Genomic DNA, 144,179 nt, shown 5'->3' with positions numbered 1-144,179 from the left:
GTTGTCATGCATGTTGTACAATAAAGCATTGAAGAACAATATAATTGGACAATATCGTAATAAGACAGTTTTACATGTATTGCTCAAGCCTTCAATTTTATTTAAACAGCATTAGTTAAAAAAAAAATATTTATGTTTTGAAGAAGTACATCAATACATACAAGGTCTGTATTTTAGGCTTTTCTCCACTAGAGGAACTCACTGCTCAGTGGTGGTATTTCCAGACTGATTCTCTGGAAAACAATCTGTAAGTAGTCAGATTAATCTGAATTAAAGCCCTTTTGATACTGCTTGCTTACAATGAAAATAATTCACCTGATTTATAAAACATTTAATGTCACATATTTACTGATGCTTCAGTAGAGGCTGTCTGAATCAATGGTAGTCTGAGCAGAAGCTTTATTCACAGAGCTGTATGTCAAAGTTTCGGAGACCTAAAAAGAAACATTAAACAAAAAAAGACACTTTAAGAGCAAAATAAACCTTCTCACGTATAAAGCCCCTAGTGATCAAGCTCCATCATATATCAGAGCTCTGATTACCCCGTATGTTCCTAACAGAGCACTTCGCTCTCAGACTGCAGGTCTGCTGGTGGTTCCTAGAGTCTCTAAAAGTAGAATGGGAGGCAGATCCTTTAGCTATCAGGCTCCTCTCCTGTGGAACCAACTCCCAGTTTGGGTCAGACACCCTGTCTACTTTTAATAGGCTCAAACCTTTCCTTTATCTTAAAGTTTATAGTTACAGTGGCTTAACTTATCCAGAGCTGTCTCTTTAATTATGCCGCTCTGGGCTTAGGCTGCTGGAAGACATCTAAGCTACTTTCTCCCACACTGCTGTGTTCTCTTAAGAAGCTCCAGTTATGTGTTATTTGCTGTTATTTCAGTTTAACTTTCTGTTCTCTCTATCTTTTTTCTCCTCATTGTTGCCACATCTGGCCTGGTGTTCTATTTAGCTGGAATACCATCCTGGAGGGAGTACTCAGCTGGATTACTTCATGTACTCCTACAGATGATACAGATGATACAGTCCTACAGAAAAATACAGCTTGGCTCCTAGAAGTCACTTCTCACCCAGTGGGTGTGAGGGTCTGCTCATCTGCTCCAATCTCCCCTAGATGCCTGCTTCGTCACGGTCATTGTTTGCATATTTACTGTGCAGAATTGGAAATGTTAAGACTGTGAGTTGTTGTTTTTTGTTAAGACTCACAACTAAACTGCAGCCTGGTTTAGCAAGGTACAATAGCTGGGAGTCAGTCAGAATCAGAGTGAGAGTCTGGGCAGATCAGGGTTGAAGGCTGCAATGGGCTGTGGGTGCAATTATTTTTAATCCCTGCTCTGATTCTCAATAAAATGCTGGAACTTGATCATTTCACTGTTTCCTTTTATTCAATAAGTAACTGGGGAATAAGTTATTATTTCCCACAACACAGTCCTACGTTTTATTCGGCTAATTAATTTACATTGGCTTGCAACAAGGTCAAGTGACTTCAAAGTTTACCCCAGTGAAAAAACAAACAACAATATCAACTTAACTGTGACTTTCCAGTTGAAACAACTATATAATTATTCAGTGATTCACTCACTTGACTTTATTCTTCCTCTGTTGATTTATTTCCTGAAAAGACGCAGATTTAGGTTCAGTTTTATGCTGTGAAAGCTTCATTCATGTCTGTTTTCTAATGATCATCATTTACAAGAATATTTATCTGTGTTGGTGTGTGTATGTTAACAGTCTTAATGTAATAATTCCTTGTTTTTTATATAATCTTATAAATTAAAAAAAATTACACCAGCAAGATAAATTTCTAATAAACAAAAAATGTTTTTACCTTTTGTTTTCTTCCATCTGCTGATCACCAGAACAGTTATTATCATCACTGCCAAACAAAAGGGACGAATGATGAACGACCAACACCAACCTGTAAGGAAAAATAATTATTAGATCCACACAATCATTGATCAACAAAAAGGCCAAACCAAACCTGCAATGAATAATTTAATATTAAGGCTCTGAGCTTCAAGAAATAACAGCCTCACCATGAAATTCTGATAAGTTGTTGATATTTGTAGATGGATTTATTTCCATAGAGGTCCATTTGTTTGATGGTTCTGCTGTTGTAGTTGATATAGTTGTTGCTGGTTGTGTTGTTGTTGTGGCTGTTGTAGTTGTTGCCTTTGTTGTTGACCTTCTTGTTGATTTAGTTGTAGGTGGTTGTGTGGTGGTGATTGTTTTTATTGTGGCCTGTTTTGTTGTTGTTGATGTTGAATCTTTAAGGGAATTCAACAGAATAAAAAATAATGTTAACACTTAACCATTAGATAAGGAACCACAGTTCATGAAAATGTTCTCACCTGTTCTCCCACCAGAGGACTGAAGCCTGAAGTCAAACAGCTGCTCTTTGTTAGTGTAACTATGTGTCACTTTACACTTTAGGAATGGAGGAAGGTTTGACTCTGAGTTACGGACAGATGCTGGAAACGTCACAGTAGCAGAGCAGGACTGTCCTGATTTCTCCTGGTCTGAAAACTTTTCCTCTGTTCCCTCCTTCAGCCACTCCACTGTGTGACTACAGTAGCCATATTCCATCACAGAGCAGATTAAGAGGATTTTATCTTTCTGGTTTTGTTTAACCACTGATGAAGATGGAGATATGAGACAAAAGCAGGAAAAGGAAGATTAGTTATATTGTTTTTATGTTTCTGATCATGTCTCAGCTTGTTATTGGGTGGTTGGTTCTTATCAGTGTGATGATATAAATACTCACTGTTAACAACAGACAGATAAATGTAAGAGTCTGGTCCTTGTTGTTGTCCATTTATAAACTGTCTGAAGGTGTAAATACCAGCATCCTCCACTGAGACCTTCTTTATAACCAGAGAACAGTCTGCTGTAACACTCAGTCTGTCTGATTTAGCTGCTGCATCCTTGTGAATCTGTCCTTCTTCAAGAAGTGTCACTGTTTGGATGTTACAACTGAATATCCAGATGATGCTTTCACAGTTATTCCTGGTATATTTTACATTTCCACAAGACAAAGTGACTTCATCACCAACTCTGACTGTCAAGAACAGACCTTGTCCAGTTGCTACTGCTGAGAGAAAGTGGACAGAAAAAAGAATAAATAAATACAACAATGACCCTTCTGTTCCGTTAGTGTAGTGCTTTTAAATACTGGGGTGTGGTCCCTGGGGGGCACAAAGGTATTGTGGAGGGCCCACAACATTTTCTTTTGGTCATATTAAACAAGCCTTCTAAATCATTCCAAACGTGATGAAAAGCACCTCCTGCTGTTTGTTCTGTACCTGCAGTGAGTAGTATGAGGAATACTTTTAACTCCTGAAAAGTACAAAACTTCATGTAATAGAAGTTTATTAATAATAAGGCTTGGGGGAGTGTTGGCCTAGTGGTTAGAGCAGCGCGCTTGCACTCAGAGAAGGATGCAAGTACCCGGTTCAACCCCCAGCGCCTGCACTCTTGGGTCCCTGAGCAAGACCCTTTGTAATGTTCTGTTCTGGTTCTTGTTGATATTTTGGTTAAGTTAGCTTTCCTGCTTTAAGGGTTAGTTCTCTTTCTAGTTTTTTATTGTGTTGGAGTCATGTTTAGCTTGTTTACTGTTTTAGTTATCTGGTCTTCTCTGTTAGTTTTTATTAAAGCTTGTGTTTCTCTCAGTCACTTCCCCTTCTTTGATCACTGTCACCTGTCCTAGTTAATTAGAGCCACTTGGTTTCACCTGTCCTGCTGCCTTTTTAAACCCTCCTCAGTTTTCTGTTTGTTGCCGGAACTTTACACATGTCTCATTGCTCATGCCTCCTGTTTCCCTGTGGTAAGAACCATCCAGCATTCTGTGTTTTGCCTGATTACCTGATCCTATTCTGTTTTTTGAGTCTGCCTGCACCCTGTTTACATTTATGGTTTTTTGCTTGGATTACCGCTTTGAACTCGGCTCTGGACTATTTTTCTGTACACCTGCCTGATCCATCCTCATCGTCTCTTCAATAAATCATGTCAAGCATTACTTTAAGTGTCTGATTGAATACCGGGTTCATCTCCACTCCAGTTCATGACACCCTTAACCCCAGATTGCTCCCCGGGCGCCACACATGGCAGCCCACTGCTCCCCAAGAGGATGGGTTAAATGCAGAAGTGAATTTCTCCATTGTGAGATGAATAAAGTATCAATTATGTATTCACATTTTTTGGCATATCAGGTTAATAGCTAGTTAAAAGTTGACAGGTACGAGTCGGACTAAAATCTGTTTATATTGTTAATATATTGTTAAAAAAAAGTGTGGCAATGTTGAGTCTGGTTGTTAGAAACCATTGTTATGTAAAAACATTTCACAAGAGTTACATTTTTTACCAATTATTTTGGGATGGGGGGATTTTTCCTTCTGATAGAAAACATTTGAGAATCACTGCCTTAGTGTGAGGATCATTTTAGACATTCATCTGCTGCTAAGTCTCTAGAAACATTGTCTCAGGAAAGATAATATATTTAGTTCTTACCTGTTAGGTGAAACATCAGTATCAGAAATAAAGATGTTTGTCTCTTTCTAGCAGTGATCATTGTTCCTCTCCGTCTCTCTGGCTGACAAGTTCACAAATAATTCAGAGTCTAAAGAGGAAACAGATGAATATATGAGGGGCTGTGTGGTTTGAGAGGTGTTACCTCCTCATCATGACTTCTCTCTGTATCACATTCACCATTTGTTCTAAATAAAAACAAAAATTTTAACATCCAATTGCGGTTCTCCATGCAACTGTTTTTATTTAAAGTTTTGTACTTTTGTATACATATTAATTTAACAACTCTACAGCTTTTATATCTGTGGTCAGTGAGCTGTTAGTTTCATCCAGCAGTCAAAGCTTTAGATAGAAGCTGTTGCTCTGGTGGTTTTCTTCTTCCTTTGTATTAAAACCACACCTTTGTGCAGAGAAGGGCAAACTCTTATCACATTTTGACTTTTCTTGAAATCTTGTTGTTCTATCAGTATTTAAATATAATATAACCTTACTTTTCTTTAAATGCCAATATACCAACAGACAGTTTACTTTCAGTTTGAAAGTAAACATAATGCATCTGTATTTTGTTGTAATATTTATTTTTTTAGGTCCCTGACCCTGCGACGTACTGCTTCTGCTCAGCCTACCTTTGATCCAGACAGCCTCTACTGTAGCATCAGTAAATAAGTGACATTAGATGTTTAATTCATGTGGTGAGTTAGTTTCAGCTTTAACATGCAGCATAAAATGTCTTTAATCTCAGAAATAACCAGCAATGAACGTTACCACAGCATGGTACCACTAACACGGGTAATTATTAGAAAAGGATTTGGTTTTCCTCATAAAAAAAAAGAAATATTGACAGTGACAGTTTAAAGTTTCAAATAATTGTTTTATGAACCTCCTTAGCATAAACCAGCAAACAAAAAAAAGAAACATGTCATGTTTTTATATGTTTTGCCCACATGAAGACACAATACGAAAGACAGAGTGCAGTTTAAAGGTGTTTATTAAAGAGTTCAGGTACAAGGATCACACGGGTGTGGAGATCCGTCGAGGTCTGAACGTCAATGCCGGAGGAACTGTGGGAAGAGCGTTTACGAAAGACTAAACCAGATAGAAAATCCCAGAAGCCGAGCTGCTTACTGTTTAGTTGAGCGAATCTAACCGGGGAGGGGAAGGTGAGGGAAACTCTGAGGCCGAGTGTTCACGAGGATGGCCGGTGGTTAGCAGCTGGAGGGCGGACTGATGGCAAGGTGACGAGGGATCCGAAGCGAGCCACGACAAACGGACGGTTTGACTAGAGATCAGAGGGAACCAGCAGAATCCAGGGAAGGGAAACCTCGAGCCCAGCTGGGTAACATCCAGAGAGTACGAGCGGGAATGCCAGAGCAACATCTGAGCTTCAGGGATTCTTGGAAGCTGGTTCGTCGAACGAGACGTCAAGGCGGTGAGTAATCCAAACACAAAACTACAAGAAAGGCAGGAGATCCAAAATAAGTCAGGTTCCAAAGATACGAAAAACTCACAAGTTCAGGTTTGCAGGATCCTGAACATTGAGATGTTTTTATAAATTTTGGTACATGTTTACATTTCAATAGTTGAACAATCAGGAATCCTTCACCAGCTTCCAGTTCTGGAGAGAGCAGAAGTTTCAAAGCCACATCTGTTTTTGTCCCTTTGACATCCTCCAATCTTAATGGCTATAAATAATACTAATAATACTAATATTACTCTGCATAAATTTTTCAAATTGTAAATCACTGGAGTCCAAAGTCAGTCCTATAGACTCAGATTCTCATGATTTAGATCAGGGGTCACCAACATGGGGCCCGCAGTCACCAAGTAGCCCCCAAGTACAACATGTGGGGCCCATGAGCCTGTTCTAAAAAAAGCACAATCCACCAGTGAGCTGCTTCTAAAGCTTAATTTCATTCCGTTACTCTTACTCTTTATTCACACTTGCATTTATGTAGATTTAAAACAATATCTGTAACAAAGCATGAAAAATATTCTTATTTTACATAAAGTTAAGGTAAACCCTGGGTTTTCAGTTCAGAGGTCAGTACTGGTAGCCCTTTGTATGACACAACACCAATGATGCAGCTCTTAGTTTCAAAAAGGTTGGTGACCCCTGGTGCAGATGATGTCCTGATTCAACAAAGTTGTTGGAGAGAGGAGACATCTAAAACCTGCAGGACACCAACCCTGGTCTAGATCATAAAGTTGGTTGAATCCCTTGACGTTACACTGCTTGCGCTGCATTTGCACTGTTAAAAATGGTATATGACCTGCACTCATATATTTATCAAGTCTTAGGATTCATAAACGCTTGACATTACATTCAGTCACACGCTGGCGGTGGTGAGCTACATTGTAGCCACAGCTGCCCTGGAGCAAGATGATAGAAGTGTGGCAACCATACAATCACTGCCACCAGGTCCTCTGACCCTCAGCAGCATGCAAGGTGAGCAAAGTGTGTTGCCCATGGACAAAATGACTGAGACAATCAGAGCCAGGATTTTAACCGGCCACCCACCGGTTACAGGAGAAGCTCCTCAGCCACTAATACATTCATCAAGTGTCTGTACAGCAGGTTCCTCCAGTCTGCAGTGTTAATCTTGAACTAACTTTTTCTAGCAGCTGTTCAACCCTTTAAAAACTAAACAAATACCACATCAGCACAGGCCTCTAATCTAAAACAGTTAACCTTGTGAATCATTGATCTGGCAGGTCAGTAGAAGAGGCTATTGTTGGTCATTGTTGGCTGTTCTAGTGTTAATAAAAAAAAAACAACTAGGTCACTTAAAGGGGAACAATGAGCTGATCCCCAAAAAGGGAAATGGTTTTGCAGGTGGAGGTCACGGACATTTTTCCCTCCTTGTGGTTTTTTTTGACAACTTTTCAGTAGTTTTGCATTTGACCAGGGTCAGAGTCACTGCTGGTAGCATGTGGCAAAACCTGGACCCTACAGAGGCTAGCAGGAACCTTAACTCCACCAGGATGGCTCATCAATATGTGCCATTACCAGTTGGTTAATTGTGTCTCCCAGCAGTCTCGACAGCATGCAGGCGATTCCTGGAGACAGGAAATTACTCTAGGAGAGCTGGTCAGGGTAAAAAAATCCTAGGCTCATCTTTAGGCCTCTGTCCCAATACTCACACTCCACCCTACGACTACACCCCTCTATGAATGTGCATCTAGTGGAAGTGCACATAAGGGTTTGATTGCACAGGTTACAAGTTTGCAAAATTAGAGAATTGGGACACTATAGGTTATTTTTATCTATTTATTACACTGATGGCCACACAAGCAGGCTGCTTGTGTCAGTGGCTTTGTGTATTGTTTTTTTTTACTATAATTTTCTATACTTTTATCTATTCTAATAATCTAGTAGTGTGTGTATGCTCCCACTCTTCTCTTCACTTTTTTCAATTATGGATGCAACCGCTTTATTTGACCATTTTCTAATTCTTCTCTACATGGATTTGCTCTCTGCCAGCGTGAGACCATTGTTTACTCCAGGGACCAGCTACTAGCTCCGCCAAACAATCCATCCAGAATACCGGGAACTTGACCAGAGATACCCAAAGAGATTCAAAGGAAGAACCGGGTCAGATGGTCAGGGAGAAGCTGACATGCATGGAGGAGGAGATATAGACCTGTGCTTCCGTCTATCGTCATGGGAAATGTTCGATCCCTGGAAAACAAAGCGGAAAAATGTAATGCTATAATGCAGGGGTCACCAACATGGAGCCCGTGGGCACCAAGTAGCCCACAAGGACCACATGTGCTGCCCACGAGCCTGTTCTAAAAAAGTGAACAATTTAGCATTTAAAAGGTCTGGAGTTGATTCCAGGTGTGGCGTTTGGAATCCGTCGCTGTGAAAACACAACATGCGGTTAAAGAAGTTCTCCATGGAGGTGAAACATTTTACTTAGGGTTATGTGTATTTGTCCAATTACTTTTGAGCCCCTGAAAGGAGGAGCATTTAAATAAAAATAGCTATAATTGCTACATGTTTATATTTTTGTTCAACCCCTAGTATTACACCTTAAAGTCTGCACTTCAATTACATTGTAGTGTTTAATTTTAAATCCAATGTGGTGGCATGCAGAGACCAGATCATGAAGACTGTGTCACTGCCCAAATATTACTGGGCCAAACTGTAGTATTAATGAAATTCTTTTTGACTGACTCTGGTAGAGAGATGGAGCATCTACTTCCTCTGACTCTCATGATGTCACTTCCTTAAACTGACTGATGGTTAGGCTTTAGCTTTATGTAGATAAGACATGGTGGAAATGCAGTCAGAGGTCAAAGCAGCATAATGTAGAGACTTTAAACATGAACTGATTATTCAGAACGATCCAAAGGTTGAAGGATTACAGAAATATAACTTTTAAAATGAATGTCTTGCCTGGTAAAACAGCTAAACAAATGTTCAGAGTTAACAGCACCAGACTGATCATTAAGTTTTCCATAGTGACGTGTCAAAAAGAGGAAGATGATGAACGTGTAAAGAACATATTTTAAATATAAATGTGTGAATGTCCAGTTCTTCTCACCTCTTGGATGCAGTTAAGATGTGAACTGATCTCAGTTCCTCTTAGAACCATGAAAGGTTTATTTCTGAGAACTCTGTTCTGTGAAAATATTGTGGCAGGAGTTTTAATACACAGGATATAGAGTTTGATGGTAGCTAACAACACCGTTACCAAGGAAATCCCAATTTAGACTCCACTGGTACATTATTATAAAGACAGAGAGAGACATTATTTCAAACTTGAATCAACAGTTTATTATAAAAAAAATTGGTATAGGCAAAGATTATAATAAAAAAGGAAACAAAAAAGGAAATGAACAATAAACTGACAGCTATAATGAGGCTTACCGGTAGGTGCCACGTGCCAGTGAACCTGTCCTGGATGAGAGGCTGTCCAAACAGAAAAAGGAGATGCCACTATCCAGGGCAACAGCACCACAATATGAAGTAAAATTTCATGAGAATATGATTAAAACATAGAATCAATGGAAAAATGGAAAAATAATAAATCCCTGATCTCCGTCCAGCACAAGCAACAGTTAAAGCCGGAGGAGAAAGTGTTGGATGATGCGCCTCCTCTTCTTCCACTTCTTGGGGGACGTAGGTGTGGATAGCTTTGTTTTCCTATTCTGTTAACACTGAGGACATGACAAATATAGTCTTCTGTGAAGTATATTTAAAATAAAAACAGATAGGACTGAAGCTGAAAAGCTTCATCTGGAGTGTTTCATCTCTCCCTTCATTTAAAACAAAGAGACAGTGTTCCAGTTACTGTATTTACAGTAGGAGAATAATTTATGTATAGAAATAGCACATAAAGAACATTAATGTTCAGAAAAACTAAGCAGAGACTCATCATGTTTATACTCAACAAGTCCATATGAATTAAAAGTTAGAATAATAAAAATGTCTTTGTCTCTAACAAGATGATGCTCCATGATGCGGCCTTCCTCAGGTCCGGCATATTTGCAAAAAATTAAAAGACGGTCGATCCAAAGGAGAAAGAAAATTGTGATCCTCCCGGATTAAAACAACGTACACAGTCGGCCTATCATCCTAGACGGTGGCTAACTTATCTTGTTGACTGACTGAATAATAAGGCCAGCGTGGGGGAGCTCAACAAGCAGCATCTACGTCTCTTTGAGGCCCAACAAGAAGCTTTTCTTGTTTTTTTAATCTAGGTGAGTGAGTGGATGGGTCTGGGTCTGAGGCTCGGTGCCCTCTGGTCCACTCATGCTGACTTGGGCTCTTCCCCTCCTTACCTCTTGCTACTCTATCCACCTACGCCCAGATGGGCTCAAATTATGCTGCGCTGGAGGGTGGGCTTTGGCATGCAGTGCCCTAATTTGCTAACTTCTTTACTGAGAAAATCCGAAAAAATAGAGGATCAGTTTTTACTTCCATATCAATTCCAGAACCAAAGCTGTATCCAACTGGAACTTATCTTGACCAAATGTCCCAATTCAGCCAAATAAACTACAAAAGCTTAGAGCAGATCACTCAGCAGCTAAGTTCCTCCTCCAGCTGCCTTGATGTTCTACCCACAGTTTCTTTAAGAAAGTTTTACCTGTCATAGCGTCTGATTTGACTCAGATAATAAACACGTCCCTTCTGTCAGGTGTTTTCCCCCAGTCCCTAAAAACAGCAATTATCAAACCACTGCTGAAAAAGAACAATTTAGACAAACTACTACTCCAGAACTACAGGCCCATCTCAAACCTCCCCCTTATCAGTAAGATTATTGAAAAAGCTGTATTTCAACAATTAAACACCTTCTTAACAACGACCAGCCGATTTGACATTTTCCAGTCAGGTTTCCGTGCTCACCACAGTACAGAGACGGCCCTTATCAAAGTGTTTAATGACATCCATATAAATACAGACTGTGGAAGAACCACCGTGCTGGTACTATTGGACCTCAGTGCAGCATTTGATACTGTTGATCACTCCATCCTGTTAGAACGCCTGGAGAACTGGGTCGGCCTTTCTGGTACAGCACTCCACTGGTTTAAATCCTACTTAAAGGACAAGGACTTTTTTGTATCAGTAGGTAACTTTACATCAGAGAGGACAAAAATCACATGTGGGGTTCCCCAAGGGTCCATCCTGGGTCCCCTCCTTTTCAATATCTACATGCTCCCTCTAGCTCAGATAATAAAAAAGAACAACATCAGCTACCATAACTATGCAGACGACACACAGCTCTATATCACCATGTCACCAGGTGACTATAAACCAGTTCAAGCACTGAGTAAATGCCTAGAAGAAATCAATGCCTGGATGTGTCAAAATTTTCTTCAATAGAACAAAAACAAAGCTGAAGTAATAATCTTTGGACCAACAGAGGAGAGATCAAAGGTTAGCTCACAGCTTCAGCAGCTTCAGCTAGAAACCACTAATCAGGCCTGAAATCTGGGTGTAGTGATGGACTCGGACCTGAACCTCCAAAAGCATCTAAAGACAATTACAAGGTCGGCTTTCTATCACCTGAAGAACATTTCCTGGATTAAAGGACTGATGTCTCAGCAGGATATGGAAAAACTAATCCATGCGTTTATATTTAGTAGAACTGATCACTGCAACGGTGTTTTCACAGGTCTGCCTAAAAAGTGGATCAGACAGCTGCAGCTGATCCAGAACGCTAATGCCCGCGTCCTCACTAAGACCAAGAAAGTAGAGCACATAACCCCAGTTCTAAAGTCCTGACACTGGCTCCCTGTATCTCAGAGAATAGACTTTAAAATCCTTCTGTTAGTCTATAAATCCCTGAAAGGCTTAGCACCTAAATACACCACAGAGTTGTTATCAGTGTAGGGTGAATGCTGGCCTAGTGATTAGAGCAGTGTGCTTGTTCTCTGAGAAGTACCCGGTTCGATCCCCACAGCCTGCACCCTGGGTCCCTGAGCAAGACCCTTAACCTCTGATTGCTCCCCAGGCGCCGCACAGTGGCACCCACTGCTCCCCAAGGGGATGGGTTAAGATGCAGAAGTGAATTTCTACATCGTGAGATCAATAAAGTTCAATTATTATTATTATTATCAACCCTCCAGACCACTAAAGTTTTCTGACTCTAGCCTACTCTGCATACCTAGACCCAGAACTAAACAAGGAGAAGCAGCATTTAGTTCCTATGCTCCACTGATCTGGAACAAACTTCCAGAAAACTGTAAAAGTGCGGAAAGCCTGAGTTCCTTTATTTCAAGATTAAAAACACATTTGTTTAGGATTTCCTTCGACTCTAGTTAAACTGTCTTACTGAAACATCACTAGTTCAACTTTTTTAGTCCAACTGTTTTTAATGTTCTATTTTGTTTCTACATTTTATTCCTACTTGCTTTTATTCTGTTTAATTTTCCTATATTTTAATCATGTAAAGCATTTTGCATTGTCTCTGTACTGAACTGTGCTACACAAATAGATGAGCCATGCCTTAATTATTTGTTACATGTGTGTTCTGAACCAATAGGGCTGTACTGGATATTTTAGGTCCAGATACCTCTACTATCATATTCCTAATAATTAATTGTATAATTCAATACAGAGGTAGGGATAAATATTAAAACAGGCTTTTGTGGGCACTCTGGTAGCACAGACCCATATATGGAGGCCTTAGTCCTCGATGTGGCCATCCCAGGTTCACCCTTTGCTGCATGTCGTCCCCCTCTCTCTCATCTCCTCTTCCTGTCAGCTTCCCTTCATCAAAGGCCACTAGTGACAAAAAAGGAAAATAAACAGGCTTCTGTAAATGATTCTGTTTTTTTTTTTAGTGATGCTTCTCTTCCTGAGCTTATTAAATCGCCTCTTGTACTTTAACGAGATATTTCTAAAGTTATTAATCTCTGACATTCATTAGAAGAGCAGAACAATCAGACTCCATCGGTGGCTCCAACATTTTCATAAGTCACTGCACTATTATCTTCATCACTGCACACCTGGGAACAAGAAAAACAGGACAATTACTTTAACTGAGGCAAACAGAAGGTTTGGATGTTTTGGGTCAAAGTCTAACTAACTTTAAAGCTGATTTTCTGGCTTGTTTTTATAATAGAAAAGAAGCTGCAAAGTAATATTTGCAACTTCAGTGCTTTTTAATTTTGACTCTCTGTGTGGAATTACATTACATTTATGGCTTCTATGTTCTACTGAAAGTCAGAGACACAAAACAAATCTAGGATCGCCTCCTGCCAAGAAGCTTGTAAACAGTTAACATAAAATAAATATTTTGATTGCTTTTAAGCTAACAACTTACAAAGGTTTCTTCCCCACGTAGTTTTTTTCCTACAAAGAAAAAAAAGAGAAATTATCTTTATTTTTTTTAATAACAGAATTTAAAAAAAGTTTTTAAAATCTTATGTTTTATGCATGAATAGCCTCACTTTTGATCCTGATCCAGATGTTGACGACGAAAACTGCTGTTAGGAGTGAAGCTAAACCCACCAACACAATGAAGAACCTCAATGTCAGCTTATCTAGAAGAGAAAAAAGCATCAAGATTTACACTTCCTGGCCAAAAAAAAGCTGTCCCCAGAAAAACGTTACATTAATATTTAGTCAGACCACCATTAGCTTTGATTACGGCATTCATTCCCTGTGGCATCACTTCAATAAGTTTCTGCAATGTCACAAGATGTATTTCCTCCCAGTGTTGCATTCATTTTTCACCAAGGTCTGGCATTAATGATGGGAGAGTCTGTCCGCAGCACAAAGCCTTCTCAGGCACATCCCAAAGATTCTCAGTGGGCTTAATGTCTGGACTCTGGTGGCCAATGTGTGAAAATGACTTCTCATGCTCCCTGAACCACTTTTTCACAATTCAGGCCAGATGAATCCCGGCAACGTTATCTTGGATTATGCCCGTGACATCGGGGAAGAAAAAAATCTATTGATGGAATAACCTGGTCATTCAGTCTTTTCAGGTAGTCAGCTGACCTCATTCTTTGAGCTCATACTGCTGCTGAACCTAGACCTGACCAACTGCAGCAACCCCAGATCATAGCACTGCCCCCACAGGCTGGTACAGCAGGCACTAGGCATGATGGGTAAATCACTTCCGGACACATTTTTTCCTCAAAGACGATAAGTCACCACTATCCTTCCAGTTTTTCATAATGCGTTGGACAGCCCAATTTTGGTAGTTCTGCAATCTCCTAAGATGTGTCACAAGACTTAAAAGTATTTTTTTTTTACTGTTCAGTGATTTTTTTATTCATAAAGCTTAAACTTTAAGCTCTGCTTTGGTAGCCCACTCCAATCATCAAGGATTGTTGGCTAGCAGTACCTACACCACCTCAACACAGTCCTGACTCTTTACATGAGTCGTTCCCTGATGGTGGACTGACCTATGGAGCCGTACAGGAAGCAGGATGTCCCTGTCTGTCTTCAAGCAACTCTTGAAGATCTAGATATTCAGAGAGCATCTCCTACCCTGAACTTCTCCACTACTGCACTCTCTCTTTCTGCTCTTCCCTCTATCTCTACATCTAACCTTTCACTTCTGACAGAACCTGACTGGTGTCTTCCTTTTTGCTCTGGCTCACCCTTCATACTCCCTGGATGTTACCCAGCGGGGCCTGAGATTCCCCCTCCCGGATTCTGCTGGTTCTTCCCTCACTCTGGTCAATCCATCTGTCACCCACTTCCGAGGAGGCTCGCTCTGGATCCCTCACCAGTAACATCAGCCACCCTCAGCCACTAGCCGCCTAACACCAACAGGATAGGATCACAGAGTTCCCTCGGCGCTACTTCGCCCTGGTTAGGTCCGCCCCGCTTTATGGTAAGCAGCGCAGCTTCTAGTAGTTCTCCTGGTTCACCTTTCAGAGTCACTTACTCTTCTTCTCTTTGCAGTCTCTCCAGCCTTGACGTTCTGACCCTGCCGAGTTGTCCGTAGTCCTGTCCGTTATATCTGCCTGTTTCCTAAATAAACATCTTAAAACTGTGCTTTGCTTCCCGATCGTATCTGCATGCGGGCTCGTCATCTGAAAACCATGACAGAAGAAGGCTCTGGCCCCCAAAGTCCAGCGGATACAATCGGGCGGCAGCTTGCCGCACAGCAGGAACAGATGCAGTCGCTTGGATTTGCTGTAAATTCGACACAGGAACAGCTTCAGAGATTAGCCGCTCAGTTTAGCCAGCTGATGGACGCAGTCACTTCCGCGATGACTCCGCCTGTCACTCAAGACCCTAATACGCCGCCTCCCGCCGCTCAGAGTGCTGAGAGTCATGATCAGACTCCACCTGCTGAGAGCGCGTCACCTTGTCCGGAGAAGTTCTCTGGTGACAGCGGGGATTGCGGCGGGTTCTTATTTCAGTGCAAACTTGTGTTTAACCGTTCCCCTCAGACATTTGCCTCAGATCAAGTTAAGATATCGTATGTTTTACGACTTTTAACGGGTAGAGCTCTCAGATGGGCTGAGGCTTGTTTCCCTGATTGCCAGTCATTCGGGTGTTCCTTTCAGGAATTTGTTACCGAGTTCAAGACGGTTTTTTCAGCTGAGTTAGATTCGGCTCAACAGTCTCATAATCTCCTTTCTTTGAAACAGCGCGGCCGATGCGTATCTGACTTCTCTGTGGAGTTTCGCACATTTGCCGCTGCAGCAGGTTGGCAACCTAAGCCGTTAAAGGCGGTATTTTTACAGGCTCTAGATGATGTTTTAAAAGGATGAGTTAGCCCGAGTTGAGGAACCTGAGGAGTTTGAGGAGTTTGTTGCGTTAGCCATTCGGTTGGATTCCCGGTTACGCAGTTGGAACCGGGCTCGACAGGACCATATCATGCGGTCTTCCAACGTATATCATGCGGTCTTATCAACGTTTACCAATAGGGCACCCCGGCCAGCAGTTACTCCACCCCCAGAACCTATGCAGTTGGGGCAGGCTCACTTAACTAATGAAGAGTGTCAGCAGCGCTACTCGGGCAACTTGTGCCTGTATTGTGGTGGCGAGGGTCATTTTTTAAGAGACTGTCCGGTTCGGCCAAAAGACCCGAGTACACCCCACCTTCCATGTTTCCCAGATCAAGCCCGTTTTGGACAGCAACTTGTGCCCTCCTTCAGGACCCCCTCCACCCTCCCCAGGACAGTCAGAACCCTCGCGTCCTCAGGGTTGTGGATGCCCGTTGACGAGGTAGGGGTCACCAATTCCTCGTCGATTGGGAGGGTCGCAGCTCTGAGGAACGCTCATGGGTCTCTGCAGCAGCTATCACGGACAAGGATTTGATTTTAGACTTTTGGTCTACTCAGCCCAGCACCTCTTCGTCTGGGCCGCCAGGAGGCGGCCGTTAAGGGGGGGGGGGGGTAGTGTCAGGGTTCTCTGTGTTGTCCTGCTCTAACTCTACTCCTCAGGTGTGCCTAGTTGGCTGAGGGGGCGTGGCCCACACCTGCAGCTCGTTGCAGGCGGCTTCCTCTGGCTTCTTAAGCAGAGCGCTGACAGATGGAAGACGCCAGAGCCTTAACCAGTCGTGGTACGACGTGGCCTCTGACCCAACTCCTGAAAACCTGCTTGTGAGTTTTTTCGTCTTTGAACTTTGACTAATTTTGGATCTCCCTGTTTTTGTAACAGTTTTGGTGCTTGGATGCACTCACCTGTCTTGACGTCTTGTCCGAAGAACCAGTCCTACAGAATCCTCTTGCTCAGATTTTGCTCTGGCTCACCCCTCATACTCCCTGGATGTTACCCAGCGGGGCCTGAGATTCCCCCTCCCGGATTCTGCTGGTTCTTCCCTCACTCTGGTCAATCTATCTGTCACCCACTTCCGAGGAGGCTCGCTCTGGATCCCTCACCAGTAACATCAGCCACCCTCAGCCACTAGCCGCCGAACACCATCAGGGGTAGGATCACAGAGTTTCCTCGGCGCTACTTCTCCCCGGTTAGGTCCGCCCAGCTTTATGGTAAGCAGCGCAGCTTCTAGTAGTTCTCCTGGTTCACCTTTCAGAGTCACTTACTCTTCTTCTCTTTGCAGTCTCTCCAGCCTTGACGTTCTGACCCTGCCGAGTTGTCCGTAGTCCCGTCCGTTATATCTGCCTGTTTCCTAAATAAACATCTTAAAACTGTGCTTTGCTTCCCGATCGTATCTGCATGTGGGCTCGTCATCTGAAAACCATGACAGCTTCCTTGTGTTAACTGAACCACAGATCTTCAGCACCAAGAAATCACTCCACTGATTGGCTGGCGGACTTCCTGTTTGCGGTAAGGCGTATTGTGTCACTACCTGTTGTTGCTGTGTGAACGACGGAGCTTTGCTCCAGGCTCTCTCGCTTTTTATCTTTAAACCTCTTTGCTGTAACATCTGTTTCCAAACATAAGCACTTTTAAAACATTGTCTGTGGCTGCTCATCACGTTTGGGAACTCCTCGTGTTTCACACGGTTTGTTCTTTGGCGTGATAATAGGGCGTTAGCCTAGCTTTAGCCTAGCGTTAGCCTAGCGCTAGCCAAGCCTTAGCCTCATAATGGCTTCTCCGTCCCTGACTAAGTCTCCTATCTGCTGCTCTCTGTGTCAGATGTTCAGTTATTCCTCTGCCTCCTTTATTGATGATGGTACATGTAATAAATGTAGTGTTTTTGATGACATGTTTAGCCGCATGTCATCATTCAACCGCTGGTTGTCTAGGTGGTGTCCAGAAAACGACGTGGGCTACATTGATAACTGGAGAACTTTCTGGGGAAAACCTGGTCTGATCCGGAGAGACGGCATCCATCCTACTTTGGATGGTGCAGCTCTTCTTTCTAGGAATCTGGCCGGATTTATTAGTTCTCCTAAATGCTGACAATCCAGGGTCCAGACCAGGAAGCAGAGCCGTAGTTTAACACACCTCTCTGCAGCTTCTGTACTGTTACCCACCCATTATCCTATTGAGACGGTGTCTTTCCCACGGCCAAAACTTAACAGATCAAAAACTGATCTAAAAGGAACAAATCATAAAAACCTAATAAAAATCAATATGGTTCACCTTGAACCTAAAAATAAAATAATAAAATGTGGTCTATTAAATATAAGGTCTCTCCCTCCAAAGACTTTGTTAGTTAATGAATTGATTTCTGATAATCAGATTGATTTGTTTTGTCTCACAGAAACCTGGCTACAAGAGGACTACGTTTGTATAAATGAGTCAACCCCCTCCAGTTATTCAAATTTCCACATTCCCAGATCTGTGGGAAGAGGAGGAGGAGTGGCAACCATCTTTCAGTCTGATTTATTAATTAGTCCCAGGCCAACTAATAATTACAGTTCTTTTGAACATTTAACCCTCAGTTTCCCTCATCCAAACTGCAAAGCAATAAAACCTCTTCTGTTTGTTGTTTTGTATCGTCCACCAGGCCCTTACACTCAGTTTTTGGATGAGTTGTCAGATTTCTTATCTCATTTGGTGTTAAATACTGATAAGGTTATTATAGTGGGTGATTTTAACATCCATGTTGACACTGAATGTGATAACCTTAGTGTAGCCTTTAAAACTATCCTAGATTCAATTGGTTTTGCTCAAAATGTGCATGAACCGACGCACTCTCGGCTCCATACTTTAGACCTTGTGCTGACATATGGCATTGATTGTGAAGAATTAACAGTATTTCCTCACAACCCTGTCCTGTCTGATCATTTTTTAATAACATTTGAGTTTAATCTAACTGAATTCTCCACCCCCAAAAGAGGGTTCCTTTATAGTAGATTTTTATCGGATAATGCTGTATCAAAACTTAAAGAGTCTGTCCCCTTCTTAATATCCTCAGTATTGCAGAAATGCCCTGTAGATGGCAGCATTGCTGTTTCTTCCCATTCACAAATCGATACCTTTGCTAACAATGTGACTTCCTCATTGCGTTCTGCATTAGACAATGTAGCTCCCTTGAAAAAGAAGGTGATTATTCACAGGAAGCTGGCTCCTTGGTTTAATTCAGAGCTGCGTTCCTTGAAGCACAATGTTAGGAAATTGGAGAGAAAATGGCGCTCTACACACCAAGAGGAATCCTACTTAATCTGGAGGGACAGACTATTGTTGTATAACAAGACCCTCCGCAGAGTTAGAGCAGCATATTTTTCATCATTAATTGAAGAGAATAAAAATAATCCTAGATTTCTCTTTAGTACAGTTGCCAAACTTACCCAGAGCCACAGCTCTGTTGATCCATCCATTCCCTTAGCTCTCAGTAGTAATGATTTTATGGGATTCTTCATAAATAAAATTGATGCCATTAAAAATAAAATAATTGGCATCCTCCCAAACATGATTACCTCGTCCTCAGTAAGTGAGGCAGCATTGGAGGAATCTTTAGAATCTGCGCAGTGTCTGAACTGTTTAAAAGCAGTAGAGCTTTCTGAGCTATCTAAAATTTTAGCTTCATCTAAACCTTCTACCTGTATATTAGAACCATTCCCAACCAAGTTGTTTAAGGACATATTCCCTTTGATCAGTGGCACTATTTTAGACATGATTAATCTATCCTTAGTAAATGGATATGTACCACAGGTTTTGAAAGTAGCTGTTATTAAACCTTTACTTAAGAAACCTTCTCTTGATCAAGATGAGTTAGTAAATTACAGACCTATATCTAATCTTTTCTTATCTAAAATTCTTGAGAAAGTAGTTGCTAATCAACTTTGTGAACATTTACAAAGTAATGACCTACTTGAGGAGTTTCAGTCAGGCTTCAGAGCTCATCATAGCACTGAAACAGCTCTGGTGAAGGTCACTAATGATATTCTCATGGCCTCAGATAATGGACTTGTGTCTATACTTGTCCTGTTAGATCTCAGTGCTGCGTTTGATACAGTTGATCACAATATTCTCCTACAAAGACTTGAACATACTGTAGGGATTAAGGGGAAAGCATTAGGCTGGTTTAAATCTTATCTGTCAGACAGATTCCAATTTGTTCATGTTAATAATAAATCTTCCTCAAACTCTAGGGTCACCTGTGGAGTACCACAGGGTTCAGTCCTTGGACCAATTCTCTTTACTATATATATGCTTCCGATAGGCAAAATTATCAGACAGCATGGGATTAATTTCCACTGTTATGCTGATGATACTCAGCTATATTTATCCATAAATCCTGATGAATCCAATCAATTACTTCGACTGCAGTCATGTCTTGATGACATCAAAAGCTGGATGACTTTAAATTTCCTGCATCTAAATTCTGACAAGACCGAAGTTTTAATCTTTGGGCCAGAGTCCTCAAAAAATAAACTTCTTAACCAATCACTTAATCTGGGTGGCATTAACCTGGCCTCTGGTAATAAAGTAAAAAATCTTGGTGTTATTTTTGACCAAGACATGTCATTTAAATCCCATATTAAACAGGTTTCCAGAGTTTCCTTTTTTCACCTCCGGAATATCGCCAAAATTAGAAACATTCTGTCCAGGAGTGATGCTGAAAAACTGGTCCATGCATTTGTTACTTCAAGGCTGGACTATTGTAATTCTTTACTATCAGGAATTCCACAAAATGCAGTTCAAAGCCTTCAGCTGATCCAAAATGCTGCAGCAAGAGTTCTGATGAAAATCAACAAGAGGGATCATATTTCTCCAATTTTAGCTTCCCTTCATTGGCTTCCTGTTAAATCAAGAATAGAATTTAAAATTCTTCTTCTAACGTATAAAGCCCTTCATAATCAGACTCCATCATATATCAGAGCTCTGATTACCCCGTATGTTCCTAACAGAGCACTTCGCTCTCAGACCGCAGGTCTGCTGGTGGTTCCTAGAGTCTCTAAAAGTAGAATGGGAGGCAGATCCTTTAGCTATCAGGCTCCTCTCCTGTGGAACCAACTCCCAGTTTTGGTCCGTGAGGCAGACACCCTGTCTACTTTTAAGACTAGGCTTAAAACTTTTCTTTTTGACAAAAATTATAACTAGTGACTCATGTTACTCTCAGCTACCTTTATAGTTTTACTGCTATAGGCTTAGGTTACTGGAGTATATCAGGATCTAATTTTCTCACTATATTGAGTTCTACTGTTCTTCAATTATGCATTATGTGTTGTCATTTCTGCTTTAACTTTCTGTTCTCTCTCTTTTCTCTTCATAGTAGGTACACCTGGTCTGGCGTTCTGTTAACTGTGACATCATCCAGAGAAGACGGCTCACCCGCTACTACCATCTAATGTAGAACAGATTACTAGATCAATGTGTGCTTCTGTGCTTTTTTGTTTCTCTTGTTGTGTCTCTGTTCTGTCTTCTGTAACCCCAGTCGGTCGAGGCAGATGACCGTTCATACTGAGCCCGGTTCTGCCGGAGGTTTTTTTTCCCGTTAATGGGTGGTTTTTCTTCCCACTGTCGCTTCATGCTTGCTCAGTATGAGGGATTGCAGCAAAGCCATGTACAATGCAGATGACTCTTCCTGTGGCTCTACGGTTCCCCAGGAGTGAATGCTGCTTGTCGGGACTTTGATGCAATCAACTGGTTTCCTTATATAGGACATTTTTGACCAATCTGTATAATCTGACCCAATCTGTATAATATGATTGAACTTGACTTTGTAAAGTGCCTTGAGATGACATGTTTCATGATTTGGCGCTATATAAATAAAATTGAATTGAATTGAATTAAGTCCTGATGTGACATCAGTCACACCTCTTCAGTCTGTCAGCCATCTTGTGATTAATTCACATTTTAGCCTCCATCTTGTTTGTCCTCAACTTCCTTCAAACTGTCAGCATGACGGCTTATTAACGCAACATTAAGAAACAATTCTCCATTAAGCTTTTGTTTCTGTTGTTTTTCTTCTTTTCCACCTTTTACTGTAATTATTACTTAGTTTTTATGACCTACTTGAAAACATCACTGCACATTACTAACCTAGTTAAATAGTTTTAATTTAACTTAACCTCTTAAGACCATTATTGAGAGTTATTCATGGCCAAACCAAATCATTGTTGCACGGCACAGTTAGCAGCTTTGTTTCAAATTGATGGTATTTGTTAACAAATACCATCAATATTATGATAGAGTTATTAAAATACAATAAAGAAACAATATATGAAGAGTAACATGTAATTAAAATTAAACATTGATATAGTCACTACCTTTAGAGTTTGATAAATTACTTCCTGTTGTGGGTTTGATAGATGTTGGGATTTTAGGATCCGCTGGTGTCATTCTTGTTGTAGTTGTTGAAGTTTTCATCACTTTAGGTGGCTTTGTCATACCTGGATTTTTAAAATTTTTATTTTAAAAATCACAAAACATTTCCATGTTAGAATTTTCTTTCCAACTACAGTCACAGTTTAATCCAGCTGAAGACTGTTATGTTTCTATGATTTCCAGACAAACTGTCATCTTACTTACAAGCTTATACATTACATTGAGGCACAGTCTACTGAGTGTATACAGCTTCCGTGTATATATCCTTTTTGCTTCTTATTTTACTGTATTCTTATTTTTTGTCTGCACCATCAATACCAAGTCAAATTCCTTGTAAGTGCAAACCTACTTGGCGATTAAACTTTCTGATTTAAGTATAATTTTACCAAAGCAGCTTTTTAATCAAAAGACAGAAGGAAGTTTTCATAAACAACTCATCATATTCTCACCTGGTTCATCTCTCAGAGGTGAAATCCTGAAGGTAAACTTCTTCCTGTCTCCTTTGTCAGGTTTAACTTGACAGCTGAATAATGCAGAACCTTTTGATGTGGAAACATGATGGGATGTTGAGAAGCTCACACTGGCTGAACTGGCAGACTGACGTGGATTTAAGGCTGGGATCTTTGCAGCATCTTTGTTATCATGCAGCCACTTCACTTTGTGTGAGCATCCATCAAATGCTGACACAGAGCAGGTCAGGATGGTTTCATCACTTTTCTGCTGTTCAGTCACTGATGAAGATGGAGATATTGTAACAACAACATTAAAGCTGACTTCATCTCTTCAGTTGTAGTTATTATATTGTATCAGTTTTTGCTATAACAAAATATTTGAAGTGAAAACATAATGATCTAAATACTCACAGATAACAACAGACAGATAGAGAACAGAGTCTGGTCCTTCCTGATGTCCTGCTGAGTTAAACTGTCTGCAGGTGTACTGACCAGCATCCTCCACTGAGACCTTCTTTATAACCAGAGAACAGTTTGCTGTAACACTCAGTCTGTCTGATTTAGTTCTGGCATCTTCACGAATCTTCCCCTCTTCAAACAGTATTATGGCTGAACTACTCCGATCAGTGAATAACCAGATAGTTTTATCACAGGTGTCCATCATGTTTCTAAAGCATCCAGCAGGCAGATTGACTTCATCTCCATCTCTGACAACAGAGTGAGAACTTTGTTCAGCTGCTGCTGAGGAGATGAAGAAAAGTACATCAGCAATGTGAAGTTTCTGTTGTTAATGTAACATTATATAGAAATAGTTATTCATCTTAACAGATATACAGTTAGTGTCATGAATCAGAAACAGAGGACCCTGAATTCAGCCAGACAAGCAAAGGTTGAAATAAAAAGGTGATTTATTAACAGAGCAAAAAACCAAAAGAGGGCACCAAGCCAAAAAGCAAGGAGGCAGTGTCCAAAAAACTTAAGCAGTCCACAGCCAACACCCTAAATAAACTGGTCAGAAGTCAGGCTGGTCTAATAAAACAAAGTGAGCAGAACAGGTCAAATAATTAAGGCAAAAAGTAACAGGATCAGGTTGGGTTTCAGGCAGACAGGCAAAACAGAAAACTGGCAGGATCTGACTTACCCCAGGCAGGAAAAAACACACACAATGATCAGGCAGAGTGCAAGGAACAGAGGCAGGTATAAGTAGGGGAGTGAGCAGGTGAATGGAATTAAACTAATTAGACTAGGAGGAGCTGATCAGGGAAGTGGCTGGAGGTGGAACTGAACTACTGACATGTGAAAACAGGTTAAACTAAAAAACAGTTCAAGAGCCAATCTAGAACATACAATAAATGACAAGGCCCAACCTAAGATGGAACCTAGACTGAAACAGGACACAAGCTAAAATAGAAAAGAACCCAAAAACAGAAACTAAACTAAGGCAGGAACTCAAACTATGACAGAACCCCTCCCTCAAGGGCGGATTCCAGACGCCCCTAGACAATCTGATACAAAAATAAGACAACCCAGACCGGGTGGGTGGAAGGGGGTACTGGACGGAGGGCCAGAGTCCTAACAAAAAGTCCAAACAGAAAACAACCCTCAAAAGGCAAACCCAGTCCATGGGATGTCCCGATGAACAGACTCCAAACAGTCAGGATGTCCAGAGGGCGTCCTGGAGGAAGGCCCTGTTGTGGCAGGGTCTCTAGAGGAAGATTATGCATCAAATGCGGCTGGCAACGGAGCAGGGCTTTCGGCGACGGAGCAAGGCTTTCGGCGGCGGGTCCCCCTGTACCACCCCCTCGCAGGACTGAGGAGCGCCGGCTGGAGGCGGGTCCCCCTGGACCACCCCCTCGCAGGACTGAGGAGTGCCGCTGGAGGCGGGTCCCCATGGACCACCTCCTCACAGGACTTGGGTGTGGGGGCCAGTGCTGGAACCTCGGCAGCCAGAGCAGGAACAGCAGTGCCAGTCAGGCCCCCGGTGACAGAAGACCAGGGGAAACCACCCTCAATAAAAACCTCGGCGGCTGGCGTGGCAGGACCCTCTGATGCCAGTGAAGCAGGAGGGCTCTGAGCGACAGGCGGAGCAGCAGCAGGACCCAAGCAGGCTTGGGGCGTGGCGTGCGCCGCACCCTCGTTAGACGCCGGGCTGGCGTGCGCCGCACCCTCCTCGACAGCAGGTGCAGGGGCCGAGGCGTCGGCCAGACCCCCTCTGCAGCAGGTGCAGGGGCCGAGGCGTCGGCCGGACCCCCTCAGCAGCAGGTGCAGGGGCCGAGGCGTCGGCCAGACGACCCTCGGAGACAGAGGCAGGAACCGCAACCTAACCCCCAAAACCAGGAACAGAAACTGAGGCCCCAGCTGGTCTCTCGGAAACACGCACAGAGTTATTGATTGTGGCTTTAGGAGCAGCGGGTGATGAGGGGTGATGGTAGAATGCCCGGAGGGCTAACCTGTAATTCTCCTCTAGCTCCATTAATCTAGCCTCTAAGTCAGGTGAATAATGGTAAATTAAAGTCTCTCTCAGATGCCCTATGATGGGAGCAAAAGTCCTTATTTTGTCCTCCTGTGATCTATAGTCAGCATCTGGCAGGAACTCAAGCTATGACAGTTAGGCCCAGAAATATTTGGACAGGGACACAAGTTTTGTTGTTTTAGCTGTTAATGAAAACATATTCAGCGCTGCTACAGACTGGTGACCTGTCCAGGGTGAACCCCGCCTCTCACCCATTGACAGCTGGAGATAGGCACCAGCACCCCTCATGACCCCAACAGGGATAAGCGTGTTGGAGGATAGATAGATGGATGGATGGATGGATGGATGGATGGATGGATGGCTGGCTGGCTGGATGGATGGATGGATGGATGGGCTTAAAGTGCAGACTCTCAGCTGTAATTTGAGAGTGTTCACATCCAAATTGGATCAAGGGTTTAGGAATTACAATTATTTAATACATAGCTACCTCTTTTTCAAGGGACCAAAAATAATTAGACAACTGACTCAGAAGACTTCAAAATAAATAACAAGGCTGCATGGGCTCTTCCCTCATTAACCTATCATCAGTTAAGCAGTTAAAAGGTCTGGAGTTGATTCCAGGTGTGGCGTTTGGAATCTGTTGCTGTGAAAACACAACATGCGGTTAAAGGAGTTCTCCATGGAGGTGAAACATTTTACTTAGGGTTATGTGTATTTGTCCAATTACTTTTGAGCCCCTGAAAGGAGGAGTGTTTGTATAAAAATGGCTATAATTGCTACATGCTTATATTTTTATTCAACGCCTTGTATTACACCTTAAAGTCAGCACTTCAATTACATTGTAGTTGTTTCATTTCAAATCCAATGTGGTGGCATGCAGAGACCAGATCATGAAGATTGTGTCACTGCCCAAATATTTCATGGCCAAACTGTAGTATTAATGAAATTCTTTAATGATGATCATATGCAATAAATGGATTTAAATATTCTCACCCATAAAGGTTAGCATCCATAAGGAAAACACTGTAATCCATGTGAATTCAGCCATCGAGCGTCTCTTGTTCTCAGTCTCAGTCCAACTGTGTGACTGACTCTGGTAGAGAGATGGAGCGTCTACTTCCTCTGACTCTCATGATGTCACTTCCTTAAACTGACTGATGGTTAGGCTTTAGCTTAATATAGATAAGACATGGTGGAAATGCAGTCAGAGATCACAGCAGCATAATGTAGAGACTTTAAACATGAACTGATTATTCAGAATAATGAAAAGGTTGATTATTTACAGAAATATAACTTTTAAAATGAATCTTTCCTGGTAAAACAGTAAATGTTCAGAGTTAACAGCAACAGACTGATCATTAAGTTTTCTCACAGTCAAAAAGAGGAAGATGACGAATGTGTAAAGAACATATTTTAAATATAAATGTGTTAAAGTCCAGTATTTCTCACCTCTTGGATGCAGTTTAGATGTGAACTGATCTCAGTTCCTCTTGGAACCATGAAAGGTTTATTTCTGAGAACTAAAGGAGTGTTCTGTTAAAATATTCTAGCAGGAGAGGTTTGGGCTGTCAATCTCATTTCTATATTGGCCCACTTTGGCATCATGAAGTCATTAAAAGGGCTGGTTGCACATGAATAGATGATACGTTTTATCTCATAATTTCATTTAAGTTCAAATACAAATTTAAAAAATGCACTGTAACATAAAAGTAGCACCTTATGTCCAGTTTATACAGTTCACCTGCAAATAAGGTTGATATTGGGGTGAGTTACACTTTAAACTCATCCTTTTGCATCACTTTTTCTCTTTTTTCTAATGCGCTGTGGGAAAACTGACATCTAGTGGAACAATTCTGTTACTACATAGTTAAGTAGATAGATTTCTTTATTGTCATTTTGTATGCACAAAGTGAGTACAGAACAAAATTTTGTTTGCATACAGCTTGAAAAAAGTCACTCTAGAAATCACTCTAAAATCACAGTAGATTGCACTATTTTTCAGGATAAAGATGCAGCAGTGATTTATGTAAACAGTTAAAATGAAAAACCAATGTAACAATGTAGACAATGCAGGGGAAATAGACGGTGTGCAATTCACGTGTGGTACAGAGTCCATTTGTGGCTTCAGCAATAGTTTTAGCCATTTTTAGTGCATAGTTTTAGCCAATTTTTGCATTTTAAAAGGATACATATTTCTACTTTATGACATGATATGCCTTTTTGGCTCTTGAGGGCTGGATAAATTGCCTTGACAGGCCGGATTCTGATAGTTGCTTACGTCACCACCCAGGAAATCACAATTAAGGACCCACAGGTACGTTATTACAAAAAGCCAGAGACAGTTTAAAACTTGAATATACAGTGTTTATTATTTAACAAAAGTAATAGTTTATGAAATTATTACAATAAAAAAGGTGATAAAGACCAATAATTTACCAACTACTAAGGCTTAGCGGTAGGTGCCAGTGAACCTGTTAAAAACATATAATCAAATAAACTTTGTAAAAGAAGAAATCCCTGAGCTCCATCCAGCACAAGCAACAGTTACTCCTAAAGGAGAGAATCTGGACCACTCCACTGATTTTTAGCAAAAAGAGATCAAACTTCTGCAGGCAAAGCAGCAGCAGGATGGTGGGCAGCACCAACGACAGCAAACACTCCTCCCTCATTGAGATGTGCAGGTAAATAACTCAGAATATAACAGAACTACAACAGTAATGACAGGAGGCACTAAAACCCAGCAACAGGGAAGTGCACCATGACAAGTCTCAGCTGCAAATGTCTGCACCAGTGATTTAGCCTTGCTTTAACAGAGCGCTCCCTCTACTGGCAGAGCTGAGTAATTACACCATCAGCAGGCGACTCCCATCCACTTCATCCTGCCACACTATGAATAAAAGCTCTGAAGGTTTTGACTGTTGATGATGAGCAGATGGTTCAACAGCTGGATATGTCAAAGGTTAATAAATACAAATTATTCCATGTTTACTAAGCTGCGTGGAAAACTTAATTAATAAACGTAACTGGTTGTTAATGTCTGTATCCCTGTGTAACTTATATTAATTTTGTTTCACAACACTTGTCTTAATAAACTTCATTATGTTCTTAATATATTAAAATAGGTTGTAAGATGGTTTTTAATAATACATACTGTTAGTTTTCTTAAAATATAGCCTCTAGAATTGGTCGAATATGTAGGAAAACTGTATTAAAAGGAAACTAGAATCCTTTTGGAATCTACAGTTTACATTATTTTCTGTCTATGGAGGTTCAGGAAAGTTTTCTGATTTACCCATTTGGTTGACACAGTGAAAAAATAAACTTTAGAGCCCCCATGTGTGAAGAGATGTTCCTAAAATGTCTTATTTAGGAAATATGTTGTGTTTAGGACAGCTAATGTATTTAGAACCAGCATAGATTAGATTTACCTGTTGCTCAACAGTTCATGCAGCTGCTGCAGAGACACGACTGGATATATTCAACATAATTTATTTAGTTCAGAATAGGGATTTATTAAGTAAATGTTATATTACACTCTTATAGTTACACAGCAGTGCCAGTATCTACAGTAGCATTATTAGGGAACTTTGCTTTATTTTATTTAAGCTAGCATAATAAAAACAGACCCTTAAATAAAACAAGAGCAGAGCTGCAACATGTTCTACATCCATTAAGCACCAATAACCTGACAGAGAGGGAAATATTAATGAAAGTGACTGAAATCACCAGAAATAAAGCCTTAGTTCATTAATATCGTTTGCCAACTTTTCTATTTAATTTAAAGCTTTGTTTTCCTATTCTGTTAACACTTAGGTCATGATAAATATAGTATTCTGTGAAATATATTTAAAATAAAAACAGATAAGACAGAAGCTGAAAAGCTTCATCTGGACTGTTTAATCTCTCCCTTAATTTAAAACTGTGTTTCAGTTATTTACAGTAGGAGAATAATTTATGTATAGAAATAGCAAATAAAAAACATTGTCAAAAAGAAGAGACTCATCATGTTTTATACTCAACAAGTCCATATGAATTAAAAGTTATAATAACAAAAATGTCTTTGTCTCTTAACAAGATGATGCTCCATTAGCTTTTGCAGCTTCCTTCCTCAGGTCCGGCATATTTGCAAAAAATGAAAAGACAGTCAATCCAAAAATGACGATCCTCCCAGATTAAAACAACGTACACAGTCGGCCTGTCATCCTAGACGATAGCTAACTTATCTTGTTGACTGATAGAATAATAAGGTCAGCGTGGGGGAGCTCAACAAGCAGCGTCTACGTCTCTTTGAGGCCCAACAGGAAGCTTTTCTTGTTTTTTTATCTAGGTGAGTGAGTGGATGGGTCTGGGTCTGAGGCTCGGTGCCCTCTGGTCCACTCATGTTGACTTGGGCTCTTCCCCTCCTTACCTCTTGCTACTCTATCAACCTACGCCCAGTTGGGCTCAAATTATGCTGCGCTGGAGGGCGGGCTTTTGCATGCGGTGCCCTAATTATTTGGTACACGTGTGTTCTGAACCATTAGGGCTGTACTGGATATTTTAGGTCCAGATACCTCTACTATCATATTCCTAATTATTACATGTATAATTCAATACAGAGGTAGGAATAAATATTAAAACAGGCTTTTGTGGGCACTCTGGTAGCACAGACCCATATATGGAGGCCTTAGTCCTCGATGTGGCCATCCCAGGTTCACCCTTTGCTGCATGTTGTCCCTCTCTCTCTTCCCCTCTTCCTGTCAGCTTCCCTTCATCAAAGGCCACTAGTGACAAAAAGGAGAATAAACAGGCTTCTGTAAATGATTCTGGGTTTTTAGTGACGCTTCTCTTCCTGAGCTTATTAAAATCGCCTCCTGTACTTTAAGGAGATATTTCTAAAATTATCAATCTCTGACGTCCATTAGATGAGCAGAACAATCAGACTCCATCGGTGGCTCCAACATTTTCATAAGTCACTGCACTATTATCTTCATCACTGCACACCTGGGAACAAGAAAAACAGGACAATTACTTTAACTGAGGCAAACAGAAGGTTTGGATGTTTTGGGTCAAAGTCTAACTAACTTTAAAACAGATTTTCTTGTTTATTTTTTTAATAGAAAACAAGCTGCAAAGTAATATTTGCAACTTCGGTGCTTTTTAATTTTGACTCTCTGTGGGGAATTACATTACATTTATGGCTTCTATGTTCTACTGAAAGTCAGACACACAAAACAAATCTAGGATCGCCTCCTGTCAAGAAGCTTGTAAATAGTTAACATAAAATAAATATTTTGACTGACTTTAAGCTAAAAACTTACAAAGATTTCTTCCCCACGTAGTTTTTTTCCTACAAAGAAAAAAAAGAGAACTAATCTTTATTTTTTTTATAACATAATTTTAAAAAGTTTTTAAAATCTTATGTTTTATACATTAACAGCCTCACTTTTGATCCTGATCCAGATGTTGACGACAAAAACTGCTGTTAGGAATGAAGCTAAACCCACCAACACAATGAAGAACCTCAATGTCAGCGTTTCTAGAAGAGAAAAAAGCATCAAGATTTACACTTCCTGGCCAAAAAAAAGCTGTCCCCAGAAAAACGTTACACTAATATTTAGTCAGACCACCATTAGCTTTGATTACGGCATTCATTCCCTGTGGCATCGCTTCAATAAGTTTCTGCAATGTCACAAGATGTATTTCCTCCCAGTGTTGCATTCATTTTTCACCAAGGTCTGGCATTAATGATGGGAGAGTCTGTCCGCAGCACAAAGCCTTCTCCAGCGCATCCCAAAGATTCTCAGTGGGCTTAAGGTCTGGACTCTGGTGGCCAATGTGTGAAAATGACTTCTCATGCTCCCTGAACCACTTTTTCACAATTCAGGCCCGATGAATCCTGGCATCGTTATCTTGGATTATGCTCGTGACATCGGGCAAGAAAAAAATCTATTGATGGAATAACCTGGTCATTCAGTCTTTTCAGGTAGTCAGCTGACCTCATTCTTTGAGCTCATACTGCTGCTGAACCTAGACCTAACCAACTGCAGCAACCCCACATCATAGCACTGCCCCCACAGGCTGGTACAGCAGGCACTAGGCATGATGGGTAAATCACTTCTGGACACATTTTTTCCTCCAAGAGGATGAGTCACCACTATCCTTCCAGTTTTTAATAATGCATTGGACAGCCCAATTTTGGTAGTTCTGCAATCTCCTGAGATGTGTCACAAGACTTAAAAGTATTTTTTTTTTACTGTTCAGTGATTTTTTTTATTCATAAAGCTTAAACTATAAGCTCTATTTTGGTAGGCCACTCCAATCATCAAGGATTGTTGGCTAGCAGTGTCTACACCACCTCAACACAGTCCTGACTCTTTACATGAGTCGTCCCCTGATGGTGGACTGACCTATGGAGCCGTACAGGAAGCAGGATGTCCCTGTCTGTCTTCAAGCAACTCTTGAAGATCCAGATCTTCAGAGAGCATCTCCTACCCTGAACTTCTCCACTACTGCACTCTCTCTTTCTGCTCTATCTCTACGTCTAACCTTTCACTTCTGACAGAACCTGACTGGTGTCTTCCTTCTAAGTAGCTTATTGTTAGATTTTTTTATGACCTTTATATAACCAGGTAAAATCTCATTGAGATGAAAAAATCTCTTCTCCAAAAGGGACCTGATAGGACGGCAGCAGAGTTACAGCAAAACAAGAATACAACAAAATTAGAAATGCAGATTATCTGCATGTTATCAATATTTCCTGATTGACAATTATTTCCTGACATTCAGCTGGTGCCCCAACTTGTTAATTTTGATCAAAAATTACTAACTTAATTCATTATTCCTCTTGGCATTTATTGAGAGTTATTCAAAGAATAAAATAACTATTGTTTCAGAACACAAGTTAGCAGCTTTGTTTCTGAATATCTTATCAGTAGATTTAACAAATACCATAAATATACTGACAGAGTTAATAAAAAAATGGAATAGAGATGAAACAACAGAAGAAAGAAGAAAATTTAGAAACATTGAAATTAAACATGTCCGAGGCTGTTTATGAGCGCTTTGAGGACTGGTAGTCCAGCAACCTGAGGTTCTTCCATTTGTCTGTTTTCTCTTCCTGCTTTCACACTAACCTGCAATAAATATACGCCAGAATAGACCTTAGAGACCAGGGAGATTATACTAGACTTTTCTGACTAATATCACTAACATGTTGACCACCATTGGCTTCCTTGTGTTAACTGAACCACTAAGTCCTGATGTGACATCAGTCACACCTCTTCAGTCTGTCAGCCGTCTTGTGATTAATTCACATTTTAGCCTCCATCTTGTTTGTCCTCAACTTCCTTCAACCTGTCAGCATGACGGCTTATTAACGCAGCATTAAGAATCAATTCTCCATTAATGTTTTGTTTCTGTTGTTTTCTTCTTGTCTATCTTTTACTGTAATTATTACTTAGTTTTTTATGACCTACTTGAAAACATTACTGCACATTACTAACCTTGTTAAATAGTTTTAATTTAACTTAACCTCTTAAGACCATTATTAAGAGTTATTTATGCCCAAACCAAATTATTGTTGCACGACACAGTTAGCAGCTTTGTTTCTGAAACTCTTATCAGTAGATTTAACAAATACCATAAATATTATAATAGAGTTATTAAAATACAATAGAAAAGAAACAGTATATGAAGAGTAACGTAATTAAAATTAAACATTGATATAGTCGCTACCTTTTAGTGAGTTTGATAAATCACTTCCTGTTGTGGGTTTGAGTGATGTTGGGTTTTTAGGCTCCGCTGGTGTCATTCTTGTTGTAGTTGTTGAAGTAGGTCTGGTAGTCATAGTAGTAGTTGTTGTTTTCATCATTGATTTTGTCGTACCTGGATTTTGTAAAATTTCATTTTAAAAATCACAAAATCCAAACATCTCCAAGTTAGAATTTTCGTTCCAAATACAGTCACAGTTTAATCCTGTTGAAGACTGTTATGTTTCTATGATTTCCAGACAAACTGTCATCTTTAAGTATAATTTTACCAAAGCAGCTTTTTAAATCAAAATACAGAAGGAAGTTATCATAAACAGCTCATCATATTCTCACCTGGTTCATCTCTCAGAGGTGAAATCCAGAAGATAAACTCCTTCATGTTTCCTCTGTCAGGTTTAACTAAACAGCTGAATAACCCAGAACCCTCTGAAGTGGAAACATGATGGGATGTTGAGAAGCTCACACTGGCTGAACAGTTAGACTGACGTGGATTTAAGGCTGGGATCTTTGCAGCATCTTTGTTATCATGCAGCCACTTCACTTTGTGTGAGCATCCATCAAATGCTGACACAGAGCAGGTCAGGATGGTTTCATCACTTTTCTGCTGTTCAGTCACTGATGAAGATGGAGATATTGTAACAACAACATTAAAGATGACTTCATCTCTTCAGTTGTAGTTATTATATTGTATCAGTTTGTTGTTATAACAAAATATTTGAAGTGAAAACATAATGATCTAAATACTCACAGTTAACAACCAACAGATAGAGAACATAGTCTGGTCCTTCCTGACGTCCTGATGAGTTATACTGTCTGCAGGTGTAAAGACCAGCATCCTCCACTGAGACCTTCTTTATAACCAGAGAACAGTTTGCTGTAACACTCAGTCTGTCTGATTTAGTTCTGGCAGCTTCATGAATCATCCCCTCTTCAAACTGTGTTATGGCTGAACTACTTTTAGCAGTGAATAACCAGGTAGTTTTATCACAGGTATCCATCATGTTTCTAAAGCATTCAGCAGGCAGAGTGACTTCATCTCCATCTCTGACAACAGAGTGAGAACTTTGTTCAGCTCCTGCTGCTGAGGAGATGAAGAAAAGTACATCAGCAATGTAAAGTTTCTGTTATTAACATTATATAGAAATTGTTTTTCATCTTAAAAGATAGTTAGGCCCATAAATATTTGGACAGGGACACAAGTTTTGTTATTTTAGCTGTTAATGAAAACATATTCAGCGCTGCTACAGACTGGTGACCTGTCCAGGATGAACCCCGCCTCTCTCCCGTTGACAGCTGGAGATAGACACCAGCACCCATCATGACCCCAACAGGGATAAGCGTGTTGGAGGATGGATGGATGGATGGATGGATGGATGGATGGACGGATGGATGGATGGACTTAAAGTGCAGACTCTCAGCTGTAATTAGAGAGTATTCACATCCAAATTGGATCAAGGGTTTAGGAATTACAACTATTTAATACATAGCTGCCTCTTATTCAAGGGACCAAAAATAATTAAACAATTGACTCAAAAGACTGCAAAATAAATAACAAGGCTGCATGGGCTCTTCCCTCGTTAACCTGTCATTGATTAAGCAGTTAAAAGGTCTGCAGTTGATTCCAGGTGTGGCGTTTGGAATCTGTTGCTGTGAAAACACAACATGCAGTTAAAGGAGTTCTCCATGGAGGTGAAACATTTTACTTAGGGTTATGTGTATTTGTCCAATTACTTTTCAGCCCCTGAAAGGAGGAGTGTTTGTATAAAAATGGCTATAATTGCTACATGTTGATATTTTTGTTCAATGCCTTGTATTACACCTTAAAGTCTGCACCTTAATTACATTGTAGTTGTTTCATTTCAAATCCAATGTGGTGGCATGCAGAGACCAGATCATGAAGACTGTGTCACTGCCCAAATATTTCAGGGCCAAACTGTAGTATTAATGAAATTCTTTAATGATGATCATATGCAATAAATGAATTTAAATATCCTCACCTGTAAATGTTAGCATCCATAAGGAAAACACTGTAATCCATGTGAATTCAGCCATCGAGCGTCTCTTGTTCTCAGTCTCAGTCCAACTGTGTGACTGACTCTGGTAGAGAGATGAAGCGTCTACTTCCTCTGACTCTCATGATGTCACTTCCTTAAACTGACTGATAGTTAGGCTTTAGCTTAATATAGATAAGACATGGTGGAAATGCAGTCAGAGGTCACAGCAGCATAATGTAGAGACTTTAAACATGAACTGATTATTCAGAACGATCCAAAGGTTGAAGGATTACAGAAATATAACTTTTAAAATGAATATTTCCTGGTAAAACAGCTAAACATGTGACCAGGAAATGTTCAGAGTTAACAGCAACAGACTGATCATTAAGTTTTCTCACAGACAAAAAGGGGAAGATGACAAACGTGTAAAGAACATATTTTAAATATAAACGTGTTAAAGTCCAGTTCTTCTCACCTGCTTGATGCAGTTAAGATGTGAACTGATCTCAGTTCCTCTTGGAACCATGAAAGGTTTATTTCTGAGAACTAAAGGAGTGTTTTGTGAAAATATTGTAGCAGGAGAGGTTTGGGCAGTCAATCTCATTTCTATATTGGCCCACTTTGGCATCATGAAGTCATTAAAAGGGCTGGTTGCACATGAATAGATGATACTTTGTATCTCATAAATTCATTTCAGTTCAAATACAAATTTAAAAATGCACTGTAACATAAAAGTAGCACCTTATGTCCAATTTATACAGTTAACCTGCAAATGAAGTTGATATAGGGGTGAGTTACACTTTAAACTCATCCTTTTGCATCACTTTTTCTCTTTTTTCTAATGCGCTGTGGGAAAACTGACATCTAGTGGAACAATTCTGTTACTACATAGTTAAGTAGATAGATCGATATCTTTATTGTCATTTTGTATGCACAAAGTGCGTACAGAACGAAATTTCGTTTGCATACAGCTTGAAAAAAGTCACTCTAGAAATCACTCTAAAATCACAATAGATTGCACTATTTTTCAGGATAAAGATGCAGCAGTGATTTATGTAAACAGTTGAAATGAAAAACCAATGTAACAATGTAGACAATGCAGGGGAAATAGACGGTGTGCTATTCACGTGTGGTACAGAGTCCATTTGTGGCTTCAGCAATAGTTTTAGCTATTTTTAGTGCATAGTTTTAGCCACTTTATGCAATTTAAAAGGATACATCTTTCTACTTTATGACATGATATGCCTTTTGGTGCTTGAGGGCTGGATAAATTGCCTTGACAGGCCGGATTCTGATAGTTGCTTAGACCACCACCCAGGAAATCACAATTTAGGACCCACAGGTACGTTATTACAAAAAGCCAGAGACAGTTTAAAACTTAAATATACAGTGTTTATTATTTAACAAAAGTAATAGTTTATGAAATTATTACAATAAAAAAGGTGATAAAGACCAATAATCTACCAGCTACTGAGGCTTAGTGGTAGGTGCCAGTGAACCTGTTAAAAACATATAATCAAATAAACTTTGTAAAAGAAGAAATCCCTGAGCTCCATCCAGCATAAGCAACAGTTAAACCCAAAGGAGAGAGTCTGGGCCACTTCACTGATTTGTAGCAAAAAGAGATCAAACCTCTGCAGGCAAAGCAGCAGCAGGATGGTGGGCAGCACCAGCGACAGCAAACACTCCTCCCTCATTGAGATGTGCAGGTAAATAACTCAGAATATAACAGAACTACAACAGTAATGACAGGAGGCACTAAAGCCCAGCAACAGGGAAGTGCACCATGACAAGTCTCAGCTGCAAATGTCTACACCAGTGATTTAGCCCTGCTTTAACAGAGCGCTCCCTCTACTGGCAAAGCTGAGTAATTACACCATCAGCAGGCAAGTCTCCATCCACTTCATCCTGCCACACTATGAATAAAAGCTCTGAAGGTTTTGACTGATGATGATGAGCAGATGGTTCAACAGCTGGATGTGTCAAAGGTTAATAAATACAAATTATTCCATGTTTACTAAGCTGTGTGGAAAACTGGATTAATAAACGTAACTGGTTGTCAATGTCTGTATCCCTGTGTAACTTATATAAATTTTGTTTCACAACACTTATCTTAATAGACTTCATTATGTTCTTAATATATTAAAATAGGTTGCTGTCAGGGTGCAGGTCTCCCTTCTGCACCATGGACAGTTCCAGATCCTTCCACCATTCACTCTGCCCTGCTTCACTCCATGCTGGATCAGTTTCACCTGCTGCAATAATCAAGTCAGGACTCAATACACCTGCCAGCTCTCCTATATTAGCCCTCTTCAGTCTGCTCCTCGTCGCTGAGTCATCTGCATTCTCACCTTGTTGCCTGCCTGAGTTTCACATGTCAACTAACCTGTGTTTTCTGCATCTTCCTGCCTGAGATCCCTACCTCAGACTCCGTGCTCAGCCGACTACCTGCTCCAGCTCCGCCGCGTCTCCACCCTCAGCCATCTCCACCAAAAATATATTTTTTTTCTCGTCTGTTGCAGTCCGGTACAGTCTTTGGTCACCGTCTCCATTACTCAAAGCCTTCAATAAAGCTCCTTAAACGTAGCTCTGTGTGTGTGGTGGTCAACTAGTGGCCCAGTTGGGCTCAAATTCTGCTGTGCTGGAGGGCGGGCTTTGGCATGCGGTGCCCTAATTATTTGGTACACGTGTGTTCTGAACCAATAGGACTGTACTGGATATTTTAGGTCCGGATACCTCTACTATCATATTCCTAATAATTACATGTATAATTTAATACAGAGGTAGGGATAAATATTAAAACAGGCTTTTGTGGGCACTCTGGTAGCACAGACCCATATATGGAGGCCTTAGTCTTCGATGTGGCCATCCCAGGTTCACCCTTTGCTGCATGTCGTCCCCCTCTCTCTCATCCCCTCTTCCTGTCAGCTTCCCTTCATCAAAGGCCACTAGTGACAAAAAGGAGAATAAACAGGCTTCTGTAATATATAAAATCTCAATCTATAATTTTATTTCTAATAAAACAAATGTTTAGTAAAAGATTATATGTATAACAAAATTCACCGTACAATTAAGGATGAAAATATTTTTTTCCAGTCCTGTTTGAACAAATAATAAAACTAATAGAGTGCATTCATCTGCAAACCTCTGTGCAGGTACTTGTCTTTGTTGTTGTGCACTGTCGTGCTTATGAAACAAGCTCTGAGAAGGTGGGGAGAAACGAAAAAGTAACGCAATAGTTACTTTCACTGGTAAGTAGTTACTTTTATAGTGGAGTAACTCAGTTAGTAAATCAGTTACTTTTTGGGAGAAGTAACTAGTAACTATAACTAATTACTTTTTCAAAGTAACGTGCCCAACACTGATCATGGACAACACTTTCCACCCCCTGCACCAGACTGTAGAGGAGCTGAGCAGCTCCTTTAGTGACAGACTTAGACATTCTGTCTGTAAAAAGGAGCGTTACCGCAGGTCATTCATCCCTGCTGCTATCAGACTTTACAATGCTGCACTATAACTGTAATAACTTGTGCAATAACTAATGTGCAATTATTGTTTAATACCCTGTACAATAATCCTGTTAAATAAGATATTTCAGCTGTTATAGTTATCTCACTACCTCACTGTTCTTTACCTGGTACTTTAATGTAAAACGTCAAATCCATATGTATATAAGTCACCTTGAATGTACATAAGTCTTCCTAAATCTCTGCTTTATTTCCTTTTTTATTTTTATTTTTTCTCGATCCACTGTATATATGTGGATGCACTTTATATACTTCATGCACCTTTTCTTCCTTTTGGCACCTTCTTTTGATTATTGAGACATGACATGAGAATTTCTCCACTGTGAGGTCAATAAAGTCTATCTTATTTTATCTCACCTCCTCATCATGACTTCACTCTCTGTCCCATATCTGCCATTTATTATTTGGTATTTCTAAATAAAAATAAAACGTGAAAAATGGTCATCCACTTTTTAATTTATCCCATTGCAACTCTCCATTCAAATGCTTTACTTCTCTAGTTTTGAACTTTTGCTTACATATTTATTTAACATCCCTAACAACAACTCTTCCACTCTATGACTTTTATATCTGTGGTCAGTGAGCTGTTAGTGTCATCCAGCAGCCAAAGCTTTAGATAGAAGCTGTTGTTCTGATGGTTTCTTCTTCCTTTGTTTTAAAACTAAGCCATTGTGCAGAAAAGGTCAATATTTGATATAAAACAACACATCTGTGACTTTCTCTCAAAGGTAACTAAAGGATCTGCCTCCCATTCTACTTTTAGAGACTCTAGGAACCACCAGCAGACCTGCAGTCTGAGAGTGAAGTGCTCTGTTAGGAACATACGGGGTAATCAGAGCTCTGATATATGATGGAGCTTGATTATTAAGGCCTTTATACGTTAGAAGAAGAATTTTAAATTCTATTCTTGGTTTTACAGGAAGCCAATGAAGAGAAGCTAAAGTAGGGGAAATATGATCCCTCTTGTTGATTTTCATCAGAACTCTTGCTGCAGCATTTTGGATCAGCTGAAGACTTTGAACTGCATTGTGTGGACTTCCTCATAGTAAAGAATTACAATAGTCCAGCCTTGAAGTAACAAATGCATGGACTAGTTTTTCAGCATCACTCCTGGACAAAATATTTCTAATTTTGGCGATATTCCACTGGTGAAAAGAGGAAAACCTGGAAACCTGTTTAGTGGTAAAAAAATAACACCAAGATTTTCTACTTTATTACCAGACGCAAATTTAATGCCATCCAGATTAAATGATTAAGAAGTTTGTTTTTAAGGACTGTGGTCTAAAGATGATATATTCTATCTTGTCAGAATTTAAAAGGAGAACAATGAATGTCATCCAGGTTTGATGTGACAAACCTGGATGGCAATTCCTTCGACATGCCTGTTGAAGGAATTGATTATCCATACATCCTGATGAATCCAAATATGTTTTCCAAATATTTATCCAAAAAATTTACTTTCAATGTGATACAATTCTTAGAAATAACCAAAAATATATTTGACCACAGTATGGTACCACTAACACTGGGCTAGTTAGAAAAAGGAGTTGTTTTTTCTTATTTGTCATTTTGTCACTGATGCAACATTTTCTCAGCAAATTAACAAGATATATAAGGAAATAATGACAGTGGGTTTGTTGTTATGAACCCTTCTAGCTAAAACCAGCAAAAAAAGAAAATGGGAAGAATGTATATTTGTGGAAAGAAAAATTCTTCTGGTTTTACTGTAAGACATCATGTAAACCAACAAAAATAATGTTTTTTTAGCACAATTTTTTCTCAGATTAACAAGATTAAAGGTTAATAATATTTTAAACATTTACTTGATTGAACTCCTTAGCCAAAACCAGCAAAAAAAAGAGACATATAATGAAAAGAGTTTATACATAAGTATATGATAAAATAATGTCCTCCTGAAGAATGAAAACCAGCTAACGAGAAAATTATAATATTTATATAATTATGTTTGATGCTTCAACATGATCTAAACTACATGATCTAATCTCCATCAGTCATATCAGAGTAATAGCAGACAGGTGTGTTGTCTGCTGCAGGTCAGCCACGTCCTCCAGCAGGGATCCTCTGGTCAGAGACTTTATAGAGAAACCAGAAGCAAACCAACACAGCAGGGTCATGACAGCTGGAGCTTCATACTGTCTCTCACATCTGTTATTATATCAATCTCTCATTTGTCCTTTTTTAATCTGACAAGCTTTTTAGTACTGGTTTCATAAAAAAAATCAATACCACATCCATCTAGTTCATCCTATATAAAAATATCTAGAGAAAATAATGGAATAAAGGTCTAAAGCTTGTGGGGTAGAGAGATCTCCTCGTGAGACTATACACAACCTGCAGGTTTTATTTTTCTCATGAACATTACGAACCTTTTAACCTTAAAGATGATGAGATGCAGCATGGTCTGTGGTTGGTGAGGTGATGGTTTCTGTTTATATCACAGCTGGTTTAACTGTGGGAATGTGAGCAGCTCTGGGTTCTGGTCTGTTGGTCGGTTTCTTTTTTAAGATTTAAACTTCAACATGTCTGACGTTATTGAAATATATTCAGCAGCCATTTTAAAGTGTGAAACCACAAAACTTTATAGGTATTTATAATGTTGTCATGCATGTTGTACAATAAAGCATTGAAGAACATTATAATTGGACAATATCCTAATAAGACAGTTTTACATGTATTGCTCAAGCCTTCAATTTTATTTAAACAGCATTAGTTAAAAAAAAAAAATTATGTATTGAAAAAGTACATCACATACATACAAGGTCTGTATTTTAGGCTTTTCTCCACTAGAGGGGCTCACTGCTCAGTGGTGGTATTTCCAGACTCATTCTCTGGAAAACAATCTGTAAGTAGTCAGATTAATCCAAATTAAAGCCCTTTTGATACTGCTTGCTTACAATGAAAACAATTCACCTGATTTATAAAACATTTAATGTCACGTATTTACTGATGCTTCAGTAGAGGCTGTCTGGATAAATGGTAGTCTGAGCAGAAGCTTTATTCACAGAGCTGTATGTCAAAGTTTCGAGACCTAAAAAGAAACATTAAACAAAAAAAGACACTTTAAGAGCAAAATAAGCCTTCTCACGTATAAATCCCTTAGTGATCAAGCTCCATCATATATCAGAGCTCTGATTACCCCGTATGTTCCTAACAGAGCACTTCACTCTCAGACTGCAGGTCTGCTGGTGGTTCCTAGAGTCTCTAAAAGTAGAATGGGAGGCAGATCCTTTAGCTATCAGGCTCCTGACCTGTGGAACCAACTCCCAGTTTTGGTCATACAGACACCCTGTCTACTTTTAATAAGCTCAAACCTTTCCTTTATCTTAAAGTTTATAGTTACAGCGGCTTAACTTATCCAGAGCTGTCTCTTTAATTATGCCGCTCTGTGCTTAGGCTGCTGGAAGACATCTAAGCCACTTTCCTCCCCACTGCTGTGTTCTCTTAAGAAGCTCCAGTTTTGTGTTATTTGCTGTCATTTCAGTTTTAAATTTCTGTTTTCTATCTTTTTTCTCCTCATTGTTGCCACATCTGGCCTGGTGTTCTGTTTAGCTGGGACACCATCCTGGAGGGAGTACTCAGCTGGATTACTTTATGTACTCCTATAGACGATACAGTCCTACAGAAAAATACAGCTTGGCTCCTAGAAGTCACTTCTCTCCCAGTGGGTGTGAGGGTCTGCTCATCTGCTCCACTCTCCCCTAGATGCCTGCTTCGTCACGGTCATTGTTTGCATATTTACTGTGCAGAATTGGAAATGTTAAGACTGTGAGTTGTTTTTTTTGTTAAGACTCACAACTAAACTGCAGCCTGGTTAAGCAAGGTACAATAGCTGGGAGCCGGTCAGAATCAGAGTGAGAGTCTGGGCAGATCAGGGCTGAAGGCTGCAATGGGCTGTGGGTGTGATTATTTTTAATCCCCGCTCTGATTTTCAATAAAATGCTGGAACTTGATCCAATCACTGTTTCCTTTTATTCAATAAGTAACTGGGAAATAAGTTATTATTTCCCACAACACAGTCTAACGTTTTATTCGGCTAATTAATTTACATTGGCTTGCAACACGGTCAAGTGACTTCAAAGTTTCCCCCAGTGAAAAAAAAACAACAATATCAACTAAACTCTGACTTTCCAGTTAAAACAACTATATAATTATTCAGTGATTCACTCACTTGACTTTATTCTTCCTCTGTTGATTTATTTCCTGAAAAGAAGCAGATTTAGGCTCAGTTTTATGCTGTGAAAACTTAATTCCTGTCTGTTTTCTAATGATCATCATTTACAAGATTAATGATCTGTGTTGGTGTGTGTATGTTAACAGTCTTAATATAATAATTCCTTGTTTTTTATATAATCTTAAAATTAAAAAATTACACCAGCAAGATGAATTTACAATGAACAGAATGTTTTTTCACCTTTTCTTTTCTTCCGTCCACTGATCACCAGAACAGTTATTATCATCACTGCCAAACAAAAGGGACGAATGATGAACGACCAAAACCAACCTGATAGAAAAATACTTATTAGATTCACACAATCATTGATCAACAAAAAGGCCAAACCAAACCTGCAATGAATAATTTAATATTAAGGCTCTGAGCTTCAAGAAATAACGGCCTCACCATGAAATTCTGATAAGTTGTTGATATTTGTAGATGGATTTATTTCCATAGAGGTCCATTTGCTTGATGGTTCTGCTGTTGTTGTTGTTGATGTAGTTGATGCTGGTTGTGTTGTTGTGGCTGTTGTTATTGTCTTTGTTGGTGACCTTCTTGTTGATTTAGTTGTAGGTGGTTGTGTGGTGGTGATTGTTTTTATTGTGGCCTGTTTTGTTGTTGTTGATGTTGAATCTTTAAGGGAATTCAACAGAATAAAAAATAATGTTAACACTTAACCATTAGATAAAGTACCACAGTTCATGAAAATGTTCTCACCTGTTCTCCCACCAGAGGAACGAAGCCTGAAGTCAAACATCTGCACTTCATTAGTGTAACTATGTGTCACTTTACACTTTAGGAATGGAGGAAGGTTTGACTCTGAGTTATGGACAGATGCTGGAAACGTCACAGTAGCAGAGCAGGACTGTCCTGATTTCTCCTGGTCTGAAAACTTTTCCTCTGTTCCCTCCTTCAGCCACTCCACTGTGTGTCTACAGCGACCATATTCCATCACAGAGCAGATTAAGAGGATTTTATCTTTCTGGTTTTGTTTAACCACTGATGAAGATGGAGATATGAGACAAAAGCAGGAAAAGGAGGATTAGTTATATTGTTTTTATGTTTCTGATCATGTCTCAGTTTATTGTTAGATGGATGGTTCTGACCAGTGTGATGATATAAATACTCACTGTTAACAACAGACAGATAAATGAAATAGTCTGGTCCTGGTTGTCCATTTATAAACTGTCTGCAGGTGTAAATACCAACATCCTCCACTGAGACCTTCTTTATAACCAGAGAACAGTCTGCTGTAACACTCAGTCTGTCTGATTTAGCTGCTGCATCTTTGTGAATCTGTCCAGTTTCAAACAGTCCTACTGTTTGGCTGTTATAACTGAATATCCAGGTGATGCTTTCACAGTAATTCCAGGTATATTTCACATTTCCACAAGACAAAGTGACTTCATCACCAACTCTGACTGTCAAGGTCAGGCCTTGTCCATCTGCTGCTGCTGAGAGAAAGAGGACAGAAAAAATAAAAATATAAATAAACTAATGACTCTTCTGTTCCATTAGTGTAGTGCTTCCAAAAAGTGGGGTGCGGTCCCTGGGGGAGGGGGGGGGCACAAAGGACCCACAACAGCCTTTCTTTTTTTATGACCAGATAATACAGGCCTTCTCAATCATTCCAAATGTGAGAAAAGCACCCCCTGCTGTTTGGTCTGTACCTACAGTCAGTAGTATGAGGAATACTTTTAACTCCTAAAAAGTACAAACGTTGATGTAATAGAAGTTTATTAATATTAATGGATTCATATTTTTTGCCATATCAGGTTCATAGCTAATTAAAAGTTGACTACAGGTACGAGTCGGGCTAAAAGCTGTTTATATTGTTAATATTACATTGCTAAAGAGGTGTGGCAATGTTGAAAAAGTCTAGTTGTTAGAAACAATTGCTATGTAAAAACGTTTCAAAAGAGTTAAACATTTTTTACCAATTAATTTGGGATGGGGGGATTTTTCCTTCTGATAGAAAACATTTGTGAAGCACTGCCTTAGTGTGAGAATAATTTTAGACATTCATCTGCTGCTAAGTCTCTAGAAACATGATTGTCTCAGATAAGATAATATATTTAGTTCTTACCTGTTAGGTGAAACATCAGTATCAGAAATAAAGATGTTTGTCTCTTTCTAGCAGTGATCATTGTTCCTCTCCGTCTCTCTGGCTGACGAGTTCACAAATGATTCAGAGTCTAAAGAGGAAACAGATGAATATATGAGGGGCTGTGTGGTTTGAGAGGTGTTACCTCCTCATCATGACTTCTCTCTGTATCACATCCACTATTTATTATTTGGCATTTCTAAATAAAAAAGCATGAAAACTTAACATCATCCAATAGCAATTCTCCATGCAAAATTATTTGTTTTTGTTTCAAGTTTTGTACTTTTGCATGCATATTAATTCCACAACTCTACAGCTTTTATATCTGTGGTCAGTGAGCTGTTAGTTTCCTCCAGCAGTCAGAGCTTTAGATAGAAGCTGTTGCTCTGCTGGTTTCTTCTTCCTTCATTTTAAAACCACGCCTTTGTGCAGAGAAGGTCAAACTCTTAAATAAAACATCACATTTGTGACTTTTTTTCTTGAAATGTTGTTGTCCTATCAGCATTTAATTAATTTAATATATTTTAACCTTACTTTTTTAAATGCTAATATACCAGCAGACAGTTTACTTTCAGTTTGATCCACTTCTCAGAAATAACCAGCAGTGGATGTTACCACAGCATTGTACCACTAACACTGGGGTAATTATTAGAAAAGGTTTTGGTTTTCCTCATTTATCCTTTCTTCACTGATGCAGTTTTTTATCATGAGATTAAACAGATTAAAATGATAGCAAATGTTTAAAGTTTTAAAGAATTGTTTTATGAACCTCCTTAGCATAAACCAGCAAACAAAAAAAATAAACATTTAATGTAAATAGTGTAAAACTAAGTATATGGTAAAAGGATGTTTTCTAGGTATAATATGTAAACCAACAAAAAAGATTAAATTAGCTGGAAACTATAAGAGTTATATGCTCATGCTTGTTTCCTCAACATGATTTAAAGTACTGAAAGCTAGTGATTAGCAGTCCCATCTTCCTAGAAAACGTGAACATTGATATGTTTTTATAAATTTTTCTTACATCTTTATGTTTAAATAGGCACTAAGTGAAACAATCAGGAATCCTTCACCAGCTTCCAGTTCTGGAGAAAGCAGAAGTTTCCAAGCCACATCTGTTTTTGTCCCTTTGACATCTTCCAATCTTAATGGCAATAAATAATCCTAATAATACTAATATTACTTTGCATAAATTTTTTAAATTGTAAATAACTGGAGTCTAAAGTCAGTCCTATAGACTCAGATTGTCAAGATTTAGATCAGGTCACCAACATGGGGCTCGCAGTTAAACTTGTGGCTCATTGATCTGGCAGGTCAGTAGGAGAGGCGATTGTTAATCAGTGTTGGCTGTTCTAGTGTTAATAAAAAAAAACAACTGGGTCACTTAAAGGGGAACAATGAGCTGAACCCCGAAAAAGGGAAATGGTTTTGCAGGAGGAGGTCACTAACATTTTCCCTCCTTGTGTTTTTTTTGACAACTTTTCAGTAGTTTTCCATTTGACCAGGGTCAGAGTCACTGCTGGTAGCATGTGGCAAAACCTGGACCCTACAGAGGTTAGCAGGCAGGCCAACTCCACCAGGATGGCTCATCAATATGTGCCATTACCAGATGGTTAATTGTGTCTCCCAGCAGTCTCGACAGCATGCAGGCGATTCCTGGAGACAGGAAATTACTCTAGGAGAGCTGGTCAGGGTAAAAAAATCCTAGGCTCATTATTAGGATCATCTTTAGGCCCCTGTCCCAATACTCTCACTCCACCCTACGACTACACCCCTCTATGAATGTGCATCTAGTGGAAGTGCACATAAGGGTTCAATTGCACAGGTTACAAGTTTGCAAAATTGGAGAATTGGGACAATATAGGTTATTTTTATCTATTTTTTACACTGAAGGCCACACGAGCAGGCTGCTTGTGTCAGTGGTTTTGTGTATTGTTTTTTTTACTATAATTTTGTATACTTTTATCTATTTTATTAATCTAGTTGGGTGTGTATGCTCCCACTCTTCTCTTCACTTTTTTTTTCAGTTATGGATGCAACCGCTTTATTTGACCATTTTCTAATTCTTCTCTACATGGATTTGCTCTCGGCCAGCGTGAGACCATTGTTTACTCCAGAGACCAGCTACTAGCTCCGCCAAACAATCCATCCAGAATACCGGGAACTTGACCAGAGATACCCAAAGAGATTCAAAGGAAGGACCGGGTCAGATGGTCAGGGAGAAGCTGACATGCATGGAGGAGGAGATATAGACCTGCACTTTTGTCTATCGTCATGGGAAATGTTCGATCCCTGGGAAAACAAAGCGGAAAAATTGGATGCTCTAATGCAGGGGTCACCAACATAGGGCCCGTGGGCACAAAGTAGCCCACAAGGACCACATGTGCTGCCCACGAGCCTGTTCTAAAAAAGTGAACATTTAAGCAGTTAAAAGGTCTGGAGTTGATTCCAGGTGTGGCGTTTGGAATCTGTTGCTATAAAAACACAACATGCGGTTAAAGGAGTTCTCCATGGAGGTGAAACATTTTACTTAGGGTTATGTGTATTTGTGCAATTACTTATGAGCCCCCTAAAAGAGGAGCGTTTGAATAAAAATAGCTAAAATTGCTACATGTTTGGATTTTTGTTCAACCCCTTGTATTACACCTTAAAGTCTGCACTTCAATTACATTGTAGTTGTTTCATTTCAAATCCAATGTGGTGGCATGCAGAACCCAGATCATGAAGACTGTGTCACTGCCCAAATATTTCATGGCCAAACTGTAGTATAAAATTATTTTTGATAAACTGTGTTTGACAATGATAATATGCAATACATGGATTTAAATATCCTCACCTGTAAAGGTTAGCATTCATAAGGAAAACACTGTAATCCATGTGAATTCAGCCATCAAGCATCTGTTTTTCTCAGTCTCAGTCCAACTGTGTGACTGACTCTGGTAGAGAGATGGAGCGTCTACTTCCTCTGACTCTCATGATGTCACTTCCTTAAACTGACTGATGGTTAGGCTTTAGCTTTATGTAGATAAGACATGGTGGAAATGCTGTCAGAGATCACAGCAGCATAATGTAGAGACTTTAAACATGAACTGATTATTCAGAACGATCCGAAGGTTGAAGGATTACAGAAATATAACTTTTAAAATGAATGTCTTTCCTGGTAAAACAGCTAAACATGTGACCAGTAAATGCTCAGAGTTAACAGCAACAGAGTGATCATTAAGTTTTCCACAGTGACGTGTCAAAAAGAGGAAGATGATGAATGTGTAAAGAACATTTTAAATATAAATGTGTGAATGTCCAGTTCTTCTCACCTCTTGGATGCAGTTAAGACGTGAACTGATCTCAGTTCCTCTTGGAACCATGAAAAGTTTATTTCTGAGAACTAAAGGGGCTTTCTGTGAAAATATTGTGGCAGGAGTTTTCATACACAGGATATAGAGTTTGATGGTAGCTAACAACACCATCACCAAGGAAATCCCAATTTGGACTCCACTGGTACGTTATTATAAAGACAGAGAGAGACATTATTTCAAACTTGAATCAACAGTTTATTATAAAAAAATTGTTATAGGCAAAGATTATAATAAAAAAGGAAATGAACAATAAACTGACAGCTATAATGAGGCTTACCGATAGGTGCCAGTAAATCTGTCCTGGATGAGAGGCTGTCCAAACAGAAGAGGAGATGCCACTATCCAGGGCAACAGCACCACAATATGAATTAAAACTTTATGAGAATATGATTAAATCTGTCAAGTTTTGTTATTGAACCCGAACACAACCACAACAGAGTTAAGTTTAACAGTTTATTGAAATTTGTGAATAGTAGAGGAAGGAACCAAGAGTCTGTACTGAGCTGAAGCAGGAGGATGGTGAAGGCAGGAACTGGCAAGCAGGTTGGAACCAGAGCATGGAGGCAGCAGAACCAGAAGCACAGCAGAATGGAGACTTGGACCCAGGCTTGACCAGCAGCACGACAGCATATAGACTTGGAACCAGGTTGGACTCACAGCACAATAGAATGAAGACTTGGAACCAGAACTACAGCAGGCTGGCGGAGAATGGATGGACTGGACGAGACTGGATGAGGTGAGCAGCAGAAACAGAGGTAGCAGGAAAACAGAACGAACCGACGAGGAATGACAGAATGCAGTGAGCTTAAGTAGTGAGGCTGACAGGTGTGCTGAATGCTGGATGATTAGTAGCTGACAGGTGTGGATGATTACTGAACTGGAGACTGGAGCTGTATGGAAGGTGGCAAGTGTCTAGAGTCTGTGCATGATGCAGCAGACAGGCTGAATCATGACAGCACCCCCCCCCCCAAAGGCCGGCTCCCAGACGGCCAAACGAAAAACAGACAACAAAAGAAAACAACCCACCCAGGGTGAGCGGAGGGACGCACTGGACGGTGGGCTAGAGTCATATAAACAAAAAACGACCCACCCAGGGTGGGCGGAGGGAGGTACTGGACGGTGGGAACCAAAAAAAATCCAAAAAACAGAAGAAACCAAAACACAAATCTACCCCAACAGGGTGAACAAAGGACAGTCTGGTTAGGCACTAGATGCCCAGTAGGAGGGACCTCTGGTGGGCGACCTCGGCAGCGGAGCAGCAGAGTCTGAAACGGGTGTCGCGTGGGCGACCCCGACGAGGCAGAGCTAGACGCGGGCGTCGCTGTGGGCGACCTCGGTGGTGGAGCAGCAGAGTCTGAAACGGGCGTCGCGGTGGGCGACCCCGACGAGGCAAAGTCAGAAACGGGCATCGCGGTGGGCGACCCCGACGAGGCACAGCTAGATGCAGGCATGGCAGTGGGCGACCCCGGCGCCGAAGTAGCAGAGTCTGACGTGGCCAGCGGTGGAAAAGTACCCTGGAAGACAAGCGGCTATCAACTAAGGGCGAAGCAGGGCCACAGGACACAGGTGTCACAGGACTACAGGCTACGGAGGTCGCAGGACTAAAGGCTACGGAGGTCGCAGGACAAAAGGCTACGGAGGTCGGAGGACTAGAGGCTACAGAGGTCGCAGGGCTAGAGGCTACAGAGGTCGCAGGGCTAGAGGCTACAGAGGTCACAAGCCTAGAGGCTACAGAGGTCACAAGACTAGAGGCTACAGAGGTCACAAGACTAGAGGCTACAGAGGTCACAGGACTAGAGGCTACAGAGGCCACGGGGCTACAGGCTACAGAGACCACAGGGCTACAGGCTTCAGGAGGCACCGGGCTACAGGGTTCAGGAGGCCCCGGGCTACAGGCTACAGGAAACGCCTAGCTACAGAAGAAAACGCACCTTTAAGGACAATGCCGCGGAAACTTTTATTCAAGTTTACTCTGATACTTCAACCTTGGGCTGCAACTCAGTAGATGAGCTAGTACATAACTTTCAGTCTAAAGTCTCAGACATCATTGACTGCATTGCTCCAATTAAAGTGAAAGTTCCTTCCGGGCAGAAAAAATCTCTTGGAGAAATGCTCCAGCAGTTAGAGGGGAAAAAAGGGAATGTCGGAAAGCTGAACGCAGGTGGAGAAAGAACAGACTCCAGGTTCACTACGATATCTATAAAGAGAGACTTTACAGATATAACTTACAATTGAAAAATGCAAGGGAATCTTTCTTCTCAGAGATCATCAAGAAAAACATTAATAATGGTCGTGTCTTATTTTCCACAGTTGACAGGCTAACAAATCCTCCTGTGTCCGTAGCTTCCGAACTCCACTCCACCAGGGCCTGCAATGAATTTGCTAACTTCTTTACTGAAAAAAAACTAAAAATTAGAGGATCACTTTGTACTACCATATCAACACCAGAACCAATGCTTTATTCAGCTGGAACCATTTCTGACAAAATGTCCCATTTCAGGGAAATAAACCACAAAAGCTTAGAGCAGATCATTCAGCAGTTAAGTTCCTCCTCCAGCTGCCTTGATGTTCTACCCACAGCTTTCTTTAAAAAAGTTTTACCTGTCATAGCGTCTGATTTGACTCAGATAATAAACACGTCCCTTCTGTCAGGTGTTTTCCCCCAGTCCCTAAAAACAGCAATTATCAAACCACTGCTGAAAAAGAACAATTTAGACAAACTACTACTCCAGAACTACAGGCCCATCTCAAACCTCCCCTTTATCAGTAAGATTATTGAAAAAGCTGTATTTCAACAATTAAACACCTTCTTAACAACGACCAGCCGCTTTGACTTTTTCCAGTCTGGCTTCCGTGCTCACCACAGTACAGAGACCGCCCTTATTAAGGTGTTTAATGACATCCATATAAATACAGACTGTGGAAGAACCACCGTGCTGGTACTATTGGACCTTAGTCCAGCATTAGTCCAGCATCAAAACCTTAGCAGCATTTGATACTGTTGATCACTCCATTCTGTTAGAGAGCCTGGAGAACTGGGTCGGCCTCTCTGGTACAGCACTCCACTGGTTTAAATCCTACTTAAAAGACAGGGACTTTTTTGTGTCAGTAGGTAACTTTACATCCCAGACGACAAAAATCACATGTGGGGTTCCCCAAGGGTCTATCATGGGTCCCCTCCTCTTCAATATCTACATGCTCCCCCTAGCTCAGATAATAAAAAATAACAACATTAGCTACCATAACTATGCAGACGACACACAGCTCTACATCACCATTTCACCAGGTGACTATAAACCAGTTCAAGCACTGAGTAAATGCCTAGAAGAAATCAATACGTGGATGTGCCAAGATTTTCTTCAGTTGAATAAAAACAAAACAGAAGTAATAATTTTTGGACCAATAGAGGAGAGATCAAAAGTTAGCACACAGCTTCAGTCGCTTCAGCTAAAAACCACTAACCAGGCCCGAAATCTGGGTGTAGTGATGGACTCAGACCTGAACCTTCAAAAGCATCTAAAGACAATTACAAGGTCGGCTTTTTATCACCTGAGGAACATTTCCAGGATTAAAGGACTAATGTCTCAGCAGGATCTGGAAAAACTAATCCATGCGTTTATTTTTAGCAGAATTGATTACTGCAGTGCTTCCCAAACTTTTTGCATCGCGTACCCCTTGGAGCATTTCATCTCCATCCGCGTACCCCCCCCCCCCCAAAAAAAAAAAGAAACATTCAACATAGGGATCAGAGTTTTATTAACTTGACTGCAGATACTAAATACATCTGCATTATAAAAGGGCATAACATAATAAAATGTAACAAACAAGAACAAAGACTGTAACGAGCCTGTTCAGAATACAGCCAAAACTGTGGAGCGTGACAGAGTCCTTGTGACTCTAATGTGAGGGGTGTGCTTGAGAGGATGCGCATAACCCCTGTATGTCTGGCCGAATCGGCGACAGTTTCAGTCTTAAATCGTCTTCCACACATAGTCTGTGTCGGTATTTAGTTTTCAGGCTGGTCAGACATGAAAAACCTCTCTCACATAAATATGTAGTGGGGAATGGCATTAATTTCTTGACTGCGCGTGTTGCCAGTTCAGGGTACTCGGTGAGCAGCCCTATCCGGCTCATCAGCGACACACCGGACGCAGAAACGGGACCAGGCTGTGAAGACCGAGGAGGACCTGGAGGGTTCTCCACACCAGCCGCACACTCCGCTGTGCGCAGCTCCTCCGTGCGCTGAGGCACTCGGCTCCTCTTCACCTCCCGGCCGCATAATGACCTCCGCGGCTACGATGACGGAGCCTCTCCACAGCGGCTGGACCCCGCCGGCTGCGATCAGCGGAGGGACCACACCCCCTCCACCGCCCGCTGATGACGGCACTCCTCTCCCTCTGCGCCAGCAGAAACCCTGCGGCTCCTCCTGTCCTTCTCCGGGGACGTCACAGCTCGCCTCTAACCAACTTTATAAGCCTGAGCCCTACTCGAGCTCGTGCTATTCATTGAATTTAAGGTTGCTGCTTCGCGTACGAGGCCACTATTGTACGGCATTTGATTTTTTTTTTCCTGCATTTTTTATTTTTTTTTTTAATCTTTTCCCGTACCCCCTGTCAGGACGTCGCGTACCCCCTAGGGGTACGGGAACAATAGTTTGGGAATAACTGGATTACTGCAATGGTGTTTTCACAGGTCTGCCTAAAAAGTGCATCAGACAGCTGCAGCTGATCCAGAACGCTGCTGCCCGCGTCCTCACTAAGACTAAGAAAGTAGAGCACATCACCCCAGTTCTAAAGTTCTTCCACTAGCTCCCTGTTTCTCAGAGAATAGACTTTAAAATCCTTCTATAAATCCCTGAATGGCTTAGCACCTAAATACATCACAGACTTGTTATCAGTGTAGGGTGAATGCTGGCCTAGTGGTTAGAGCAGCGCGCTTGCACAAAGAGAAGGATGCAAGCACCCGGTTCGATCCCCACAGCCTGCACTCTGGGTCCATGAGCAAGACCCTTAACCTCTGATTGCTCCCCAGGCGCTGCACAGTGGCAGCCCATGTCTCCCCAAGGGGATGGGTTAAGATGCAGAAGTGAATTTCTGCATCGTGTTTTAAATCAAGATTTAAAACACATTTGTTTAGGATTGCCTTCGACTCTAGTTAAACTGTTTTACTGAAACATCACTAGTTCAACTTTTTTAGTCCAACTGTTTTTAATGTTCTATTTTGTTTCTACATTTTATTCCTACTTGCTTTTATTCTGTTTAATTTTCCTATATTTTAATCATGTAAAGCATTTTGCATTGTCTCTGTACTGAACTGTGCTGTACAAATAAATTAGCCATGCCTTAATTATCTGTTACATGTGTTTTCTGAACCATTAGGGCTGTACTGGATATTTTAGGTCCAGATACCTCTCCTATCATATTCCTAATAATTACATGTATAATTCAATACAGAGGTAGGGATAAATATTAAAACAGGCTTTTGTGGGCACTCTGGTGGCACAGACCCATATATGGAGGCCTTAGTCCTCGATGTGGCCATCCCAGGTTCACCCTTTGCTGCATGTCGTCCCCCTCTCTCTCATCCCCTCTTCCTGTCAGCTTCCCTTCATTAAAGGCCATTAGTGACAAAAAGGAGAATAAACAGGCTTTTGTAAATGATTCTGTTTTTTTTAGTGACGCTTCTCTTCCTGAGCTTATTAAAATCGCCTCTAGTACTTTAAAGAGATATTTCTAAAGTTATCAATTGCTGACATCCATTAGAAGAGCAGAACAATTAGACTCCATCAGTGGCTCTGACATTTTCATAAGTCACTGCACTTTTATCTTCATCACTGCACACCTGAGAACAAGAAAAACAGGACAATCACTTTAAATGAGGCAAACAGAAGTTTGGATGTTTTGGGTGAAAGTCTAACTAACTTTAAAACAGATTTTGTTGTTTATATTTTTAATAGAAAACAAGCTGGAAAGTAATATTTGCAACTTCGGTGCTTTTTAATTTTGACTCTCTGTGGGGAATTACATTACATTTATGGCTTCTATGTTCTACTGAAAGTCAGACACACAAAACAAATCTAGGATCGCCTCCTGTCAAGAAGCTTGTAAATAGTTAACATAAAATAAATATTTTGACTGATTTTAAGCTAAGAACTTACAAAGGTTTCTTCCCCACGTAGTTTTTTTCCTACATCTTATGTTTTATACATTAACAGCCTCACTTTTGATCCTGATCCAGATGTTGACGACGAAAACTGCTGTTAGGAGTGAAGCTAAACCCACCAACACAATGAAGAACCTCAATGTCAGCTTATCTAGAAGGGAAAAAACAGCATAAAGATTTACACTTCCTGGCCAAAAAAAAGCTGTCACCAGAAAAACGTCACATTAATATTTAGTCAGACCACCATTAGCTTTGATTACGGCATTCATTCCCTGTGGCATCGCTTCAATAAGTTTCTGCAATGTCACAAGATGTATTTCCTCCCAGTGTTGCATTCATTTTTCACCGAGGTCTGGCATTAATGATGGGAGAGTCTGCCCGCAGCACAAAGCCTTCTCCAGCACATCCCAAAGATTCTCAGTGGGCTTAAGGTCTGGACTCTGGTGGCCAATCCATGTGTGAAAATGACTTCTCATGCTCCCTGAACCACTTTTTCACAATTCAGGCCAGATGAATCCTGGCATCATTATCTTGGATTATGCCCGTGACATTGGGGAAGAAAAAAATCTATTGATCTATTGAATAACCTGGTCATTCAGTCTTTTCAGGTAGTCAGCTGACCTCATTCTTTGAGCTCATACTGCTGCTGAACCTAGACCTGACCAACTGCAGCAACCCCAGATCATAGCACTGCCCCCACAGACTGGTACAGCAGGCACTAGGCATGATGGGTAAATCCCTTCCGGACACATTTTTTCCTTGAAGACGATGGGTCAATACTATCCTTCCAGTTTTTAATAATGCATTGGACAGCCCAATTTTGGTAGTTCTGCAATCTCCTAAGATGTTTCACAAGACTTAAAAGTATTTTTTTTTTTTTTACTGTTCAGTGATTTTTTTATTCATAAAGCTTAAACTTTAAGCTCTGTTTTGGTAGCCCACTCCAATCATCAAGGATTGTTGGCTAGCAGTGCCTACACCACCTCAACACAGTCCTGACTCTTTACATGAGTCGTTCCCTGATGGTGGACTGACCTATGGAGCCGTACAGGAAGCAGGATGTCCCTGTCTGTCTTCAAGCAACTCTTGAAGATCCAGATCTTCAGAGAGCATCTCCTACCCTGAACTTCTCCACTACTGCACTCTCTCTTTCTGCTCTATTTCTACGTCTAACCTTTCACTTCTGACAGAACCTGACTGGTGTGTTCCTTCTAAGTAGCTTATTGTTAGATTTTTTTAGGACCTTTATATAACCAGGTAAAACCACATTGAGATGAAAAAAAATCTCTTCTCCAAAAGGGACCTGATAGGACGGCAGCAGAGTTACAGCAAAACAAGGATACAACAAAATTAGAGATGTACAATATTATCTGCATGTTATCAATATTTCCTGATTGACAATTATTTCCTGACATTCAGCTGGTGCCCCAACTTGTTAATTTTGATCAAAAATTACTAACTTAATTCATTATTCGTCTTGGCATTTATTGAGAGTTATTCAAAGAATAAAATAACTATTGTTTCAGAACACGTTAGCAGCTTTGTTTCTGAATATCTTATCAGTAGATTTAACAAATACCATAAATATACTGACAGAGTTAATAAAATGTAACAGAGATGAAACAGCAGATGAAAGAATAAAATTTAGAAACATTGAAATTAAACATGTCCGAGGCTGTTTATGAGCGCTTTGAGGACTGGTAGTCCAGCAACCTGAGCTTCTTCCATTTGTCTATTTTCTCTTCCGTTTTCTCACTAACCTGCAATAAATATACGCCAGAATAGACCTTAGAGACCAGGGAGATTATACTAGACTTTTCTGACTAATATCACTAACATGTTCACCACCATTGGCTCCCTTGTGTTAACTGAACCACTAAGTCCTGATGTGACATCAGTCACACCTCTTCAATCTGTCAGCCATCTTGTGATTAATTCACATTTTAGCCTCCATCTTGTTTGTCCTCAACTTCCTTCAACCTGTCAGCATGACGGCTTATTAACGCAACATTAAGAATCAATTCTCCATTAATGTTTTGTTTCTGTTGTTTTCTTCTTTTCTATCTTCTACTGTAATTATTACTTAGTTTTTATGACCTACTTGAAAACATTACTGCACATTACTAACCTAGTTAAATAGTTTTTTTGTTTTTTTTTACCATAACCTCTTAAGACCATTATTAAGAGTTATTCATGCCCAAACCAAATTATTGTTGCACAACAAAGTTAGCAGCTTTGATTCTGGCAATCTTATCAGTAGATTTAACAAATACCATAAATATTATAATAGAGTTATTAAAATACAATATAGAAGAAACAATATATGAAGAGTAACATGTAATTAAAATTAAACATTGATATAGTTGCTACCTTTTAGTGAGTTTGATAAATCACTTCCTGTTGTGGGTTTGAGTGACGTTGGGTTTTTAGGCTCCGCTGGTGTCATTCTTGTTGCAGTTGTTGAAGTTTTCATCACTTTAGGTGGTTTTGTCATACCTGGATTTTTAAAAATTGTATTTTAAAAATCACAAAATCCAAACATTTCCATGTTAGAATTTTCTTTTCAACTATAGTCACAGTTTAATCCTGTTGAAGACTGTAATGTTTCTATGATTTCCAGACAAACTGTCATCTTACTTACAAGCTTATGTGTTACATTGAGGCACAGTCTACTGAGTGTATACAGCTTCCGTGTATATATCCTTTTTGCTTCTTATTTTACTGTATTCTTATATTTTGTCTGCACCATCAATACCAAGTCAAATTCCTTGTAAGTGCAAACCTACTTGGCGATTAAACTTGATTCTGATTTAAGTATATTTTTACCAAAGCAGCTTTTTAATCAAAATACAGAAGGAAGTTATCATAAACAGCTCATCATATTCTCACCTGGTTCATCTCTCAGAGGGGAAATCCTGAAGGTAAACTTCTTCCTGTCTCCTTTGTCAGGTTTAACTTGACAGCTGAATAACCCAGAACCCTCTGATGTGGAGACATGATGGGATGTTGAGAAGCTCACACTGGCTGAACAGTTAGACTGATGTGGATTTAAGGCTGGGATCTTTGCTGCATCTTTGTTATCATGCAGCCACTTCACTTTGTGTGAGCATCCATCAAATGCTGACACAGAGCAGGTCAGGATGGTTTCATCACTTTTCTGCTGTTCAGTCACTGATGAAGATGGAGATATTGTAACAACAACATTAAAGCTGACTTCATCTCTTCAGTTGTAGTTATTATAACGTATCAGTTTGTTGTTATAACAATATATGTGAAGTGAAAACATAATGATCTAAATACTCACAGTTAACAACAAACATATAGAGAACAGAGTCTGGTCCTTCCTGATGTCCTGCTGAGTTATACTGTCTGCAGGTGTAATGACCAGCATCCTCCACTGAGACCTTCTTTATAACCAGAGAACAGTTTGCTGTAACACTCAGTCTGTCTGATTTAGTTCTGACAGCTTCATGAATCTTCCCCTTTTCATACAGTGTTATGGCTGAACTACTTTTAGCAGTGAATAACCAGGTAGTTTTATCACAGGTATCCATCATGTTTCTAAAGCATCCAGCAGGCAGAGTGACTTCATCTCCATCTCTGACAACAAAGTGAGAACTTTGTTCAGCTGCTGCTGCTGAGGAGATGAAGAAAAGTACATCAGCAATGTAAAGTTTCTGTTATTAACATTATATAGAAATTGTTTTTCATCTTAACAGATATACAGTTAGGCCCATAAATATTTGGACAGGGACACAAGTTTTGTTGTTTTAGCTGTTAATGAAAACATATTCAGCGCTGTGACAGACTGGTGACCTGTCCAGGATGAACCCCGCCTCTCTCCCATTGACAGCTGGTGATAGACACCAGCACCCCTCATGACCCCAACAGGGATTAGCGTGTTGGAAGATGGATGGATGGATGGATGGATGGGCTTAAAATGCAGACTCTCAGCTGTAATTTGAGAGTATTCACATCCAAATTGGATCAAGGGTTTAGGAATTACAACAATACGTAGAAACCTCTTTTTCAAAGGACCAAAAGTAATTAGACAATTGACTCAAAAGACTGCAAAATAAATAACAAGGCTGCATGGGCTCTTCCCTCGTTAACCTGTCATTAATTTAGCAGTTGAAAGGTCTGGAGTTGATTCCAGGTGTGGCGTTTGGAATCTGTTGCTGTGAAAACACAACATGCAGTTAAAGGAGTTCTCCATGGAGGTGAAACATTTTACTCAGGGTTATGTGTATTTGTCCAATTACTTTTGAGCCCCTGAACGGAGGAGTGTTTGTATAAAAATGGCTATAATTGCTACATGTTTATATTTTTCACTTAAACTAGTTCACTCTCACAAACTCCCACAGGTGCTGGGTCCCAGGTAATAAATGTTCACTTATATACAGAAAGCCTATAATTTATTTATTTACTTTCTTTCACTTTCCTTTTTTAGGTATCACATTACACATGTCAGCTTAAATAATAATACATATGATTTAGCAATGGTATCAAGGTGTTACTCGATTGTATCTGTTGCTTTTTGTCTGTTGGTTGTGCTGTTCTTTTTGTGTCTCTTTTCAGGTGATGGAGCAGACAGAGGACATTTTATCAATCTCTCCCTTTAATCCTTTCTTTCTTTCACCTCTTCTCTTTCTCTTTTTTTCTCTTCTTGTTCTTCCTTTACTTTCCAACTTTCCCATTGTAGTGTCCATATAATTTGAAATTCTCCCTGCAGGAATCACAATAAAGCTATTTACATGCACAAATCAAGCGGAGCATTATGGCGAAAGCTGTTTGCTCCCCTTGTGAAAGTAAAATCTGTCGAGCTCTATTTGGCATTAAGACATATTGCCACATTGCTAGACAGGACACTGGGGAAGAAAAAAATAAATAAAAAAAATAAAATAAAGGAGTTCTCCATGGAGGTGAAACACTTTACTCAGGGTTATGTGTATTTGTCCAACTACTTTTGAGCCCCTGAAAGGAGGAGCGTTTGTATAAAAATGGCTATAATTGCTACATGTTTATATTTTTGTTCAACGCCTTGTATTACACCTTAAAGTCTGCACTTCAATTACATTGTAGTTGTTTCATTTCAAATCCAATGTGGTGGCATGCAGAGCCCAGATCATGAAGACTGTGTCACTGCCCAAATATTTCAGGGCCAAACTGTAGTATTAATGAAATTCTTTAATGATGATCATATGCAATAAATGGATTTAAATATTCTCACCCATAAAGGTTAGCATCCATAAGGAAAACACTGTAATCCATGTGAATTCAGCCATCGAGCGTCTCTTGTTCTCAGTCTCAGTCCAACTGTGTGACTGACTCTGGTAGAGAGACGGAGCATCTACTTCCTCTGACTCTCATGATGTCACTTCCTCAAACTGACTGATGGTTAGGCTTTAGCTTTATGCAGATAAGACATGGTGGAAATGCAGTCAGAGGTCACAGCAGCATAATGTAGAGACTTTAAACAAGAACTGATTATTCAGAACGATCCAAAGGTTGAAGGATTACAGAAATATAATGAATGTCTTTCCTGGTAAAACAGCTAAACATGTGACCAGTAAATGTTCAGAGTTAACAGCAACAGACTGATCATTAAGTTTTCTCGCAGTCAAAAAGAGGAAGATGACGAACGTGTAAAGAACATATTTTAAATATAAATGTGCTAAAGTCCAATTTTTCTCCCCTGCTTGATGCAGTTAAGATGTGAACTGATCTCAGTTCCTCTTGGAACCATGAAAGGTTTATTTCTGAGAACTAAAGGAGTGTTCTGTGAAAATATTCTAGCAGGAGAGGTTTGGGCAGTCAATCTCATTTCTATATTGGCCCACTTTGGCCTCATGAAGTCATTAAAAGGGCCGGTTGCACATGAATAGAGGATACTTTTGATTTCATAATTTCATTTCAGTTCACATAAAAATTTAAAAAATGCACTGTAACATAAAAGTAGCACCTTATGTCCAAATTATACAGTTCACCTGCAAATAAGGTTGATATTGGGGTGAGTTACACTTTAAACTCATCATTGTGCATCACTTTTTCTCTTTTTTCTAATGCGCTGTGGAAAAACTGACATCTAGTGGAACAATTATGTTACTACATAGTTATGGGCATTGTTTTAGCCACTTTATGCAATTTAAAAGGATACATCTTTCTACTTTATGACATGATAAGCCTTTTGGTGCTTGAGGGCTGGATAAATTGCCTTGACAGGCCGGATTCTGATAGTTGCTTACGTCACCACCCAGGAAATCACAATTTAGGACCCACAGGTACGTTATTACAAAAAGCCAGAGACATAGTTTAAAAGTTGAATATACAGTGGTTATTATTTAAAAAAGTAATTGTTTATGAAATTATTACGATAAAAAAGGTGATAAAGACCAATAATCTACCAACTACTAAGGCTTAGCGGTAGGTGCCAGTGAACCTGTTAAAAACATCACATAAACTTTGTAAAAGAAGAAATCCCTGAGCTCCATCCAGCACAAGCAACAGTTAATCCTAAAGGAGAGAGTCTGGATCATGCCGCTGAAAAGAGATCAAACCTCTGCAGGCAAAGCAGCAGCAGGATGGTGGGCAGCACCAGCGACAGCAAACACTCCTCCCTCATTGAGATGTGCAGGCAAATAACTCAGAATATAACAGAACTACAACAGTAATGACGAGAGGCACTAAAGCCCAGCAACAGGGAAGTACACCATTACAAGTCTCAGCTGCAAATGTCTGCACCAGTGATTTAGCCTTGCTTTAACAGAGCGCTCCCTCTACTGGCAAAGCTGAGTAATTACACCATCAGCAGGCGAGTCTCCATCCCCTTCATCCTGCCACACTATGAATAAAAGCTCTGAAGGTTTTGACTGATGATGATGAGCAGATGGTTCAACAGCTGGATGTGTCAAAGGTTAATAAATACAAATTATTCCATGTTTACTAAGCTGTGTGGAAAACTTGATTAATAAACGTAACTGGTTGTTAATGTCTGTATCCCTGTGTAACTTATATTAATTTTGTTTCACAACACTTATCTTAATAGACTTCATTATGTTCTTAATATATTAAAATAGGTTGTGAGATGGTTTTTAATAATAGATACTGTTAGTTTTCTTAAAATATAGTCCATTAGAATTGGTCGAATATGTAAAAAAAACTGTATTAAAAGGAAACTAGAATTATTTTGGAATGTACAGTTCACATTATTTTCTGTCTTTGGAGGTTCAGGAAAGTTTCCTGGTTTACCCATTTTTTTGACACAGAAAAAAAATAAACTTTAGAGCCTCCATGTGTGAAGAGATGTTTCTAAAATGTCTTATTTAGGAAAAATGTCCTGTTTAGAACAGCGGATGTATTTAGAACCAGCATAGATTAGATTTACCTGTTGCTCAACAGTTCATGTAGCTACAGTAACGAGACGACTGGATATATTCAACCTAAATTATTTAGTTCAGAATATGGACTTATTAATTAAATGTTATATTACACTCTTATAGTTACACAGCAGTGTCAATATCTACAGTAGCAAGATAAAGCAAGATAAAGGAAGGAACCTTCCTTTATCTTATTTAAGCTAGCCTAAAGAAACAGACCTAAAACAAGAGCAGAGCTGCAACATGTTCTACATCCATTAAGCACCAATAACCTGACAGGGAGATAAATATTCCTGAAAACAAACATTTAAAGTGGCTCTAATCACAAGGAATAAAGCCTTAGTTCATTAATATCGTTTGCCAACTTTTCTATTTAATTTAAAGCTTTGTTTTCCTATTCTGTTAACACTTAGGTCATGACAAATATAGTATTCTGTGAAATATATTTAAAATAAAAACAGATAAGACAGAAACTGAAAAGCTTCATCTGGAGTGTTTAATCTCTCCATTTAAAACAGGGAGACAGTGTTCCAGTTATTTACAGTAGGAGAATAATTTATCTATAGAAATAGCAAATAAAAAACATTAACTGTGAGAAAGAAGTGACTCGTCATGTTTTATACTCAACAAGTCCATATGAATTAAAAGAATAATAAAAATGTTGTCTTTGTCTCTTTTTTTTTTTCCCCAGTGTCCTGTCTAGCAATGTGGCAATAAAAATTTATATCTTAATGCCAAATAGAGCTCGACAGATTATACTTTCACAAGTGGAGCAAACAGCTTTCGCCATAATGCTCCGCTTGATTTGTGCGTGTAAATAGCTTTATTGTGATTCTTGCAGGGAGAATTTCAAATTATATGGACACTACAATGGGAAAGTAGGAGAGTAAAAGAAAAACAAGAAGAGAAAAAAAAAGAGAAAGAAGAGGTGAAAGAAAGAAGAGATACATAGAAGAGATTGATAAAACGTCCTCCGTCTGCTCCATCACCTGGAAAGAGACATAAAGCAACAGATACAATCGTGTAACACCTTGATACCATTGCTAAATCATATGTATTATTATTTAAGCTGACATGTGTAATGTGATACCTAAAAAAGAAAGTAAAGGAAAGTAAATAAATAAATTATAGCCTTTCTGTATATAAGTGAACATTTAATACCTGGGACCCAGCACCTGTGGGAGTTTGTGAGAGTGCACTAGTTTAGGTGAAAATTATCCAGAAGGAAATAGCCTGATAGTGATTGTGGAGAACCAAAGACCCGCCTTCCCCGAGCACAGAGGCAAGAGTTAGGGGACCCGTAACCCCGGAATCCCAAAGGGGCCCCAAAGCAGTGCGCCCGAGAGGGGCCTTCACAGGAAATCTGCAACCCCCCCCCCCGAGGAAAGAGGAGAGACGACCCCGAGGAAATCCCCCAGCCACCGCAATGCCGACGCCCTCAAGAGCCGCGGAGACGAGCCCGTGGGCTCCGCCGGCAGCCGGCCACGCTGAAGTGGTCCTGGCCATGGGCCCTGGGGGCCAGAGGCCCCAGGGGCGCCCCGCCCCCGCAGCAGGGGCCCTGGCCGCCCCGCGAAGCCACCGCCGGGAATGGGCCGGCGCCCACCCGGGAACCCACCCCAAACCCGAGGACCGTCAACGCGCCAGAGGGCCAAGGCGCCCGCCAACGCAGCGGAAGAGGGCAGGACGTGGGGGGGATGGGCTCCGCACCTATCGGAGACTTGAGATGATCTTGGGAGAGGGAGCGGACCGGACCCGAACCTGGGGAAAAAAAAAAAAAAAACTCATTCACACCCTCCCTCCCTTGTGCCCCACTCGCCACACACAGACACACACAAAAAAAGGGACGCTGTACACACATTCCCACATAGCATTCATATCCAAAAATCCCAAGTTTGGGGGGTCACCACAATTCAACAATAAGACTGCCTGTGCCCGACCCCCGGCCCCGCCCCCGGACCAGACGCCCCCCGGACCAGGCCCCCCAAAGAGGGGGGGCTGACATGACCCGTACGGGCCATCCGACCAGAGCCCCCCCTCATCCACTATATACCTAATAAACCCCCTCCCACCCCGACCTTACCCTAGCCACCCCTGCCCCCCATCCCTTCCTGGGGAGAGCAGAGGCGTCAGCCCCAGACCCGGTAAGCCGCCGGCTAGCCGCAGCAGCCCCCCCACCAAGACCCCGGACCCAGTGGCCCGCACCTCCTCCAGGCCCCAGACTCCGTGCCGCGATCGGAGATCGGGGGTGTGCAAAAGACCCCCGATCCTCCCTACGCCCGCTCAGATGTTGTGTTGTTGCATGTTGATCTCAGGTGTGTTTAAAACTGGGAGCACCGAAGGGGGTGCACGGCACAGCCCACCCCCCCTCCGGATGGAAGCTGGTGCCAGCACCCCCCCTCCAAGCAACTACCCAGAATCCTCAATGTCTAAATGCGAGAGGGGGTGAAGGGAGCCGCCCGGGGTGAGGCTCTCACAACATAAGCCCCCCCCCCCCCCAGACGTCTTCCCCCCACCCCCCCATATCGTGGCCTACATGAATGTGCGTTGTGAAAATGTTTGGAGTGAAAGTGTCTAAAATGCATGATAAAATTGGGGAGAGGGACGTCACCAAAAGGTGGCAACCTCCAGTAACGCCCTCTCCCCAAGGACCTACATTTGTGGTGGCGTGATGGAGCAGGCAGAGGGAGGAGTCCGGGGATGGGGAGCAAAGGACTGGGGAGCCAACCCAGGGAGCCAGTTCCCCTACTGACTCCAATAGGCACCCCCGCTCCTCGAAAGCTCCACCCGGAGAAAGGGGCCCCTCCAGCGGCACCACCATAGCCCGGGGGCCGGGGAGAGGCCGCAGGGCCCGCCAGCCAACCACCCACCAGGACCAACACCTCTACCTCCCCCAGCCCACCCCCCATGCCTACTGTATTTAACCCCCCCCCCCCAAAATTTTTTTTAATAATAATAATAATAATAATAATAATATATATAAATAAATTAATTAAAAAATAAGTTAATAAAATGGGGGACCCTGGCCAGCCAGCCCGCACGAGCCATCCAAAACCCCACCCCCCAGGTGAAACCCGCACCGGGAGACTACACGGACCAGGACCGGGACAGGGGGCCGGACACAAGCCCACCAGAACGTCCACCAACACCAACCCCCCCCCCCCCCCCCCCCCCCCTTACCACCCGTAGATTTAACCCCTCCCCAACACTAACATTCAAACATCTCACCATACATTCGATACTAGACATCCAGGCTGGGCAAGTCACTACTCCCCCTCCCTCCCCTCCCCCCACTAGCAGAATGCCAACCCAAAGAAGGGGAAGAGCATCTGCCCTGAGATGTTAATGACCATGCCCCCCTACCAGCTCAACAGGCCCCGAGGCCCCCCAGCGCACCAGAGGCCCCGTGCAGGGGCGGACACCCGGGCGCACGCCGGCCCAGACCCCAAGCGGCACACCCCCGAGGCCCCGCCGGGGCCCCCGGGGGTTAAGAGACAAGCATAATCTTGTCTCTTAACAAGATTATGCTCCATTAGTTTTTACAGCGGCCTTCCTCAGGTCCGGCATATTTGCAAAAAATGAAAAGACGGTCAATCCAAAAGAGAAAAATAATGACAATCCTCCCAGATTAAAAGAACGTACACAGTCAGCCTGTCATCCTAGACGTCACTGCACTATTATTTTTTATTATTTTTGAACACAAACTTTAATTGAACCAAGAGAAGCATGCAGTGCTCTGGATAATGATCTGGGTTTTAGATTATCTTTTGGAGGAGCCAGTGATGCACTCTAGCAGCCATTTTGGTGCACTGGTTTCTCCTGGGAAGGTTCATCACTGTTCCAAATTTTCTCCATTTGAGGATGACGGCTGATTCCTGAGGTTTACGGGAGTCCCAATACTCTAGAAGAGGCTTTGGAAATCTTTTAAAGCTGATAGATGTTGGTGACTTTGTGACCTAAATTCTTTAAATACGGGCATGATGTGTTGCTGTTTGAGGTCTTCTCACCTACTTCATGTTGTGAAACAGGTTAAAGTGATTTTACAGGTCACACCATAATCAGACTTGGGCGTGGCTATCAAAAATGAGCTTTGCTTTAAAAAAAATTAATTAATGAAAGTTAGATAACAATGTCACAAAGAGGACATATGTGTCTGGATAGCTATTTTTGACTAATAAATTAAATCATCTTTAAAAAAAATAAAAATATCCAGGTTATCCTGTTGATCTGATCGGTGACAAGTGTGACAAAAAAAGAAAAAAGAAAAAAAAAGCCAGAAGATATCTATAAGAGGTCAGATATTTTTCACAGCACTGTTGATCTGCTTAGATTGAACTGGTCACCTCCACAATGAAGAAAACTTTTGTCTTCATCTGACAATGACGCAGGCCTGCATCATATTTAGACTAAAGGTTTTTTATCATGTTTAAATGGACAGAAGTAAATTTGCTTGGAAGAACTCACAGATTCCCAAGTCTTAACAAGTGAAATTTAGGGCATGGCCAGCAGTTAGAGAGGATTTTTATCAAACTGCACAGCCATCTTTACTGCTGAGTAAATAACTATAGGTGCTAAGAAAGGAGCAAATAGTATTAACTTTAAAATTAACTGTGCATTCTGTTAAACTTGAAGGACTGAACATGGACAGTAATACAACAAATTACTATTTTTTTATATTTTACATTGCACATTTTAAGACCCCATTTATTTTGCTAATTTCTGTTTATTTTTGTTCTAGCAATTCATAAACAGCAGCCTCTAAATGACAAATAGGTCTAATTTTATGTCTAGTTATGTATAACCCAATTCAGGCAATAATACAATACAGCCAGATCTTTGCACAGCTACTTTACTATATAAATTATCTGAATTAAGACATAGATTTTTTTTATAATGGAATAATAACATAATTAGGAGTAAACTTTCTTGTGTTACCATTTTTAATTTTTCCCTCTAAACTATCAGCTTCTGTACAGAAATGAAATTTACACCAACATAGAGTAAGCAATGACACCGACCATTTAATTTGGGATTACTGTAGATTATGAGATTATTTAGATCAAGGTACATTTTCAACGTAAATAATATTCTGGCAGAGTTCTTTTTATCATGCTTTAAAACAGCTGGAGGAACATTTCAGCTGATGATACTATCTTCAAGTCCAGCTTCACTAATTAGATAATTTCATAAACTACTGCTTCAAGTTTAGCTTCCTAGAAAATAACTTCATGCCACCTTTTTCCAGAGTGTGGTGGGTAATGGTGTTTTAATAAATCTCTCAACCAGGATAAAAAAAACAGCTATTAATGCCATAATGTTGTTCTGTAGTGAGAAAAAATCTGTGTTTTAACTTTATTGCTTCCTGGAGAAAACAAGATGTGCAGAAAGGTCAAAAGTTTAACTTTTAGCTGCTCTGTTCACAACAATTTCCCTCTTGTTTCATACTAAATTATTCATTTTAGGCAAAACACTCCTGAAACACAGCACATTTGATTTCTTTATTTTGTGTTTCACACAGAGTTGCAAAGTCGTTCCATCTGTCGTCACAGAACTGTATTCATATAAAAAAAACATCTTAAAAAACATGTGCAGCTTGCAGATCTTTTGCATGTGGAGGAGAACGAAGTGCAAAGAGCAAACGGTCCTCAATAATTATAAAATCAACACGGATTGGCCGGTTGGTGGGGCTGTCGGTCTGAGCTCTCATGCCTTCTCATAGGTGCGCACCGCGTGGATGTCTTCAAAGGTCAGATTCTGCACAAAAGAGACAACAGTAGTTTTCAGGTTTCACACACTTTTAGCTTTAAATATATTTAACTCAGTTAAACACAGGTTTCATGCAGAACACACTTTTAGCTTTAAATATATTTAACTCAGTTAAACAAATAAGCATAAAGTGCTTGGTGATATTTAGAGCTCCAGAAAATATTGTTATTTGTTGTATATTATTGCATATTCATTTGCTATATTTACTCTTTTGATTCATGCTCAGAACCCAAACATACTAGCACCAATTTCAGAGACATTATCTAAGATTTGCCATATGCTGTATGTAAAAGAGCTTCCTCATTTGAACGATCATACTGTACAATTTTCTACCTAAAACTTTTTCTTTGTTGAATTTTATCGATTGAGGCATAAATAAAAGTCAAAAAAAGACTAAAAATGCACAAGCAAACAGCATCTGGTGCCTTTACCATGATCATCCTCCAGAGTCATTGTGGACTGAAAATAATCAAAGAAAAGAAGCGTTTTAATGTGAAAAACTAAAAAGTGAGCCTTTTTTCAAGGCTGCAGGTTTTCTCCAAAGGAGTGAAAATACTGAGCAGTGGCACTGAGCTGTAAAAACAATCAGACTTCAGAATATTTGTAACAAACACAATTTTTTCACACAACCATAGAAAAAAGAACAGTTTTACACCTGTTTTTAGCCCCTTAGTGCCTTTGAAATAGTCACAAATTGTTTTTAATCTTCATAAATACTTGGGGTTTCTTTTAATCCATCATATTCAACCCATGGCATTCTTTTTTTACTCTGGCTCTTACTGTATAAATAAAGTGTAAAGCAGTTTGTTTCTCGTTTTCAGGGATCTTACTTTGCAGTTCCTGTCGTCAGCGGTGGTTTCGTCGAACTCCTCTCCCAGTGTGAAGGTGATCTCTGTGTTTTTGAAGGTGCTCTGAGTGCGGATCACCACCTTGTCTCCCTCCTGGCTGATGATGACGGTCGGCTTGGTCACATTACCCACCTGCCTGGTGGCAAAGCCCACACCTGGGGAAGAGAGCGCGGAGAGACATGTTTTAAACCTCAGTCTTATAATTAATAGGGTGCAGTTTGCATTAAAAAAATACCAGAAAACATGAATTTCTGACCTGTTGTTGCATTTGCTTATAATAATCACAGAAACAAGATCGCACTCACCAAGTGCTTTCATGTACTCATCGAAGTTCTCGCTTTCGACCAGCTTCCAGGTGGCACAGAAGGCGTCGACCATGGTGAAGGTTTGCAGGGGACAGAGTTATCTCCAAAGCACACTGAGCAAGCTGCAGCTTTTGGAGCTTTACTCCACACACTTATCATCCTGCCTCTCATTATTATGCACACAGGTGGGCGGTGCCCGGCGTCTTATTGGCTCAGGAGATTTTAACTGACCTGTGATTGGCTGCTAAATTGGGTCAAGTTGTTTGACCAGATAATAAAAATTAAATTAGCCCATTTGTGTGTTTAATGATGCAGTTAGTCTCTTTTATTGGATTTATTAGGGTGTGCATGCTTTACTTACATCACGCACTGAATTTTTACATTTTAGAGCAGCAAATTCCTTTATATAGATATTTCTACTTTGGTCAATGTGAGTAAATAAAACAACTTTGTGGGGGAAAAGTACCCGCCAGAGTTTACCCTGAGCTCAGATCAGTTTTCTGAGGGTAGGTGAATGAATTACATCAGAGCAGATTCAGACTGCTGCTGAATTTTAACATTTCTACCCGTTTGTGGAGTTTTGGAGGAGTCAGACCGTTGTGTGTGAGGAATGCGTCCTGCAGGGGGTCACTGAAGCAGAAACACTTTGTTTGACAGCCTATTGTCCTGAACATGAGCTTGAACACCACCCTGCACAGATACAGACTCTTAATGCAGAACACACACATTAATCATGTCTACCAATATCTATGGAGAGATTGGGCGCAGTCAGCGTTCTCACAAACGGTTTAAAATAAAGAGTTGTTTAGCTAAGTGATCACATTTAGGATTAAAGGAGGAAAACAGTTGCTGGTGTGTTTACCAGAAATTGATTTTCTTTCTTCTACTAAACTACAACCTCCTGATAAGGACACAGTAAATTAAAGATTAGCTATATAAAAAAAATTCTGCTGCCTGTCTGGGGTCCTTGGTTAAGGCTGGGTGATGCCAGAAAGGAAATAAGCTGACTATTTTCTTGAGAGCATTTTAGATTCTGGTTCTGGATGAGTAACTCCAGCTTTGAAGGGAAGTTTATTGCATGTTCTCTCATATGTAAAAACTTTATTTTAGTTTTATTGCAAAAACAACATTTTTAACCAATTATTCAAGCTGCCTTACTTTTGTCTTTAGTTTTCTGACACCTCTCTTGAATTTATTATATTTTCTTAATGATTGACTTTTCTTGAATCCTCTTAGTTTTTGTTAGTCCACTACCTGCGTTAATCCTCAGTGGGTATGTGCAAACATTCAGATTGGCTCTGCAGTGTTGTGTCTTGGAGGTGGAGGATGTAAACTGGTTGTTTGCAAAGAAGAAGCATTTTTCAAGATCATCCTTCCATGCATCTGGAATCTGATCTTATATTGTAAATATTAATGCATCATCTACTATTTCCAGGGATATGGTGACCAATCAGATATGTGCATGGGTGTGAGCATGCATATGGTTTTCTACAAAAGTGTGACAAACACATGTTGAAGGATCCCTAGTTCCCCCTTGTGGTAAGAAAGCGAACACGATCATGAAGAGACGCAGCAAATATAAACTGCAGCATATTTGTTTTAATATAATTATCCTACCGGATCAAGAGGCAAATTCTGGGATTTTTCACAGTAAGAAAACCTGAATCTTCTAAATCTCTGACCAAAGGAAAGATTACTTGACCCAGGTGGGTCACTTGGGGGGACGTGGCCGAATGGTTAGAGCAGTGTGCTTGCACTCAGAGAAGGATGCAAGTACCCGGTTCAATCCTCAGTCCTGGCACTCTGGGTCCCTGAGCAATACCCTTAACCCCAGATTGCTCCCCAGGCGCTGTACAGTGGCAGCCCACTGCTCCCCAAAGGTGATGGGTTAAAAGCAGAGAACAAATTTTGTTGTAATGCATGTTTAAATGACAATAAAGATGATATTATTATTATTATATTGTACAGAAATAACAAACAGGTTCATCTCAATACACCAGAGCTGTTATAAAATCCATATATTCTAGTGATTGACTTTAAAAAGTGAACCAAACTAATAATATCGATTTGTTACATGAATAATGACCAATAAAACATATTTTCTATGCAGAAATGTGGGCCCACAGAAAACCCTGCCCATGTATTGTACAGTATATGTACTTCATACTTATTCTGGGGTAATTCTGCATGAATAAGTGCATAAATATAATGTGGCATGAAAGAGATCAGCATTCACTGCTTCGGCTGGTCTGCATGATTGGATCTGGTGTCTCTCATCCTTATTTTTTTCAATTCCATTTTCCTACATGCTTATCCCTGTTGGGTTGGCGAAGGGTGCTGATGTCTATCTCCAGCTGTGAATAGGCGAGAGGCGGGGTACACTCTGAACAGGTCACAACTCTATCGCAGGGCAACACAGAGACAAACAAGACAAACAAACATTCACGCACCTAAGGAGAATTTAGAGAGACCAATTAACCTAACAGTCATGTTACCCCACATGCCCATGAACCCCCACATGCACAGGAAGAACATGCAAACTCCATGCAGAAAGACCCAGGGCAAGCGTAGGACTTCTTGCTGCAAGGCAACAGCAGTAACCACTGTCCACTGTGCAGCCCTGCTGTAACCACAATAATTTAAATTGTTTTTCAGCCACAGAACTCACATAAAATTAGGGACATCCCAACATTTGTCATCATGTGTGTAATTACAATTTTTTTGAGCAGCAGCAGATCAGCATTAGGTTTTCTGAACACAAGTTGGTTTCAAATCTAGCCGTGTCCGATGCACGCTACAAATAATCCCAAAGCAACAAGTGCAAATATATTTTTAATTCATCTGAAAACAAACATTTAGCATCTTTCTTTTTGTTAATTCAATTTATTCACACTGGTACCCATAAACTTAGATGAAGATGAGAAAAAGATTAATGAATACATTCTAAGAAAATCTTGAGGAATATCAAGAATTATTAATATTGTTACCATAATTTGATGAGAAGAGGTAAAAACATGTTCTTCCACCCCAAGCAGTAAAATACATTTGGTAAAGCCAACTGGTAGAATTATATAAAAAGCCCAACAAACTGCAGAAAATCATTAAATTTAGGGTAGAGAGGTGTCCCTGTGTGACTCTACACAAGCAGCAGGTGTTTTTCGCATGAACATCAGGATGAATTTAAACATGATGAGATACAGCTTGCTCTGCGGTTGGCGAGGTGCTAGTTTCAGTCTATATGGGAGCTGCTTTAACTGTGAGAACATGAGCAGCACCTGGTTTTGGTCTGTTGGTTTGGTTCTTTTTTAAGATTTAAACTTCAACATGTCTGACGTTGTGGAAATAACCAGCAGCCATTTTCCTCTCAAAGCGTGAAACCACAAAAGTTTAAAGATATTTATAATATTGTGGTCATGAATAATTGACCATGAAGCATTGAAGAACATAGACATTGAAGATTACTTTTTTAATGACCCATTTTTAGATAGGACGCACTAGCTTTATTATTTGCAAAGCATTATTGAAGATAACTTTGTTCTGTTTAATTAATGAAACAGTACACCACACATACACTATCTGTTATTATGATTTTCTCCACTAGAGGGCCCAACCTCTCAGTGGCGGTCTCTCCAGACTGGGGAACAAATCAGTAACCAGTCAGATTAATCTAGATCTAAGCCTTTTTATGCAGCAGGTTAAAATTTAAAATAATTCACCACATGAATTAAACAGCATCCAATGTCACTTATTTACTGACGCTACAGTAGAAGCTGTCTGGATCAAAGGTAGTCTGAGCAGAAGCTTTATTCACAGTGCTGTATGTCACAGTGTCGGGGACCTAAAAGGAAATATTACAACAAAAATACAGAAACAATATGCTTAAAATAAGATTCAATATTTTTCAGAATTGTAACACATCCTGACTCAAATTAAGGTCCTTTCCTTAACATTTACTGTTTGTTCACAAACTGAGAATGTGACTAAGATTTAGCATTTTTCCTGTTTAATGTCTGTGCATATTTTAGTAGTTTACTTTGAATTACATGTAATTCAAGGTAAACTATTGCATGCTACTGTATAACACATACGTATATGAGATTTAAAGGCTTCTATAACATCACCAACACAGATTAATAAACTCACTCTGGTTTTTTTCTTGGTCTTTTTGGCCCGTTTGGTGTGGCTGATGGAGGTATAGGGGACCTCGTCCTCAGGATCAGTCTGCACACAGAATACAACAAAATAACTGCTCTAACATACTTGGGCTGATACTCACCATCCTACACATGCATTTAATTCAGTTTGACACAAGCTGGTTGTTACTGAAGCCCCTTCTTTAGTCAGCCGGACATGAAATAAAACAATTATTTTGGTTTATTCTAGCAATCTTCTTAAATTAGCCTAAATATGAGAATGTTCAGGACTTTAGATTGGTATAGTGTTCATTCATGAATATAAGCCTTGAATAATTTCTGGGATCAAATGACTCTCTGTAGCGATACAACGTGGTCCCAACTTGAAGGCAGATGAATGGATCATTTATTTTGTGAATTTCAGCACAAATATGAAATAAAATGCCACCAGTGTTATCATCAACATTGGCTTTTTTTGTTGGAGATAATACTTGTAGTGAGTTTCTTCTGGATTTAAAATCTAGTTGTTTTAATCTTTTCAGTTAATGTCCTGACTGTAGGCAAAGCTAAATCTTGGTAAGTAGTTGATTTCTTGTAGCTATTAAGCAAAACGATTAAAATTATAAATAAAAATAAATGCTTTCATCAAATTTATTAAAATTGTTAGTGTGCCAACCACAGGAGATATGGACCAGTCCTGTAGGTATAAATGATGGACGAATGCATCATTTCACAAAGGCTACTTTCTTTACTTACCAAAGTGAATATATATTACTTTAAAGAATATAATTTTTTTTCTACAATGGTAGAATAGATAAATAAATAAATGCATGTACTCACATTAAATGTTGGATTATTTCAAACTAAATTTCAGAGATGTTGCTACTGCAAAATAAAATAATTTATTTTTGAAGACTTTTTGATCAAATTTTTGATGTCTGTACATATTTTACAGACACTTAAATTAATATTTTCAAAATCCTTTCCTTCAAAAACACAGTTTTGATGCAAAGAAACAGTTTTTTTGTTTTTCAGAAATGTTTTACTGTCAATTAATGCCAAAAATCTCTCTTATCTGTTGAAATTATATAATTATTCAGTGGTTCACTCACTTTACTTTCCTCTGCCTTTCTTTTTTTATTTCCTGAAACAAACAAAAACAAAATAGGAGTTTAGTTCAGTTTTTAACTGCCAGAAAACTTCATTTCCATCTGTGCAGTGTGGTTTTCTAATGGTCACCATGTATTGACAGATTGATTGTGTGCGATATACAAATGTTTTATAAAAAATAACCAACTTAACATACTGACTTGTTTTGTTTTAAATAATTTAAACAAGGTTTACAATGACCCTGTTAAATTAATGCCAAATGAAAAGGTTTCCTCACCTCTAATTTTTCTCCATCCAATGATCACCAGAACAGTCACTATGATCGCTGCGGAACCGACGATGTACAACCAAGACCAACCTGACAGAAGAAATATTATTTATGAACAATCTATGATCAACAGAAAGGCTGAAACATATCAGTAAGATTAAAGCTCTAAACTTTAGAACCGATAGATTCAGTCTCTACGTTGGGATTTTGGGAAATCGTTGATGCTTGTAGATGGACTTATTCTCGTGGAGGTCCATTTGTTTGATGGTTCTGCTGTTGTTGCTGATGTAGTTGTTGCTAGTTGTGTTATTGTTGTCTTTGTTGTCTTTGTTGGTGACCTTCTTGTTGATTTAGTTGTAGGTGGTTGTGTGGTGGTGATTGTTTTTATTGTGGCCTGTTTTGTTGTTGTTGATGTTGAATCTTTAAGGGAATTCAACAGAATAAAAAATAATGTTAACACTTAACCATTAGATAAGGAACCACAGTTCATGAAAATGTTCTCACCTGTTCTCCCATCAGAGGACTGAAGCCTGAAGTCAAACATCTGCTCTTTCTTAGTAAACCTATGTGTCACTTTACACTTTAGGACTGGAGGAAGGTTTGACTCTGAGTTATGGACAGATGCTGGAAACGTCACAGTAGCAGAGCAGGACTGTCCTGATTTCTCCTGGTCTGAAAACTTTTCCTTTGTTCCCTCCTTCAGCCACTCCACTGTGTTTCTACAGTAGCCATATTCCATCACAGAGCAGATTAAGAGGATTTTATCTTTCTGGTTTTGTTGAACCACTGATGAAGATGGAGATATGAGACAAAAGCAGGAAAAGGAAGATTAGTTATATTGTTTTTATGTTTCTGATCATATCTCAGTTTATTGTTAGATGGTTGGTTCTGACCAGTGTGATGATATAAATACTCACTGTTAACAACAGACAGATAAATGAAAGAGTCTGGTCCATATTGTTGTCCGTTTATAAACTGTCTGCAGATGTAAAAACCAGCATCCTCCACTGAGACCTTCTTTATAATCAGAGAACAGTCTGCTGTAACACTCAGTCTGTCTGATTTAGCTGCTGTATCTTGGTGAATCTGTCCAGTTTCAAACAGTGTTACTGTTTGGCTGTTACTACTGAATATCCAGGTGATGCTTTCATAGTAATTCCTGGTATAAATCACATTTCCACAAGACAAAGTGACTTCATCACCAACTCTGACTGTCAAGTACAGACCTTGTCCAGCTGCTGCTGCTGAGAGAAAGAGGACAGAAAAAATAAAAATATAAATAAAATATTGACTCTTCTGTTCCGTGAGTGTAGTGCTTTTAAATAGTGGGGTGTAATAGAAGTTTATTAATATTAAAGGTTCATATTTTTTTTGCCATATCAGGTTCAATGCTGGTTAAAAGTTGACTACAGGTACGAGTCGGGCTAAAAGCGGTTTATATTGTTAATATTATATTGTTACAAAGGTCTGGCAATGTTCAAAAAGTCTAGTTGTTAGAAACCATTGCAATGTATAAACGTTTCCAAAGAGTTAAAAAATGTTTTACCAATTATTTTGGAATGGAGGAATTTTTACCTCTGATAGAAAACATTTGAGAATCACTGCCTTAGTGTGAGGATCATTTTAGACATTCATCTGCTGCTAAGTCTCTAGAAACATGATTGTCTCAGGAAAGATAATATATTTAGTTCTTACCTGTTAGCTGAAACATCAGTATCAGAAATAAAGATGTTTGTCTCTTTCTAGCAGGGATCATTGTTCCTCTCCGTCTCTCTGGCTGACAAGTTCACAAATGATTCAGAGTCTAAAGAGGAAACAGATGAATATATGAGGGGCTGTGTGGTTTGAGAGGTGTTACCTCCTCATCATGACTTCACTTTGTATCACATCCATTTATTTATTATTTGGTATTTCTAAATTAAAATAAAACATGAAAACTTATCATCCACTTTTTAACTTATCCCATGGCAACTCTCAATTCAAATGCCTTTCTTCTCCAGTTTTGTAGTTTTGCTTACATATTTATTTAACATCCCTAACAACAACTCTTCGACTCTATGACTTTTATATCTGTGGTCAGTGAGCTGTTAGTGTCATTCAGCAGCCAAAGCTTTAGATAGAAGCTGTTTCTCTGATGGCTTCTTCTTCCTTTGTTTTAAAACTAAGTCATTGTGCAGAAAAGGTCAATCTTTGATATAAAACAACACATCTGTGACTTTCTCTCAAAGGTAACTAAAGGATCTGCCTCCCATTCTACTTTTAGAGACTCTAGGAACCACCAGCAGACCTGCAGTCTGAGAGCGAAGTGCTCTGTTAGGAACATACGGGGTAATCAGAGCTCTGATATATGATGGAGCTTGATTATTAAGGGCTTTATACGTTAGAAGAAGAATTTTAAATTCTATTCTTGATTTAACAGGAAGCCAATGAAGGGAAGCTAAAATTGGAGAAATATGATCCCTCTTGTTGATTTTCATCAGAATTTCTGCTGCAGCATTTTGGATCAGCTGAAGACTTTGAACTGCACTTTGTGGACTTCCTGATAGTAAAGAATTACAATAGTCCAGCCTTGAAGTAACAAATGCATGGACTAGTTTTTCAGCGTCACCCCTGGACAAAATATTTCTAATTTTGGCGATATTCCACTGGTGAAAAGAGGAAAACCTGGAAACCTGTTTAATATGGGATTTTAATGACATGTAGTGGTCAGATTTTTTTTACTTTATTACCAGAGGCCAATTTAATGCCATCCAGATTAAATGATTAAGAAGTTTATTTTTTTAGGACTGTGGTCTAAAGATGATATATTCTGTCTTGTCAGAATTTAAAAGCAGAAAAATGAATGCCATCCAGGTTTGATGTGACAAACCTGGATGCCTGTCGAGGGAATTGAATGGATTCATCAGGATGCATGGATAATTATTTTAAACATAAACATTTATCCATAAATCTAGAAAGTTTACTTTCAATGTGATACAATTCTTAGAAATAACCAAAAATGTATTTTTAACACAGCATGGTACCACTAACACTGGGCTAGTTAGAAAAAGGAGTCTGTTTTCCTTATTTGTCATTTTGTCACTGATGCAACTTTTTGTCAGCAAATTAACAAGATATATAAGGAAATAATGACAGTGGGTGTTAATAGTTTTAAAGTTTGTTTTTATTAACCCTTCTTGCTAAAACCAGCAAAGAAAAAGAAAATGGGAGGAGTGTAAAAATTAATATGTGGAAAGAAAAATTCTTCTGGATTTACTGTAAGATATCATGTAAACCAACAAAAAGAAGCCAGTTCACTAATGTTTTTTCTAACACATCTTTTTCTCAGATTAACAAGATTAAAAATTAATCATATTTTAAACATTTGCTTAATTGACCTCCCTAGCCAAAACCAACAAACAAAAAGAGACATATAATGAAAAGAGTTTATACATAAGTATATAATAAAATAATGTCCTCTTGAAGAATGAAAACCAGCTAACGAGAAAATTATAATAGTTATACAATTATGCTTGATGCTTCAACATGATCTAAACTACATGATCTAATCTCCATCAGTCATATCAGAGTAATAGCAGACAGGTGTGTTGTCTGCTGCAGGTCAGCCACGTCCTCCAGCAGGGATCCTCTGGTCAGAGACTTTATAGAGAAACCAGAAGCAAACCAACACACCAGGGTGATGAAAACTGGAGCTTCATACTGTCTCTCACATCTGTTATTATATCAGTCTCTCATTTGTCCTGTTTTAATCTGACAAGCTTTTTAGTACCGGTTACATAAACAGTTATATCTAGTTCATCCTATGTAAAAAAATACCTAGAGAAAATAATGGAAAAAAGGTCAAAATCTTGTGGGGTAATGAGATGTCCTCATGAGACCATAAACAACTTGTTTTTTTTTTCTAATGAACATTACGAACCTATTGACCTTAAAGATGATGAGATGCAGCATGGTCTGTGGTTGGTGAGGTGATGGTTTCTGTTTATATCGCAGCTGGTTTAACTGTGGGAATGTGAGCAGCTCTGGGTTCTTGTCTGCATGTCGGTTTCTTTTTTAAGATTTAAACTTCAACATGTCTTACGTTATTGAAATATATTCAGCAGCCATTTTAAAGTGTGAAACCACAAAACTTTATAGATATTTATACCATTGTCGTCATGCATATTGTACAATGAAGCATAGAAGAACATTGACATTGGACATTATCCTAATAAGCCAGTTTTACATCTATTGCTTAAGCCTTCAATTTTATTTGAACAGCATAAGTAAAAAAAATATTGAAAAAGTACATCACATACATACAGGGTCTGTATTTTAGGCCTCACTGCTCAGTGGTGGTATTTCCAGACTGATTCTCTGGAAAACTATATGTAAGTAGTCAGATTAATCTAGATTAAAGTCCTTTTCATACTGCTTGTTTACAATGAAAATAATTCACCTGATTTATAAAACATATAATTTATTAAACACCTGATTTAAAAAACATCTAAACATCTAATGTCATGTATTTACTGATGCTTCAGTAGAGGCTGTCTGGATCAATGGTAGCCTGAGCAGAAGCTTTATTCACAGAGCTGTATGTCACAGTTTCGGGGACCTAAAAAGAAACATTACAACAAAAATAAAGAAACTTTATGTGCAAAAAAAGAGTCAATATTTGTCAGAGTTTCAACACATCCTTTTTTATATAAAGATTCTTTGCAAATTTGCTGTTAGTTCATGAACATAGATTCTCATAATTCAGTGCTTTAATTGTAATTTTTTTGCCAATTTCTTGCCTCTTTCTCACGTATAAAGTCATTAATAATTAAGCTCCATCATATATCAGAGCTCTAATTACCCCATATGTTCCTAACAGAGCACTTCGCTCTCAGACTGCAGGTCTGTTGGTGGTTCCTAGAGTCTCTAAAAGTAGAATGGGAGGCAGATCCTTTAGCTATCAGGCTCCTCTCCTGTGGAACCAACTCCCAGTTTTGGTCCGTGAGGCAGACACCCCGTCTACTTTTAAGACTAATCTTAAAACTTTCATTTTTGACAAAGCTTATAGTTAGAGTGGCTCATGTTACCCTGAGCTACCTCTATAGTTATGCTGATATAGGCTTAGGCTGCTGGAGGACATCAAGGTCTATTTCTCTCACTCTGCTTAGTTCTCCTACTGTTCTCCAATTTGCATTGCTTGTCGTCATTTCAGCTTTTAACTTTATGTTTCTGTCTTTTTTGGCATTCTGTTAGCTGTGACATCATCCAGAGAAGACAGATCATCCGCCAATACTGTCTAATGTAGAACAGATTACTGGATCAATGTGTGCTTCTGTGCTTTTTGTCTCTCTTGTTGTGTATTTGATCTGTCTTCTGTAACCCCCAGTCGGTCGAGGCAGATGACCGTTCATACTGAGCCCGGTTCTGCTGGTGTTTTTTCTTTCCACTGTCGCTTCATGCTTGCTCAGTATGAGGGATTGCTGCAAAGCCATGGACAATGCAGACGACTCTCCCTGTAGTTCTACGCTTCTCCAGGAGTGAATGCTGCTTGTCGGGACTTTGAAGCAATCAACTGGTTCCCTTATATAGGAAATTGTTGACCAATCTGTATAATCTGATTGATTTTGCCTTTGTAAAGTGCCTCGAGATGACATGTTTCATGAATTGGCGCTATATAAATAAAAAATTGAATGTTTGGTATCAGGGATTGCTGCAGACTCAATGATACCATGCATGATACCATGCAAGTCAGAATCCAAAGCTGCTCCTTGTGAATGCGGCAAGTCAATGATTTGATGCAATTTGCAGAGTTGTCTTATATAGAAAAAACAACTTTTAACCAATTTGAATAATAAGAGGAACAAGACAGAACTGTTTGAATAACTGTTTGATAACTAGGATCAATTTGTCACGTATGTAATTTATCAACCCAGTCTCGCTGAAAAACCTGTAATATCAATGGTGGTCCACAGGGGGAAATGTAGTATTGGCACAATTTAGCTCCTTAATATGTTTCAGTCAGTGGATGGAAAAATACAGCTTGGCTCCTAGAAGTCACTTCTCACCTAGGATGTGTGATCAGAGATAAAAGGGTCTGCTCATCTGCTCCAATCTCCCCTAGATGCTCCTTCGTCTGGGACATTACTTGCATATTTACTGTGCAGAATTGGAAATGTTCAGACTGTGAGTTGTTTTTTTTGTTAAGACTCACGGCTAAACTGCAGCCTGGTTTAGCAAGGTGCCATAGCTGGGAGCCAGTCAGAATCAGAGTGAGAGTCGGGGCAGATCAGGGCTGAAGGCTGCAATGGGCTGTGGGTGCGATTATTTTAAATCCCTGATCTGATTCTCAAAGAAATGCTGGAACTTGATCAATTCACCGTTTCCTTTTATTTAATAAGTAACTGGGGAATCAGTTATCATTATTTCCCACAACACAGTCCTACGTTTTATTCGGCTGATTCAGCTACATTGGCTTGCAGCCAGATCAAAGTTTCCCCCAGTGAAAAAACAACAACAATATGGCTGCCGTTCCCCGTACTTTATGTGGAAAAGTCAATATTTAAAGAAAACAACTGCGTTTATGTGCATTTTGATTACATTTCTTGCAAACAGTATGCATAATATTTTCATAATCATTCAATGAAGGTAGGCATTCATTCATTTGTTAGTTTCATCTTAGATTTTAGTGCATTTTCAGAAAGACGTGACATGGTTAATTTACCCACTGTTGCTAGGGTCGTTGCTAAGGATGCATGCTATACATAACCGACTGGCACAGACGTAAACATAAACGTAGGACTGAAACATATTGAGGAGTCAAACTGTGAAAATGTCACGTTACTATGTTGTTTTATTTTCTTTGAAAATTGCTTTAAGAAGACATTTGTTATACTTGTTGTTATATATAAAAATAAGTAGAATTGATCCGAATATATCTTGGAATGAGTTTTGAAGGAAACGTTTCTTCTATAACATCACCAGCATGGCAGAATAACCCTCTCTTCTCAGGGACTGTTTGTTTGTACAATCATCCATACTGCACAGTTTTCTTACATTTTTCTTTAAATTGGTTGATGTCTTTCTTCTATTATAACTTGAATATTACATTTTTCCTGCATTTACCATATTATCTGTTCATTATGGCTCAGTATTTTTGTCCTTTCTGATAAGTTATTTCTCTTTTGCTTTACAGCTTAATTTTAAAATGAGTTTATTATTCACAATATTTAATCTAGTGTGTCTAGATTAAAACTTACTTTAAAACACATTTGCTGGATTTATTTCATTAACTTTGTTTGGGATTTCACCGTTTGCATCATCTGTAATATTCCTTAAAATAATTATTTCGAAAAGCGGATTTCTTTTAAACTCATTGAGTAAATGTACTCATATCAAAGTTGGATTTTTCTAGAATTGTTGGAGATTAGACTACTACAGAAATGTTTTAATTTTAAAGATTTTTTTGCAAGTCTTTACCAGGGGTGCCAGTAAGAGTGGAGGACATAAAAACTGTGAAATTAATAGATAATACGGCATTAACTCAAAAACAAAATTTTATTTTAAGGGATTTATTTTACTTAGGGCTGGTCAACGATTAAAAATTTTAATCGCGATAAATCGCATAATTTGCCCGATTAATCATGATTAATCGCATTGTATGCGCAAACTCCAAGAATGAATTCAAAAGTAGTGTAAAGAGCACTTTTATTTTAATGTTCTGCTGCCATATGAACAAAAGTGTTGTAACATTTGTAGCACTTATTTTATACTGGATATTTTCAACCCATCTATTGAATTTAGTGCACTAGTTGATCTTTTCTTCATAAGAGAACAGCAAGCACTGCAGACAAAATATGGCCTTTTTTGACCTGCTGTATATTAGCCAGTCACTAAGCTTGATGTATCATGAAACTGTTGACCTTTTGGGTTTTGTGGTTTTTATTTTATTATTACAATTAAATAATAATAATAATAATAATAATAATAATAATAATAATAATAATAATAACAACAATGTTATGTTCAGTGTTTTTTCGCTAATCCACCTCTTATATATTTCAATCCTTATGTAATTTTGTCTGTGTTGTGTGCACCTGCCTGTTGCTTTAATCCTATAAATTTCCCCGTCGTGGGATAAAAAAAGGATTAGCTAATGTTATCTTATCTTAAATGATACTTTTTAATATATGTACTGGGTTCTTTCAAGGTCTTAATTACATTTTCTGTGTGGGCTCCAGTAACATATGATAGATAATATCTACTTTGAAAGTTAACATGAACTGCTGCTGAAGATGACCACTGATCTACCTGGATGTTCCATGGAGGACTGAAACGCCTCAGAGACGTCTGTCTGTGGGTCTGTCGGGGCAATGACAGAAGTTTCGTCTCCTCTCTCCGTTTCTGTGGCTCGACGTTTTCATGTTTTTTCACGTGCTTAGATAAATTTGTTGTGTTTCCACTGAAATGAACCGGCTTTTTACAAAACATACAGCTTGATTTCATTTATGGTATTAAAATAAAGCCAAACGGTGCTACTTCCCCTGTTCGTGTTTTTCCGCTGCTGCGGTCTCTCTCAGCTGTTTGTGTGTTAAGTTTGTGTGAGAGCTGAGTGGGCGGGCCAGGCTGAGCCTGCGTGCTGATTGGCTGGCGCCGCTGAGCCATGTACGAGAGGGGAGGGGGAGCGGGAGAGTGCTGCCGTGAGACAGGGCGCTGCAGTCAGCGCGCCTGCTGACTGACACTGACTGAAAGCATGTGAGCAACATGTGTTAATGCGCGATAAAATAAATATCGCCGTTAATAGTCTAATGAATTAACGCGAAATTAACGCGTTAACTTGCCCAGCCCTAATTTTACTCTTTATAAATATCAACTAAACTCTGACTTTCCAGTTGAAACAACTATGTAATTATTCAGTGATTCACTCACTTGACTTTATTCTTCTTTTGTTGATTTATTTCCTGAAAAGAAGCAGATTTAGGTTCAGTTTTATGCTGTGAAAACTTCATTCCTGTCTGTTTTCTAATGTTCATCGTTTACAAGAATAATGATCTGTGTTGGTGTGTATGTTTAGACCTAACCACAGAGCAGATTAAGAGGATTTTATCTTTCTGGTTTTGTTTAACCACTGATGAAGATGGAGATATGAGACAAAAGCAGGAAAAGAAAGTTAGGTATATTGTTTTTATGTTTCTGATCATGTCTCAGTTTGTTATTGGATGATTGGTTCTGATCAGTGTGATGATATAAACACTCACTGTTAACAACAGACAGATAAATGTAAGATTCTGGCCCTAGATGTTGTTGTCCATTTATAACCTGCCTGCAGATGTAAAGACCAGCATCCTCCACTGAGACCTTCTTTATAACCAGAGAACAGTCTGCTGTAACACTCAGTCTGTCTGATTTAGCTGCTGCATCTTGGTGAATCTGTCCAGTTTCAAACAGTGTCAAAGCTGGTGCTTTGTTCTTATAGCCTAATATCCAGGTGGTGCTTTCACAGTAATTCCTGGTATAAATCACATTTCCACAAGACAAAGTGACTTCATCACCAACTCTGACTGTCAAGTATGTTTTTTTTCCAACTGCTGCTGCTGAGAGAAAGAAAGAGGACAGAAAAATAAACTAACTTTGTTGACTTCACTGTTCACTTAGCGTGAGGATCATTTTAGACATTCACCTGCTGACAAGTCACTAGAAACATGGCTGTATCAGATAAGAAAATATATATAGTTTTAGTTTTTAAGTTAGTTTCAATGTTGTTCTCTGTTTCTCAACTATTTGTTACATGAGCGGATGAATTTCTGCATTGCAAGATTAATAAAGTTCTATCTTATCATAATAAAGAAACAGCTTCCTTCATTTGCTAAAATTGGTATACATGTTCTTACCTGTTAGGTGAAACATCAGTATCAGAAATAAAGATGTTTGTCTCTTTCTAGCAGTGATCATTGTTCCTCTCCGTCTCTCTGGCTGACAAGTTCACAAATGATTCAGAGTCTAAAGAGGAAACAGATGAATATATGAGGGGCTGTGTGGTTTGAGAGGTGTTACCTCCTCAGCATGTCTCTCTGTATCACATCCACTATTTGTTGTTTGTTCTCAATAACATGTTGCTGGCCATTAGTAAAGGGTTCTTGTTTTAATCATGTTGATTAAAAATTATAATTTAAAGACACTTTATAGAAAATATAAATGCTCATGATGGGGGGGGGGGTGGTGCCTGTCTTTGGGGCGAGAAGCGGGTTACACTTTACACAGAGTCATACAAGACAAACAATCACTGATAAGGTAAGGGAAATTTAGTGAGAACCAGCTAAATGTGTCCTCAAGGCTCTTCAACCTGCATAATAGGTTTCCCTGCTTCAGCACATCTGATTTCCCCGATACCTGGTTAACAGGCTGTTGCTGACCTACAAACCTCTGAATCACATGTTTTAAAGCAGACATACCACTAAAACATTCAGGGCAGTGTGCCTTGAGGACTATAGGTTTGAAAAACATTTTAACATATGTATTTGACCCCTGCTGTTCCCTCACTCTCCTTCATTTACAACGTGTGTGAATAAATAAATGGTACCATTCACCATTTGTATTAGTGTGATCTACACCTGCCCTCATTCTCCTTTGCAGCAGTTCAGTTAGCCAGACTATTTTCAGCTGTCCACACTCCTTTATATTCTGAAGCTCCACAGGGCTGACTGAGGCGCTGTGTGGTTTGTGAGGTGTTACCGCCTCCTCATGACTTCACTCTCTGTCCCACATCAGCCCTTTATTATTTGTTCTTTATAAATGAAAAAGCATAACAACTTAACATCATCCAATTAAAATTCTCCATGCAACTATTTTTGTTTTTGTCATGATTTGTCTTGGATGAACCCAGAACACACACACACACACACACACACACACACACACACACACACACACACACACACACACACACACACACACACACACACACACACACACACACACACACACACACACACACACAGAGCTGGTTTTCAGAGTTTATTGAAGCAGCAGGAAGTGGACGATGAAAGCCAGAGTTAGTGATGGGTCGATGAGGCGTCATGAACCGTTTCGACACATTGCCAAACTGTATTGATACTGTGCCGATACTGTGTCACTGAATACTGACACCTGCTGGACCTTAAAAATCCCTACAGGCAACCTAGTTGACAGAGTTAACTGACACTGATTTGATGACCAAGTATACACAATACAATTTAAATCATTGTATGTTGCATTGTATTATATTATATTTTCATTTGAATTAAACATATATTTGATTTTTTTACACAGTCAATAAATAATGTGAACTTGTATCATAATATAATAACCTCTAAGTAAACATTTTGTGAACGAGGATGCTTGTGGACTTGCTTTTTTATTTATTTTTTTTACAAATCTTCTGCTGCCATGTCCTTTCAATGCCCCCCCCCCCCCCCCCCCCCCCCCACACACACACACACACACACACGCCGTTTTAACATAAAGTCGGTTTCGTCTGACTATCCGTAATTACATTCCAGATATCTTAAAATGCATTTTGACTAGACAAAACTACATTTTGACTATCCGGAATGGTAATTTAAGATATCTTTATTTACATTCTGACTAGGAAGAATAATAATTCAAGATATCTTCAATTACATTTTGACTAGTCAAAATTCCTTTCAAGATCTCAAATTACGTCACCGGATTCGTCATTGAAAGCGTTACACATCCGTAGTTGTAATTTAAGATATCTCAAACGTAATTATGACTAGTCAGAATTACAATTTAAGATATCTGAAATAAGACATTGCCTGTAAGCCCCTCATTGGCTGTAAACTGTCCAAAGCTGCCTGAACATTCAATAGCGCTGGCTGTTTTCGACATAATTGTAAGAAAATACCACAATATAGAAAGAGCTTTTTCAGTATGGGATTTGCAGAGAGGGCGAAAATAGTATACTTGAAGAATGCTTAAGAAATTTGCAAAGAATTTCGGATTTACTTGCTGCCGACACACACAATGCACTGAAAAACGGCTAGCTGAAAGCGCTACTATCGACTCATGTCCAAGCTGGAAATAAGGAATATTCCTCAGCCCGGGCCAGTTCAGTTAATAACCAGATGCGGTTTTTATTACAACTACGGATGTGTGACGCTTTCAGTGACGAATCCGGTGACGTAATTTGAGATATCTTGAAAGGAATTTTGACTAGTCAAAATGTAATAGAAGATATCTTGAATTATTATTATTCCTAGTCAGAATGTAAATAAAGATATCTTAAATTACCATTCCGGATAGTCAAAATGTAGTTTTGTCTAGTCAAAATGCATTTTAAGATATCTGGAATGTAATTCCAGATATCTTAAAATGCCGGGAACGCCTTTGGATTCCTCCTGAGGAGCTGGCCCAAGTGGCTGGGGAGAGGGACGTCTGGGCCTCCCTACTGAAGCTGCTACCCCCGCGACCCGACCCCGGATAAGCGGAAGAAGACGGACGGACGGACGGACGGACGGACGGACGGAATGTAATTACGGATTGTCAGATGAAACCGAATTTATGTTAAAACGGCTTGCCATACATTTCGCCTATCCAAAAATACATTTAAGATATCTTGAATTATGGTGGCATTTGAGATATCTTTAATTAGAATTATGACTAGTGAAAACTAAATTTAAGATCTCTTGAAATTTTGACTAGTCGTAATTTAATTGTAGATATCTGAAATTGGTAATTCAGATAGTCAGTAATTCATTCGAGATATCTTGAATTGACGTTTCCATACAACTCAATGGAAAATCTGATGTCATTTCGACTAGTCAGAATGTAATTAGAGATATCTTAAATTGCTAAAACGATAGCTCGATGCAGACGCCCACGGTAAAGTCCACTTGCTTCTCGCTTCAAAGTATCCATGTATTTTTGCCTGTTTTTTCCCTGCCATTCACTATATGCACGCGAGAAAGCAACAACAAAAAAACGCGTGTTAACGTCAAATAAACATGCAAACATATCATGTTTTTTTAAGAAGACAAACTTTTTGCTACTGGTTAAACAATTCAATACCATATCTGTCTAGTTAATGGTATATCAAAATACATTAAGTAAAGAATAGGGGTCAAGAGATCTCCCTGTGAGACTATACACAACTGGCAGGTTTTGCTTTTTGCATGAGCTTTAGGCAAGGCAAGGCAAGGCAAATTTATTTATATAGCACAATTCAGTACAAAGACAATGCAAAGTGCTTTACATGATTAAAATATAGCATTTATAAATTTTACTTTAGCGACCCTGAGAACCAGAAACTATCACATCACCAACCACAAAAAACATGCTGTTTATATCGGAGCTGGTTTAATCGTGGGAACCTGAACAGCACTGGGTTTTAGTCTGTTGGTTAGTTTCTATTTTAAGATATAAACTTCAACTTGTCTGATGTTGTTGAAACATTCAGCAGCCATTCTGTTCTTCAAGCATGAAACCAAAAAATTTACATACATTTATTGCATTGCAGTCATCCATAATTAACAATAAAGCAAAGGAGATCATAGATATTGGACATTATCTCACATAAACAATTTTTTAGATATTGTGCAAAACCATACATTTTATTTAAAAAGCATTATAAAAAAAAAAAAACTTTATCGCTATGAGTATTTATTCATTCATTGCTGAATGAATGAATACTTCCAGAGTTCTGCCCAATTTGAGCCTGAGGTTATAGTTTGGGTTTTGTTTAGTTTGAGACTTTTCTTCATTTAATCCGTCACTCCTCTGTCACCAACCGATAACCAATCAGTTCAGTTCACCTCTAATCACCACCCTTCCTTAGTTCAGTTTCACCTGTTGCAGTTAATTACCTTTTAACTCTGATCACCTGTTCATCCACCTACTTAAACACGTCTCAGTCTACTCTTCTCTGACAGATTATTTCGACCCATTCAGTGAGTCTACTCCAGCGTTTTCTATCTGCCTGCCTACCTGTGATCTGAACCGATTATATCTCCTGATTATCTGAGCCTGCCTGATCCCTGTAGTACCTGATTGCCTGCCCTGTTACCTGACCTGTTTTCTGTCCCTGGATTCTCTGAGCCTGCCTTGTCCTTGTTTGCCTGCCTGTTACCGGACCTGTATCTGTGCCCTGATTCTGCACTCAGATTCTGATTAGGACTGTTTTGGATTTCTGATCTACCGGCTCTGATTCTGGACTGCTCTCGGATTTTGAACTCTTATAATCCCATCCAATCCTCCTGTCAGACTCTGTCATCCCATTTTTGGCTCGGTGCTTCCTTTGCTTCTTCCTACACACTACCTCCCTATTACACAACCTTATGTTGTCTGACTGAATACTGGGTCCCCAGTTTCTGTTCATTACAGGAGCGGTAACGTTCTTCCAAGCGGAGCAGATTACTTTTAACACACCACACACTGCAGGAATGTCTCTGAAGATTATTTTAATAGGGGTCCTGATAGTCAGGGCCTGTAGGAAGGGGAAGATCAGGGTAACAATTTGGCTAACTATCCTGCCGTGTGAACCCGACATTAGGCTATTTAGAGGTGTCATTATGTTATCTCTTGTTTTTCTAATTTCGAAGAACGGCATGGAGCAGACGACCTGTTGGACACATTTTCTTTACATCACAATGAAACAGAATACATGGCTACCGACTAAAACTACATTTATTCTGATCAAACAAAAATCTGAAGTCTAATTTTAAAATGCTTCTGCTGGATTTACTTAATAAGAGTTGTTGGGGTTTCACTATCTGCATCATCTGTAATATTCCTTATAATATTTATTTCTAAAAGTGGATTTTTTAACTCACTGAATAAATGTACTCCGTTAAAGTTGGGTTGTTCTAAAATTAAGCTACTACAGTGATCAATTAATCTTTGAGTCTTTATCAGGTGTGCAGGCTGCACAGTGGTGCAGTGGGTAGCGCTATGGCCTTGCAGTAAGAACAAAAATTATTTATCATGATATTTTACCTTATTACAGAAAACGAAAGCCAAAGTTTTTTAAGCTATTTAGATGTAAAGTGACAAATTGCTACATTAAAGACATGGAAGTGTTTACCTTCAGCCACGAGTCCTCCGATGGGATCAAGTTAGATTTATGGTGTATAATCCTGTCAAACTCATACAAGATTTGTTTATTTGGGATTTGGCCTTTAGATTGATATTTCAATAATACTCTCCAGGTACTCTGGCTTCCTCCCACAGTCCAAAAACATGACTGTTAGGTTCATTGGCCTCTTTAAATTCTTCTTAGGTGTGAGTGTATGTGTGAATGGTTGTTTGTCCTGTTTGTCTCTGTGTTGCCCTGCAAAAGACTGGCGACCTGTCCAGGGTGTACCCTGCCTCTCGTCCAGTGAACGCTGGAGACAGGCACCAGGACCCCTCATGATCCAAACAGGGAAAAGCGTGACGGAAAATGGATGGATGGATGGATATCAGGTGTGCCATTAAGAATGGAGGGCTCTACAACTCTGGAATTAATAGATAATAAGGTATTCTCTCAAAAATATTACCCATACAAGCATTTCTTTTTGGGGATATGTTTTACACTTTACAAAGTTGTTGAAATGACAATGTGATAATTCAGTGATTTACTTGACTTTCTTCTTCCTCTGTTGATGGATTTCCTAAAAAGAAACAGATGATTTAAGTTCAGTTTTTATGATGTGAAAACTTAATTCTTGTCTGTTTTCTGATTATCATCATTTACAGGAAATTTTACCTGTGCTTATTTACATAAAATAATCTTATCAGGATAATTCCTTGTTTTTTTTTTATGTACCGTAATCTTCCAAATAAAAATGTACACTAGTAAGACAAATTTACACTGAATAAAATATGTTTTCACCTTTTGTTTTCTTCCATCTGCTGATCACCAGAACAGTTATTATCATCACTGCCAAACACACAGGACGAATGATGTACGACCAACACCAACCTGATAGAACATACACACAATCAGTGATAATAAATCAGAATCAGACATACTTTAATAATCCCAGAGGGAAATTACTAAATAAAAAGTCCAAATCAACCCTTCAATAGAAAGTTTAATATTAAAGCTCTAAACTTCAAGACATTCAGTCTCTACCTGGGATCTTTGAGAAATCTTTGATGTTTGTAGATTAATTTATTCTCATAGAGGTCCATTTGTTATATTCTTCCTCTGCTGTTGTTGTTGATTTAGTTGTAGGTGTTGTGGTCTTTACTGTGGATAGTTTAGCTTTTAATTTTGAATATTTGCAAAAAAAGGAAAATTAAAACCGCAAGCGGTGATGAGCGGCCCTCGCAGCAAAGCGCCGCTCCGGCCTTGGCCACCGCTGGGATTTGCGCACCGCCGGCCGCCCGCCACCGCAGATGCTGTCACGCATTTTGCCAGCCCGTCCACTGGGCGATTTACACGAACGTGTTCGGCAGCGCTCCCCCACGACTCACAAAAAATCTGGTGCAGATTCACCACAACGGACCGGTATAGCGCCCGCTTCACAGCAGACGCCGCACCAATCCGCCTGTCGATCTCCCGCTCCATCTTCCCCTCATTCGTGAACAAGACCCCAAGATACTTGAACTTCTCCACTAGAAGCTGGCTCTTTGGACTTTCCTTTTTTGACAAAGCTTATAGTTAGAGTGGCTCATGTTACCCTGAGCTACCTCTATAGTTATGCTGCTATACGTTTAGGCTACTGCAGGACATCAGGGTCTATTGTTCTTCAATTTTGAATGACTGTTGTAATTTCAGCTTTTAACTTTTTGATTTTTCTTTTTTCTTCATAGTAGGCACACCTGGTCTGGCGTTCTGTTAGCTGTGGCTTCATCCAGGGAAGACAGATCACCCGCTACTACCATCTAATGTAGAACTTCTGTGCTTTTTTTGTCTCTCTTGTTGTGTCTCTGCTCTGTCTTCTGTAACCCCCAGTCTGTCGAGGCAGATGACCGTTCATACTGAGCCCGGTTCTGCTGGAGGTTTTTCCTTCCCGTTAATGGGGAGTTTTTTTTCCTGCTGTCGCTTCATGCTTGCTCAGTAGGTAGGATTGCTGCAAAGCCATGGACAATGCAGACGACTCTCCCTGTGGCTCTACGCTTCTTCAAGAGAGAATGCTACTTGTCAAGACTTTGATGCAATGAACTGGTTCCCTTATATAGGAATTTTTGTGTATAATCTGACCCAATCTGTATAATCTGATTGATTTTGACGTTGTAAAGTGCCTTGAGATGACATATTTCATGAATTGTCGCTATATAAATAACATTGAATTGCATCATCTCTTCAGACCAAATAAACTATCACATTTTTTGAGACAGTTATCTCATTTTAAAGATATAATCATCTAACAGTATTACTCTTAGCAAGTTAAAGCTCCATAATAATTTTAGACCAGGTTTTAGTTCCACTCTTATTATGCACATCTAGGCTACCTATAAATATAAAGTATGGTATGCCAAAAAACATTTTCAACAAAAGGCAATTTTAGTAATGGCCTTGCGATTTTATATCTAAGCATTAAAAATGATAATATTTCACCAATTTTCACAGCAAGATGGAAATAACAACTATCCAACATTTTAAGATTTTGTAAAAACTTTTTTCCTTTTTTACCTACCTTTTGAAATTAATACTTGTTTCTACTTCTCCAAAATTAAACTTCAAGAAAACTATTGTGCTGTCCTGGGGCCATATGCAGCTAGACAGCTAGGACAAAAGTTCCCCACAAAAGCTTCCTTTTCTTGCATTCTCTGAATAACCTTTGTTCCCAAATCTGGCTTTAAACATTGTTTTTGTAAAAAGACGAATATTTTTCCAAGGCAGAAGCGTGTAGAACAAATTCAACTTCAACATTAGCAGTTTCCCTAGCTTCATCGCTGAAAAGCAGCTTTTAACCGGAGCAAAATACGTCAAAGATCTTTTTTTAAGGTGAGAGCACTCACTATCTCACGTAATTCACATAGAGATCTAACAAAGTTGTGATGTCTCACTCTGATTAAATATGGACCCAAAACTTTTCTAACTGTTTTTGCCTTGGATTTCCTCTGACTAAGAATTATTATCTTATTTATGTAATGTATTCACGACATGAATTGCCTGTAAAAGCCATGGACAATAAAACATGACACTTCCTGTTGTCAGGGGGCGTGGCCTAAGTGATGTCATCATTTGACCATTGGATATTGTAGAAGACCCGATGATGATCAATCACAGAAAGTTTGGTGCCTCTGTGTGTTTCTGTGTAGGAGATATAGCAGTTTTTCCTGTTGTCAGGGGGCGTGGCCTAAGTGATGTCATCATTTGTCCATTGGATATTGTAGAAGACCCGATGATGATCAATCACAGAAAGTTTGGTGCCTCTGTGTGTTTCTGTGTAGGAGATATAATAGTTTTTCCTGTTGTCAGGGGGCGTGGCCTAAGTGATGTCATCATTTGACTATTGGATATTGTAGAAGACCCGATGATGATCAATCACAGAAAGTTTGGTGCCTCTGTGTGTTTCTGTGTAGGAGATAAAACAGTTTTTCCTGTTGTCAGGGGGCGTGGCCTAAGTGATGTCATCATTTGACCATTGGATACTGTAGAAGACCCGATGATGATCAATCACAGAAAGTTTGGTGCCTCTGTGTGTTTCTGTGTAGGAGATATAGCAGTTTTTCCTGTTGTCAGGGGGCGTGGCCTAAGTGATGTCATCATTTGACTATTGGATATTGTAGAGGACCCGATGATGATCAATCACAGAAAGTTTGGTGCCTCTGTGTGTTTCTGTGTAGGAGATATAACAGTTTTTCCTATTGTCAGGGGGCGTGGCCTAAGTGATGTCATCATTTGACCATTGGATATTGTAGAAGACCCGATGATGATCAATCACAGAAAGTTTGGTGCCTCTGTGTGTTTCTGTGTAGGAGATATAACAGTTTTCTGTTTTGTGGCGAGTAGGTGAACTTTGACCCCTGCTAACGCCCCTTCAACATGCTCAAAAACTCACCGTTTTGATAACTTTTAATTGGCCATGCCTTATGATCAGACTGACCGAGTTTCAAGCCGCTCGCTCGAAATCCCTAGGACGAGTTCGATCAAATACCAATGCTGTAAACGTAAAAAATGAGGTAAAATTACGACCTTCAATCTAAAATGGCCGACTTCCTGTGATATTTGCACTATGACGTTTATTGTAAATTCTGAGCGTCTTGCTTAGATCTACAACTGTACAAAATTTCATTAATCTACGATGAAGTAAGTGAATAGCAAAGGGTCCTTTGAAAATTTCTAGGTGGCGCCGTTGAGGCATTTTTCTTTAGATTTTTGTGACGACCTTAAAATACAAAATTTTTAAACAGTCACCATGCATCTGCAAAGTTTGGTGAGTTTTTGAATATGATAAAGCCCCCAAAAAGGCCCCTCTTTAGGGGGGCAGAATAAAAATAATAATAATAATAATAATAAGAAACAACACAGAAACAATAGGCCTTCGCAGCGCTTCGCTGCTCGGGCCTAATAAAATCAAAGTATTTCTTAACTGCTTAGTATTAGATAAGGAAACAGAAACGGTGTTATAGAGTTTAAATTCTTAAATTAGTTTTTTCATCCCCATTTCGTAAAAATGTTCTCACCTGTTCTCCCACCAGAGGAACGAAGCCTGAAGTCAAACAGCTGCACTTCATTAGTGCGACTATGTGTCACTTTACACTTTAGGACTGGAGGAAGGTTTGACTCTGAGTTATGGACAGATGCTGGAAACGTCACAGTAGCAGAGCAGGACTGTCCTGATTTCTCCTGGTCTGAAAACTTTTCCTCTGTTCCCTCCTTCAGCCACTCCACTGTGTTTCTACAGTAGCCATATTCCATCACAGAGCAGATTAAGAGGATTTTATCTTTCTGGTTTTGTTTAATCACTGATGAAGATGGAGATATGAGACAAGAGCAGGAGAAAGAAGTTAGTTATATTGTTTTTTATGTTTCAGATCATATCTCAGTTTATTGTTAGATGGTTGGTTCTCACCAGTGTGATGATATAAATACTCACTGTTAACAACAGACAGATAAATGTAAGAGTCTGGTCTTTGATGTTCTCTGTTTATGAACTGTTTGCAGATGTAAAGACCAGCATCCTCCACTGAGACGTTCTTTATAACCAGAGAACAGTCTGCTGTAACACTCAGTCTGTCTGATTTAGCTGCTGCATCTTGGTGAATCTGTCCAGTTTCAAACAGTGTTAAAGCTGGTGCATTGTTCTTATAGCCTAATATCCAGGTGGTGCTTTTACAGTTATTCCAGGTATAAATCACATTTCCACAAGACAAAGTGACTTCATCACCAACTCTGACTGTCAAGTACAGATTTATTCCAGCTGCTGATGCTGAGAGAAAGAGGACAGAAAAAAAGATTAAAAAAATAATGAGTGCTTTTAAAGAGTGGTTGCGAGGGGGGGGGGGCAAAGGTATTGTGGAGGGCCCACAACCTTGCTTTTTTTTTTACCAGATTATACAGGCCTTCTAAATCATTGGAAATGTGAGAAAAAAAAACCTGTTGTTTGTACCTGCAGTCAGTAATATGAGGAATACATTTAACTCCTAAAAAGTCCAAAACTTGATGTAATAGAAGTTTATTAATATTAATGGCTTCATATTTTTTTTTGCCATATCAGGTTCAAAGCTAATTAAAAGTTGACTACAGGTACGAGTCGGGCTAAAAGCGGTTTATATTGTTAATATTACATTGTTAAAAAGGTGTGGCAATGTTGAAAAAGCCTAATTGTTAGAAACCATTGGTATGTAAAAAGGTTTAAAAAGAATTAAATTTTTTACCAATTAATTTGGGATGGGGGGATTTCTCCTTCTGATAGAAAACACTTGAAAATCACTACCTTAGTGTAATGATCATTTTAGACATTCATCTGCTGCTAAGTCTCTAGAAACATGACTGTCTCAGGAAAGATAATATATTTAGTTCTTACCTGTTAGCTGAAACATCAGTATCAGAAATAAAGACGTTTGTCTCTTTCTAGCAGGGATCATTGTTCCTCTCCGTCTCTCTGGCTGACAAGTTCACAAATGATTCAGAGTCTAAAGAGGAAACAGATGAATATATGAGGGGCTGTGTGGTTTGAGAGGTGTTACCTCCTCATCATGACTTCACTCTGTATCACATCCACCATTTATTATTTGGCATTTCTAAATAAAAAAAAGAATTCTAAATTGCAATTCTCCATGCAAAAATTTTTGTTTTTGTTTCAAGTTTTGTACTTTTGTATACATATTAATTCCACAACTCTACAGCTTTTATATCTGTGGTCAGTGAGCTGTTAGTTTCATCCAGCAGTCAGAGCTGTAGATAGAAGCTGTTGCTCTGGTGGTTTTCTTCTTCCTTCGTTTTAAAACCACGCCTTTGTGCAGAGAAGGTCAAACTCTTAAATAAAACATCACATTTGTGACTTTTTTTCTTGAAATGTTGTTGTCCTATCAGCATTTAATTCATTAAATATATTTTAACCTTAATTTTCTTTAAATGCTAATATACCAGCAGACATTTTACTTTCAGTTTGATCCACTTCTTAGAAATAACGAGCAGTGAACGTTACCACAGCATGGCACCACTAACACTGGGGTAATTATTAAAAGGTTTTGGTTTTCCTCATTTGTCCTTTCATCCCTGATGCAGTTTTTTATCATGAGATTAAACAGATTAAAAGGAAACAATGATAGCAAATGTTTTAAGTTTTATACAATTGTTTTATGAACCTCTTTAGCATAAACCAGCAAAAAAATGAACATTTAATGTAAATTGTGTAAAACTAAGTATATGGTAAAAGGATGTCTTCTAGATTTACTGTATAATATGTAAACCAACAAAAAAGATTAAATTAGCTGGAAACTATAAGAGTTATATGTTCATGCTTGCTTCCTCAACATGATAAGTACTTAAGTACTGAAAGCTAGTGATTAGCAGTCCCATCTTCCTAGAAAACATGAACATTGATTTGTTTTTATAAATTTTGGTATATCTTTACATTTAAATAGGCACAAAGTCGAACAATCAGGAATCCTTCACCAGCTTCCAGTTCTGGAGAGAGCAGAAGGTTCAAAGCCACATCTATTTTTGTCCCTTGACCTCTTCCAATCTTAATGGCAATAAATAATAGTATTACTAATATTACTCTGCATACATTTTTCAAATTGTCAATAGTCTAAAGTCAGTCCTGTAGACTCAGATTGTCAAGATTTAGATCAGGTCACCAACATGGGGCCCGCGGGCACCAAGTAGCCCCAGAGGACCACATGTGGGGCCCATGAGCCTGTTCTAAGAAGAATCACAATCCACCAGCGAGCTGCATCTAAAGCTTAATTTTATTCCGTCACTCTTCCTCTTTATTCACACTTGCATTTATGTAAATTTAAAAACAACAATATCTATAACAAAGCATGAAAAATATTCTTATTTTACATAAAGTTAAGGTAAACCCTGGCTTTTCAGTTCAGATGTCAGTACTGGTAGCCCTTTGTGTGACACAACACCAATGATGCAGCTCTTAGTTTCAAAAAGGTTGGTGACCCCTGGTGCATATGATGTCCTGATTCAACAAACTTGTTGGAGAGAGGAGACATCTAAAACCTGCAGGACACCAACCCTGTTCTAGATCATAAAGTTGGTTGAATCACTTGACGTTCAACACCTTGCAATACATTTGGACTGTTAAAAATGGTATATGACCTGCACTCGTATATTTATCAAGTCCGAGGATTCCAAAACGCTTCACATTACATTCAGTCACACGCTGGCGGTGGTGAGCTACATTGTCGCCACAGCTGCCCTGGAGCAAGATGATAGAAGTGTGGCAACCATACAATCGGCCACCCACTGGTTACAGGAGAAGCTCCTCAGCCACTAATACATTCATCAAGTGCCTGGACAGCAGGGTCCACCAGTCTGCAGTGGTAATCTTGAACTAACTTTCAACCCTTTAAAAACTAAACAAATACCACATCAGCACAGGTCTCTAATCTAAAACAGTTAAACTTGTGGATCATTGATCTGGCCAGGTCAGTAGAAGAGGCTATTGTTAGTCATTGTTGGCTGTTCTAGTGTTAATAGAAAAACAACAACTAGGTCATTGAAAGGGGAACAATGAGCTGATCCCCAAAAAGGGCACTGTTTTGCAGGTGGAGGTCACGGACATTTTCCCTCCTTGTGCTTTTTTTGACAGCTTTTCAGTAGTTTTGCATTTGACCGAGGTCAGAGTCACTGCTGGTAGCATGTGGCAAAACCTGGACCCTACAGAGGTTAGTAGGCAGGCCAACTCCACCAGGATGGCTCATCAATATATGCCATTACCAGTTGGTTAATTGTGTCTCCCAGTAGTCTCAACAGCATGCAGGCGATTCCTGGAGACAGGAAATTACTCTAGGAGAGCTGGTCAGGGTAAAAAAATCCTAGGCTTATCATTAGGCCCCTGTCCCAATACTCTCACTCCACCCTACGACTACACCCCTCTATGAAGTGTGCATCTAGTGGAAGTGCACATAAGGGTTCGGTTGCACAGGTTACAAGTTTGCAAAATTAGAGAACTAAGACTATAGGTTATTTTTATCTATTTATTACACTGAAGGCCACACGAGCAGGCTGCTTGTGTCAGTGGCTTTGTGTTTCGTTATTTTTACTATAATTTTCTATAGTTTTATCTATTCTATTAATCTAATTGTGTGTGTATGCTCCCACTCTTCTCTTTACTTTTTTCAATTATGGATGCAACTGCTTTATGGACCATTTTCTAATTCTTCTCTACATGGATTTGCTCTCGGCCAGCGTGAGACCATTGTTTACTCCAGGGACCAGCTACTAGCTCCGCCAAACAATCCATCCAGAATACCGGGAATTTGAACGGAGATACCCAAGGAGATTCAAAGGAAGGACCGGGTCAGATGGTCAGGGAGAAGCTGACATGCATGGAGGAGGAGATATAGACCTGCGCTTCTGTCTATCGTCATAGACTAAAATAAGATGATGAGGAAGGTCACTTCTGTCCTGGGCTGCACTCTGGACTCTGTGGAGGAAGTGGCTGAAAGGTGGGTGTTGTCCAAGATCACATCCATCATGGACAACACCTTCCACCCCCTGCACCAGACTGTAGAGGAGCTGAGCAGCTCCTTTAGTGACAGACTTAGACATCCTGTCTGTAAAAAGAAGCGCTACCGCAGGTCATTCATCCCTGCTGCTATCAGACTTTACAATGCTGCACTATAACTGTAATAACTTGTGCAATAACTAATGTGCAATTACTATTTAATACCCTGTACAATAATCCTGTTAAATAAGAGATTTCAGCTGTTATATTTATCTCACTACCTCACTGTTGTTCTAACAGTCATCTTAAATCTCGGCTTTATTTCCTTTTTTATATTAAATTTTTCTCGATCCACTGTATATATGTGGAAACACTGTATATACTTCATGCAGCTTTTCCTCCTTTTGGCACCTTCTTTTTATTATTGAGACATGACATGAGAATTTCTCCACTGTGAAGTCAATAAGTCTATCTTATTTTATCTTACCTCCTCATCATGACTTCACTCTCTGTCCCATATCTGCCATTTATTATTTGGTATTTCTAAATAAAAATGAAACATAAAAAATGATCATCCACTTTTTAACTTATCCCATTGCAACTCTCCATTCAAATGCTTTACTTCTCTAGTTTTGAACTTTTGCTCACATATTTATTTAACATCCCTAACAACAACTCTTCTACTCTATGACTTTTATATCTGTGGTCAGTGAGCTGTTAGTTTTATCCAGCGGCCAAAGCTTTAGATAGAAGCTGTTGCTCTGATGATTTCTTCTTCCTTTGTTTTAAAACTAAGCCTTTGTGCAGAAAATTTCAATCTTTGATATAAAACAACACATCTGTGACTTTCTGTCCAAGTGCATATGATTGGATAAGCCACTAGAAGAAGAATTTTAAATTATATTCTTGATTTAACAGGAAGCCAATGAAGGGAAGCTAAAATTGGAGAAATATGATCCCTCATGTTGATTTTCATCAGAACTCTTGCTGCAGCATTTTGGATCATCTGAAGACTTTGAACTGCATTTTGTGGACTTCGTGATAGTAACGAATTACAATAGTTCAGCCTTGAAGTAACAAATGCATGGACTAGTTTTTCAGCATCACCCCTGGACAGAATATTTCTAATTTTGGCAATATTCTGGAAAAAGGAAACTCTGGACACCTGTTTAATATGGGATTTAAATGACATGGAGTGGTAAAAAATAACACCAAGATTTTTTACTTTATTACCAGAAGCCAATTAAGTGGCATCCGGATTAAGTGATTAAGAAGTTTATTTTTAAGGTCTCTGGTGTAAAGATGATAAATTCTGTCTTTTCAGAATTTAAAAGGAGAAAAATGAATGTCATCCAGGTTTGATCTGACAAACCTGGATGCCTGTCGAAGAAATTGATTATCCATACATCCTGATGAATCTAAATATAATTTTCAAATATTTATCCAGAAATCCAGAAAGTTTACTTTGAATGTGATAACATTCTTAGAAATAGCTATTTATTTTACCACAGCACTGTACCACTAACACTGGGCTAGTTAGAAAAATGAGTTGTTTTGTCTCATTTGTCATTTTGTCACTGATGCAACTTTTTCTCAGCAAATTACAGTTTTTATAGATTGCTTTGACACAGCAGTCAACTCAAAACCCACATTTTTCAAAACAGTTAACGCAGAGGCCTAAACAGTGGCACCAATGGTCAAAATTAAACATTTTGTTTGCAAAAGGCTCCAACTCTGCCAAAATATTTAACATATGATCCAAAAGCACATTTTGCCCTCAAACAACACAACTTGCACACAAATGTTTGAGCCCTTCCAATCATTCGTTACACAAGGGGCAACAAAATACAAAATACCACACTCAATGTGAATCAGTGCAGCATTGCTGGTTCATTGTAGCCAAAGACTGTATGCAGCTTACATGTCAGTGTCATTTGTAGTCAACTTTGCCTTGTTGCAAAAAATGGATCTAGAAGCAAATATGTTGTGATGCAAATTTTATTGATTCTTCATTCTTTTTTTCCAGATAAACAAATGAAATATTCCAAAAAATGAAAGATTCCAACAGAAAATACTATTTTGTTTGTTCCTTCTAGTCCATTTTGTCCTGACGAATAGGCCTCATCTACATCACATTCAATATTTTCCCTTGCACCTAGGTAAAAATCTTCTTGCATGCCTGATCCATCCTTGACATGCCTCTGCATCTACATCTTGGGCAGCAGCAGTCATTGCATTGAGCGAGGGCATCTGCTCATAGGGGCAGTGATCATATACCTTCCATCTCCATGCACTGAAGAATTCCTCTATAGGAATAAATAGAGATGTATATACTGTATAGCAGCAATACCTGCTCTCCCATCGAAAAACTCTTACCATGGATCCAACCTTGTTTCTATTGAGAAAAGGTTGGACTCTTTGTCTTGCCCTTCCAAGTGAAAGGCCATGATTTACCACATGATCAATCATAGTTGCCCAAATTTTATCTGTAGCTTCAGCCCTTCCAGCTACACCGCCACCTCACACATGGATTCCTCTTTCTCATAATCTTCTTCCCCTGACCCATCTACCTCTTACTCTGACTCTCATCTGCCTTACGTTGACCATCCAAGTTGCAAAGAACAACACACAACATGGCACCTTTTACGTAAAGCCTGCAAACTGACTGCAAATTGAAAAATTGTGTAAAGAAGTGTCAATCAGGTGCTTCAGTGATTTCATTCTGATCAAGAAGTTTCTAAGAGCTTGGAACATATGGTTTCTGTTTTGCTACCACAGCTAAAGCAATGGAGTTTGGACTGCATGAATGACATGTGCGTTAACTGTTTTGCAAAATGGTGGGGAAAATGAGTCAAACCAATGAGAATGGGTTAACTCATTTGCAAGAGGTGTCTTTTGCTCTGCAGAGATGGTGATGCTGAAAACTGAGAGGTTGCCAGTTTCTTCAAACAGGTCAAAGCAACCAATAAAAACTGTAACAAGATATATAAGGAAATAATGACAGTGGGTGTTAAAAGTTTTAACGTTTGTTTTTATGAACCCTTCTTGCTAAAACCAGCAAAAAAAAGGAAAATGGGAAGAGTGAAAAAATGTATATTTGTGAAAAGAAAAATTCTTCTAGATTTACTGTAAGATATCATATAAACCAACAAAAAGAAACCAGTTCACTAATGTTTTTTTAACACAGTTTTTTTCAGATTAACAAGATTAAAAGTTAATAATATTTTAAACATTTGCTTGATTGACCTCACTAGCCAAAACCAGCAAACAAAAAGAGACATATAATGAAGAGTTTATACATAAGTATATGATAAAATAATGTCCTCTTGAAGAATGAAAACCAGCTAACGAGAAAATTATAGTAGTTATATAATTATGCTTGATGCTTCAACATGATCTAAACTACATAATCTAATCTCCATCCGTCATATCAGAGTAATAGCAGACAGGTGTGTTGTCTGCTGCAGGTCAGCCACGTCCTCCAGCAGGGATCCTCTGGTCAGAGACTTTAGAGAGAAACCAGAAGCAAACCAACACACCAGGGTGATGAAAACTGGAGCTTCATACTGTCTCTCACATCTGTTATTTTATCAATCTCTCATTTGTCCTTTTTTAATCTGACAAGCTTTTTATTACCGGTTTCATAAAAAAATCAATACCACATCCATCTAGTTCATCCTATATAAAAATATCTAGAGAAAATAATGGAATAAAGGGCTAAAGCTTGTGGGATATAGATATCTTCGTGTGACCATACACAACCTGCAAGTTTTATTTTTCTCATGAACATTAAGAATCGTTTGACTTTAAAGATGATGAGATGTAGCATGGTCTGTGGTTGGTGAGGTGATGGTTTCTGTTTATATCACAGCTGGTTTAACTGTGGGAATGTGAGCAGCTCTGGGTTCTGGTCTGTTGGTCGGTTTCTTTTTTAAGATTTAAACTTCAACATGTCTGACGTTATTGAAATATATTTAGCAGACATTTTAAAGTGTGAAACCACAAAACTTTATAGATATTTATAATGTTGTTGTCATGCATGTTGTACAAAAAAGCATTAAAGAAAATTATAATTGGACAATATCCTAATAAGACAGTTTTACATGTATTGCTCAAGCCTTCAATTTTATTTAAACAGCATTAGTTAAAAAAAAAATTATGTATTGAAAAAGTACATCACATACATACAAGGTCTGTATTTTAGGCTTTTCTCCACTAGAGGAACTCACTGCTCAGTGGTGGTATTTCCAGACTGATTCTCTGGAAAACAATCTGTAACTAGTCAGATTAAACTAAATTAAAGCCCTTTTGATACTGCTTGCTTACAATGAAAATAATTCACCTGATTTAAAACATCTAATGTCACTTATTTACTGATGCTTCAGTAGAGGCTGTCTGGATCAATGGTAGTCTGAGCAGAAGCTTTATTCACAGAGCTGTATGTCAAAGTTTTGGAGACCTAAAAAGAAACATTAAACAAAAAAAGACACTTTAAGAGCAAAATAAGCCTTCTAACGTATAAAGCCCTTAGTGATCAAGCTCCATCATATATCAGAGCTCTGATTACCCCGTATGTTCCTAACAGAGCACTTCGCTCTCAGACTGCAGGTCTGCTGGTGGTTCCTAGAGTCTCTAAAAGTAGAATGGGAGGCAGATCCTTCAGCTATCAGGCTCCTGACCTGTGGAGCCAACTCCCAGTTTTGGTCAGACACCCTGTCTACTTTTAATAAGCTCAAACCTTTCCTTTATCTTAAAGGAAATGTTTATAGTTACAGTGGCTTAACTTATCCAGAGCTGTCTTTTTAATTATGCCGCTCTGGGCTTAGGCTGCTGGAAGACATCTAAGCCACTTTCTCCCACACTGCTGTGTTCTCTTAAGAAGCTCCAGTTTTGTGTTATTTTCTGTTATTTCAGTTTTAACTTTCTGTTTTCTATCTTTTTCTCCTCATTGTTGCCACATCTGGCCTGGTGTTCTGTTTAGCTGGAATACCATCCTGGAGGGAGTACTCAGCTGGATTACTTCATGTACTCCTATAGATGATACAGATGATACAGTCCTACAGAAAAATACAGCTTGGCTCCTAGAAGTCACTTCTCTCCCAGTGGGTGTGAGGGTCTGCTCATCTGCTCCAGTCTCCCCTAGATGCCTGCTTCGTCACGGTCATTGTTTGCATATTTATTGTGCAGAATTGGAAATGTTAAGACTGTGAGTTGTTTTTTTTGTTATGACTCACGGCTAAACTGCAGCCTGGTTTAGCAAGGTGCAATAGCTGGGAGCCGGTCAGAATCAGAGTGAGAGTCAGGGCAGATCAGGGCTGAAGGCTGCAATGGGCTGTGGGTGCGATTATTTTTAATCCCTGATCTGATTCTCAATAAAATGCTGGAACTTGATCAATTCACTGTTTCCTTTAATTCAATAAGTAACTGGGGAATAAGTTATTATTTCCCACAACACAGTCCTACGTTTTATTCGGCTAATTAATTTACATTGGCTTGCAACAAGGTCAAGTGACTTCAAAGTTTCCCCCAGTGAAAAAAACAACAATATCAACTAAACTCTGACTTTCCAGTTAAAACAACTATATATTTATTCAGTGATTCACTCACTTGACTTTATTCTTCCTCTGTTGATTTATTTCCTGAAAAGAAGCAGATTTAGGCTCAGTTTTATGCTGTGAAAACTTAATTCCTGTCTGTTTTCTAATGATCATCATTTACAAGATTAATGATCTGTGTTGGTGTGTGTATGTTAACAGTCTTAATATAATAATTCCTTGTTTTTTATATAATCTTAAAATTAAAAAATTACACCAGCAGGATGAATTTACAATGAACAAAATATGTTTTCACCTTTTGTTTTCTTCCATCCACTGATCACCAGAACAGTTATTATCATCAATGCCAAACAAACGGGACGAATGATGAACGACCAAAACCAACCTGATAGAAAAATAATTATTAGATCCACACAATCATTGATGAAGAAAAAGGCCAAACCAAACCAGCAATAAATAATTTAATATTAAGGCTCTGAGCTTCAAGAAATAACAGCCTCACCATGAAATTCTGATAAGTTGTTGATATTAGTAGATGGATTTATTTCCATAGAGGTCCATTTGCTTGATGGTTCTGGTGCTGTTGTCGCTGATGTAGTTGTTGCTGGTTGTATTGTTGTTGTTGTCTTTGTTGGTGACCTTCTTGTTGATTTAGTTGTAGGTGGTTGTGTGGTGGTGATTGTTTTTATTGTGGCCTGTTTTGTTGTTGTTGATGTTGAATCTTTAAGGGAATTCAACAGAATAAGAAATAATGTTAACACTTAACCATTAGATAAGGAACCACAGTTCATGAAAATGTTCTCACCTGTTCTCCCACCAGAGGAACGAAGCCTGAAGTCAAACAGCTGCACTTTGTTAGTGTAACTATGTGTCACCTTACACTTTAGGACTGACATCCAGTTAGGGACAGATGCTGGAAACGTCACAGTAGCAGAGCAGGACTGTCCTGATTTCTCCTGGTCTGAAAACTTTTCCTCTGTTCCCTCCTTCAGCCACTCCACTGTGTGTCTACAGTGACCATATTCCATCACAGAGCAGATTAAGAGGATTTTATCTTTCTGGTTTTGTTTAATCACTGATGAAGATGGAGATATGAGACAAAAGCAGGAAAAGAAAGTTAGTTATATTGTTTTTATGTTTCTGATCATGTCTCAGTTTATTGATAGATGGTTGGTTCTGACCAGTGTGATGATATAAATACTCACTGGTAACAACAGACAGAAGAACAAAATAGTCTGATCCTTGATGTCCGTTTATAAACTGTCTGCAGATGTAAAAACCAGCATCCTCCACTGAGACCTTCTTTATAACCAGAGAACAGTCTGCTGTAACACTCACTCTGTCTGATTTAGCTGCTGCATCTTTGTGAATCTGTCCAGTTTCAAACAATGCAACTGTTTGGCTGTTATTACTGAATATCCAGTCGATGCTTTCATAGTAATTCCTGGTATAAATCACATTTCCACAAGGCAAAGTGACTTCATCACCAACTCTGACTGTCAAGTACAGACGTTGTCCAGCTGCTGCTGCTGAGAGAAAGAGGACAGAAAAAATAAAAATATAAATAAAATAATGGCTGTTCTGTTCCGTTAGTGTAGTGCTTTTAAATAGTGGGGTGCGGTCCCTGGGGGGGGGGCACAAAGGTATTGTGGAGGGCCCACAACAGCCTTGCTTTTTTTCTGGCCAGATAAAACAGGCCTTCTAAATCATTCCACATGTGAAAAAAACACCCCCTGCTGTTTGGTTTGTACCTGCAGTCAGTAGTATGAGGAATACTTTTAACTCCTAAAAAGTACAAAACTTCATGTAATAGAAGTTTATTAATATTAAAGGTTCATATTTTTTTTTTGCCATATCAGGTTCAATGCTAGTTAAAAGTTGACTACAGGTACGAGTCGGGCTAAAAGCTGTTTATATTGTTAATATTACATTGTTAAAAAGGTGTGGCAATGTTGAAAAAGTCTAGTTGTTAGAAACCATTGGTATGTTTAAACGTTTCCAAAGAGTAAAATATGTTTTACCAATTATTTTGGAATGGACGAATTTTTATCTCTGATAGAAAACATTTGAGAATCACTACCTTAGTGTAATGATCATTTTAGACATTCATCTGCTGCTAAGTGTCTAGAAACATGATTGTCTTAGGAAAGATAATATATTTAGTTCTTACCTGTTAGGTGAAACATCAGCATCAGAAATAAAGATGTTTGTCTCTTTCTAGCAGTGATCATTGTTCCTCTCCGTCTCTCTGGCTGACAAGTTCACAAATGATTCAGAGTCTAAAGAGGAAACAGATGAATATATGAGGGGCTGTGTGGTTTGAGAGGTGTTACCTCCTCATCATGACTTCACTTTGTATCACATCCACCATTTATTTTTTGGTATTTCTAAATTAAAATAAAACATGAAAACTTATCATTCACTTTTTAACTTATCCCATTGCAACTCTCAATTCAGATGCTTTTCTTCTCTAGTTTTGTACTTTTGCTTACATATTTATTTAACATCCCTAACAACAACTCTTCTTCTCTATGACTTTTATATCTGTGGTCAGTGAGCTGTTAGTTTTATCCAGCAGCCAAAGCTTTAGATAGAAGCTGTTGCTCTGATGATTTCTTCTTCCTTTGTTTTAAAACTAAGCCTTTGTGCAGAGAAGGTTAAACTCTGATATAAAACAACACATTTATGACTTTTTCTCAAAGGTAGCTAAAGGATCTGCCTCCCATTCTACTTTTAGAGACTCTAGGAACCACCAGCAGACCTGCAGTCTGAGAGCGAAGTGCTCTGTTAGGAACATACGGGGTAATCAGAGCTCTGATATATGATGGAGCTTGATTATTAAGGGCTTTATACGTTAGAAGAAGAATTTTAAATTCTATTCTTGATTTAACAGGAAGCCAATGAAGGGAAGCTAAAATTGGAGAAATATGATCCCTCTTGTTGATTTTCATCAGAACTCTTGCTGCAGCATTTTGGATCAGCTGAAGGCTTTTAACTGCATTTTGTGGACTTCCTGATAGTAAAGAATTACAATAGTCCAGCCTTGAAGTAACAAATACATGGACTAGTTTTTCAGCATCACCTCTGGACAAAATATTTCTAATTTTGGCAATATTCCACTGGTGAAAAGAGGAAAACCTGGAAACCTGTTTAATATGGGATTTTAATGACATGTAGTGGTCAGATTTTTTTTACTTTATTACCAGAGGCCAATTTAATGCCATCCAGATTAAATGATTAAGAAGTTTTTTTTGAAGGACACTGGTCTAAAGATGATACATTCTGTTATGTCAGAATTTAAAAGAACAAAAAAGAAGGCCATCTAGGTTTGATGTGATCAAGACATGCCTGTCGAAGGAATTTAATGGATTCATCCGGATGCATGGATAAATATTTTTTTCCAACTATTTATCCATGAACTAGAAAGTTTACTTTCAATGTGATAACATTCTTAGAAATAACTAAAAATGTATTCCACCACAGCATGGTAACACTAACACTGGGCTAGTTAGAAAAAGGAGTTGGTTTTCCTTATTTGTCATTTTGTCACTGATGCAACTTTTTCTCAGCAAATTAACAAGATTAAAAGGAAATATTGACAGTGGGTGTTAAAAGTTTTAAAGTTTGTTTTTATGAACCTTTCTTGCTAAAACCAGCAAAAAAAGAAAAGAAAATGGGAGGAGTGTAAAAATTAATATGTGGAAAGAAAATTCTTCTGGATTTACTGTAAGATATCATGTAAACCACCAAAAAGAAGCCAGTTCACTAATGTTTTTTTTAAACACATCTTTTTCTCAGATTAACAAGATTAAAAATTAATCATATTTTAAACATTTGCTTGATTGACCTCCCTAGCCAAAACCAGCAAACAAAAAGAGACATATAATGAAAAGAGTTTATAGATAAGTATATGATAAAATAATGTCCTCTTGAAGAATGAAAATCAGCTAGCAAGGAAATTATAATATTTATATAATTATGCTTGATGCTTCAACATGATCTAAACTACATGATCTAATCTCCATCAGTCATATCAGAGTAATAGCAGACAGGTGTGTTGTCTGCTGCAGGTCAGCCACGTCCTCCAGCAGGGATCCTCTGGTCAGAGACTTTAGAGAGAAACCAGAAGCAAACCAACACAGCAGGGTCATGAAAACTGGAGCTACATACTGTCTCTCACATCTGTTATTATATCAGTCTCTCATTTGTCCTCTTTTTTAATCTGACAAGCTTTTTAGTACCGGTTACATAAACAGTTATATCTAGTTCATCCTATGTAAAAAAAATATCTAGATAAAATAATGGAAAAAATGTCTAAAGCTTGTGGGGTAGAGAGATCTCCTTGTGTGACTATACACAACCTGCAGGTTTTATTTTTCTTATGAACATTACGAACCTTTTGACTTTAAAGATGATGAAATGCTGCATGGTCTGTGGTTGGTGAGGTGATGGTTTCTGCTTATATCACAGCTGGTTTAACTGTGGGAATGTGAGCAGCTCTGGGTTCTGGTCTGTTGGTCGGTTTCTTTTTTAAGATTTAAACTTCAACATGTCTGACGTTATTGAAATATATTCAGCAGCCATTTTAAAGTGTGAAACCACAAAACTTCATATATTTATACCATTGTTGTCATGCATATTGTACAATAAAGCATAAAAGAACATCAAAATTGGACATTATCCTAATAAGCCAGTTTTACATGTATTGCACAAGCCTTCAATTTTATTTAAACAGCATAAGTAAACAAAAAAATATTTATTTAAAAAGTACATCACATACATACAGGGTCTGTATTTTAGGCTTTTCTCCACTGGAGGGACTCACTGCTCAGTGGTGGGATTTCCAGACTGATTCTCTGGAAAACAATCTGTAAGTAGTCAGATTAAACTAGATTAAAGTCCTTTTCATACTGCTTATTTACAATGAAAATAATTCACCTCATTTATAAAACATCTAATTTATAAAACACCTGATTTAAAAAACATCTAAACATCTAATGTCACGTATTTACTGATGCTTCAGTAGAGGCTGTCTGGGTCAGAGGTAGTCTGAGCAGAAGCTTTATTGACAGAGCTGTATGTCGCAGCTTCGAGGACCTAAAAAGAAACATTAGACAAAAACAAAGACACCTAATGTGCAAAATAAGAGTCAATATTTGTCAGAGTTTCAACACCATGTCTTATATAACAATTCTTTGCAAATTTACTGTTAGATCATTGACCCAAAATTCTCATAATTCAGTGCTTTAAAATGTAATTTTTTGCCAATTTCTTGCCTCCTTTCTACGTATAAAGGCCTTAATAATCAAGCTCCATCATATATCAGAGCTCTGATTACCCCGTATGTTCCTAACAGAGCACTTCGCTCTCAGACTGCAGGTCTGCTGGTGGTTCCTAGAGTCTCTAAAAGTAGAATGGGAGGCAGATCCTTTAGCTATCAGGCTCCTCTCCTGTGGAACCAACTCCCAGATTTGGTCCGTGAGGCAGACACCCTGTCTACTTTTAAGACTAAGCTCAAAACTTTCCTTTATCTTAAAGTTTATAGTTACAGTGGCTTAAGTAATCCAGAGCTATCCCTATAGTTATGCTGCTATAGGTTTAGGCTGCTGGAAGACATCTAAACCATGTTCCCTCACACTGCTGTGTTCTCTTAAGAAGCTCCAGTTTTATGTTATTTGCTGTTATTTCAGTTTTAAATTTCTGTTTTCTATATTTTTTCTCCTCATTGTTGCTACATCTGGCCTGGTGTTCTTTTTAGCAGGGACACCATCCTGGAGGGAGTACTCAGCTGGATTACTTCATGTACTCCTACAGATGATACAGTTGCCCACCGTCTTTCAGCTTTTAGCTCAGTTTCTCTCGCAAACAGCAATTTGTTGTGTTCTTATTGTATGTCTGATTTTTCTTCTCAACCTCCCAGTGGGTTGTGGCAGAGGGCTTTCACACTGAGCCTGGTTGTGGTTCTGTTGGAGGTTTCTTCCTTTTAAAGGGCAGTTTTCCTCTCCACTGTTGCTACATGCATGTTTGGTATAAGGGATTGCTGCAGACTCAACGACACAATGCAAGTCAGAATCCAAAGTTGCTACATGCTCACGCAGGAGTGAATGCGGCAAGTCAATGATGCAATTTGCTGAGTTGTCATGGATAAAAAAAAATTAACCACTTTGAATAATAAGATGAACGAGGCTGAATCGTTTGATAACTAGGATCAATTTGTCATGTATGTAATTTACCAACCCAGTCTCACTGAAAAACCTGTAATATCCATGGTAGTCCACAGGGGGAAATGTAGTATTGTTACTATTTGGCTCCTTAATATGTTTCAGTGGATGGAAAAATACAGCTTGACTCCTAGAAGTCACTTCTCACCTAGGATGTGTGATCAGAGACACAAGGGTCTGCTCATCTGCTCCACTCTCCCCTAGATGCCTCCTTCTTCTGGGTCATTGTTTGCATACTTACTGTGCAGAATTTGAAATGTTTTCACTGTGAGTTGTTTTTTTTTGTTAAGACTCATGGCTAAACTGCAGCCTGGTTTAGCAAGGTACAATAGCTGGGAGCCGGTCAGAATCAGAGTGAGAGTCATGGCAGATCAGGGCTGAAGGCTGCAATGGGCTGTGAGTGCGATTATTTTTAATCCCTGCTCTGATTCTCAATAAAATGCTGGAACTTGATCAATTCACTGGTTCCTTGTATTTAATAAGTAGCTGGGGAATCAGTCATTATTATTTCCCACAACACAGTCCTATGTTTTATTCGGCTGATTCAGTTACATTGGCTCGCAGCCAAATCACATGACTTCAAAGTTACACCCAGTGAAAAAAAACAATATGGCTGCCGTCCCCCGTACTTTATGTGAAAAAGTCAATATTTAAAGAAAACAACTGCGTTTATGTGCATTTAGATTACAGTTCTTGCAAACAGTATGCATAATATTTTCATAATCATTCAATGGAGGTAGGCATTCATTCATTTGTTAGTTTCACCTTAGATTTTAGTGCATGCTCAGAAAGACGTGACATGGTTAATTTACCTACTGTTGCTAGGGTCGTTGCTAAGGATGCATGCTATACGTAACCGACTGGCACAGACGTAAACATAAATGTAGGACTGAAACATATTGAGGAGTCAAACTGAAAATGTTACGTTACTATGTTGTTTTATTTTCTTTGAAAATTGCTTTAAGTAGACATTTGTTATACTTGTTGTTATATATAAAAATAAGTAGAATTGATCCGAATATATCTTGGAATGAGTTTTAAAGGAAACGTTTCTTCTATAACATCACCAGCATGGTAGAATAACCCTCTCTACTCAGGGACTGTTTGTTTGTACAATCATCCATACTGCACAGTTTTCTTAAATGTTTCTTTAAATTGGCTGCTGTCTTTCTTCTATTGTAACTTGAATATTACATTTTTTCTGCATTTACAATATTATCTGTTCATTACGGCTCAGTATATTTGTCCTTTCTGATAAGTTCTTTGTCTTTTGCTTTACAGCTTAATTTTAAAATGAGCTTATTATTCACAATATTTAATCTAGTGTGTAACACCCGAATTTCCCCACTCTTGGAAAATAAAGATATTTCTATTCTAATTCTAATTTCTGATCTGTAAAGATCGTCAATCGTCTTCCTTACTTGCATGCCATGCTCTCTTGTCTTTCTCATTTTGAAGAATATTAAAGAACAGTTGGCCTGTGGGACACATTTTCCTAACACCACAATGAAACAGAAATACACAATTGCCAATTAAAAGTAACGTATTAAACAAAAAAAATCTTAGGTACAACTTTAAAACGCATCTGCTGGATTTATTTCATAAGATTTGTTCAGAATTGCATCATCTGTAATATTCCTTAAAATAATTATTTCCAAAAGTGGATGTTTAAAGATTTATTGAGTAAATGTACTCATATCAAAGTTGGATTTTTCTAGAATTGTTGGAGACTAGAACAATAATGTATTAATTTCAAATATTTTTTTGCAAGTCTTTACCAGGGGTGCCAGTAAGACTGGAGGACATTAAAACTGTGAAATTAATAGATAATACAACATTCTCTCAAAAACAAAATTTTATTTTAAGGGATTTATTTTACTCTTTATAAATATCAACTAAACTCTGACTTTCCAGTTAAAACAAGTATGCAATTATTCAGTGATTCACTCACTTGACTTTATTCTTCTTCTGTTGATTTATTTCCTGAAAAGAAGCAGATTAAGGTTCAGTTTTATGCTGTGAAAACTTCATTCCTGTCTGTTTTCTAATGATCATCATTTACAATATTAATGATCTGTGTTGGTGTGTGTATGTTACAGTATTTCTGAGTTGCTAAAACACTAAAATCCATTCGCAAAACCAAAGTTGCAAGTGTACAAACCACTTTATTGATTGAAGCACACAGTTTGTAAAACTTTAAACACTTCTCATGTGGTTAGACACAACTAGCAAATGGGAATCGCTCTTTGTGCAAAACTGTAAACACATTGTCATTCAAAAAGCACATGTAGCATTTTGGTGCACTTCAACTCAGAATGGCACAACACAGCCCCAAAAGTGAACTACAAGTATCACACTTTTGTCATCGGTAACACACAAGCACTCAAAATTTAACACACCTGTTTCAAATCAGTAATGTGTTGCACCCAATCAGTAATGGGGATCTAAAGCCATGTCAAATCCAAATGGCATGTGTGATTTTCACAATGGAGGGCAGGAGAGAAGGTGGAAGTAGAAGTGGACGTGGACGTGGAAGAGAAGGAAGAGGAGGAGGAGGAGGAAGAGACAGAGGAGGAAGAGACCGAGGAGGAGGAGGAGGAAGAAGAGACGGAGGAGGAAGAGGAGGATGAGGAGGAAGAACAAGAGCCATCATTTCCAATGAATTTAGAGCAACAATCATACACCATGTTCTGGTTCATGGAATGAGTATGAGGGAAGCAGGACTACGTGTTCAACCAAATATAAGCAGGTTCTCTGTGGCCTCCATTGTCAGGACATTCAGAGAACACAACCGGTAAGTGTGCTATCATTTGTGGTCCCTCAAACTTACAGTACAGTATGTACAGTTGTGGAATGTCTCAGTAAATTACTGTAACATCTCTAAAAATTGGCCCTTTTCTTGCAGTATTACAGTAAAACTTATAATAGTATTACATAAAAATATATATTTTATGTATTTTACATTGGTTACATTGCATTAGGTCTGTCTGCACAATTGTAACAAGATGTTTTTATTTGCTAGAATTGAAAGACTGCCACATACCGGTGGAAGGAGAGGTATATTCTCACAACAGCAGGAGACCATTATTGTCAATATGGTCCTTCAAAATAATGTCATTCGTCTGCAAGAAATACAACAGCGAGTTGAGGAAGACAACGAGAACTTTGAAGGAATCAACAGTGTGAGTCTCTCCACAATTGACCGTGTCCTGAAACGCAACCAGATAAGTCTCAAACAAGCCTACAGAGTACCATTTGAGAGAAATTCTGAGAGGGTAAAAGAGCTACGATATCAATATGTACAAGTAAGTAATACGTAATGTCCAGAGATTATACAGCACTATTGAGTTACTGTACATCTTTACTGTGTTGAATGTTATGCAGCACATGTATACAGAGTCATGAAGCCTGGAATGCTATGTCATTTACATTATATCAAAAATTAACTTTTTTTCATTTCTATAGCGAATGTTTCAACTGGATTCCATGGAGAGGCCTCATGAGTGCATCTTCTTGGATGAAGCTGGCTTCAATCTCACCAAGAGGAGAAGGAGAGGCCGCAACATTATTGGTCAACGAGCCATTGTAGAGTTGCCAGGGCAGCGTGGTGGCAACGTGACCATATGTGCTGCCATCAGCAGCTACGGGGTTATTCACCTCCATGTGACTTTAGGACCTTACAACACTGCCCATCTTATAACGTTTCTGTATGCTCTACAGGAAGCATTACTGAGACGTGAAGAGAGAGGTGATGAGCAGGCAGAGCATCCCATGTACGTGGTAGTCTGGGACAAAGTGAACTTTCACCGTGGTCCTAGAATACGTGAGTGGTTTGAAAATAACCCACGTTTTATAAATGTGTGCCTCCCACCATACTCGCCCTTCCTTAATCCCATTGAAGAATTTTTTTCTGCATGGAGGTGGAAGGTCTATGACAGAAATCCTTATGCACAGGAAAATCTCCTTCAGCCAATGGATGCAGCATGTGACAACATTGGAGTGGAATCAATTCAAGGTTGGATTCGTCATAATAAAGGATTATTTCCCCGTTGTTTAGCAAGCGACAGGATTGCCTGTGACGTTGATGAGGTCCTGTGGCCACACCATGCCAAGAGGCATGATGCTGAGGCAGAATGATTCCAAGACATTGCTATTTATCTGCTGCATATTTTGTTTGTGACTATATTTGTGTGCAGGATTGTGCAAGTACTTCATAATAAATCAAATTTTCCCCTGCTCTGCTTTGAGTGCAGTGTTTTGCATTTATCTCTGTAGTGTGTAATGACTGCTGTGTAGTGTTTATGCATTAGCTGGATGTGTGTGATATCTGAAAACAGTGTTTGGTTTTGGGTAAAGATAACATAGTTCTGAAGCAATTGTTTGATATAGCAAGACAAGTCAAAGGTTTTGACAGTGTAGCTTAAATTTGGTGATTTGTGTTTAAGGTTTTGGGAAAGCGAGAGAAATTTTCAAAAAATGTGTTTTAGCAACTCAGAAATACTGTAACAGTCTTAATATAATAATTCCTTCTTTTTTAAAATTTAAAAAAATACACCAGTAAGATGAATTTACAATGAACAAAATATGTTTTCACCTTTTGTTTTCTTCCATCCACTGATCACCAGAACAGTTATTATCATCAATGCCAAACAAAAGGGACGAATGATGAATGACCAACACCAACCTGATAGAAAAATAATTATTAGATCCACACAATCATTGATCAACAAAAAGGCCAAACCAAACCAGCAATGAATAATTTAATATTAAGGCTCTGAGCTTCAAGAAATAACGGCCTCACCATGAAATTCTGATAAGTTGTTGATATTAGTAGATGGATTTATTTCCATAGAGGTCCATTTGTTTGATGGTTCTTCTGTTGTTGTTCTTGATGTAGTTGATGCTGGTTGTGGTGTTGTGGCTGTTGAAGTTGTTGTCTTTGTTGTTGACCTTCTTGTTGATTTAGTTGTAGGTGGTTGTGTGGTGGTGATTGTTTTTATTGTGGCCTGTTTTGTTGTTGTTGATGTTGAATCTTTAAGGGAATTCAACAGAATAAAAAATAATGTTAACACTTAACCATTAGATAAGGAACCACAGTTCATGAAAATGTTCTCACCTGTTCTCCCACCAGAGGAACGAAGCCTGAAGTCAAACAGCTGCTCTTCATTAGTGCGACTATGTGTCACTTTACACTTTAGGACTGGAGGAAGGTTTGACTCTGAGTTACGGACAGATGCTGGAAACGTCACAGTAGCAGAGCAGGACTGTCCTGATTTCTCCTGGTCTGAAAACTTTTCCTCTGTTCCCTCCTTCAGCCACTCCACTGTGTGTCTACAGTGACCATATTCCATCACAGAGCAGATTAAGAGGATTTTATCTTTCTGGTTTTGTTGAACCACTGATGAAGATGGAGATATGAGACAAAAGCAGGAAAAGGAAGATTAGTTATATTGTTTTCATGTTTCAGATCATGTCTCAGTTTATTGTTAGATGGTTGGTTCTGACCAGTGTGATGATATAAATACTCACTGTTAACAACAGACAGATAAATGTAAGATAATGTAAGTCCTTGTTGTCCATCTATAAACTGTCTGCAGGTGTACTGACCAGCATCCTCCACTGAGACCTTCTTTATAACCAGAGAACAGTCTGCTGTAACACTCAGTCTGTCTGATTTAGCTGCTGCAGCTGGGTGAATCTGTCCAGTTTCAAACAGTGTTGAAGCTTCTACTCGGCTGTTATAATTGAACAACCAGGTGATACTTTCATAGTAATTCCAGGTATAAATCACATTTCCACAAGACAAATTGACTTCATCACCAACTCTGACTGTCAAGTACAGACCTTGTCCAGCTGCTGCTGCTGAGAGAAAGAGGACAGAAAAAATAAAAATATAAATAAAATAATAACTCTTCTGTTCCGTTAGTGTAGTGCTTCCAAAAAGTGGGGTGCGGTCCCTGGAGGGGGGGGGGGGGGGGGGGGGGGGGGGGGGCAAAAAGCTATTGTGGGGGACCCTCAACAGCCTTGCTTTTTTTATGACCAGATTATACAGGCCTTCTAAATCATTCCAAATGTGAGAAAAGCACCCCCTGCTGTTTGTACCTGCGGTCAGTAGTATGATGAATACCTTTAACTCCTAAAAAGTACAAAACTTGATGTGATAGAAGTTTATTAAAATTAATGGTTTCATATTTTTTGCCATATCAGGTTCATAGATAGTTAAAAGTTGACTACAGGTACAAGTCGGGCTAAAAGCGGTTTATATTGTTAATATTAAATTGTTAAAAAAGTGTAGCAATGTTGAAACAGTCTAGTTGACCATTGGTATGTAAAAACATTTCAAAAGAGTTACATGTTTTTACCAATTAATTTGGGATGGGGGGATTTTTCCTTCTGATAGAAAACATTTGAGAATCACTGCCTTAGTGTGAGAATAATTTTAGACATTCATCTGCTGCTAAGTCTCTAGAAACATGATTGTCTCAGGAAAGATAATATATTTAGTTCTCACCTGTTAGGTGAAACATCAGTATCAGAAATAAAGATGTTTGTCTCTTTTTAGCAGTGATCATTGTTCCTCTCCGTCTCTCTGGCTGACAAGTTCACAAGTGATTCAGAGTCTAAAGAGGAAACAGATGAATATATGAGGGGCTGTGTGGTTTGAGAGGTGTTACCTCCTCATCATGACTTCACTCTCTGTATCACATCCACCATTTATTATTTGGCATTTCTAGATAAAAAAAAAACATAAAAACTTAACATCATCCAATTGCAATTCTCCATGCAAATTTTTTTGTTTTTGTTTCAAGTTTTGTACTTTTGTATACATATTAATTCCACAACTCTACAGGTTTTATATCTGTGGTCAGTGAGCTGTTAGTTTCCTCCAGCAGTCAGAGCTGTAGGTAGAAGCTGTTGCTCTGGTGGTTTCTTCTTCCTTCGTTTTAAAACCACGCCTTTGTGCAGAGAAGGTCAAACTCTTAAATAAAACATCACATTTGTGACTTTTTTTTCTTGAAATGTTTTTGTCCTATCAGCATTTAATTTATTAAATATATTTTAACCTTACTTTTCTTGCAATGCTAATATAACAGCAGACAGTTTACTTTCAGTTTGATCCACTTCTCAGAAATAACCAGCAGTGAACGTTACCACAGCATGGCACCACTAACACTGGGGTAATTATTAGAAAAGGTTTTGGTTTTCCTCATTTATCTTTTCTTCACTGATGCAGTTTTTTTATCATGAGATTAAACGGATTAAAATGATAGCAAATGTTTAAAGTTTTAAATAATTGTTTTATGAGCCTCCTTAACATAAACCAGCAAACAAAAAAAATAAACATTTAATGTAAATAGTGTAAAACTAAGTATATGGTAAAAAGATGTCTTCTAGATTTACTGTATAATATGTAAACCAACAAAAAAGATTAAATTAGCTGGAAACTATAAGAGTTATATGCTCATGCTTGTTTCCTCAACATGATCTAAAGTACTGAAAGCTAGTGATTAGCAGTCCCGTCTTCCTAGAAAATGTGAACATTGATTTGTTTTTATAAATTTTTAGTAAATCTTTATGTTTAAATAGGCACTAAGTGAAACAATCAGGAATCCTTCACCAGCTTCCAGTTCTGGAGAAAGCAGAAGTTTCAAAGCCACATCTGTTTTTGTTCCTTTGACATCTTCCAATCTTAATGGCAATAAATAATCTTAATAATACTAATATTACTTTGCATAAATTTTTTAAATTGTAAATAATTGGAGTCTAAAGTCAGTCCTATAGACTCAGATTGTCAAGATTTAGATCAGGGGTCACCAACATGGGGCTCGCAGTTAAACTTGTGTCAGTTGACCAGGTCAGTAGAAGAGGCGATTGTTAATCAGTGTTGGCTGTTCTAGTGTTAATAAAAAAAAAACCCAACTAGGTCACTTAAAGGGGAACAATGAGCTGAACCCCGAAAAAGGGAAATGGTTTTGCAGGAGGAGGTCACGGACATTTCTCCTCCTTGTGGTTATTTTTGACAGCTTTTCAGTAGTTTTGCATTTGACCGAGGTCAGAGTCACTGCTGGTAGCATGTGGCAAAACCTGGACCCTACAGAGGTTAGCAGGCAGCCCAACTCCACCAGGATGGCTCACCAACATGTGCCATTACCAGTTGGTTAATTGTGTCTCTCAGCAGTCTCGACAGCATGCAGGCGATTCCTGGAGACAGGCAATTACTCTAGGAGAGCTGGTCAGGGTAAAAAAATCCTAGGCTGATCATTAGGCCCCTGTCCCAATACTCACACTCCACCCCTTGACTACGTCCCTCTATGAAGTGTGCATCTAGTGGAAGTGCACATAAGGGTTTGATTGCACAGGTTACAAGTTTGCAAAATTGGAGAATTGGGACACTATAGGTTATTTTTATCTATTTATTACACTGAAGGCCACACGAGCAGGCTGCTTGTGTCAGTGGCTTTGTGTATTGTTTTTTTTTTACTATAATTTTTTATACTTTTATGTATTTTATTAATCTAGTTGTGTGTGTATGCTCTCACTCTTCTCTTCACTTTTTTCAATTATGGATGCAACCGCTTTATGGACCATTTTCTAATTCTTCTCTACATGGATTTGCTCTCGGCCAGCGTGAGACCATTGTTTACTCCAGGGACCAGCTACTAGCTGCGCCAAACAATCCATCCAGAATACCGGGAACTTGACCAGAGATACCCAAGGAGATTCAAAGGAAGGACTGGGGCAGATGGTCAGGGAGAAGCTGACATGCATGGAGGAGGAGATATAGACCTGCGCTTCTGTCTATCATCATGGGAAATGTTCGATCCCTGGAAAACAAAGCGGAAAAATGTAATGCTATAATGCAGGGGTCACCAACATGGAGCCCGTGGGCACCAAGTAGACCACAAGGACCACATGTGCTGCCCACGAGCCTGTTCTAAAAAAGTGAACAATTAAGCAGTTAAAAGGTCTGGAGTTGATTCCAGGTGTGGCGTTTGGAATCTGTTGCTGTAAAAACACAACATGCGGTTAAAGGAGTTCTCCATGGAGGTGAAACATTTTACTCAGGGTTATGTGTATTTGTCCATTTACTTTTGAGCCCCTGAAAGGAGGAGCGTTTGTATAAAAATAGCTAAAATTGCTGCATGTTTAGATTTTTGTTCAACCCCTTGTATTAAACCTTAAAGTCAGCACTTTAATTACATTGTAGTTGTTTCATTCAAATCCAATATGGTGGCATGCAGAGCCCAGATCATGAAGATTGTGTCACTGCCCAAATATTTCATGGCCAAACTGTAGTATTAATGAAATTCTTTAACAATGATCATATGCAATAAATGGATTTAAATATCCTCACCTGTAAAGGTTAGCATCCATAAGGAAAACACTGTAATCCATGTGAATTCAGCCATCGAGCGTCTCTTGTTCTCAGTCTCAGTCCAACTGTGTGACTGACTCTGGTAGAGAGACGGAGCGTCTACTTCCTCTGACTCTCATGATGTCACTTCCTTAAACTGACTGATGGTTAGGCTTTAGCTTAATATAGATAAGGCATGGTGGAAATGCAGTCAGAGGTCACAGCAGCATAATGTAGAGACTTTAAACATGAACTGATTATTCAGAATAAGGAAAAGGTTGATTAATTACAGAAATATAACTTTTAAAATAAATGTCTTTCCTGGTAAAACAGCTAAACATGTGACCAGTAAATGTTCAGAGTTAACAGCAACAGATGATCATTAAGTTTTCTCACAGTCAAAAAGAGGAAGATGACGAACATGTGAAGAACATATTTTAAATATAAATGTGTGAATGTCCAGTTCTTCTCACCTGCATGAAGCAGTTAAAATGTGAACTGATCTCAGTTCCTCTTGGAACCATGAAAGGTTTATTTCTGAGAACTAAAGGAGTGTTCTGTGAAAATATTCTAGCAGTAGAGGTTTGGGCTGTCAATCTCATTTCTATATTGGCCCACTTTGGCCTCATGAAGTCATTAAAAGGGCCAGTTGCACATGAATAGATGATACTTTTTATCTCATAATTTCATTTCAGTTCATATAGAAATTTAAAAAATGCACTGTAACATAAAAGTAGCACGTTATGTCCAATTTATACAGTTCACCTGCAAATAAAGTTGATATTGGGGTGAGTTACACTACACACTAAACTCATCATTGTGCATCACTTTTCCTCTTTTTGGACATTTCTGCGTTGTTTTAATGTGTTGTGGGAAAAACTGACATCTAGTGGGACGATTATGTTACTACATAGTTAAGTGCATAGTTTTAGCTACTTTATACAATTTAAAAGGATACATCTTTCTACTTTATGACATGATATGCCTTTTTGGCTCTTGAGGGCTGGATAAATTGCCTTGACAGGCCGGATTCTGATAGTTGCTTACACCACCACCCAGGAAATCACAATTTAGGACCCACAGGTACGTTATTACAAAAAGCCAGAGACATAGTTTAAAATTTTAATATATAGTGTTTATTATTTTTAAAAAAGTAATTGTTTATGAAATTATTACGATAAAAAAGGTGATAAAGACCAATAATCTACCAACTACTGAGGCTTAGTGGTAGGTGCCAGTGAACCTGTTAAAAACATATAATCAAATAAACTTTGTAAAAGAAGAAATCCCTGAGCTCCATCCAGCACAAGCAACAGTTAATCCTAAAGGAAGAGTCTGGACCACCCCGCTGATTTGTAGCAAAAATAGATCAAACCTCTCCAGGCAAAGCAGCAGCATGGTGGGCAGCACCAACGACAGCAAACACTCCTCCCTCATTGAGATGTGCAGGTAAATAACTCAGAATATAACAGGACTACAAGAGTAATGACAGGAGGCACTAAAGCCCAGCAACAGGGAAGTGCACCATGACAAGTCTCAGCTGCAAATGTCTGCACCAGTGATTTAGCCCTGCTTTAACAGAGCGCTCCCTCTACTGGCAAAGCTGAGTAATTACACCATCAGCAGGCGAGTCTCCATCCACTTCATCCTGCCACACTATGAATAAAAGCTCTGAAGGTTTTGACTGATGATGATGAGCAGATGGTTCAACAGCTGGATGTGTCAAAGGTTATTAAATACAAATTATTCCATGTTTACTAAGCTGTGTGGAAAACTTAATTAATAAACTTAACTGGTTGTTAATGTCTGTATCCCTGTGTAACTTATATTAATTTTGTTTTACAAAACTTATCTTAATAGACTTAATTATGTTCTTAATATATTAAAATATGTTTTAAGATAGTTTTTAATAACAGATACTGTTAGTTTTCTTAAAATATAGTCCTTTAGAGATGGTCGAATATGTAGGAAAACTGTATTAAAAGGAAACTAGAATCCTTTTGGAATCTACAGTTTACATTATTTTCTGTCTATGGATGTTCAGGAAAGTTTTCTGATTTACTGTTGTGGGAGTTTTGGGTGGAATTCTAAGCAATAGTAACTGAGCTCCCATCTTTACTAATTAACGAGACGGTGGTATAACGTTCCAGCACTTTTATTGAGAAACAGAGCAGAGATTCACATAGATGGAAAGTAATCGCACCCCACGGTTCCGCTGCAGTCTCTGTCTGCCCTGTCTCTGTCCGTGTCACTTTTCGGGCTTCCCCTAATACTGCACCGTGGCCTTCCCATGAGACAAAACAAAGACAGTCTATCGTAAACAATCAGTATCCCTCAGCAGCTGCAGCATTTGGCCTTGCAATCAGAAAACAGTGGATCTTATACACAGACATCAGGTCTCCAGGCCTCCTCTGTCCGAGTGGTGTGAGGCCATAGTGACTTCAGAATAATAATTCTTATAACATTCCTCTCTTTTTTTTTTTTTTTTTTGATGATGGCGTCGTCAGCATCAAGACAAACAAGATGACCCACCACTTGAAAATGTGAACAAAGCACAGAGGAACCATTTCTGTAAACTCGTAAAGTGGGACCCAAAGGGTTCCCGTGTTGGAACCGGGTAGTGCTGGAACTTTTAATACAGATCAACATGAATGCTTCATAGAGCTTTAACACACAAGATCAAAGGTTTAGCTTTCATCTACAATTTAGGATTCATCTAATTAGGTAAGGCCTGTTTTAACTACCTATGCGCACATTATTTTAAAATTACATTAGACTATGGTAAGCTAAACCTGTTCATTAACCAAGGTCGAATCCGTCTACTCTTCACCCACCCTGAATACCCTCCTACTCCTTTCTCCACTCACCCCTACGATGGACAATAATCCACCACTCCAAACTTACAACACCAGGAGCAAAGGCAGGAGAGGTTCAGTGCGGGCAGGGGAACCTCCAGAAAACGCTACCCCTAGGGGGCAGTAAAAACTGCAAGGCCCCCTCCCAGGGAGATCTGCTCTCGGCCAATCTGAGCCTGAAAACCCTGTATTGAATCTAAGTGTTAACATTACCAGCTAATATTAAAAGGATCTTTAGAGCCAATCCGATCCTGGTTCTTCCTATATAAAATCAAAAGGTGCATAAACCATAGATCCTTGTGTGTCTGAAGCAAACAGTTTTTACCATAAAACCATATTGATCAACATGATGTAATATTAAAGTGTAGATCTCATAACACAAAAAAATCAAACATGTGAGTCAGTGGAACAGAGCAGATAAACAAACAGCAACACAATATGAGAAGAGTCCTAAACGTCAAGAACGCAAAGTTAAGGAAGCCTTCAGGCCATTCAGGCACAAGGCAGAAAATAATCTAATCGCGCTTAGGGTCTCTTCAGGCAACTCCTCCCGTTGAAGAATAAGGAATCAGAGTTCTCTGGCTTCTTCATCCCCAGTCCTCTTCTTGGTTCCTCCTCGCAGGCTGGACGATTGAGCTGGATGGTAATAAGCATTCAGTTCTGGATGGGCACTGAGCATTTTATTTTGCATTTCTCTCTAATAAAACACTTTGTGAAGATGGTCTGCAGACACGAGTCCTTGTTCCCACTAGAGAACAGAAACAAGGTGTAATTAGTGTTCTTATCAAAACCCCTTTCATGTGTCATTTATTAAAACATCCTCCAAGCACTTTCACATTCAAGATATTTCTGTGCACAATTATTTAGCTTTCAGAATTCTGCAATTTAATTATTAATTAAAATAGTAATCTTTAAGTTCAAATGTATCTGCAGTAAATTCATAATAATTCTTAACAGAATGCTTTTAATGTGTGTCTTAACTGTTGTTGTCTGACAGTTGAAGTTCTCTGCAACATAATTTCATCAACATATTCGTTTCATGACATTTCCCATTTATTTTGAAAACCCAACTGAGAAAAAGAAAGCCTTTCCATGTGAAAGCCTTTTCCCTCTCTCCCTCTTTTTTTTAAGTGAGGTGCTGTTCTGCACAGAAAAGACAAAATATTTATACCATGCTGTTACTGTTCAAGGATGCCAAGGTTCTACAACACAAAACAAAGCAGAGAGCAGGAGAGAACAGGAGTTTTTTGAAAATGTTCTAACATTGTTGAACAACCAAAGCTGCTTAAGCAAATCAGAATTAGTTCCCAAATTAATCCTAAAATAAAGTAAACCTTACATTGTGTACATTGTGATTATTTATTTATTTATCTTCTTGAACCGAGGATTGAGGACTTTGATTAAGAAGTTCTAGGATGAACACGTCTCTGCGTTCCTATTAGTCTAGGCCTCTGCAATCTGATCTATGATCTATGTATTCTGAGTGCCTGGTCAGGAAAGGTTAAGGTTCTCTGAAGCTTTCTGTTTTCAGCAACCCTGAAAACCCAGAACCCTTAGGTGTCAGGTAACCTGTGGGACCACCTCGTCGTCTCTCTGGTTCCACCAGCTGTGTCAAGTCCACAGCAGCTCGTCCCTGGGTGCCATGCCCCAGGGGTCTCCACACCCCCCTGTGTGGAACGTCTCTCATTGTAAGGATCTCACCTTATGTCCCGTTCAAAACAGGAGTTCCAATGTGGGGTGTCTTTGCTGCTTTAATGTTCCTCAGAGAAAACCTTCATTCATTGATATCACCTTCAAGCTGTTACCCTTTTATCATCACAGCCCCCCAACCATCCTGACCAGATCCAAAATGTCCCCATAATTTAATCTAATTAAATTAATCTTACTTATTTTTTGTATGTAAGACGATAACCATTAAATTATCCTGATCTAAAAGCTGTCAGGTAAAAGGTTTGCTAAACTCAGTGTTGTGTTTTTTCCCTTAGGATGTTTAACTGGTTAATAAGACTATTGAGATATTTGTGTTCTAGTTGAAAGAAATTAAATCTCCATAAATATTGTAACCATTGTACCCTGATGCTTTAATCCTAAATTTACCCATGTTAGTTAGTAGGATGTGTCATTATGCTAATTTTATTGCAACATTACCCATTTTAGCCAGTAACCTTTTCTGTGCGTTTTATTGATGCCTGCCAGAGTAGCAGAAATCAGCTTACACTAAGATGTTCATTAAATGAAATGCTATTTAAAAGTTCAGATTACTCTACCTATATAGTGAAAACTAATTCATTCATTTATTTATTTAACTGCTGATATAATACCCACTTAATTTATTAAGTTGCTCCATGATTCCATCAAGGTGCTTCTTTAAAAGTTATCACCTTTACATAATCTTTATGTGTTTTGTAATGTGTGTTTTGTTTTAATTGTGTACAACAAAATCTGAAGTGAAATGCATGAAGTCGTGTCTGCAGAACTCATCTGTGTTTGTTGTCGAAGGTTGTCCGATGCCTCAGTCATAGTCCTTCATTGTCCATTTTCAGTCCAATGTCTAAATTCAGCAGCCCAACATTCTCCTTCTCATCAAGAGTCCATCCTCCAGTCCTCACGCCTGCAAACAGAATTAATTCTGCCAGCATTTTTTGCCAAAGAAAACGCTCCATAGGTTGAAAAGAAATTACAGCAAAACAGTCACAAACATTTTAACTACAGTGTTCCCTCTAACATGACAAACATAAAAGAAACAAAAGGATAAAAAATAAATCAAACTTTGTCTCTGAGAAAATAAAACTCAAAACTGGATCAGGCTGAAGTCAATGACATCACCTTTAGTCCTTGTCCCAAGGATCAGCCCCCATGGCACTGCGGCACTGTTTCTGCATTCTCTCGCATCTGAGAATGTCTAAAATGAGACTAAATCTCTATGTTAGCACAATCCCATCATATTGACCAGGTTTATTTGCAAAGAAAAGAAGCAGAAAGATAGAGCTGTTAATAGCAGAAAGCAACAAACATCTTTAAGACACCACCTTTCCTGCTGGAAGATCTGGCATAACTTGGTTAAAACTAAGTATAATTTAGTGTCCAAATCTGATTATTACTCCTTTAATCTGAAAGCAATAACTCAGAGAAAAACAAGAGTGTTAATAGCATGCAGTTAAAACCCTGGTCCCCTTAGTGTCCCTTTAACGTGATGTTTTCCCTTTTTTTCTCTGATCCTGGGAAGGTTTCTATTCTTCCCCTTTCCTTTGAAACTCTGTTCAAAACACCTCCAAAAGAAAGAAAACAAAAAAACGAAAGAAATGAACCAAAAAAACTAAAACAAAATTGTTTTCCAAGGAGCACAATTATGTCTTTTCCAATATGACATAGGTTTTTGACTTATTACAAACCTTTTTGATATCCTTCTGGTCCTTTGACCATGTGTAGTTGCTGTTAGTAATACTTTTATTCATATATACCTTTTCAATCTTAATTGGTCAAGGGTGAAACTTTAAAGCAATGATTGTTCCCTTTTAGTTTTTGAGCTTCTAGTGTTTCTCTATAAATGATAAGAGTTTTCCCCATAATTCAGCACATTGAGAAGGCTACCCAAAACAAACCAAGATTAGAATTAAAATTTAACCCTTCAGAAGCTGGCTTTATTTTATTTTTTCCCCTCTGACATAGTTTTCGTGCCCCAGGCCAGAACACACAGACCCAGCCTCGCCATAAACATTCAGATGTTTAAATCATGGTCAGATTTGTTTGTCATATCTATTGTCCTTCTCAGGTTATGCTGTCCGTCTGAGGTTCACCTCAGTTCAGCATAACTAATAACATCAGATGATTTTGTAACTGATGACGCGTGTAACGTGGCCTTCTAATATTTTGACGCTTCTCAAAATTTCTCATTAGTTGCATTCAAATTCCAAGTAAAAAATAAATAAAATAAATTAATAGAAACCCCTTAGAAAAGCAACCATATTTAGTTCCATACAGTTTGTTCAAAGCAGTTTGCCCTCATCTATTTAAATCAAAAATCTTGTATATCTAAACTTCTTTCAACTGGACTGGTTTGTGATGAATCATTATTATAAGCAATGAGATCTCAGTAATTTTAAATTACTTTAGGGCTAAAAAACAAGTGATAGGATCTCAGCCTAAATTTGTAAAACAGTAAACTTAACAAGCTTATGTAACGCTTATTTCCAATTTCTAACAAAGCTGAAATATTTCCGTTCAAGCCATGTTAATCTCTCCGTGTATCAATTTAATTTGGTCCTGATATTTAATGTTAAAAAACAAACCTTGTTATTTAAATCTCTCTTTTACTGTACCTCTATTGTTAACATAGTCCATGCTTAAAATGTCATTTGAATTACGGAGCTGCAGTTCTCCCAAAACAAATGAACATTCTGAAACCATGAACATTACTTTTACCCCGAATTAATTCACACAGATGAACGTTTAGTTACATAGATACATACATACGTACGGTTACATACAAACGATGACATTCAGACAGACAAACACGTGCAGGCCTGCTTTTTCACCATCTTAAATAGTTTTTCATAATTTTTAAACGTCAACGCCGAAAGATGTTATCAACGCGTTAAGTTCCCGCTTAGTTTAAAAGGTGGAGAGCGTGCGCTGGTTACGACCCCCCGATGCTTCGTCCACACGCGGTTTTACGCTTCAGTCCCGCAAGGATACAACTCTGTGTCTCGCAGACACTTGGACGCTTACCCATTTTTGAAAGTTATACGTCGCTATTAGCAGTTTAGACCAATTTTATCCACAACGGAAGTGCCTAATCGGTCCCCACGTAAACGCTTCCCCGGTGCAACGCCTTTTTAGTTTCGTTTCCGTTTCCTTGTTTTTATCCATTTTATTCAATTTTCGCTTTTCTTTTTTCTCTTAATTTTATTTTTATTATTTAGTAGCAGTACTGCAATAAAATAAAATAATAGTAATAATAATAACCCCTATGTGAGAAATCTGCATGTTTAATCAAATCATATCAAATCATTTATGCATGTCATGTGTCTGGGCCCCTACGTTTTTCAGCATGAAATCGAACGTCTCACCCTGGGGCTAGGCTTGACCCTGAAAAACCCTGCCTTTGACCCATTACACTGACTCTTCTGCTTCCAGACTCTTTTTTTTGTTTGTTTTTATTTATTTTATCCTTTTTTGTGTTTTATTATTATTTTCTACTCGTCCTTAGCACGATCGACCAACTAAATGAAAGGCCTCACATCCGATGGTCGCCTTTTTGGTATAATGGTCGGGGTCCCCACTTATCAAAGCTGCAAACGTCTTCGCAACAGTCAAGGACTTAAGCATCCCTGCCGCTTTCATCCACAACAGAAGTGGACAGCCTCTTGCACAAACCTAAGACAAGAGGACTTTAATGGACCAGCTGCAAACTGCTCAGCCGGTCACCTGTTCTCCAGGTGAAAATCACTCTGCCACTCCTCCCCCCTTGTGGGAAAGTCCGTATTTCAGCTGAAAACGTATTCTAATTAAATTTTGAATTTTAGTTTAATGTTTAAACCTTAGTCACCGTTCGGTATTGCGAACCCTGTTTTATTTGCCTTAAGGATTAAATATAATTCATTATTTCTACCGGCTTTTACTTTTTCTACCTTTTAGGTTTACAGTTTTAAATTTTTAAATTTCTTGAGGTATACTTTAAAATGGGGTTTAAAATTTAAAAGCTTGCAAGCATTTTTGACCAATTGCGTTTGTTTTTAAAAGAGCTGGAAAATAATCCCCTTACCGTCTCATGAAAGAAAGGTTCGGATCTTCGCGCCGACGCCCAGAGACGCTCCGAGACCAGGAGCTCCTCCACATCCCTTGAAAATCCATTCGGGGTACCAGAGGCCGGATAACCTCTCCGGGTTGGCCAAAACAGCTCCTGTCCTCGGACTCCCTCGCTCGTCGGTCGGAGATCTTGTTCGTTTACGCCAAATTGTTGTGGGAGTTTTGGGTGGAATTCTAAGCAATAGTAACTGAGCTCCCATCTTTACTAATTAACGAGACGGTGGTATAACGTTCCAGCACTTTTATTGAGAAACAGAGCAGAGATTCACATAGATGGAAAGTAATCGCACCCCACGGTTCCGCTGCAGTCTCTGTCTGCCCTGTCTCTGTCCGTGTCACTTTTCGGGCTTCCCCTAATACTGCACCGTGGCCTTCCCATGAGACAAAACAAAGACAGTCTATCGTAAACAATCAGTATCCCTCAGCAGCTGCAGCATTTGGCCTTGCAATCAGAAAACAGTGGATCTTATACACAGACATCAGGTCTCCAGGCCTCCTCTGTCCGAGTGGTGTGAGGCCATAGTGACTTCAGAATAATAATTCTTATAACATTTACCCATTTGGTTGACACAGTGAAAAAATAAACTTTAGAGCCTCCATGTGTGAAGAGATGTTTCTAAAATGTCTTATTTAGGAAAAATGTCCTGTTTAGGACAGCCGATGTATTTAGAACCAGCATAGATTAGATTTACCTGTTGCTCAACAGTTCATATAGTTACTGCAGAGACATGACTGGACATATTCAACATAATTTATTTAGTTCAGAATATGGATTTATTAAGTAAATGTTATATTACACTCTTATAGTTACACAGCAGTGTCAGCATCTACAGTAGCATTATTAAGGAACTTTGTCTTATTTTATTTAAGATAGCATAATAAAAACAGACCATTAAATAAAACAAGAGCAGAGCTGCAACATGTTCTACAATATTTAAACAGCATTAGTTAAAAAAAACTATTTATGTATTGAAAAAGTACATCACATACATACAAGGTCTGTATTTTAGGCTTTTCTCCACTAGAGGAACTCACTGCTCAGTGGTGGTATTTCCAGACTGATTCTCTGGAAAACAATCTGTAACTAGTCAGATTGATCTAAATTAAAGCCCTTTTGATACTGCTTGCTTACAATGAAAATAATTCACCTGATTTATAAAACATTTAATGTCACGTATTTACTGATGCTTTAGTAGAGACTGTCTGGATCAATGGTAGCCTGAGCAGAAGCTTTATTCACAGAGCTGTATGTCAAAGTTTCAGAGACCTAAAAAGAAACATTAAACAAAAAAAAAGACACTTTAAGAGCAAAATAAGACTTCTCATGTATAAAGCCCTTAGTGATCAAGCTCCATCATATATCAGAGCTCTGATTACCCCGTATGTTCCTAACAGAGCACTTCGCTCTCAGACTGCAGGTCTGCTGGTGGTTCCTAGAGTCTCTAAAAGTAGAATGGGAGGCAGATCCTTTAGCTATCAGGCTCCTCTCCTGTGGAACCAACTCCCAGTTTTGGTCCATGAGGCAAACACCCTGTCTACTTTTAAGACTAAGCTCAAACCTTTCCTTTATCTTAAAGTTTATAGTTACAGTGGCTTAACTTATCCAGAGCTGTCTCTTTAATTATGCCGCTCTGGGCTTAGGCTGCTGGAAGACATCTAAGCCACTTTCTCCCACACTGCTGTGTTCTCTTAAGAAGCTCCAGTTTTGTGTTATTTGCTGTTATTTCAGTTTTAACTTTCTGTTCTCTCTATCTTTTTTCTCCTCATTGTTGCCACATCTGGCCTGGTGTTCTTTTTAGCTGGGACACCATCCTGGAGGGAGTACTCAGCTGGATTACTTCATGTACTCCTACAGATGATACAGTCCTACAGAAAAATACAGCTTGGCTCCTAGAAGTCACTTCTCTCCCAGTGGATGTGAGGGTCTGCTCATCTGCTCCACTCTCCCCTAGATGCCTGCTTCGTCACGGTCATTGTTTGCATATTTATTGTGCAGAATTGGAAATGTTTTCACTGTGAGTTTTTTTTATTTGTTATGCGTCACGACTAAACTGCAGCCTGGTTTAGCAAGGTACAATAGCTGGGAGTCAGTCAGAATCAGAGTGAGAGTCTGGGCAGATCAGGGCTGAAGGCTGCAATGGGCTGTGGGTGTGATTATTTTTAATCCCTGCTCTGATTCTCAATAAAATGCTGGAACTTGATCAATTCACCGTTTCCTTTTATTCAATAAGTAACTGGGGAATAAGTTATTATTTCCCACAACACAGTCCTACGTTTTATTCGGCTAATTAATTTACATTGGCTTGCAACAAGGTCAAGTGACTTCAAAGTTTCCCCCAGTGAAAAAAAAAACAACAATATCAACTAAACTCTGACTTTCCAGTTGAAACAACTATATAATTATTCAGTGATTCACTCACTTGACTTTATTCTTCCTCTGTTGATTTATTTCCTGAAAAGAAGCAGATTTAGGTTCAGTTTTATGCTGTGAAAACTTCATTCATGTTTTCTAATGATCATCACTTACAAGAATAATGATCTGTGTTGGTGTGTGTATGTTAACAGTCTTAATATAATAATTCCTTCTTTTTTAAAATTGAAAAAAAAATACACCAGTAAGATGAATTTACAATGAACAAAATATGTTTTTACCTTTTGTTTTCTTCCATCTGCTGATCACCAGAACAGTTATTATCATCAATGCCAAACAAAAGGGACGAATGATGAACGACCAAAACCAACCTGATAGAAAAATACTTATTAGATCCACACAATCATTGATCAACAAAAAGGCCAAACCAAACCAGCAATGAATAATTTAATATTAAGGCTCTGAGCTTCAAAAAATAACGGCCTCACCATGAAATTCTGATAAGTTGTTGATATTTGTAGATGGATTTATTTCCATAGAGGTCCATTTGCTTGATGGTTCTGCTGTTGTTGTTGTAGTTGTTGCTAGTTGTGTTATTGTTGTCTTTGTTGTCTTTGTTGGTGACCTTCTTGTTGATTTAGTTGTAGGTGGTTGTGTGGTGGTGGTTGTTTTTATTGTGGCCTGTTTTGTTGTTGTTGATGTTGAATCTTTAAGGGAATTCAACAGAATAAAAAATTATGTTAACACTTAACCATTAGATAAGGAACCACAGTTCATGAAAATGTTCTCACCTGTTCTCCCACCAGAGGAACGAAGCCTGAAGTCAAACATCTGAACTTCATTAGTGCGACTATGTGTCACTTTACACTTTAGGACTGGAGGAAGGTTTGACTCTGAGTTACGGACAGATGCTGGAAACGTCACAGTAGCAGAGCAGGACTGTCCTGATTTCTCCTGGTCTGAAAACTTTTCCTCTGTTCCCTCCTTCAGCCACTCCACTGTGTGTCTACAGTAGCTATATTCCATCACAGAGCAGATTAAGAGGATTTTATCTTTCTGGTTTTGTTGAACCACTGATGAAGATGGAGATATGAGACAAAAGCAGGAAAAGGAAAATTAGTTATATTGTTTTTATGTTTTGAATCATATCTCAGTTTATTGTTAGATGGTTGGTTCTGACCAGTGTGATGATATAAATACTCACTGTTAACAACAGACAGATAAATGAAAGAGTCTGGTCCTTGTTGTTGTCCGTCTATAAACTGTTTGCAGATGTAATGACCAGCATCCTCCACTGAGACCTTCTTTATAACCAGAGAACAGTCTGCTGTAACACTCAGTCTGTCTGATTTAGCTGCTGCATCTTTGTGAATCTGTCCAGTTTCAAACAGTCCTACTGTTTGGCTGTTATCACTGAACAACCAGGTGATACTTTCATAATAATTCCGGGTATAAATCACATTTCCACAAGACAAAGTGACTTCATCTCCAACTCTGACTATCAAGTATGTTTTTTTTCCAGCTGCTGCTGCTGCTGAGAGAAAGAGGACAGAAAAAATAAAAATATAAATAAAATAATGACTCTTCTGTTCCGTTATTGTAGTGCTTCCAAATAGTGGGGTGCGGTCCCTGGGGGGCACAAAGGTATTGTGGAGGGCCCACAACAGCCTTGCTTTTTTTCTGGCCAGATAATACAGGCCTTCTAAATCATTCCAAATGTGAGAACAACACCCTCTGCTGTTTGGTCTGTACCTGCGGTCAGTTGTATGAGGAATACTTTTAACTCCTAAAAAGTACAAAACTTCATGTAATAGAAGTTTATTAATATTAAAGGTTCATATTTTTTTGCCATATCAGGTTCATAGCTAGTTAAAAGTTGACTACAGGTACAAGTCGGGCTAAAAGCCATTTATATTGTTAATATTAAATTGTTAAAAAGGTGTGGCAATGTTGAAACAGTCTAGTTGTTAGAAACCATTGGTATGTAAAAACGTTTCAAAAGAGTTAAATTTTTTACCAATTAATTTGGGATGGGGGCATTTTTCCCTCTGATAGAAAACATTTGCGAAACACTGCCTTAGTGTGAGGATCATTTTAGACATTCATCTGCTGCTAAGTCTGTAGAAACATGATTGTCTCAGGAAAGATAATATATTTAGTTCTTACCTGTTAGGTGAAACATCAGTATCAGAAATAAAGATGTTTGTCTCTTTCTAGCAGGGATCATTGTTCCTCTCCGTCTCTCTGGCTGACAAGTTCACAAATGATTCAGAGTCTAAAGAGGAAACAGATGAATATATGAGGGGCTGTGTGGTTTGAGAGGTGTTACCTCCTCATCATGACTTCACTTTGTATCACATCCACCATTTATTATTTGGCATTTCTAAATAAAAACGCATGAAAACTTCACATCATCCAATTGCAATTCTCCTTGCAAAATTTTTTGTTTTTGTTTCAAGTTTTGTACTTTTGTATACATATTAATTCCACAACTCTACAGCTTTTATATCTGTGGTCAGTGAGCTGTTAGTTTCCTCCAGCAGTCAGAGCTGTAGGTAGAAGCTGTTGCTCTGGTGGTTTTCTTCTTCCTTTGCTTTAAAACCATGCCTTTGTGCAGAGAAGGTCAAACTCTTAAATAAAACATCACATTTGTGACTTTTTTTCTTGAAATGTTGTTGTCCTATCAGCATTTAATTAATTAAATATATTTTAACCTTACTTTTCTTTAAATGCTAATATACCAGCAGAGCAGACAGTTTACTTTCAGTTTGATCCACTTCTCAGAAATAACCAGCAGTGAACGTTACCACAGCATGTTACCACTATCACTGGGGTAATTGTTAAAAAAGGTTTTGGTTTTTCTCATTTGTCCTTTCATCCCTAGTGCAGTTTTTTATCATGAGATTAAACAGATTAAAAGGAAATAATGATAGCAAATGTTTAAAGTTTTAAACAATTGTTTTATGAACCTCCTTAGTATAAACCAGCAAAAAAATAAACATTTAATGTAAATAGTGTAAAACTAAATATATGGTAAAAGGATGTTTTCTATATTTACTGTATAATATGTAAACCAACAAAAAAGATTAAATTAGCTGGAAACTATAGGAGTTATATGCTCATGCTTGTTTCTTCAACATGATCTAAAGTACTGAAAGCTAGTGATTAGCAGTCCCATCTTCCTAGAAAACATGAACATTGATAGGTTTTTATAAATTTTTCGTACATCTTTATGTTTGAATAGGCACAAAGTCGAACAATCAGGAATCCTTCACCAGCTTCCAGTTCTGGAGAGAGCAGAAGTATCAAAGCCACATCTGTTTTTGTTCCTTTGACATCTTCCAAGCTTAATGGCAATAAATAATACTAATAATACTAATATTACTTTGCATAAATTTTTCAAATTGTAAATAATTGGAGTCTAAAGTCAGTCCTATAGACTCAGATTCTCATGATTTAGATCAGGGGTCACCAACATGGGGCCCGCGGGCACCAAGTAGACCCTGAGGACCACATGTGGTGCACATGAGCCTGTTCTAAGAAAAAAGCACAATCCACCAGTGAGCTGCTTCTAAAGCTTAATTTTATTCCGTTACTCTTCTTCTTTATTCACACTTGCATTTATGTAGATTTAAAAACAACAATATCTATAACAAAGGATGAAAAATATTCTTATTTTACATAAAGTTAAGGTGAACCCCGACTTTTAAGTTCAGAGGTCAGTACTGGTGGCCCTTTGTGTGACACAACACCAATGATGCAGCTATTAGCTCTTAGGATTTGAACCGGCCACCCACTGGTTACAGGAGAATCTCCTCAGCCACAAATACATTCATCAACTGCCTGGACAGCAGGTTCCTCCAGTCTGCAGTGTTAATGTTGAACTACCTTTTTCTGGCAGCTGTTCAACCCATTAAAAACTAAACAAATACCACATCAGCACAGGCCTCTAATCTAAAACAGTTAAACTTGTGGATCATTGATCTGGCCAGGTCAGTAGGAGAGGCTATTGTTGGTCATTGTTGGCTGTTCTAGTGTTAATAAAAAAACAACAACTGGGTCACTGAAAGGGGAACAATGAGCTGATCCCCAAAAAGGGAAATGGTTTTGCAGGTGGAGGTCACAGACATTTTCCCTCCTTGTGCTTTTTTTGACAACTTTTCAGTAGTTTTGCATTTGACCAGGGTCAGAGTCACTGCTGGTAGCATGTGGCAAAACCTGGACCCTACAGAGGTTAGTAGGCAGGCCAACTCCACCAGGATGGCTCATCAACATGTGCCATTACCAGTTGGTTAATTGTGTCTCCCAGTAGTCTCAACAGCATGCAGGCGATTCCTGGAGACAGGAAATTACTCTAGGAGAGCTGGTCAGGGTAAAAAAATCCTAGGCTCATCATTAGGATCATCATTAGGCCATTGTCCCAATACTCACACTCCACCCTACGACTACACCCCTCTATGAAGTGTGCATCTAGTGGAAGTGCACATAAGGGTTTGATTGCACAGGTTACAAGTTTGCAAATTTGGAGAATTGGGACACTATAGGTTATTTTTATCTATTTATTACACTGAAGGCCACACGAGCAGGCTGCTTGTGTCAGTGGCTTTGTGTATTGTTTTTTTTTTACTATAATTTTCTATAGTTTTATCTATTCTATTAATCAAGTTGTGTGTGTGTGTATGCTACCACTCTTCTCTTCACTTTTTTCAATAATGGATGCAACTGCTTTTTGGACGATTTTCTAATTCTTCTCTACATTGGATTTGCTCTCGGATTTGCTCTCTTCAATTACATTGTAGTTGTTTAATTTAAAATCCAATGTGGTGGCATGCAGAGCCCAGATCATGATGACTGTGTCACTGCCCATATATTTCATGGCCAAACTGTAGTATTAATGAAATTCTTTTTGACTGACTCTGGTAGAGAGACGGAGCGTCTACTTCCTCTGACTCTCATGATGTCACTTCCTTAAACTGACTGATGGTTAGGCTTTAGCTTAATATAGATAAGACATGGTGGAAATGCAGTCAGAGGTCACAGCAGCATAACGTACTTTAAACATGAACGGATTATTCAGAATGATCCAAAGGTTAAAGGATTACAGAAATATAACTTTTATAATGAATCTTTCCTGTAAAACAGCTAAACATGTGACCAATAAATGTTCAGAATTACCAGCAACAGACTGATCATTAAGTTTTCAACAGTGACGTGTCAAAAAGAGGAAGATGATGAACGTGTAAAAAACATATTTTAAATATAAATGTGTGAATGTCCAGTTCTTCTCACCTCTTGGATGCAGTTAAGATGTGAACTGATCTCAGTTCCTCTTGGAACCATGAAAGGTTTATTTCTGAGAACTGAAGAGGCTTTCTGTGAAAATATTGTGGCAGAAGTTTTAATACACAGAATATAGAGTTTGATGGTAGCTAACAACACCATCACCAAGGAAATCCCAATTTAGACTCCACTGGTACGTTATTATAAAGACAGAGAGAGACATTATTTCAAACTTGAATCAACAGTTTATTATTATTAAAAAAAAAATTGGTATAGGCAAAGATTATAATAAAAAAAGAGATGAACAATAAACTGATACCTATAATGAGGCTTACCGGTAGGTGCCAGTGAACCTGTCCTGGATGAGAGGCTGTCGAAACAGAAGAGGAGATGCCACTATTCAGGGCAACAGCTCCACAATATGAATTAAAACTTTGTGAGAATCTGAATAAAACATAGAACCAATGGAAAAATGTAAAATAATAAATCCCTGAGTTCCGTCCAGCACAAGCAACAGTTAAAGCCGGAGGAGAAAGTGCTGGATGATGCACCTCCTCTTCTTCCACTTCTTGGGGGACGTAGGTGTGGATAGCTTTGTTATTTTATTCTGTTAACACTGAGGACATGACAAATACAGTATTCTCTGAAATATATTTAAAATAAAAACAGATAAGACAAAAGCTGAAAAACTTCATCTGGAGTGTTTCATTTCTCCCTTCATTTAAAACAGGGAGACAGTGTTGCAGTTATTTAGAGCAGGAGAATAATTTATGTATAGAAATAGTACAGAAAGAACATTAACGTTCAGAAAAACTAAGCAGAGAATCATCATGTGTATAGTCAACAAGTCCATCTGAATTAAAAGTTAAAATAAAAATGTTGTCTTTGTCTCTAACAAGATGATGCTCCATTAGCTTTTGCAGCTTCCTTCCTCAGGTCCGGCATATTTGCAAAAAATGAAAAGACGGTCAATCCAAAAGAGAAAAAAAAATGCCGATCCTCCCAGATTAAAACAATGTACACAGTCGGCCTGTCATCCTAGACGGTGGCTAACTTATCTTGTTGACTGACTGAATAATAAGGCCAGCGTGGGGGAGCTCAACAAGCAGCGTCTTCAATCGCTTTGAGGCCCAACAGGAAGCTTTTCTTGTTTTTTTATCTAGGTGAGTGAGTGGATGGGTCTGGGTCTGAGGCTCGGTGCCCTCTGGTCCACTCATGCTGACTTGGGCTCTTCCCCTCCTTACCTCTTGCTACTCCATCCACCTACGCCCAGACGGGCTCAAATTATGCTGCGCTGGAGGGCGGGCTTTGGCATGCAGTGCCCTAATTTGCTAACTTCTTTACTGAGATAATCCTAAAAATTAGAGGATCAGTCTGTACATCCATATCAACTCCAGAACCAATGCTTTATCCAACTGGAACTTATCCTGACCAAATGTCCCAATTCAGCCAAATAAACTACAAAAGCTTAGAAGAGATCATTCAGCAGCTAAGTTCCTCCTCCTGCTGCTGATGTTCTACCCACAGCTTTCTTTAAGAAAGTTTTACCTGTCATAGCGTCTGATTTCACTCAAATAATAAACACGTCCCTTCTGTCAGGTGTTATCCTCCAGTCCCTAAAAACAGCAATTATCAAACTACTGTTAAAAAAGAACAATTTAGACAAACTACTACTCCAGAACTACAGGCCCATCTCAAACCTCCCCTTTATTAGTAAGATTATTGAAAAAGCTGTGTTTCAACAATTAAACACCTTCTTAACTACGACCAGCCGATTTGACGTTTTCCAGTCAGGTTTCCGTGCTCACCACAGTACAGAGACCGCCCTTATCAAGGTGTTTAATGACATCCATATAAATACAGACTGTGGAAGAACCACCGTGCTGGTTCTATTGGACCTCCGTGCAGCATTCGATACTGTCGATCACTCCATTCTGTTAGAACGCCTGGAGAACTGGGTCGGCCTCTCTGGTACAGCTCTCAACTGGTTTAAATCCTACTTAAAGGACTTTTTTGTATCTGTAGGTAACTTTACATCCCAGACGACAAAAATTACATGTGGGGTTCCCCAAGGGTCCATCCTGGGTCCCCTCCTTTTCAATATCTACATGCTCCTCTAGCTCAGATAATAAAAAACAACAACATCAGCTACCATAACTATGCAGACGACACACAGCTCTACATCACCGTGTCACCAGGTGACTATGGACCAGTTCAAGCACTGAGTAAATGCCTAGAAGAAATCAATGCCTGGATGTGCCAAAATTTTCTTCAGTTGAATAAAAACAAAACAGAAGTAATAATATTTGGACCAATAGAGGAGAGATCAAAAGTTAGCACACAGCTTCAGTCGCTTCAGCTAGGAACCACTGATCAGGTCCGAAATCTGGGTATAGTGATGGACTCAGACCTGAACCTTCAAAAGCATCTAAAGACAATTACAAGGTCGGCTTTCTATCACCTGAGGAACATTTCTAGGATTAAAGGACTGATGTCTCAACAGGATCTGGAAAAATTAATCCATGCGTTTATCTTTAGTAGAATAGATTACTGCAACTGTGTTTTCACAGGTCTGCCTAAAAAGTGGATCAGACAGCTGCAGCTGATCCAGAACGCTGCTGCCCGCGTCCTCACTAAGACTAAGAAAGTAGAGAACATCACCCCAGTTCTAAAGTCCTTCCACTGGCTCCCTGTATCTCAGAGAATAGACTTTAAAATCCTTCTGTTAGTCTATAAATCCCTGAAAGGCTTAGCACCTAAATACACCACAGAGTTGTTATCAGTGTAGGGTGAATGCTGGCCTAGTGATTAGAGCAGTGTGCTTGTTCTCTGAGAAGTACCCGGTTCGATCCCCACAGCCTGCACCCTGGGTCCCTGAGCAAGACCCTTAACCTCTGATTGCTCCCCAGGCGCCGCACAGTGGCAGCCCACTGCTCCCCAAGGGGATGGGTTAAGATGCAGAAGTGAATTTCTACATTGTGAAATCAATAAAGTTAAATTATTATTATTATCAACCCTCCAGACCACTAAAGTCTTCTGGCTCCAGCCTGCTCTGCATACCTAAAACCAGAACTAAACACGGAGAAGCAGCATTTAGTTCCTATGCTCCACTTATCTGGAACAAACTTCCAGAAAACTGTAAAAGTGCGGAAAGCCTGAGTTCCTTTAAATCAAGATTAAAAACACATTTGTTTAAAATTGCCTTCGATTGCTCTAGTTAAACTGTTTTACTGAAACATCACTAGTTCAACTTTTTTAGTCCAACTGTTTTTAATGTTCTATTTTGTTTCTACATTTTATCCCTACTTGCTTTTATTCTGTTTAATTTTCCTATATTTTAATCATGTAAAGCACTTTGTTTCTGTACTGAATTGTGCTATACAAAAAAATTAGCCATGCCCTAATTATTTGGTACATGTGTGTTCTGAACCAATAGGGCTGTACTGGATATTTAAGGTCCAGATACCTCTACTATCATATTCCTAATAATTACATGTATAATTTAATACAGAGGTAGGGATAAATATTAAAACAGGCTTTTGTGGGCACTCTGGTGGCACAGACCCATATATGGAGGCCTTAGTCCTCGATGTGGCCATCCCAGGTTCACCCTTTGCAGCATGTCGTCCCCCTCTCTCTTATCCCCTCTTCCTGTCAGCTTCCCTTCATCAAAGGCCACTAGTGACAAAAAGGAGAATAAACAGGCTTTTGTAAATGATTCTGGGTTTTTTAGTGACGCTTCTCTTCCTGAGCTTATTAAAATCGCCTCCTGTACTTTAAGGAGATATTTCTAAAGTTATCAATCGCTGACGTCCATTAGATGAGCAGAACAATCAGACTCCATCAGTGGCTCCAACATTTTCATAAGTCACTGCACTATTATCTTCATCACTGCTCACCTGGGAACAAGAAAAACAGGACAATCACTTTAACTGAGGCACACAGAAGTAAAGCAGATTTTCTTGCTTATTTATTAAATAGAAAACAAGCTGCAAAATAATATTTGCAACTTCGGTGCTATTTAATTTTGACTCTCTGTGTGGAATTACATTACATTTATGGCTTCTATGTTCTACTGAAAGTCAGACACACAAAACAAATCTAGGATCGCCTCCTGTCAAGAAGCTTGTAAATAGTTAACATAAAATCAATATCTTGATTGCTTTTAAGCTAAGAACTTACAAAGATTTCTTCCCCACGTAGTTTTTTTCCTACAAAGAAAAAAAAAGAGAACTTATCTTTATTTATTTTTTATAACATAATTTTAAAAAGTTTTTAAAATATTATGTTTTATGCATTAACAGCCTCACTTTTGATCCTGATCCAGATGTTGACGACGAAAACTGCTGTTAGGAGTGAAGCTAAACCCACCAACACAATGAAGAACCTCAATGTCAGCGTTTCTAGAAGGGAAAAAAGCATAAAGATTTACACTTCCTGGCCAAAAAAAAGCCGTCACCAGAAAAACGTCACATTAATATTTTGTCAGGCCACCATTAGCTTTGATTACGGCATTCATTCCCTGTGGCATCGCTTTAATAAGTTTCTGCAATGTCACAAGATGTATTTCCTCCCAGTGTTGCATTCATTTTTCACCAAGGTCTGGCATTAATGATGGGAGAGTCTGCCCGCAGCACAAAGCCTTCTCCAGCACATCCCAAAGATTCTCAATGGGCTTAAGGTCTGGACTCTGGTGGCCAATCCATCATGAAAATGACTTCTCATGCTCCCTGAACCACTTTTTCACAATTCAGGCCAGATGAATCCCGGCATCATTATCTTGGATTATGCCCGTGACATCGGGGAAGAAAAAAATCTATTGATGGAATAACCTGGTCATTCAGTCTATTCAGGGAGTCAGCTGACCTCATTCTTTGAGCTCATACTGCTGCTGAACCTAGACCTGACCAACTGCAGCAACCACAGATCATAGCACTGCCCCCACAGGCTGGTACAGCAGGCACTAGGCATGATGGGTAAATCACTTCCGGACACATTTTTTCCTTGAAGACGATGGGTCACCACTATCCTTCCAGTTTTTCATAATGCATTGGACAGCCCAATTTTGGTAGTTCTGCAATCTCCTAAGATGATTTCTTTGCTTGATGCATACCAATGATCTGACCCTTCTAAAACAGACAGACATCTTTTCAACCATCACAGCATGACATGATTCTTTAGGAAATGAGAAGCAACTCATTGCAGCGGTTGGGGTTAATAAATTGTTGGCAGCTAAAATATAATTGCCCTTGCAGTAATTATTCAATTGGAGGCTTGTACCTATTTCCTTAGTTAAATCTAGGCGGCACCATATTGTTTTTGGCCAGGCAGTGTAGATTAAGCATGTTAAATTCTAGGGAGAATAAAAATATTTTAAAGGGACAGTGCGTAATTAATTAGTAAGAATCAAGTATTGCGTTTATAAATACATATTCAGGCAAAGTCTAACAATAGTACATCAGTTGTAAATGGCAGAAAACTGGATCAATTCTTAATAAATTGAAAGTAGATGGTTCAATGGATCCACATTACAATGGAGAATTTAAAAGGATCTCTAATTTTAGGGTTTGATGAAATACTTTCTGATGTTGGTCTGATGGATTTTACATCTCAATGTGTAATTTCTGTTTCCGTTATTTAAGCTATCGATGGTGGTGATATCTCAACTGAAGACAAATAAAGATCACAAAACCTAAAAGTTTATATATATATATTTTTTTTTTTTACTATTTAGTGATTTTTTAATTATAAAGCTTAACCTTCAAGCTCTATTTTGATAGGCCACTCCAATCATCAAGGATTGTTGGCTAGCAGTGTCTACACCACCTCAACACAGTCCTGACTCTTTACATGAGTCGTTCCCTGATGGTGGACTGACCTATGGAGCTGTACAGGAAGCAGGATGTCCCTGTCTGTCTTCAAGCAACTCTTGAAGATCTAGATCTTCAGAGAGCATCTCCTACCCTGAACTTCTCCACTACTGCACTCTCTCTTTCTGCTCTATCTCTACGTCTAACCTTTCACTTCTGACAGAACCTGACTGGTGTGTTCCTTCTAAGTAGCTTATTGTTAGATTTTTTTATGACCTTTATATAACCAGGTAAAACCACATTGAGATAAAAAAAATCTCTTCTCCAAAAGGGACCTGATAGGACGGCAGCAGAGTTACAGCAAAACAAGGATACAACAAAATTAGAGATGTACAATATTATCTGCATGTTATCAATATTTCCTGATTGACAATTATTTCCTGACATTCAGCCGGTGCCCCAACTTGTTAATTTTGATTAGAAATCACTAACTTTATTGATAATTCATTATTCCTCTTGGCATTTATTCAGAGTTATTCATAGAAAAAAATAACTATTGTTTCAGAACACAAGTTAGCAGCTTTGTTTCTGAATATCGTATCAGTAGATTTAACAAATACCATAAATATACTGACAGAGTTAATAAAAAAAAATGGAATAGAGATGAAACAACAGATGAAAGAATAAAATTTAGAAACATTGACATTAAACATGTCCGGGGCTGTTTATGAGCGCTTTGAGGACTGGTAGTCCAGCAACCTGAGGTTCTTCCTTTTGTCTGTTTTCCTTTCCCGCTTTCGCACTAACCTGCAATAAATATACGCCAGAATAGACCTTAGAGACCAGGGAGATTATACTAGACTTTTCTGACTAATATCACTAACATGTTGACCACCATTGGCTTCCTTGTGTTAACTGAACCACTAAGTCCTGATGTGACATCAGTCACACCGCTTCAGTCTGTCAGCCATCTTGTGATAAATTCACATTTTAGCCTCCATCTTGTTTGTCCTCAACTTCCTTCAACCTGTCAGCATGACGGCTTATTAACGCAACATTAAGAATCAATTCTCCATTAAGCTTTTGTTTCTGTAGTTTTCTTCTTGTCTATCTTTTACCGTAATTATTACTTAGTTTTTATGACCTAGTTGAAAACATTACTGCACATCACTAACCTAGTTAAATAGTTTTAATTTAACTTAACCTCTTAAGACCATTATTGAGAGTTATTCATGGCCAAACCAAATTATTGTTGCACGACAAAGTTAGCAGGTTCATTTCTGAAACTCTTATCAGTAGACTTAACAAATACCATAAATATTATGATAGAGTTATTAAAATACAATAGAGAAGAAACAATATATGAAGAGTAACATGTAATTAAAATTAAACATTGATATTGTCGCTACCTTTTAGTGAGTTTGATAAATCACTTCCTGTTGTGGGTTTGATTGATGTTGGGTTTTTAGGCTCCGCTGCTGTCATTCTTGTTGTAGGTGTTGAAGATGGTTTGGTAGTTGTAGTAGTTGTTGTTTTCATCATTGATTTTGTCGCACCTGGATTTTGTAAAATTTTATTTTAAAAATCACAAAATCCAAACATTTCCATGTTAGAATTTTCTTTCCAAATAGTCACAGTTTAATCCTGTTGAAGACCGTTATGTTTCTATGATTTCCAGACAAACTGTCATCTTTAAGTATAATTTTACCAAATGAGCTTTTTAATCAAAAGACAGAAGGAAGTTATCATAAACAGCTCATCATATTCTCACCTGGTTCATCTCTCAGAGGTGAAATCCTGAAGGTAAACTTCTTCCTGTCTCCTTCGTCAGGTTTAACTTGACAGCTGAATAACCCAGAACCCTCTGATGTGGAGACATGATGGGATGTTGAGAAGCTCACACTGGCTGAACAGGCAGACTGACGTGGATTTAAGGCTGGGATCTTTGCTGCATCTTTGTTATCATGCAGCCACTTCACTTTGTGTGAGCATCCATCAAATGCTGACACAGAGCAGGTCAGGATGGTTTCATCACTTTTCTGCTGTTCAGTCACTGATGAAGATGGAGATATTGTAACATTAACATTAAAGATGACTTCATCTCTTCAGTTGTAGTTATTATATTGTATCAGTTTATTGTTATAACAAAATATTTTAAGTGAAAACATAATGATCTAATTACTCACAGTTAACAACAAACAGATAGAGAACAGAGTCTGGTCCTTCCTGACGTCCTGCTGAGTTATACTGTCTGCAGGTGTAAAGACCAGCATCCTCCACTGAGACCTTCTTTATAACCAGAGAACAGTCTGCTGTAACACTCAGTCTGTCTGATTTAGTTCTGGCATCTTCATGAACCTTCCCCTTTTCAAACAGTGTTATGGCTGAACTACTTTGAGCAGTGAATAACCAGGTAGTTTTATCACAGGTATCCATCATGTTTCTAAAGCATTCAGCAGGCAGAGTGACTTCATCTCCATCTCTGACAACAAAGTGAGAACTTTGTTCAGCTGCTGCTGAGGAGATGAAGAAAAGTACATCAGCAATGTGAAGTTTCTGTTATTAATGTAACATTATATGGAAATAATTGTTCATCTTAACAGATATACAGTTAGGCCCATAAATATTTGGACAGGGACACAAGTTTTGTTATTTTTGCTGGAGGTAGGCACCAGCAACCCTCATGACCCCATCAGGGATAAGCGTGTTGGAAGATGGATGGATGGATGGATGGATGGATGGATGGATGGATGGATGGATGGATGGATGGATGGACGGATGGATGGATGGATGGATGGATGGGCTTAAAGTGCAGACTCTCAGCCGTAATTTGAGAGTATTCACATCCAAATCAGAGCAAGGGTTTAGGAATTACAACAATTTAATACGTAGAAACCTCTTTTT

General features: G+C 38.9%; 2 protein-coding genes and 4 long non-coding RNA genes across 6 annotated transcripts; all 6 read right to left on the bottom strand.

The window, feature by feature from the left end:
- Positions 1–172: 172 nt before the first annotated feature.
- Positions 173–2,130, bottom strand: LOC118566216. The gene is made up of 4 exons (XR_004932885.1): positions 2,037–2,130; positions 1,829–1,918; positions 1,583–1,614; positions 173–434 (listed from the first exon to the last, which is right to left on the bottom strand). It is a non-coding gene; the product is annotated as an uncharacterized LOC118566216 (long non-coding RNA).
- A 76-nt stretch (positions 2,131–2,206) lies between these two features.
- LOC118566217 lies at positions 2,207–2,941 on the bottom strand. Its single transcript, XR_004932886.1, has 3 exons — positions 2,765–2,941; positions 2,352–2,633; positions 2,207–2,267 (listed from the first exon to the last, which is right to left on the bottom strand). It is a non-coding gene; the product is annotated as an uncharacterized LOC118566217 (long non-coding RNA).
- Positions 2,942–32,823: 29,882 nt separating this feature from the next.
- Positions 32,824–44,659, bottom strand: LOC118566186. Its single transcript, XM_036147583.1, has 7 exons — positions 44,644–44,659; positions 43,688–44,011; positions 43,275–43,556; positions 43,026–43,190; positions 37,677–37,744; positions 34,385–34,449; positions 32,824–32,917 (listed from the first exon to the last, which is right to left on the bottom strand). Exons 1-7 carry the CDS (start codon positions 44,657–44,659, stop codon positions 32,824–32,826), a joined length of 1,014 nt encoding a protein of 337 aa, XP_036003476.1.
- Positions 44,660–67,036: 22,377 nt separating this feature from the next.
- Positions 67,037–68,616, bottom strand: LOC105924611 (fatty acid-binding protein, brain-like). The gene is made up of 3 exons (XM_036147167.1): positions 68,472–68,616; positions 68,149–68,321; positions 67,037–67,777 (listed from the first exon to the last, which is right to left on the bottom strand). The coding sequence occupies exons 1-3, from the start codon at positions 68,542–68,544 to the stop codon at positions 67,712–67,714; spliced, it is 312 nt and encodes a 103-aa protein (XP_036003060.1). The 5' UTR covers positions 68,545–68,616; the 3' UTR covers positions 67,037–67,711.
- Positions 68,617–75,151: 6,535 nt separating this feature from the next.
- Positions 75,152–130,750, bottom strand: LOC118566118. The gene is made up of 6 exons (XR_004932813.1): positions 130,674–130,750; positions 103,871–103,960; positions 103,628–103,659; positions 102,395–102,479; positions 83,849–83,957; positions 75,152–75,226 (listed from the first exon to the last, which is right to left on the bottom strand). It is a non-coding gene; the product is annotated as an uncharacterized LOC118566118 (long non-coding RNA).
- LOC118566120 lies at positions 104,234–115,531 on the bottom strand. The gene is made up of 4 exons (XR_004932815.1): positions 115,326–115,531; positions 114,983–115,194; positions 104,381–104,450; positions 104,234–104,296 (listed from the first exon to the last, which is right to left on the bottom strand). It is a non-coding gene; the product is annotated as an uncharacterized LOC118566120 (long non-coding RNA).
- Positions 130,751–144,179: the final 13,429 nt, after the last annotated feature.

The sequence above is a fragment of the Fundulus heteroclitus genome, chromosome 15, assembly GCF_011125445.2.
Source record: "Fundulus heteroclitus isolate FHET01 chromosome 15, MU-UCD_Fhet_4.1, whole genome shotgun sequence".
In the NCBI taxonomy this organism is placed as follows: domain Eukaryota; kingdom Metazoa; phylum Chordata; class Actinopteri; order Cyprinodontiformes; family Fundulidae; genus Fundulus; species Fundulus heteroclitus.
This window is presented reverse-complemented; position numbering and strand designations above follow the sequence as displayed.

Excerpts from the sequence above, each read along its gene's own strand:
- LOC118566186 (XM_036147583.1), bottom strand. Across the intron at positions 37,745-43,025 it reads AACAACAGCAGAACCATCAA|TGGCCTTTGATGAAGGGAAG; the intron begins GCAAATGGACCT and ends TTTTGTCACTAG. Across the intron at positions 32,918-34,384 it reads AACTGCTTAATCAATGACAG|GTACGACAAAATCAATGATG; the intron begins GTTAACGAGGGA and ends TACAAAATCCAG.
- LOC105924611 (XM_036147167.1), bottom strand. The coding sequence starts at position 68,544 with ATGGTCGACGCCTTCTGTGCCACCTGGAAGCTGGTCGAAAGCGAGAAC. Across the intron at positions 68,322-68,471 it reads TGAGTACATGAAAGCACTTG|GTGTGGGCTTTGCCACCAGG; the intron begins GTGAGTGCGATC and ends TCTCTTCCCCAG. Across the intron at positions 67,778-68,148 it reads CTGACGACAGGAACTGCAAA|TCCACAATGACTCTGGAGGA; the intron begins GTAAGATCCCTG and ends GATTATTTTCAG.